This window comes from Hoplias malabaricus, chromosome 2 (genome assembly GCF_029633855.1).
Source record: "Hoplias malabaricus isolate fHopMal1 chromosome 2, fHopMal1.hap1, whole genome shotgun sequence".
Taxonomy (NCBI): Eukaryota; Metazoa; Chordata; class Actinopteri; order Characiformes; family Erythrinidae; genus Hoplias; species Hoplias malabaricus.
The window spans coordinates 54,366,847-54,495,056 of NC_089801.1; the positions used below are offsets into that span (position 1 = coordinate 54,366,847).

At 39.9% G+C, this 128,210-nt stretch overlaps 1 protein-coding gene across 3 annotated transcripts; it reads right to left on the minus strand.

Moving 5' to 3' along the window:
- Nucleotides 1–1,202: 1,202 nt before the first annotated feature.
- On the minus strand, nt 1,203–118,081 carry LOC136686734 (fibroblast growth factor 14-like). 3 transcript variants are annotated; one of them, XM_066660683.1, is made up of 5 exons: nt 117,458–118,081; nt 31,854–31,964; nt 30,247–30,350; nt 7,265–7,463; nt 1,203–5,285 (listed from the first exon to the last, which is right to left on the minus strand). In XM_066660683.1, the coding sequence occupies exons 1-5, from the start codon at nt 117,591–117,593 to the stop codon at nt 5,149–5,151; spliced, it is 687 nt and encodes a 228-aa protein (XP_066516780.1). In that variant the 5' UTR covers nt 117,594–118,081; the 3' UTR covers nt 1,203–5,148. The 3 variants fall into 3 exon arrangements, with proteins under 3 accessions (XP_066516780.1, XP_066516779.1, XP_066516781.1); XM_066660682.1 differs by lacking the exon at nt 117,458–118,081 and adding an exon at nt 60,105–60,319; XM_066660684.1 differs by lacking the exon at nt 31,854–31,964.
- Nucleotides 118,082–128,210: the final 10,129 nt, after the last annotated feature.

A 128,210-nucleotide genomic window follows, 5' to 3' on the forward strand; every position in this document is an offset into this window, starting at 1 on the left:
TACTTATCTTTGCTTTTTCTTTTTTACTAGCATTTCACCCAGTCTTGTATTTTGACCCGGGGTACAATTATATTCGATGGTCCAGCTTTCAAGTGGAGAGATATGACAGGTCCTTCAAACTTGTGGCTTTTTGCCTGTTGATAAAACAATATTTTTTTCAGTAAATGCTTATAGACTCATTAAAATAGGCCTAAAGTTTCAAAAAGTAATCCTTTGTTGCAATACTTTGTAGTATTGCGTTGAGTATATGAGATACACCACCTGCAGTTTTGGGTAACTCTTTGTGTAACAGGGTTCAATTCCTTGCTCGGGTGAGCATGCCAAACCAATGAGAATCTTTGAGCAAGAGTAAGCATCTCTAGATAAGAGTGTTTGCTCAATGCCATAAATGGCAGAAACTTTCAGTATCCTAATTGTATTCTAGCAGTAGAAGGTTTTCACAGGAAAAACCTTTGAGAAATCTTTATTTTTATGAGTGTATCTCAGATGACAAAACATCACATTAATGTTTGTGATTAATATTTTTGGCACCCTTGGTGGTTGTGCATGTGGACAAGCCTTTTCCACCCAGAATGGCAATCCCCTGGTAATGTACATGTTGCTTTGATGTGTGGGGTGAAATTATGAAGGTGGGATAATGGTTCATTTTCCGCATCAGAAGCTTTCAGTGGAACACTTCAAGCGAGAAGAAGGAATGGAGTGCTCCTTACGCCCGAACAAAAGGTACAGCTGAATAAATTCATCCGTCTTTTGTTGGCGTATGATGGCTCATATACGCTGAAGGGCATGGCTTTGCAGTTATTGTGATGACTAATCCCAGAATTCCTTGTGATGAAGATAAAGCACTCTTTCCTTCATGGCATAGATTGATGTAAGTTAGGGGCCATGGCTTGTTGTGCATTTCTGTGGAGAGGTTTGTGTGATTGTCATGTAGTAAATGGAATTCTCTGTCTCTAAAAAAATTCCACAAGAATTACTGGATGTACACTCTGAATTACCAATATAGGAGTGGCACATTGACATCGCTGCCACACAGCTCCAGGGTCTGGGGTTATATCTTCACTCCAGGGCACTGTTTGTGTCCAGTGCTTTCTCTCTGAATCTGGATTGGTTTTCTCCATGTGCTCCGATCAGGCAGACCAACCCAACAAAACTCTTTTTACCATTTACGCATCAGACTCTCAGAGAAAATGTACGCCTTTATATAAATGATTTATTCAATATGTTATCTCTGTGTATACAATGGATTGGACATAAACTGTACAGTGCAGACTCTTTTTGCATATATGTACTGTATGTAAAGTTTAGCGGTACATACCAACAATATACTTTTTTTTTTTAATCACTTGTTTGTATTGATACACATAGCCTACCACATGCAGGTCTCCAATAGCCTTCCCCCTTTATTACCATGCAACAGGTGAAAGGTGTGGATGAAGCAAGAAAAAAAGGACAAACAGAAAAGGGGGAATAACAAACCAAATCATCCTGCCGTTAATTCTCGACACATAGAAAAGACAGGGGCATCAAAAGTCCTCTCTGAGATAAGAATGTTTATGTGAGATGGACGCCACAGCAACAAGGAAACGCACTAATACGAAATGAAAAAGAAAAGGAAATTGCACCTGGGGAGGAACGTTACAGGAGGATATATATATAAACGAAGAACAGATTGTACATTTACATAGCAGTCATTTTACAAAAATAAATCCAGTCCTCTATGGAACCAGTTCACTGGTCAGCAGAGCAGAATATACAGTATGAGGGCCCAGCAGAAAGAAAGTGTGCACGCTTCAGGATGAGCATGACGGCTTTAAAACCAAATAAAAACATAGATAAACAAAAATAAACATGGTAGTTTTAGTAAATGTGAATCATTGAAATGGACACTCTAACCTATCTCGTTAAGGAAAAAAAAAATGTCAGCATAACGTAAAAGCTAACGGATGGATTACTAGTGTTGCTGTTTCTGCAACTTGAACCGAAGTACATTATAAGCCCAAATGTTTGTAGACACCACTTAGTATTATGAAATCATTAATAAATATATGGGGCTGTTTGAAACTGCCACATATTAGCGTAAGGTCTCCAAGCTCAGTGCTGAATGTGCAGTATAGGGGCATTACCCCAAGCCCTGGATTGGGCTGTGAGGAGCTGGACTTTCAGCAGGTGTCCACAAATCTTTAGACATAAGATGTATCATTCCCATAACAACATGACAGCATCCACATATCAGTACAGATAACAACTGGAATGAACGACAGTCAACACCTCAAATCAAGTAGAGCAGTTGCCCAGCATGATGCAATTGGTTTGGACAACAGCATATGGTTAACTATGGTAATACTACAATTGTTTTAAAGTAACAAAACATTTTGGCAGATTATAACATATTATAGGTTAATTATCGATGAAACGATGTGAAGATGCATTATTCATTGAACGATGAATTGCTTTCAAGGTACTCTAAATCTCCATGTCTTATAAACAGCTTTACTTATGCACAGTGATTATTTAAATACCCTCTTATTAGAAGATTATGATGGACATGAAAAAAAAAACAGAAACTCAAACAAACATCAAAAAAGTCAAACATGCTACTTTGCTCCTGAAGGAGACCATTGAGGAAGCACCCTATGCTAAACAGTAACGGATCATCCTCTTATATGTGGACTTAATAATCAACTTATATAGTCTAGGTGGCTTCTCGCCAAACTTGGAAAAACATTGTGTATTCTGACATGCTGCTAAGTCTATTGTAGAAATAAAAGCATCTTAAAAATGAACACAGTTTTTCATAGCGACCTGCGGAGCAAAGTTACGCCTCTTTTTCCAGGCTATCCTCGGGGATCTGGTTTTGTAACTCACTCACACACTAACTCCATCATGTTTAGCAATGTGCTCCACAAGCAGAGGTGGGTAGAATCTTGTTGCAGTCTTGTTTCAGATATTTCAGTACAGTTTTGACTGGTCTGTATTTTCGTGAGTAATATTAAATGGTAATACTTTAAAATATATTACTGAGGAAAACAATCTATTATTACTCAATTGTATTAGAAGGTACATTTCCTTTTAGGTTTCCTTTTCATTACGTTACAGAATCTGTGCTGCTGTGTGACTGGTCACACTGCTAATTTTATAAACATTTTTTAGACCCAGAATAATTCAACAACAGAGGGGTTGTATTTTAAAGTTGTACAAGCTTTAGTTCCTGTGCTGATCGACAGATTCTGGATGTGTTACAAAGTAGTTTATTGAGCTTTTACTCACATTATTTGTATTTTATTTATTATTATTATTTTTTGCTTGGCTAAGAGTCAGAATTTTACCGAAGTAACAGCACTGTTATTTCAATATGGATTTTCGCTACTCTCCCCACCTCTGTCCACAAGGGGCACTATTCGCTGCTTCACCTCAGTGACAACGTGGGTCCTTGTTGTTAGTGCGAAACTGCTACCATTTTATACCAGCTTTCTGCTACAATGTAAAGGCAAAGAGAATAAACACTACCCCAGTCCACCTTTCAAAGCATGGCCATGACCTGTGAGACGGCATCAGTGTACATTCAGCCATCCAAACCAAGGCCTGGCTAAGGACAACTGCGTTTTTGTTTATATACATCCAACATTGGGACAATCGCAGTCAAAGTTCGAGGGCTTCACCTATCAGTTACACTAAGACCTGATTTATCAGAAAGGGCCCAGAATTGGGGACAAAACTTGAGGCCAGTAACTGCAGACTACAGATGCCAAAGTGAGGTACGTGGCGGTATAATCTGAGTCAGGTAAGTGAGCCAAGACTGGCAGATAAAATTGAGGGTGACAGTGATATGTGCGCTGTTTTACGAAGGAACAGCGTCCACCCTAAATGCCTAGCGACAGGCTTATCAATGCCAAGTCTCTCGATGGTCCTTGCGAGGTTTCCTGGACTATGCCATTGTGCAAGACATTCTCAAGTGCAATAAGATTTCCAAAGTAACCAAACAAGTGGTTCTCTATCAACTTTTGCTGATTCCAACCATCACTTCCTCGTTACCAATTTGTAAACACGGATCAGGCATGCCATGTCTCTTGGCGGTCCTTGTGTGGTTTCGACTGAGACCTTGAGTACCTTCATCAACTTCCACTGCCCTTTGTAAGTGTAATGACAGATCAAAAAAGATGAAACTAACCCAACAAGTGGTTCTCTCTTGACTTTTGCTGCTTTGAACATCTTTACTACTTAGTAAACATGGATTATCCATGCCTTGCAAGGTTTCAGGTAAAACTTAGAGCACATTCACTGACTTCCATTGCCATTCTGCAAAGCTTTCTCAAGTGCAATGTGAATCTACCACCACGGACGATTCTCTACTGATTTCTACTGCTTTGAGCCTTTTTTACCTTGTCACCGTTTTGTAAACGCATCCAAAGAATTGGGAATTTACTCACTCGTCTCCAGATTTCTCTTCCCTTAATTTATGCCCTAAGCACCAATCCTAGATAAGCAGGCCAACAGAACACAGAAACGTGATATGAAGGGACACATAAAAGGAAAAGAATTAGGATTGGACAAACTTGAAACGGGGAACAACAATGACATGTTTGATTTGTGTCTGTACAACAATCTATCCAGACAAATGCTGGTGTGCTGTGGGTATTGGGGAAATGAAAAGAAACTGTGACATGAAAAGGTCCAACAGAAGAACTGTGGGTAGCTGTCAGCAGGCAAAAGAAGCTACCAGACGAGGCAGATGAAAATATGTCTTTCTTGCGGAGGATTGTCACAGGAAAGAAAGGGGAAATGAAAGAAAAGGGAGCTTTGAAAAGGCATTCCGTATCGCATAGGGCATTCCAATGACAGAGTTTGTTAGTGCCGAGCGTTCAGCGGTCCCCTCCTCCTCTCCCTCCTCCTCATCCTCCTTTCCCATCTCCTCCACACAGCTGCAGTCCAAAGTCCAAAGGCTACACAACCTTGTCCTCCAGCCACACCTGCCCCTTTAGTTCAATGGTTCCAGTGGCTAAACTCTAGTGGAGGGGAGAGTGGTAGAGAAGTGAGTTTTGTCATTGTTGTCGCTCGTGGATCCAAGCCACGGACAGCAGTTTTAGTTTGGAGAGTTGTGGATGTGGAGACTCCCTTAGGAGGGGAGGGGAGGTGGGGGAAGCAGGGCTATGTCTCCTTGTCAGGCTTGCTGACAGGCTTGCCACCATTCATGACCACCGGCTCTGTGCTTTTGCTGGGAGGGACACCAGCCTTGGGGACAGTTTCGCCCACATCATGCAACGAGGGCTCACGGTACATGGCAACTGTGGAGAGAAGAACAAGCATTTCACTGAGTGAGAATACAGAAAACACACATAAAAGGAAACAAGGCTAAAAAAGTTATTGGAAGAGAAGGCATAGAAGAAGGACTCTTAGGTCCCCAAAGGACCATTCTTGAAAATGAGATAAAGATTTTTCAAAGATTTGAAAAATTTCTGCATGATTAAATTATTGAGAATGTAAACAAAGTCATTTGGAGAGACATTAATCTCTGCAGACCTCTAATTCCACTTCCAATTATGATTCTGCGAGTTTCTTTAGACTGGAAAACACGTTCAAATATGTTGGGCTTTATTTTTATGGAAACAATGTGAGTGCAAATACAAGGCATAAGGTTGTGCAGGCACGTGTGAGCAATTACGAAAGTGGAGTAATTACGAAAAGAGTAGTTAGGCAATATCCAATCAGATTAAACTTTAAAATTCCCTTTAAAAATCAAACTTTAATCTGTGGCAAAGCAGTGACAATATTGTCAGGAACCGCAGCGACGAACAATTTAATCACAGTTACATAAATATTAATTTAATCTCAACAAAGTGAAGAACAATATTATATAACTATCCATCCATCCATCCATTATCTGTAACCGCTTATCCAATTTAGGGTCGCGGGGGGTCCAGAGCCTACCTGGAATCATTGGGCGCAAGGCGGGAATACACCCTGGAGGGGGCGCCAGTCCTTCACAGGTCAACACAGACACACACACATTCACTCACACACTCACACCTACGGACACTTTCGAGTCGCCAATCCACCTGCAATGTGTGTTTTTGGACTGTGGGAGGAAACCGGAGCATTATATAACTATAATATATACAATTATTATTATTGCTGATATTGTTATTATTATTTTTTATATCAATAATCTGTTTAAATAATTTAACACCACAACTGTTATACAGTAAATCATAATAATAAACATCATCATGACTGATGAGAGTTGTATTAATATTTAGAATTATATTAATAATTATTCCTAATCATTAATTGATTTGGCAGTATTTATTAGACACCAACGTTCTGGTTCTTCTTATATAGCAAGAAAATAACTATTTATTTTTATTGGAAAAAAAGAGTGAATATATTTCACTGGTGTTTTTTGTGAAAAACAAGACACATTTATGCATGTGAATAAAATACATTGCTGCACTTTGTTGCATTTGTGATACAGCCTGGTTTGAAAAGAGTCCATTTGGTTTAAACCAAAACTGGTTCAAAATTACTGTTGGACCAAAGGATTTTCAAAGTTAAACCCCATGATGGGCTACAACACTAACCCAACCACCCACTCATAGATTAATTAATTAGATCCTTCAAATGAACAATTAGGGGCGGCACAGTGGTGCAGCAGGTCGTGTCACAGTCACAGAGCTCCAGGGACCTGGAGGTTGTGGGTTCGAGTCCTGCTCTGGGTGACTGTCTGTGAGGAGGTTGGTGTGTTCTCCCTGTGTCTGTGTGGGTTTCCTCCGGGTGCTCCGGCTTCCTCCCACGGTCCAAAAACAAACGTTGGTAGGTGGATTGGCGACTCAAAATTGTCTGTAGGTGTGAGTGAATGTGTGAGTGTTGCCCTGTGAAGGACTGGCACCCCCGCCGGGGTGTATTCCTGCCTTGCGCCCAATGATTCCGAGTAGGCTCTGGATAAAGGTTACAGGCAATGAATGAATAATGTACCTGTGCCCTACAATTAAGTAAAATGCTGTGATAGGTGGATTTATAACTCAAGCGATGCCACAAAATTAGAGCCCTCCTAATTTACATATAGGTGAGAATTATCGAGATGTTTTGAAAAATTATCTGAATAATTCCCCTCCCATTTTTCAAGCATAAACACATCAGGGATTACTTATTACATTTTGTTAATTGCATTACTCTTGATGACTTTAAGTTCTGTTCCACACTAGACTACTAGAGAAGGGCACTTGGAGGATTAAAAAATAAACCAATCCACAACTGTTCACTGTACCTTCTATGGGCTTGGGAAGAAAGTGTGCAGCTGGTTTAGTCTTTTTCACTCTGTTCCCCTTCATGGGCTGGCCCTCTTTGTTGAGACCCAGGAACCAGGCTCGTCCAGACTCCTGCTGTCTGTAGAGCATGGAGGAGTAGATGACGTAGTAGTTCTCAAACACAGATTCTTTGAACTTACATTCCGCTGTGAAAAGCTCCTGCAACAGAAAGGGGAAGATATTCAGAACATGATGTAACTACCATCCATTTGGTTCTAAAGGTCCTGGAACTTCCACCCGACCATGGTCTTATCTGACAAAAGAAGAGCTTAATTTTCACCTGTTTCTCTAAGATTAAAGAATTTGGTTCTATTTATGTGATATAGACCTTTTTGGAAAGCTACCAGGCCTTACATGGTTTTTAAGAAACCCTTATTCATTCATCAATTCATCTTTTCTAACCACGTCATCCTGATCAGGATCATGGTGGATTCCGGGAACTACTGAGGAACACACCTTGGAAAGGTTGCAAGTACGTCACATAACATCACCCATTTACACAGTCACACACACGCTCACATCTGGTGACAATTTCACATATTGTCATGGTTTTGGATTGTGTTTTGGGAAATTGAGGCACCTGAAGGAAATCCAAACAAACACGGGGACTTGAGGCTAAGGTCAAGCCCAGAACCTCAACACCCTTAACCAGTGTGTGAAATAGGGGCCCCTGTGTTCTTCTATATAGGATGAACACTCAAAGTCGACGTTGATGATTTTAATCAAAAAACACTTTATCTTTTCCTCACAATTTGCTAGATTGAGATTTGAGTGCAATTTGCACTCGAAACTGGTCTAATGTGTTAACAAAGCCCTGTTGTCAGTAAAAGTAAAAGACAAAGTGTCTCAGTCTGACATATTAGGCTCGCTCTCTCTCTCTTTCAAGGTACCATGGCTCCATAGGTGGGTAATTTTGACTTATTTTTGCCACGTACAAACAACAGTCATTTCAAAAGTCATGCTTCTGAACGTAAACAAACCAAATATAACAGGATTTCCCCACAATCATAGACTGTTTGAAATGTAAATTAACAATATATATTGCTACTGCTTTCTCTAAGTATAACATAACTAAATAAAGCTCATCATAAATGTATATGCTATTCAAATTTCACCCAAAAACCATGCCACAGGTTCAGCATTGCACATAAGAACCATTGTCTATGGATGTGCCACCCTTCTTTTGGAACTAAAACAGAGCAGAGCGAGAAACATTGTTGCTGTTTTCCCCAGCAGAGCAAACAGGGGCGAGATAAAAGACCAATTTTCTACAGTGCCACCCTCTGACAGACCAGTGCTGCACTGAATAGTTTAGAAAAATAAAACAGAATTCTAAGGACTGGCGCCCCCTCCAGGGTGTATTCCCGCCTTGCGCCCAATGATTCCAGGTAGGCTCTGCACCCACCGTGACCCTCAACTGGATAAGCGCTTACAGATAATGAATGAATAAAAAAAACAGAATTCTCCATTTCAACAGCAATATATATATATATATATATATATATATATATATTCATTGAAATAGAGAATTCTGTTTTATTATATTATTATTATTTTTAATTTTTTCAACCCCCCCCTTCCCAGTCCACCACAGGACTTCACACTTTGCCCTTAACCTTTGTTACACCATTGGCTGCTGCTACCTTTCAATAACTCTGCTCTTTTACGTGGAAGATTTTTCATCCGATCTCCTGGATTAAATGGCATAATATACTGCCTGTAAAAAGAGGAAATAATCACGGCTATCTGCTCTAATCATCTATCTACTGTAATCATCTGATATAACACTGAAATTATAGTAGGTTCTAACAGTTTATTTATTTATTTATTTATCACCTAAAGGTATCAGGACCTGCATTGCCCATGGGATGTTGCCAAGGTAACGCAAGCAAGAGTTCAAAAATGGAAACACGCAATTTAAGGTCTTTGCTTGCACGTATAATTGCACTTCTACGTGATTGGAAAGAAAGCCTTGGCTGGATGTGAAAGGTTTAGACAGCAGGCGTTTTCAAGAGCTTTAAAGAAAACAACCCATATGAAATGCTTCAACACCGACGACGGTGGAAGAGTCCTCGGCTGCAGTAACATGATTTTTGCGGACTGCTGCTTTCAACATGTCTGCCAGCCCTTACTTTCAAGCTTCTAAAAAAAGAGAGACAACAATTGGAAGAAGAAATGAATTATCCATGCAGAGAGAATCCTTTCAGGGAAGTGTACGCAGCAGGGGCTCCCCCTTCCCTCGCCGCTCAGAGGCATTGTGGGTACTCAATCAATGTCTGCCACTGGCCACAGGAGCATCTCATTTCATCCCGACCATACAAATAGGAGAGGAAAATTATTCTTTACTCTTTTGTGAAAGAATGACTAAATCCCTACACAGGACCTGCTCTTTTGCCCTTGAGAAACCTGCTGAGTCATTCCGGTCATGCCTTTCGTTGGGAGATAAAATGCAAAGCTAAAAAATACACTTATGTATGGTTTTCTAAGTGAAAAGGAGTCATCACTACTTTTGATTCCAATGTAATTGCTGAGGACCTAAATATGCATTAAAACAACTTGTTTCTATAAAGGGCTCCACTGACCATACCTACAATTTAGACTGTAGGTCATCGGTTGCTCTGCACACTTTTAACCCTTGCCCACTATGTTCTTCAATGGTCAGGACATCCACAGAACAGGTATGATTTGAATGGTAGATCATTCTCATCACAGCAGTGACAACAATGTGGTGATGATGTGTTGGTGTGTGTTGTGCTGGTACGGGTGGATCAGACACAGCAGTGCTGCACAAGTTTTTAAAGCCCTCAGTATCCGGCAACAAAGAGGTGAAACCAACCATGTCCTGTGGGTAGCACCCTGTGTCCACTTAGAGGACAACAAACACGGATGAAACACAGCTTTGCAACTTTTTTCCATAAGAAATTCAGCAATGAAATTCCGTAGAACAAAAATCAGACAGTGTGTTGCATAGAAATCTAGGGTCACTAGTCCACTGTTCTGAGCACGCCAGCAGCTTCATTGTTTGATCTGCATTTTGTCTGTTTCTCATTCTTTTTAAGCCCCCTTCAGTGAAAACCAAATGTTTATCTTGTTAATGTGTCCATGTGGTGTTATGCATAGACGTATCATGAGTGAAAGCAGTGGACGCTGAGCATTTCTGCTTTGAAACTACAGTCTTCCAAAGAAAGTCACAAAATGGCGACAGCCAGGGTTTCTTATGTCACACATCTAAGGGACTAATCCAAGCTTGTGTTACAAGGCTTTCAAGCTGCAGGAAGTGGAGTATGAGTAAGTAGAGACAGAAGAAGGAATGAGTAATTTTTATGAACAATGACAAGCTTTTAGGGATGTAATCTGTGACCTGATGTGGACCTTCATTCTGTTCCTCAAAGAAACAAAAAAATCAGTTCAGAATAGCATTTCCTTATTTGGGCAAAATGCCCTAAGGGCAAGCCCTCAAAGGTCCATATGAACTGGACAGTCTGTGCCAGTCTGTGTTCATAAAAAGGCAATAAAATATAATGAAGATGAAAAAAAAAAAAAAACCCTTTCACTTGGCAGGGGTATTTATTTTCCTGCGTCACAGCTTGAGCGTTAATTAGCCGAGGCTTTTTCAATTCACATACATCCATAATCAAGAGCAGGCAATCATTCAGACCTCTCTCTGGGGGGCTCCTCTTCTATTGTGTTTGCCGTCATAGCAACTCACAGTTAACCTCCTGGCACTCGCCCAAATGATTCTGACTTCTCGCTCTAATTCAAAACTCAGCTGCATAACATTTCCATATTTCACCCCCCGAGGGCTTTGGTTCGCTGTCGCCGATGGACAGGACCAGGCAAAGACTCAGAAGTTAAGAGACGAAAGCAGTGGGATTAGAAAAAATGGTAACACTCCCTATGAACCCTGTATTCATAATGCTATATAAATATGTATTAGGTATATGGCTTATGATTGATACTTCATAATGCCTGGATTAAAGGCACAGTTCAAGATTGTAATCAAAATGAGAATACTGACTTATTTCTGATACTTCATATTATTGCTTGATGAGAACCATTTTAAAGTAAGGTACTATAACATTTCTCTATAAGATGACACTTCATCATTTCTGTTTTCATAATGTATGATTAGAACGTGTCAGTAAGTACATTGTTAACATTCTAAAACACCTTTTTATGAGCAGTGTTCTTATGTGATTACATATTATAATGCAAGGACTTTATCAAATCATACCATTTTTTTACTAGTTGAAGCATTTTTCATCATTGCACAGTAGTTACAATACAATATGTACTCCACTATTAACCCAATCATGGCAATGGATTTGCAATAACACACACACACACCTGGAGTGGCAGGCAGCCACCTTAGCACCTAGGGATATTTGAGAGTTTATGTGGTTCACTCGAGGGCAGTTCAGCAATGGATGTCGAGGGAGGGGAATGTGCTGTTCTTTCACTCCCCTGACCCAACTTTCCAGAAAATCCAAGCCACATATACAGTATAGAAGCCATAAACGTAAAGCCAATACAGGCATATACATGCCATATAATACCCCATAAATACAAATACATCCTTAAAAATAAAGATGCTACCAAGGGTTCTTTGAGCAATGCCATAGAAAAGAACCATGTTTGTTGAAGATGTGAGTTTGAAGGACCTTGTAAAGGTTTAAAGTATCTTCAGTTGATAAGACATTTTTTCATCAATGTAAATGTTATTAGCAAAAATGGTTCTTTATTGAACCAAAATGGTCCTTCTATGGCATGACTCCAAGAAACCTCTGTAGCACCTTTTATTTTTAATAGTGTATAAAGCATTACGGGTAAAGGAGTCATAGGAAATATTTATACATGTGAGTGTAAGTACCTAAGAGCAGTTATGTCTGTTATTAAAAGGCATTATATTTTATTTTTAAATGCCTTATAACTGTATTATAAACACCTTATGGACCCAGGATTCAAAGGAAGTGTTACTGAGAAAATCACTTTTCTTTCCGTACGACGACTCCCGGGGGACGTGGTTCTCTCTGTGGTGAGTAGGAGTGTGCTAACACTGTACAGAGCTAAGAGTGCTAATAACCCTGGGGAATTGTGGGCAAACTAAACAAATAAAGCCAACTAAAGCAGGTGGGCACAGAGGCCCAGAGCCAATGTGAGTCAGTCCACATCAAACTTTCAAACCTAAAAGGGCATCCTCTGCAGCTTCTCAATTTTTCACAAGGGGAGGCATGTATGTGTTTTTGCGCCCAAAAAAAAGAAATCAGGAGAAGGGCAAGGCTTCAAACGGCTCAGATGCCTCTAACGCGGCTGGTGGAGCACAATACTGTACAGATATTTACTTTTTTCCTTTCCAGTACAGAGCCCAGGCACCTTGGAAACGCTTTAAAGCTAATGGGCTTTCAAAGATGAGGAGGGAGAAAAAAAACATCTCTCTTCACCCGTAGCCATGTAGCTCAGACACATCATTAGAGACTGAAAGAGACTGAAAGCCCTTAACAAAGATCAGAGCTGTGAAACAAGCCGAGGGGAAGCACAATGATGCCATGAGGCTCAGGCTAATTGGCGGACACTTCAGTTCACTGGATCTCCAGTTTCCACCGTTACCAGACCTCCCAGAGATAACACACCTCCCAGCTCTTACCCCCTTCAGCACTGAGGATAAGAGAATTATATCATTCAGAGCATATACTTTATATGGCCATGTATTTCAGACCTCTTCTAATCCAACATTTCTTCTGAAATCAAGGGGATTAACAGGTAGGCTGCTCCTGCCTTTTGCTGCAGTTATAGCCTCTACTCTCCTGCAAAGGATGTGCCCAATCCGTTGAAACATTTCTGTAAGGTTAGATGGCATTCAGCCACTGAAACATAAATGAGGTCAGGTAGTGATGGTGGGTGATTAGTTCTGGATCAGGCTACTTCAACTCATCCCCATCACTTCAGAGAACACAGATAGTCCATAGCTGGAGGGATTTGTACCCCTCTCGCCAAGAACTGGCATTGAACAAGGCAACCCATACTACCCATGTGTGGCAGATCCAGAGCATCCAGTTTCATTGGATACATTTTGATTACTATTTTACAGGCTCTATGTGCACAGCTGAAGAGCTTTACCAACAATGAGTACACCTTAAAGGAAGCATAGAGGACTCTGGAAAACTGCAGTTTTCACAGTGAAACAAACAACCCCCTCCTGTGTGTGTTTTTTTCCAGAAGCTCTGCATCGTTTAAGGTGAAATGGTATATATGAGTAAGAAACCAAAGCTTGTTATCGGTTGAAGTCTATCTTGCCTGTATTCACTGCTTGAATTAACACAGAAATCTGTAACTCGAGCTGTAACTTTCAGTCTGGGTTTACTTTCACACAAAGTTAGCAGTCTCCTGAATTTGGAGTAAGTTCCATCTTAAGTAATGTAACTTGGTGCATCTTTTAAGGTGGAATGGTATATCTGAATAAGAACACGACTGTAGCCTCTTTGTGCTTGAAGTTTTTATTCACTGTGACTCAAACTGCACTTTTGATATGTGTTTACATTTTTTACTGCAGTATGTGGTCTCCTGAATTTGGAGTCTACCTACAGAGCAGCAATAGAACAACATCATCAACCCTTTTCATGTTTTTCCACATTTAGAGGTCTCTGCATCATCCAGATACCTCCCAGAGCCTGCTTCTCCTCTGTTTCAGACCCAGTGTTCAGACCCAGTATTATCTCTTGGTACACAAAATCAGCCCTCTGAGAAAAAAGAAAACAAAGAGTGTAATTGGAATGATAAGGACTTGAGGAACAACATGCTCATTAATTATTTCTATCAGCCAGTCCTAAATGCCAAAGAAACTAAATGAGAATATGCAGGTAACAACGTCTATTAGCTGAAGGCCTTTGAAGACAGTGCCAACTGGACGGGCTGGGACACATGTGGCATCGCATCTGGTTTTGATATCACCTCAGCAGAGGTCAGTTGAAAGTGAACTGGTCTGTGTACAATGCAAGGGACAGCATCTGACTGGAAGTCACTGAGATGTTCATTGCTTCAAAGCCAGAACCTGACATAGGCGAAACTGCTTCTCTTGGTAAGCCAAGACTACGAAATAGAATTCCACAGTTTACCTTGTATTTATTCGCAAGTCACTTTAGCAGGCCCCTGGACAATTGTTCATCCACGTAACAGGGAGTTTGTCCTCCAGCGTTGATGCAGAAACATCTTTTGCTCTTCAGAGAAAGTTTTCTACTAGATTTTGGAACATTTCTATAGTAATGTTAGTAACGTTAGTAAAATCAAATGCTGAGGTGCTGAATGATGCATTGGATCACAAAAGTCACTCTAAAGCTTTCCAAGCTTTTAGGTGGTACTCCAACACTCCAGAAAACACACTTCCACTGCTCCACAGTGCTCCACTGCTTGACATTGGGCATTGTGACCTTACACTTAGTCCCATTTTATTTTTGTCCTTTTCTATGAAGAAAGAACATTCTGTATGTGCCAGACCAGGATCAAGGTGACAACATACATATATTACTTAAGGAGCATTCGCAGGATTTTTATACATTTTGTTTGAATTATACATAAATATCTGGAAACCCAGCATAAAAAACCATCTTTAATTCCCCTGAACCATACCCTAACATTAACCACAACCCTAAACCTAACATTAAACTTAAGAAAAAAGTAACCATACTGACCAAAAGGTTAGAAAAGCAGTGTTGTGTTGAAAACTGTTTACTGCTTCCTTAAATAATATTCTTTTAATTCTTCCTAGTTTTTTCCTAGCTTTTTCTCTTTTAATTGCAATAGGGGGGGGGGGGGGTGTAACCTAATTTTGTTGTATAATGAATATTAATTAATTAATTCATTCATTCATTCAAAAAGGTGCTGTTTTGTGCTAGAATAGACTGTAATTAAGTGTATTTAGAGAAACAACCTGGTCAGGATGAAGTAGCTGCAGAAGTTGAATGAATGAATGAATTAATGCCATCAGACAATACCATTGGCCAAAGCTATCTGAAAGGGTTTTTACAAATCATCTGACTTAAACTGGTAACTCTGTCACAGTGTCTGAATCTGGCCCCTAGAGGACTTTCCAAATGGTGTTTTTTATGGTTCTTTTCTCAGGTGTGTAGTTTTAGAACACAATGAAGGGCCATTTTAAATGAGTCTGAAAAATCTGTCTCATAATGTGATGTTTTTTAAGCTGAGAAAGATTGTTCAGTATTCATTGAAAATTTCTTTTCGGAATCTGAAGTGGTTCTTCTACGACTTGTACCCAGTGTTTTTCTTGTAAAGATTGTTTTGTAAATAAAATATGAAGACTTTTCAGGGGAACCCATCTACGGCATTGTATCCAAGAACCCTCCATTGCACCTTTACTCTTAAGACTGCATGCAGAGCTTTCTGCATGAAGGGCTTTCTTTGCAAGTGCTCTTTTTGGGAAAAAAAAGAGGTCTCAACTTTTAAGCAACGATTAGTTACTTGGAGCAAAACAAGAAACGAGTGGGGATCCACCTGCTGACCTCTGAGGAAACCAAAAAAAGGAGCGGAAATGAAATAAATAAGAGCCTTGACAGAAGTCAAGTCTTCCTTAGGCGGCATTTGGAAGTAATTGCAGCAATTTGTCATTCCCTACAGTGAAGCCAACAAAGCACAACAGGAGACCTGGAGGAAGCAGTGCAGAGCCTTGCCTTGCCTCACCAGGCACCACCAAGAAACAGAAACTGGAGGCTTACGTTGTGCAGGACCACCTCATTAAGCCAAAAGAGCAATCGCCCGTCCACCTGGTGCAATCCATCCAGCTAATCCGGACAGTGAATTAGTAGATCAGTGAGCAGGGACAGCATCTGCCCTACAGACTCAAGATACATTCCTTTTAGTCATATTACCTGGACCCTCAGACCCACCATGTAGTAGCATAGCAGGAAACATCTCTCAAAGAGGTTTTTTTTTGTACACTGGATAGAATTATTATTGAATTGGGAAAGACGCAAACAAGGCATTAAGGACATGGGACCCACACAGCATATTATTCAACACAGTGGTGCAGCAGGTAGTGTCACAGTCACACAGCTCCAGGGACCTCCGGGTCCTACTCCGGGTGACTATCTGTAAGGTGTTTGGTGTGTTCTCCCTGTGTTCATGTGGGTTTTCTCCGGGTGCTCCGGTTTCCTCCCATGGTCGAAAAACACATGTTGGTAGGTGGATTGGCGACTCAAAAGTGTCCATAGGTGAGTGTGTGAGTGGCGCCCCCTGTGAAGGACTGCTGCCCCCTCCAGGGTGTGTTCCTGCCTTCCGTCCAATGATTCCGGGTAGGCTCTGGACCCACCACAACACTAAATTGCGGTTACAGACTATTACAGACTACAGAATGAATATTGTTCAACAAAAAAAATAATTAAATAATTTGAAAATAGCAAGTGTAAAAATGTATTTCATTATGAGTTCCATCAAGAAGAAGAGCTGCAAAGCATGTGCAATCAATTTGTTCTGTTCATGGTATAATATTTTATCAAAACGTACACACGAGTTTCATGACAATTTCAATGTTAACAACTGTAGCGTATTAAGACTTATATATATATATATATATATATATATATATATATATATATTTTTTTTTTTTTAAATAAAATGAGAATTGTTATTTTTAGTACTGTTCAACTGTTACACTAAAATGACAAAAAAGAGGGAGAATGTTTGAATTTTGAATTACAATTATATGTTACACAGTATATGTTGCTTTAGAATTTACTCGCACTACCTAATAAAGTACTTATGTAGGTTATCTGAAGATACTCTATGTTAAGAATTATATTCACATTCAGCAGGTCTAACTCATGAAAAGGAAAATTTCTGGATTAGTCCCTGGATAAATGTTTAAAGACAATGAAAGGATAAATGAATGAATGTATGTTATGACTCATTATGACTCTTAGATATTTTATGATCGTTAAGTAGGCTCCCATCCACTGGTGGCACTGTTTCAGTAAATAAACACTTTGCTTAACTCCTCCAAAAGTTACATAGTGCCGTTTCCACAGTGCTGAGCTTTGCTAGATCAGTGAAGCATTACAATGATTTTGAAGCTGTAATTTTAAGGAAAAAATACCAGTGGTTCCAGAATACCAGTGGTTAATTACAACTGCTTAAATGCATTTATACATGCTTATGGCAGATATGACATGGCTTTATTTAAAATATCTTCATATGAATTCTTTTAGGAATCAATATGAATAGAGGAGTACATTCATAGATGTTTTTCACTGCAGGCAGCTAGGCAGACGCTATAGACGTTTATGATTTGACATGATACTGACATGGCATCAGCTGAAATTTTAATACTCACATTTTGGACAAAATTTCTTACTTCAACTGAAAAAAATATTACAAAATGAAAACATCCTGTTGTCTCCGGTGACAGCTAAATTTTCTCAGAGTGAATGTGATGTGCACGTATTTCTGTGTATATCACACTCCCCTGCAACACCTCCTGCTGAACGTAAACATGAATAAAGTGTGTGGCTTTTGGCAGAGACAGCCCTCCACAGAAGCCTGGCTTTGATCCAGTTTTACCTGCGAGAGAAAGCTCTCCAGTTGTGTTCATTAAGACCCTTCTATGTCTCTGAACGGCCAGAGAAGTGGTGATCTATTTTTAGCCTCTTGAGGTCCACTTGACCTTGTCACTCACCCTGGATAAAAAGCCAGTGCCCTCCCTTCCAGCATGTGGTCACATCAGTGCGGAAGCGTGGGCATGAGGCTAGAACTGAAACAATCAGAAACTGAAATAAAGACCTTCGCCTTCTGCTCCAACTCTTCTCAAAGCTTAATAGAGCTGGGGCAGAAGGCCGTGTTGCTCATGTACCTCTGAGACAAATAGGGGTTATGTAAGGAAGCCTCCACTGTTTTAAGCGAGTTTGCTGTTTGTGAAGAAACCTTAAGCAAATATTACTGTGAAATTTTGGGACACTGTTGGAAACGCTGTGATTAAAAGATCTTCTGAATGGATCTGACCAGAGGCGATTGCTCTAAGACTGCAAGGGAAGCTCAGCTTCCCCTAAAATGTCAAAAAATAAGTGATCAAATATATACTGTTGTGTGTACATGTCACTGAATAAATATGCACTACAACGCGCTCAACTTTTGTTCAGAATCAGCTTCTTATCACTTTCCTCTCAATCATTCCCGCACTTCACAGTGATTTAAACAGTGTGGACGCTGAGCGTCCTCTTAGCGGCATTTTCTTTGTTAAAAAAGACTAGCGACAAATCGAGCTTCTATTTCTGGTGGGTTTTTTTGTAGCTGCTTGTGTTTGGAGACTGGCTTCTATCACACTTTCTGACTTCTATCTCAGTTTCTGTCCAGCGGGTGCTGCTGAGCCCCTCCACCGTCACAAAGCACTCACAGACGGACACACTTCACATGGGCCAAGGCCATTTAAGCAGCCTAGCTCTGCTGGCCATTGAGAGGACACTAGTCAAGTCCCTGGAAAAGACGCCTTGTTGGTACGACAGGGTCACAGATCATTTTCTTTAAATGAACGGAGGGTAGAATTTACGTATAAATAAACCGACACATTTTATGATGTAGGTGGAAATTGAGCTTCCCCTCCTTGAAAGATCAGCATCCGCCACTGGATCTGACGATTGTGAGCCGGTTGGAAAAGTATTTTGAAGTGAACTTGGTGAAGGACACATTGTCCAACAAGTAAAACAGTGGTGTTAAAGTTCAGTTGTGTTCCCTATGGGTACATTAAATTCTCTTCTCCAGAAGGTGAGGAGAATATTTGTAATCTTTCAATATAGAACTGTGTAAAAAATAAGAACATAATGAAAGTTTTGGAGCTAAAACGGGGCGTATGAAATCAACACAATTTTACACATAGACAGTTTTTCTAAAAGTCAGGTGAATTAAATTCAAGGCACCTCATAGCACTAAATAAATGAGTAAGGTTGTAACTCACTCATTCACTGTCTTAAAAATGTATTCAGTCAGTAAGGACGGTGTGAAGTCATGATGCAAGGAGACTGGATACAACTGCGGAAGTTTTTTAATGACCAATGAATACAGAAATAGGAGAAATAAGCCAATGTCTAAAGGAATGTGACACAAGAAAGAGTAAATACAATAACTAATACGAAACACTAGGGCACATGGCGGGAAAATTAAACACAGAACGCATGTAAACCAAGATAGAGGACATTTATGCATTCATTGATTCACTCACATTCACTCATATTTAACAAGAAATGCCATATAATGTTTTGCATTAGTGATAATTTTTTTCTGTATTTGTCTCTGAAGATACTTTATTTAGATGTGAATCACCACATAGAGCTGACTTGTAACTCACTCACATTGTAACCGTTTATCAAGTTCAGGATTGTGGTGGTTCTGAAGCCTACCTCGTACCAAATTCATTCACACACATACAAAGTCATATTTATTCTCTAATAAGAGCGAAATTCATTGCATCAGTTTAATTACACTATGTTCAGTCATTCATATCTGTAATCACCAGGTCCAGAGCGTACCTGGAATTTTTGAATTTCTGGTTCCTTTATTCATTTTACTAAGAATCGTCTCCGATTTTCTCTAAAATCTTCAACTCAGCCTTTTCCCCCATTGTGTCACACGAGTTTGACCCAGTGTGCTAGTTGGCTATGACCTTAATGTGATCTCAATTTGATATTTTTAAAAGGAAACGTGTAAATTACAGGGCTTTTCTGCAAGTGCCTTGCAAATCCTTTGTCATTTTCAGCTCCCAGGCTAGTCCTCTGCTTCCCAAACCCATGCAATATTCACTGCTTCCTCAATACTGACAATAGGAGAGTGTCATTTTTACAACTGAGCAGGTTTGTAATTAACACATAGAGAATCATTTCACACTTCACCATCTGCTGCGTACAAAGCACCACTGAGTGCTGGAGGAAGAGTCTGAACATGGCTCACACAACTGAAAAATCCCCACTGCTCCATATCCATTTGGAGTGTGGAGTCAGTATAACACCACAATGCACACTCCATAGTAACAGATGCAGAAGACAGAAAAAAAACCTGATATGACGGTGTTAATGAGACCTGGCATTAATTAACTCTGAGCCACTTTAAATGGAGAGCAAGCAAATCATCAAATTATCAGCTTACCCAGAAAGTACTGATCCACTAACGAAGACGATGCATCATCTACAATATTATATAAAATTATATTATGAATTCAAATCTTCAAGCTCTACCTGTCAAATAAAACTAAAATAGCAGTTGTTGAATCTACAGAATAATAATAATGTTGCAGTCACACAGCTCCAGGGGCCTGGAGGTTGTGGGTTCGATTCCCGCTCCGGGTGACAGTCTGTGAGGAGTTGGTGTGTTCTCCTCCGTGTGGGTTTCTTCCGGGTGCTCCGGTTTCCTCCCACAGTCCAAAAACACACGTTGCAGGTGGATTGCCGACTCGAAAGTGTCCGTAGGTGTGAATGTGTGTGTGTCTGTGTTGCCCTCCAGGGTGTATTCCCGCCTTGCGCGCAATGATTCCAGGTAGGCTCTGGACCCCCCGCGACCCTAAATTGGATAAGCGGTTACAGATAATGGATGGATGTCATGCCCTTGTCCTGTCTCTGTTTTCCCTGCCATGTGCTCACTTAGCACATGGCCCTTTGTTATTGTCCATGTCTCCGCCCATGTCCAGCCTTTGTTCCTCCTCATCATCAGTGTCCTCATCAGTGTCTGTAATCTGTCCCCCTCGTTATCTGTCTCAGGTGTCTCTTGTCTATGTAACGTATTTAAGTTCCCTTGTCTTGCTTCCTGTTTGTCGGTTATTTGTTTCATTTGCCATGTCATGTTGTTTAGTCCTCTAGTCTGTCTGTCCTGTTTGCTTTAGCTCTCCGTGTTTAGGATTTAGGATTTTTTGCACTTTAATGTGTATGCACTGTTTTATGTTGCACTAGCTTTGTACTAGTTGCACTTTAATGTTGTGTATTGTTTTATGTTCTGTCTTTTGCACTTTAATGTATGTGCACTGTTTTATGTTGCACTAGCTTTGTACTAGCTGCACTTTAATGTTGTGCATTGTTTTATGTTCTATGTCTTTTGCATTTTAATGTGTGTGCATTGTTTTATGTTTGCACTAGCTTTGCACTAGTTGCAATTTAATGTTGTGTATTGTCTTATGTAGCACCTTGGTCCTGGAGGAACGCTATTTTGTTTCACTGTGTACCGTAAACACTGTATACTGCTGAAATGACAAACTTCTTGAACTTGAACTTGATTAATCTGTCTGTCTCTGCTGTTTCTCGTTTCAACTGTCATTGTCGTTTTGCTCCCTTCAGTCTGTCTGTATCTCTAGTTTGTTTGTATTCCTCTTTAGTCTGTTTAGCTCTCTGTCCTGTGTTAGTCTGTTTAGCTCTCTAGTCTCTGTCCCATTAGCCCTGTTTAGCTCGCCGTGTCCAAGTTTAGTCTGCTTAGCTCCCTTTGTCCATGTCTCTGTTAGCTCCCCGTTTGTTGTCTTTCTGTCGAAGTCTCTCTGTTTGGTTATATCTTGTTTAAATAAAAAGTATACTGTGTTTTAGCAAGTGCGTCTGCCTCCGTCAGTCTGCTCTGCAAACCTGACAAAAAAAAATCAGGTTCTAACAAATCACTAAGCATGTCTGTGATTTTCTAACACTATCCAACTTTATAATAACTTTACCAAAAACTAAATTATTGTTGCGGTTCACTGGATTTATGTGCACTTTTAATTGATTTTACAGTTATTGTGTGTTTTCAAGGGCAAGAACATAATCGCCAATTATATACAATTTATTAAATACATACTAATAAGATCGTACATACATAATAATTTAATTATATAGCTGTGTATTAATGCATTTAGATCCAAAACAGTAATAGTATAGCATACTTTTTCTTGCACTGTGTCCTCAGCTGACTCTACTTTCACATTATATGTAAACAGTTATTCCAGGCCATGCTGGCACAGGAACTGACTCTCTCTCCGTAATGAGAAAAAGACTGAGCTGCCCACGGAAAAAAAGAGATCAAAAAAAAAAAAACACCTTCCTGAAAGAGATAGGGACATCACTATCTCTTTAATGTCATTATATCATTTTAATAGAGCACCTAGGGGAGGGGGAGGGAGGGAGGGAGGGGTTGCTGGTTGTCCTTCTGGCCTTCTAGTTGTCCCAAAGGATTTTTAAACAGGTTAGCTGGATATGAATGGACACAGGAGGGTTGGGATTCTGTATTTCTCAGGGTCTGCTAAGGGAGAAATTACTGGGGAGGGATTGCTGGGAATGGTATTTTATATAGAACATCTTTTACGAATGGCTAAAGATTTTATAATGGAAAGCCTGTTGTAAATAGTAATAAAAAAATATATAAAATATATAAGAAGAATAAAGGTTCTATTCAAAAGGGGAACTGCTAAGGGTTTCTGTGGAAGTGTATAATTCTACAAATAACAGTGGAGAATGGAGGAGGTTTTTGGTGGAGTGATGCACATGACTAGTTTATACCTTGCATACCCATCCACCAATTATCATCCCTCACTAAACTCACTGTTTACCCACATTTCTACAGCAACAACAAACAGAAATCACAGTGAAAACAATCTGTTGGTGCAGATGCTGACACGCACTCTCTGTATACAATAAACACAGAACGTTTTTTGTGTGTTTGTTTTTGTGTGTATCACTCTGTATTGCTTGTATTTTAGATAGCGCTGTATGTCATGGAAACATCAATCAGCAGATTTTTCTAAAGTGATTGATATTGACTCATTTTTCTCATCTGTAAATACTTGCATGAACATGGTGTGAGGGGTTAATCCTATATTTCATCCATTCACTTGTTGTGTGTTTTTTAAAAGCTTTGAAAATTGTTCTATATGGCAGAAATTGTGGGTGTACGTTGTGGGGCTGCTACAGAGGGAGAGCTACTGTAAGTGGTGTGGTTGCTGGCGTCGTCTTTATAGAACCATTTATTTTCCTACACTCTTTAAAACAAGAAAAAAATAAATCTAAGCAAGCCTAGTTTTGCTGGACCACCATTCGCCATATAGCCATTGGCGCAGAGGTGTTTCTGGCATTTCAAAAACAGGAAAGCCTCAAATACAAACCCTTGTCATTGGAAGGTCTGGAGAAGCTTTGGTGCTTCATTTCAATGTCTTTATTTGCATGTGAGGGCAGCACACTGGTGCAGCAGGTAGTGTCACAGTCACACAGCTCCAGGAACCTGGAGGTTGTGGGTTCGAGTCCCCCTCCAGGTGACTGTCTGTGAGGAGTTTGGTGTGTTCTCCCTGTGTCTGCCTCTGGGTGTTCTGGTTTCCTCCTATGGTCCAAAAACAGGTGAACTGGCAACTCAAAATTGTGAGTGTGTGTATTGACCCCGCAAACGACTGGCACCCCCTCCAGGGTGTGTTCCTGCCTTGCGCCCAATGATTCCAGGTAGGCTCTGGACCCACCACTGAAGCTCAACACACCCACGGATGAAGCCATGGTTCGCTCTGAAGAACCTACTCTTCATTAGTTCCAGCTGGGAACCAGTTTATGTCGATGGAAACGAAATGGAACCATTCTGGTTCCTCATTGGTTGAAAAGTGCTATGTGAAATATGGCTGAACAAACAACAGATGGTGTAGTAGCACCACCTTATGTTATCTCTGTGAAATATGTCTGAACTAACAGCAGAAGGTGAAAAAACCTTCCTACTCTCACATGCGCATTTCAACATTAGGATACAGTCAATCAGTAAGGGAAGATGCCTATTTTAGTTTCGGCAAAAAGAGGGTTCTTGTTGTGTTTTCATCGCCTTTACTAAAAACCCTTAAAAACCTTATTTTTATGAGTATAGAACCCTAAAAAAAACAAAACCTTGAAAGATTTCATTTCATTCCAGGTTTAACTGTATGTGAACTGGCTCAGGAGAGTTTGGGTTCTAAAGGGCTTTGAATGAAACTCTAGTCCAGCTTGTGGAGGACAAAAGGTGAGCTTTTCCTCCATCTCTCCCCATGACAGAGGGGTGCACTTCTCACCTGCATCAAAGAGGATGGCTCAGCGTGTGTGCGTGAGAAGGAGTTTCCCGTTCAATTATTCAGCAGGAGCTTAACAAGTAACAAGGTCTCGGGAGAAGCCAATAGGCCATGCGCTGGGCTCCGAGCAACCTCTGAGCAACCAGTACTGTACACACTTGGCCAAGAAGGTTCTGTGTACATTGCTCTTAAAATGGTTCTTAAAGGGTTCTTGAGAGAATTCAGTGTTTGGTAAAGAATGCAGAATTTTACATTGGAAGGCATGCATGGTTCTCCTCTACAACTGCTGGCACTACATAAAACCATTTAGGACCATATACAAGATTGTAGCATTATAAACAAATACAAATAATATACAAGTAAATAAGTGTAAATATACAAGTAAATAAAGGACTATTTAATGGAACACTAGGTAAGATTTGGTATTGTTGCTCATGGACTCCCCCTACAGTTTAATAGTGTAAAAGGGAGGTGAAATCCTACAGGCCTCTAAAAGTTACATAGAGCAGTTTCTGCAGTGCTGAGCCCAGAGTAACAACGACAGAGGCTCCATATTCCCTATTGCAGGTCAGTGAAGCTTCATAATAATTTTTAAAGTACAAATACTACCTGATGTTAAGGAATATTCTTCACCGATTCACAATTCATCATTATGTCTCTTCTACTAAACACATTGCCTCCAGCGTCAGAAGCATGAGGGCAAGCTACCACTTCTTTTCAAACTGCTGCTAACACAACGCAATGCCAGAGGAGAATGCAAACTATACAGATCTGTCACATCAGTTGACAGGTACTAACAGTGAGCAGAGAGATGGTGGATAAGGAGGACCATCCTACTACACACATGGAAGGGAGCCATTGTACCCACCCAGAGAGCCAGGCAAACTCTAAGACTCCCATCCTCAGATAACTGAGATATACCTGATGGGAGGGCCAATGCTTAGACCACTGCGTCAACAGGAATTGCCTGAGGAATTTTCTTTTAAACAGGTTCCACTAGTCAAGAACCAATCTTTGGTTCATTCTGAGTGTTCTCAAATCTGACCTGGACCTCTGTATATGGAGATTCTGTGACTTCTAGTAGACACTATTTTAGTGCTATGAAGAGCAATTTATTTATTTATTATTTATATATATATATATTTAAATACCATAAACCACCATTTTGTTAAGCAGTGAATCATTTTATTATTATTATTGTTCTATGTCTGGATTATTATGATTCAACATTTTTCACAAGAATGTTTTTCTATCTGTAAAGAACCCTTTAAAGTTCTTTTTTATAGCACCTAGACAGAGAACAGCAAGCCTCCTGTTTCTCTCAGACCTGAAGGTGGGAGTTTTGGGCCGGTTTGTGCAGGAATGGAGGGCTAAACGTTGTGAACTCTGTGGGGTAAGTGTGTAGTGTCAGAGTCTGTAATAATTGATATTCTCCTCAGGTCCCAGGCACTCATGCCGCCATGAAGCTTCCTCCCGAGACACAACGGGAAGGTTTCGCTGCAAACAGGGGAGAATTTAATGGGATTCCACAGCTTTTCCTTCCTCAGGACTTTCTCTTATCCACTCCCTCTTTTGTTGGCTTTTTTATCAAGAGGAAAATGGAACGCAGCGCAGCACGCTCTTATCCATAGCTCGTGTGCTGAGATAATTCGGCTTGGATTTAATTGGTTCGAAGGAAGGGCATGAAACTCAAACATAATGAGGCCAGTAATTAGGTACACACTGATGCATATCACCCATCTTTAAATGAAACAAATGGGAACAACTGACAGCACCACAAAGAGTGATGTGCGCTCTTTAAATCAAAGGTTCTTAAACACATTCCAAAGTGGATTTATGGTTAAGGTGGAAATTCAGAGCTTTTGGGAGTTATTTGAACTTGAAGAACTAGTCACTGAAGGGTTTAGGAAACCAAAACTGGTTCTCTTAGTACAAAGGGTTCTTTGTAATGAATTCACAATCCGTGCTTTAAGGATTTCTATGTGTGAGTGAGAGGAACCTTTTCATAGCTAAAATAACCTAAAAGTGGTAAATATTCGTCACTGATATCAGCATTATTCCTAGAACATTTAAAGATTTTAAAAAGTCTTTTACACTCAAAGTTCTCATTTACAGAAATAGCTCTTTAGAGAAGATATTTACAGCCATTGTTCCTTCATATAGAGGTATTTTTCTACATTCTGAAAACAGTATTCTATGATATCAAAAAAGATTCTTTGATTTCATCCCCCAACAATTTCTGTAGGTTTACACTACAGTAGTGTGCATTTTTAAATTACAGTATGTTATTGTATTTTGCTGTGACTTCTGGAAGCTCACATCTAATCACCTTATAGCAAGTTCCTGTTGAAAATAATTACCCCTAAACTCCTTCTCAGGGTTTCCCGCTGTGCTTTAAAGTTAGGTCGGCCACCTTGACAACGTCAGTCCATCCCTTCCTCCCACCCCCATTGTAAGCACTCAAGATATCCTTTCAAGTTCCAAAGTACTTTCTGTATTTAATGCGTTAACCCTCAGTTTTCAGTCACAAACACGCGTTTTCAAATATAATCAAGCGTTTAAGGCGAGCTGTATGTCATCTCTGAGTTTCCCCTCCGCTGTGTGTACAATGTTTTGAATAATTGATTTGAATTTGCACTCGATTCGTAAACTGATTCACTCAGTGAGTCGACTCAAACCATCGTGTAAGTTCCTCAAAGCGTCCAAACATCACGCAGAGCACATAACTCACGAAATATCATTGGATTTTTATAAACAATCACTCCTCGGTTAACCACCTTGATTTCACAATATTAACACGTAACATGCAAGATTTTACCAATGAAAATATAATGTAAAATCAAAGTCAGAATGCTTTAGAAATAATAAAAAAGTGAGTAACTTAGCTGCCAGTAAAAATAAATGTCAAATGTTACAATGATATTTAAACAGAAACAATACTATAAGGTGCTTTCCACAATACAAAAATGTAGTTGTGTAAAAATAAAATTGCAACAAAGGGTTTTGAGCAATGCTGTAGAAGAACCACTTTTGGTTCCATAAAGAATCATGTTATTCTAGAAATGTCTGAGTGTGAAGAACCTTTAAAAAGTTTTAAAAACCTTCACTCGTTCTTAAAGCTTTTATTATTATTATTATTATTATTATTATTATTAATTTATTTATTTATTGCCAATTTAAATGTTATTAGCAAAAATGTCTCTAGTGGGAACCAAAATGGTTCTTTTATGGCATCGTTCAAAAAATACTTTTTAGTGTATAATAATAGCATTCATTAAAGAATCAGTGCAGAGGCTCTTTTGAAGATGTATGAAATGTATGAAAATGTGTTTGAGGTTCTTTTGGATTATGCTGGAAGGTTGTATTTTAAAAAAAAACATAGTTTTTTGAAAGGAAAGTATGACTTGTCTTTGTGATGGGTCTTCAAGGGTCTTTAAGGAAACAACAGTGGGTCTTCTATACACTGAAAAGTGTTCTCAATATTAGAACTGTTTTTTTTTCTGCACACTTCAATTGTTCCACAATGTTTTTTTTTAATAATGCCATAATGTAATGCCATAGAAGAACAAACAAAAATCAAAAAAGAATATTACATATTCAAGTTGTTTTATATGTGATGAGAATAGTTATGTTTATGAATAGTTCCCAATAGGGCTGTGCCATTGTATCGTTCACAATAATATCATCATAATTTTTAAAATGACAAATATATATATATATATATATATATATATATATATATATATATATATATATATATATATATATATAATTATATTACTGATATTCAGACCTGTATACGTAATGACGTCATGCAGTTACTCATAATACAGCATACGTTCTTTACAGGATGTCATTTAGCCACAGTGAAGTACAATGGAACGTGGCTCTCAGGTGGAGGAATTTGCTCCAAAAAAGTGGTGATGCCTGTGGAGGTTACAATATATCAGATGTACAATAAATCATGGTATTATGGTAGAAATGAAAGAAGCCTTTAATATTATTAATATATATTAAATATATTTAATTTAATACAATTCCTTTTAATAAAACATAGATTGTGTTGCAATAGTCTCTTTTTGAAATTAATACAAGTATTTTTCTGTGTCATATCGCCAATAAAATTTTTATCACCAAAATACCCTGAAATATTGTGATATTATTGTAGGGCCATATCGCCCACCCCTAGTTCCCAAAAATATACTTGCCGCCAGACTCCCATAGAGGATCTGCACTGGTAGTATTTGAAGTGGGTGAACAAGATTTATCCACAGATGATCAGGAAATCATCCATCCTTCTCTTGTCTATCAATCCATCCATCCATCCATCCAGTGCTATTGTATATGTATATGGTACATCCATCTGCATCCATGAGTCAGTGATCAACCTGTATAGATTAAACACTAATCCTCTTTAAAAGTATCCCTTTAATATGATCTGTGTGTGTGTGTGTGTGTGTGAGTGTGTGTGTACAGTAATCCTTCTACAGCCCAGAAAGTTAATGTAGACTTGTACAAAGATGTAGAAAGAGAGTGATGTCATGTGTAGATGGGACAGAGAGATTGCTTGCAAATGCTCTGATGTGAAAGAGTGGTCAGAGGAGCACCATTCACTTCCATTCCTCTCAGATAAGATCTGCTCAGATGTGTGCAGATGTCTCAATGTGTGTGTGGGGGTGGGTGGTTGCTGATGTGTGTGCGTGCTATCTGTCATGTTTCCTGCAACCGCTGCTCACTGCCATCAGTTTCAGCCCAAAGCGGAGTGTGTAGCTCAGTGAATGTAATAATTATATTGATATTATGATTCCATTACAAAAATAACAAACACATATTTATATACAGTGTAGCTACATGTGCAAAATCTTATTTTGACATTCTATTCATTGCAGTTTACAGTGCTCTGTTTGACATTTTTCTTCAGGTACATAACATACAGTTTGTGAGGATTTGAGGAAACAGCGCCACAAGTGGACTGGAGCTTGCTTCACTGTTGTAGAATAAGGATGAATGATGATTAGTTATAATACAGACATGTATATTTGAGGTGCTTTTGTCATATTTGTAATATCTTTTAGAGATCTTCTTGACAGGAAAGCAATTGTATTTATAGAACTGTGCTGTCAAAGGAATCGCTCAATTACTCAGAGTAGGCTCTGGACTCACATCGACACTGAACTCTTTTCTGTCATGTTCTGTTTTGTTTCACCATTTGAAAACATCAGCTCACCTTCACATAGTCTACACTGATGATGATGATTAGACAAGTAGAAACTGTCCAAAATCAACTGAAATCTCAACAGATACATTTTCCCCAAGTTTTTCTGAAGACATCAAATCAACATTACGTATAGTGTATTTCAAATAATGTTAGCATATATGTTTAATAATTAGTTAATTATATCCATTTATATACTTTTACATGAAATAAGACAGTATGCACTTGTCATTATCTGTTACACAATCTTAGTTAATCTGACAGTTCAGTTTATTCACTCATTCATTCATTGTCTTTAACCGCTTATCCAGTTAAGAGTCTTGATATGAAATGGTATTTAATTTGTAACAGATTAGAACAGCATAGTACAATATAGTTTTCTGTTTAGCATAGTGTAGTGGTAATTACCTCAGAGTATTCTATGCAGAACAGGGTTCAAATACCTGCCTAGGTAAACAACCTATTCTACACCAATAGGGCAAGTTCTTAGGCAGGACTTCTAACACTATATTAAACTGCCTCTGTGACATGTTAAGAATTTTAAGTCGCTCTGGAAAATTACTTACAAATGCCTTTAATATTGATGTAAATACAAGGAGCCATTTCAGAAGTGACCAAGTCTCGCAGGAAAAAAAGGCACATCCCAGAGCTAATCTGAAGCTGAGCGCTGGCCTGAACACAACACAAGCAAAGAGATAAAAGAGTGTGTGACTCACGGATGTGTAGAGATGCCCCTCTCCATTCATGGCAATGTATAACCCCGTCTTCACCGACTGGATGGCGACGACTCGAAGGCCCACTGGGATGAGGTTGAACAATGCTGGAAAATGACAAAAAAAATGAAGCCTTTTACTGCCATTGCCTTTATTTTTCTATGCACCACCATATACATACTATATATGTCAGAAACAATTCCTTACAGTGCACTATCTGCACCCTAGGTCTTACACAGTTTTATCTTCAATTTAGATATGACCAAGCTAGGGGAGGTATTGGTCAGCCACGTGAGTCCTTCCACTGAGGCAAATAAAGCCAGATACGCCAATTGTGAACATTGTCTAACAGACACTGTGCTGAGTGATACAGAATCTTCTAGAACTTTGTATCTCTAATTTCTTCTTCATTTGCATCTTTCTACATTGGTGGTTCTCAAACATTATTAAGTGTACCACTGGTACTCGAAGCATCATGAAGTAAATAAGAACTTGTTTTTAATGACTTAAATTAAATTCTAAAAAAACCCAAAATACAAAATAAAAGTCAGTGTTACGGTGGCCTATTGTGTACATGTGTTGTGTGTATATGTACGTGAATTATTAAAAGTGCTTTGCACACTGCTTTGTACAGAATGGACAGATAGACCTTTAAGTTAAACCTTGTTCCATAGACTTTCATACTTTTTTCCAGGGGTGATATCTAACGCTCTTGTGGCTGTAATTGGGACATGGCTAAACTGCTGTAGACAGTCCGGACCAAAGAGGTATGAAAGTGTGTCCTTCAGGGTCCCTCTGGTTTGAAGGAGTTGAATGAGGACACTTCCGTCAGTAAAACAGCTGTTTTTTCTTTTTTATCTAACCGGACTCTAGAAGTGCAGCTGTGAGATAAAATGGACTGCGGGGACTCCTCCAGAGCAGTCAAGGCTAAGTGAGTATCCACATCCGACACTGAGACTGTCAGGCTTGGTCTGACTTCATATATTTACACCTTCGATTTCACCTCAAAATACAGTGGGATCTAAGTATCTTACACCTCACTATTCCCCAGTCAGCCATAACATTAAAATGACCTCCTGCATTCTACACTGACTATGCAGGTGTATGTTGTAGTTGTACAAATGCAAACTGAATTCCATTTTTGCTCTGCATAATTTGTTTACTCCTTTTCTTCAGTGATCAAGAACCCTACAGGACCCCTACAGAGCAGGTAGGATTTGGGTGGTGGATCATTCTCAGCGCTGCAGTGACACTGACGTGGAGAGTGTGTGTTGTGCTGGTACAAGTGGATCAGTCACAGCAGTGCTATTGGAGTTTGCAAATACTTTAGTGTCACACACATTTTCTAGTGTAAAGCTCTGTGTATACACACACATACACACATTATTGTCTGTACCGAACTGTGACTTTTGTGCACTGTTTCACCCCTAATATATTTACAAATTATTTGGAACTAGACTCAGCCAATCAGATTTGAGAATCTGTTTAACAATATAGAGTACATAGATGAGATGACCTGCTGACCCACATCAAAATGGAGCATGTAGTAATTTGAGACACTGATATTCATTTGAGACACATGGTATTATTCAGAAAAGAACTGGACTCACAGGAATTAGTGCTGTCATCTTTGGTCCCGTCCAAACATCCATCTGGGCTCATCTGCAAGTAGTAACCCTGCCTGCAATATAACCTGGTCACAATGCCCTTGAGCTGGGGATCTGAGAGAGAGTGAGAAACAAAGAGAGAAAGAGAGAGAGATAAATGCGTGTGCCCAAATATCATACAATATCAGTCAGACATGGGAAGATTTAGAGTCGTGTCACAGTGCAGCCTCCTGTTGCCATTCCACTCAAAAGACCATCATATATCACCTACTGCAGTATTTATTATCAATCTATCTAAACTGCACTTCAATAAGTGGGAGGCAATATTGCCCCGAAGGCCTGCAATGTGGTGGTCTTAGGAACAACCTGAGCACTTTGGTATTTCATCTTGTTCGGAGACAACAGGGGCCCTGGGAACATGAAAGTACGGACGAAAAACATGTAGGTCGAGCCAAAGGCTGTGGACAGGGTGATGGCTAAGGTTAAGGTTCCTTTGCTGATCTCTCGCATGTTATAGTTCAGAGCATAATGGCATAAGGAAAAGAGCAAGCTGCTGTCACTATTGATTTATACACTGTATGTGGTCAGCTTCTGTCCTTCTGGCACAGCAAGACAAGAAACATCAACTAAACCAAACGGGGAGAACATTCTAGGTTCTCTCAGCACTTACAGATACTGAGGGGCCATGGTGTGCAAGTGTTGGAAGAATCTAGAACATTCTCTCCCATTCCTTGGAATATGCTTTCCCATTCACAGTGTTCTAGAACATTCTGTCTCATTTATATTTTTATAGAATGTTTAGAAAGTAATGTATAGACAGTTTAGTCCCTTTTACCAAATTCTGTCAATTCTTCTAGAACAGGGGTATTTAATTAAAATTCATTAAGGTCCAGTTACACTGTAAACCCTAATGTTCAAAGTAATTAACATTAAGTTTCACTCAATTATGTTCAACAATTTCTTCTTTTTGAGTTAATTTATGTCCTGTTTTTGGTTTTAAGTAAAAATAGCTGGATGTGAGAGATTTAACTGAACTTAAATGTTATAAGTTTATGCAGCATTACGTCTGAAGTCACAGATATAGAACCAGCCCCGCAATTTTCAGCTGAAAAGGCGGATTGTCTGGGGTTCACTGCTGTTATTGAACGTGGACAGGTTCGTGTGTTTATTTCAGTGGTGGTGCAACAGATCAGACTCCTGGGGTCGTGTGTTCGGGCCTGCATCGGGTCATTCCCCTTGAGGAGTTGGTGTATTCCCCCACAGTGCAAAAACATATGTTGGTAGGTGGACTGGCCATGCAGGAGTGTCCATAAGTGTGAGTGTGTGAGTGCCCTGTGATGGACTGGCACCTTGGTTACAGACAATGTATTAATTTATGGTTAAATTAGTTAATAGTACTTAATGGTATTGAGTACCAGAAATTTATATATTTTTGTTGTATTAAGCATTAATTGATGTTAACACTTAAATGTGTATGTATACTTCTGACATTAATAGTTTGAGTTCTGCTAACTTATTCAGGTTTACAATGTAGTAAAAATTTCTCAAGCCAAGATCCAGAGCATAATGTATAACTTGCATTATGATCAGTGCCATGTCCTGCATACTGAAGTAGCCTTGTAGTTATAGCAATATTTTATGTAGATAACAACTGAATGTAATATCTGATTACACTTTCAATTACTTTATAACATATTTCAACAAGATTTATAAATAATTATAAAAAGCAAGTACTCTAAATTCATTCTTATTTTTCTCATTTCAAGTAAAATGTACAAATAAAAGAATGATGTTGAAAAAAAATGCATATATAAATAACCTGCCTAATGACTTGTAGTTGCAGTTGACTTTACTGCTTTTCCATAACCAGCAATCTGATCTCTGCTCTTTTATAAGTGTGTGTCACTTATTTGAGTCACAGTGCTCATCTTAATGCACAGATCTGATTGACTGTGTAGCCTCACATGTAATATGCAGAAATGCATGTGATTAGTCTGTGAGTTTCCTGGACCGCTAAACCTGAACCGTAATGACTAGAAGAGTCAAGCCACTTAAAACAAACCCTCTGTTCAAAATTTAACAGCTATTAATAGTTTATGAGTTACAGGGCCAAGTCTGGATAGGACAGCGTCTGACCGCAGTCCACCTATTCATATTCTCAAAGGTTCTAACCATTTCAAACCCTTCTAAAATGTTTTGTCTCATTTGCACTCTTCGATAAATGTCTGTCCCATTTATACTATTCTATCTGTGCCATTATTCTTTCCCATTCACACTGTTCTATAACGTTCTGACTCACTCGATTTCTTTTGGAATGTTCATTGCCATATACTCTGATTAAGCATGTTGTCTCATACAATTTTTTATCACACTCACACTCTTCTAGAATGTTCTTTTCCATTCACACTTTTATAGAAATTGACACATTCACACTCTTATAGAATACACAAGAAATATGTGATTACAGGTGAATATAGGTGAGGGAATATATGGGACTGTACTATGCTTATCCATAGGGCATTATCAGAAACTAGCACTACTGCAGTAGTGGTACACCACTATGATAATGCTATGTGTTTGTGGGTAGCATTTGGGCCTATTTTACACTTTTTCTGAGAACCATACATTCCCTCGATAATGGAAAACATTAATGACATTGTGAGAATATTTGGTGGGGTCCACTGATGAAAAAAATTTTCCTCTGTCAGCCATGGGCAATTTATGGACACAGCTGGGTATGCATAGCTAAGCAGCACAGAGCCGTTGTCGATCCACAAGACTCCACAAAAATAGGAACACAAAGGTGTGCAATGTGTGTAAAGGCATTTACTTTTGCAGGCTGGAGGAAGTGTTTGTATGCCATAACCTGAATTCAAACCAGCTCTCTGGAACCAGGCTGCCCTCAGTAAACTCAGATCAATGACTTCAATGTCAATTCAGTAAGAAATATACATTTGTGAAGGTGGACCTTCTTAAGAATTAGGAAATGAAGAGAATGACTTTTCTCCACACATGCCACTTTGGAAGCCACTGGAAGGAAATTAAAATGTAAAAAAAGCTGTCTCTTTCAGTAATAATATCCGGTTGAGGTACAACAAAGAAGCTGGCAATGGTCCACAGCCCCTTTTCATCTGAGAAGCACCTAAAAATGTCAGCTGGCCCCAGCCCCTGTCATTCACAGTGATGCGTGGTGTATCTGATGACTGATGTCTCCGACACCACTCCAGCTTCAGACGGAGCGCTCCGTCCGCTGTCGTGACAACCGCCAGACAGCGAGCGACTTCTGTTTTCCAATTTCCTGGCCCTTTGATCCTAGAGTGTGAGGTGCTCAGAGTGAAGCGGAAGACAGGAGGGGGCAAAAGCTGTTGATGGGTGTTGAAGGGAAAGAAAAAGGGAAGGAAAAGGGCTATAATGCAAATCAAAGCAGGGTCTATGTAACACATTAAAGCAAGAAAAGAAACTATCTGCACCCCATATACATTAGGCGTTTAGGTATGACCAACTAAGGAGGGGTACAAAGACTACCATGAGCTTCATTCATTCATTCATTTTCTGAAACCACTTAATTCTGATCAGGGTGGCTGTGGGAGAAAAACCAAAGCAAATGGAGGAACCCCACACAGATAGGGGGGATACACCAGACTCATCAAACTGTCCAACCCACCTTGAACAAGCAAGGACAGTTTTAATCTCTGACTCACAGATGGTGGTGGCATCACCATAGTTCATAGTCACAGTCTAATGATGATCTTAGAGTGCATTTTAAGACATAGCCCATGTAGTGAATTTAAGCTCATGTTCAGCTGCTCCAGAGTGTCCCTTTAATTTCAAATCCTTTTTTTTGTCCACAGTGACTAAAGTCACCAAAAAAGAGTGTCCCAACGTATTGGACATTGATTATTTTCTGTTTCTCAGTCCCTATAATAACGTTCTATACAGTGGTTTTGTTTAGCCGGAGTAGGAAAGAGTGATTAGGGAATCATTTAGACCACAGGGGCAGTCTTCCCATCTCTTGAAGTAAAGCTACTTAAATGTGCATTAACTGCTCTCCCACTACAAATGGAATCAGCGATTTTCTATAAAGCCCCAAAGATCCACTTCAGAGCAGCAGACATGTCATTATTTTCAAAATTAAAAAGCTGTGCACTGAGCTTAGTCACAAAGAAAGGTAAAGGATTTAGACAAAAATCACTACAGAAATATTAATCTAAATATATGCAAGACAGTACCACTAATTAATGAAAGTGCTACAGAGATCATCATTACTGACCACACATATGAGACAATGTACAGAAGAAACACGGAAGTAATGGCTCTTATGTCCTTTTCTGTATGAGACTTCCTGTTGGCCAGAGTTAAATGCAGTGAGAAAGTATGCCACACAGAGAGAATCACTGAGTCTCAACCATATCCTCAGTTATTATACAGAGGGAGGAATACACAAAAAGTGGCCGGACATAACACACCCGGAGTGTTTTAACTATTTAATGTCGTCTTTTGGAGTGAGCAGGAGACGACTGCCCAGATCCCAGGGTCTCATCAGCCTCTCCACTGATTAACAGAAGTAAAATTAGACATTTAAATTAACAGACACATAATAAATACATATTAAATTAAAACGGGTATATAAACAATATTTATTTATTATGAAAAATTAAAGACAATATGATGGAGATGGAGTTTGTACGAAGAAAATATCTTGTTTGTGCCCATGATTATCCCGTTATTATCCGAAATGCATTTAAATTATTGTTCCTGAAAACCCGTAGACGCGGGCACGCTTTCTAAAACACACCCTTGTATATAAAAAAAATTTGAAATATTAATTCGGGATTTTAATCCGGGATATGTTTTAGACTACCGCTGAGTGTAGTGAAATATAATTCAGCCCGTGGTTTTCCTCAGAGGAGGAGTGAGTAATACACTGACATTGTCGATCTGGCTAGAAATTAAAGAGGACCTCCAGGATAGGAGTTCCAGCCTAAATTTGGGAAGTAACTGCAATTATTTGTGAAAAGTGAAACACAGTGCTGTTTCCACACTGAGTATTAGCAGTTTTAATAACTGGAAATGGCGAACCGGAGGTCTTCCAAAGAACGGGACACAGAAAATATGGTTGGTAATTAATTATAATCATACACAGGATAAGATGTAAATTATCTTATGGCAATCTGTTAGAGCTTCACAGAGAGCCCACCCCACTCTGCAGACACAAAAGTTCTGTTGTCACCCTTTGTTTAAATTCTACACCTACACACTACGATTGCTGTGGCCGTTTATGATCAAATCAGCAACCAGCTACCCTTAACAACTGGGGTTACTCATTGAGCCCAGTCCATGAGTACCCAAAGAGTACCCACTGCATCACTAACTTTTTCACAGGTGTCATCAGGAAGGCATGTCCTCTTGTCAGTGTTTTGCCAAATTAAGCCCAGGACACCTTTGGAAGGCTCAACAGTGGAGTTTAGTGCCCTAGATAAGATATTTTATAGAATGTCATCATTTCTGACCCCTTACATTACACAATTTGTGATCAGAATCATTACTCAACTATGTGCTCTTCAGTAGTACACAGTATGGGTCGGACCCACGCTACACTGAACACCTCATCTGATCACCTCAAGCCATTAGACTCACCCAAACCTTCAAACCTTCAAACCCATATGACCAAACAATCAGACCCTCAACCCAACCAACCCCTCAGACGTCTGGCACACTCAACTTAAGAAGCAATCAGCTAAGAAGCGGCGTTTCTAGGAGCATAAATAAATAATAAGTACAACAGCAACAATAAACAGTGGGCAGATATGGCAGGCAGGCACACAGACAGCAGACGATCTGGACAGACACTAGACAAACTGGACAGAGAGTCTGATGTTAGTTTTACAGAAGGCACCACCCTCCCAGTCAGTAGAACCACATGACAACACTGCATCATATTGCAGAATAACAATAAGCGAGTGTGAGAATACATTTCAAACAGAGGCTCTGAGAAGGGGCTTTTCACAACGTATCACAAACCCACCGGTCACAGCTGACCGAACAGTGGACAAAAATCAATTTCATTCCAATGTTATAGGAAGATTTCCACCATCTTCCCTTCTGCTGTAAGCTGATTTTCTCTCTGGATTACATGGTTGAGGGAATCCCTCTTTTCAAAGGAGGAGTTTCCCTGACTTTGAAACACACATAAAACACACACACACACACACACACACACACACACATACAAACACTCCGAAGCTGGAGATGCGAGTGACCCAGTTTCAGACTGTACAGGAACACTCCCCCCACCCTTCACTGGTGTATAATACAACAACTTCTCCTTCTGCTTCCCTCCTTTTCAGAGCTGCTGTAATGCTGCCACATGCTGAGACCTGCCCTTCCCAGTCCAGCTCCAGATCCAGCACGGAGACACCACATCGATGTCCACCGCATCCTAATGAATGCATTTCTGGACACACATTATTAATATTCTCTACAGTTCACTGAGTGGAACACAGCAATAAAAATGAAGGCGCCAAAAAGGATTCTTCTCTGGAGCAATGCCCAGTGTCATAGTCACATTACCTTCCCCAAAGAACCCTGAAGCAGCTGGTTCTTTAAAAAGCCATCTGGAGCTAGAACCTTTTGAAAATTTCAAGAACCTTCAGAGGCTGCAGTAAAGCCGCCTTTGCTTCCAGAGCCTGGTTTTTGTAATTTGTCATTTGAGTTTCATTCACTTCCTTAAAATAAAGTTCTTATACAAACACTAGTTAATATTTTTTACCTTACATTTACAGTTTCAGGATTATTGTGATGCTTTACTGACCTGTAATAGGTAGAATATAGCTTCTGTCATTGCTATGCTGGGCTCAGCACTATAGAAATGTGTTATGTAACTTCAGGAGGATTGTAGGAAACCACCCACTCTCACCCTCCCGCTTGATTTCAGGACAAGGCTGTAAAAATGAATTACACTGCAACTGTAGGGGGAGCCCAGGAGCAAAAATTAAAACTTATCTAGTGATCCTTTAAAGGAACAACATATTATATTTTTAAAATCATTATTGTAGTGAAAACAAAACACAGCGTCAAAAAAGAAAATTGAGCGAAAGTGGCCAAAAATATGATAAAAGGTGAAGATGAGAGCAGAAAAATAAACAAGAACGAAGGACATCTGAACAAATATGATGAGACAAACCCAGAGCTTCTGCTCCTCGCTCCTCACTCCTGGGCTCTTGTGCTGAACTGAAATGTGGCTCACTCTCATTTAAAGGAACAGATGCCGAAACCGATCATTCTGAAATAGGCTGTTTAGGCACAGGGAAAACAGTGCTGGTTTGCTTTATTCTTGTGGTATTTTGATCAAAGCCTGTCACAGATGTTACATTAAGATCCCAGAGAGCGGTTGACTTGTGGGAAAGGGGGCTCATCGGCCCGCTTTAACTAGATCTTTATGCCATTCCTGGCAATAAAGGACTTGCTATCAAAATAAATACTGACTTCTCTATATATTTCTGAATAATTACTTAATAGTGCCATCATTTGTTTAAATATTGATGTAATAAAATGAACTAAATACTCGCTGTCCAAATAAAAACATGTATCTCAATTTTTGTGGATTTGGTGGACACAATTTTAATGATGAATGAACCAGTAGTAATGCTTCAAAATTTACATTGACAGTAGTCTGGACCCCTAAAAGACAACACCCGGAGGTATGGTTTGGGATTTATGATGAGGTATGATTGGGAGCTGCAGTGACAATGACATGATGGTGTGTTAGTGTGTGTCATGCTGGTAGGAGTGGATCAGACACAGCAATGCTGCTAGAGTTTTTAAATCCCTCAGTCTCCCTGCTGGATTGAGAATTGTCCACCAAAAATAAAACAGCCGACAGCATCCTGTGTTCACTGATGAAACTAGAGTATGATCGACACAAATTGTGTAGCAACAGATGAGATACTGTCTCTGAGGGTGGACCAACAAAGTAGGTGTGTCTAACAGAGTGGACAAAGAGTGGTTGCAGATTTTAAAAATTTCGGCAGCACTGCTGTGTCTGATCCACGTGTTCCAGCACAAGAAGTGCACCTACATGGTCAGTGGGGCTGAAAAAAGGGACAGTGAGTATAAAAACAAGGTCAGTTCAAAGTCATGGCTGCTCGGTGTAGACATCTGCACTTTTAGACTCTTATATTCTTTATAGTCCTATATTAAGTTTGTTCCCATTTTTGTTCTCAAAATTCAGGGGAATCCTGAAACATCCTGATCGGACATTAGCTCTGTTGCTATGGAGAGATTCCTGAACCCTTAATGTAGCCCCGCAACTACTACACCACCCCCCTCCCCCCACCCCAACCCATCTGTTACTATGGATACATTCTTCCCAGGATTTCCCTCATCCAGACCGTTACCAAGGCGACCATATCAGGGATTCCCATTTCCTGTCCTCTATAAAGGAGACTTTTTTTTTCTTCCCTCCTCTTCTACAAAGGGTCCTGTCTGTTTCTATGGAGATGTTTTTTAGTTCTCCAGGGAAATCGCTTTTGTCTCTGCACTTCTTTTCCATCCACCTGAGTTGTGTGTGATTGGCTCTGGCGTTTAGGACAACAGAGAAGCGTTTGGTCCAGAGCGCTGTCTCCGAGCATGTAATGGCTGAAGATGAAGAGCAAACAGCCAGGGACGTGGTGTGAGAATAAAAGGACACTTTGCTTTCTCATCTCGCTGGAAATTATTCAGCGCTGGGCGTGAAATATCTCGTCTCGAGATGCCATGCAGCCAAACCTGAGTAATTGTGGAGTGCATTGGACTGGACTGATAGAAAAACTATGCTTTAGCTGTTTGCAGAAAGGCTGTTAAAGGACCCTTATTACAGAAAACCAGAATGTCCCCTGGTCTATTAATAACAATGTGGTGCGGGATTTAGACACAGTCAAAATTTCAAAACATGGCATTCATGTCCCAGTCCATGTGATCTATATAAAAATATGGCTGCAACAAAAAATATGCCTGTTTTGCAGGGTCAAGCATTCCCACCTATTCATCTTACAGCAGTACAGCTCCACCCACACCCACAGCAAGGTTACCCACTCCACTTACTTTGTAAATAAATAAATAAAATATATATAATATATATATCTCACAAATATATAAAAACCTGCAAACATACACACCTACTTACACACACTCCAACAAACATGCATACATACATTCATACATACAAACCAACACACAACAGGCCACATGATCTAAACAACAATGGAATGGAAATGGAGTCAAGACCAAGTGTGTGTGTGTGTGTGTGTGTGTGTGTGTGTGTGTGCATGGCTGGCAGGAGAAGAAGCATCACCTGGGACCAGCCGGTAACCATAGCAACTGACCACTCCCAGGTGCAACACTTGACAAATTTGGAGCCAGTGCAAAGAAAGGGAACTAAAATAAACAAAAGCACATGGACAAAGGAAGAAATAAGGCAGGGCAGGGGTAGACCATTACAATTATTACTGAGATATATCTGACGCATTATCAGCAGCGCGTTCATCAATATTCCACCGTGTTCGATGTTCATACCGTAACTTTAAATATCGTCTAACTTCTATCGATTCTATAGAATTGGTCATTACATTGCAGTTTAACTTGACATTGGGTTATTATTTAAGATGAAATACAGTTCTGGTTCAGAATGCTGTCTGGCACCTTCCTTTTTAAGGGTGTACTTAATTACCCAAACATATTAATTAAAAAGGCACTTACTTTGATCCTCCTAAAACTACTCTCTCATGTATAAGCCCACTTTTAAATCATTAACTCCTCTGGCTTTTGCCAAAGAGAGAGAGAGAGAGAGCGCTCCAAAATCCAGAGGCCGTCTGCCCTTCAGACGACCGCCAACGCTGCCAGAGGAAATGGCAAGATTTCAAAAACAAGAGCACTGTCAGACAGCATATGCGCAAAATGGCTACGATTTAAACAGAACTCCCGCTGCTCTGTGTGTGTGTGTGTGTGTGTGTGTGTGTGTGTGTGTGTGCATTTGGAGCTTGTGGAGATAAGAGACTGGATTAAAATCCTTGCAGCAGAACAGAGACAGAAAGACAGACAGACATGATATCAGAGATAGACATCACGCAAACATTTGCTGATTGAAGAGGTATGACTTTCAAATTACATATCACATATTTATAACACCTGAGTCATCAATATAACTAATACTGAGCTAATGTTGCTTATAAAAATACATATATATATAAATAAATCACAGAAAACATTTGCAGATTGAAACGACTTTCAAATGCTCTGCAATTTATTCATTTCCACAATTACAATAACTTAAGGGTCTGATTTATAATTGTGTAATTACACAAATAAGAGACGCATGCAACAATAGTGTATCTAATAGTTACTGTTAAAGATGGATTAGAATACGTAGAGATTAGAATAGAAGTCTTATGTAAATACACTTGTATCAACTTTGCTTTTTACTGCATGGTGTAATTACATAAGTGTCCTGATTGTTGCTACATAATTACATGTAATTATACAATTTGAAAATTAAAGATGACACATGTATAAATTGTCCTACTGCAAATGAGCTGTAAGAGTGAATGGATCACCTGTAATTACATGGTTGTTGCATGTTTTGTAAATGTGTGATTACAAACATATTAAGTCACAATATATCACTCACATATTAACATATAAATGCTTTTAAAAGATTTAAAGAAAACAAGTTATATTTAGTCTGGTGAACATGACACATCAAAACATTCCTGAAATGTGTCAGATTTTGCATTTTTAAAAAGAAATCTGAAAAAAAAAACAGTTGTTTTAATATTGCTATTCAAAATATATTTTGAGATTGAGATGAATGAACTACTCAGGACGATTGCTAGTGCTGCATACTCTGGTTTGAGCTGTCCAGTGTTTTTGAGCCACAAACAGTGAAAGCACTGTGACCTCTAACAGACCACAACGTCCTTGAAACACAAAAAAGGAAAGTGCTGCATGAATAGAAAGCTGGAGTTCAATGCCGTTATTAAAATATGAAATTAGCTGTCTGAAGTTGGGCTGATTGTTTGGCAGATTGGATCAAATGGATGTATAAACCATGTGTTCAGTTGTGTTTATAAATTAAATTGCAAATTTAAACAATGCCTTTCATCTTCAAGTGCTTCCATTATGATGTCGTAGTGTCTAGTAATTCAAATTAAATTTTGACAGACAAAACACAAAACAACCCTCACAATTCTCTTGTAAAGCTCTTCAATCTACTTCACACTGGATTTTAAAAAGGTAAACATAAATGTGAAAAATGTGAAACTATGCCTAAACACACATATATTTAGATGAAATGCAGAAAAGCAAAGTAAGAGCTGACAATATGGCAACTTCAAAGTAAAAACTCTAACGCATTGAAATTTTAAAATTTTAGGTTTTCTTTAGTTAAGTACCTTTCCAGAGTCACTAGTGATTCATTCCTAGAAGTGCTAGTGCTGACATCACTGAAATACAACTTCAGTTTGGATTCAGGATAAACTCATTCAACCTTAAAAATTCTCAGTCTGGTAACAGGCTCATTTCATCCTATTCTGTGAAGTGCAGTAAACCGGAGAAAGCGGTAACTTGTCAAATGGTTCAGATTAACAAAGACAGCCTTCATCAAACTTAAATCACAGAGTAAATCAGTCTCTGCCTGCTCCTGTGTTTCAGAGTGAAATGAACCTGGGCACTCTCACCATTTTCACCAGGTTTCACAGTGTTCTGTAGCATCATTATGAATGGACTGAGAGAGAGAGAGAGAGAGAGAGAGAGAGAGAGAGAGAGAGAGAGAGAGAGAGAGAAGGAACTATAAAGGGGATAGAACAACCAAGATGAATAGAGAAGGATAGAAAGAGGAAGAGAGGGAAAGATGATATGAAGGAGAAAGAGAGAGAGAGAGAGGGAGAGAGAGAGAAAGAAAGACAAAAACAAAGAGATGTATTATGGAGAAAGACTGAGATAAAGGTGGGGGAATAGTGAAAAAAATAAATACAGAGAAATTCAGAGATGTATTATATAGATTTTAAGAAAAAAGACAGAAAGAAGGAATAATAGAGAGAGAGAGAGAAAGAGAGAACCGAGACAGTAAGAGAGAGAAAGAGAGAGAGAGAGAGAGAGAGAGAGAGAGAGAGAACTACAAAGAGGAGAGAACAACCAAGATGGATAGAGAAGGAAAAAGACAGAAAGACCAAGAAAGAAAAAGAGAGAGAGAGAGAGAGAGTGAGAGAGATGAAGACGAGAATGATGAGGAGGAACCAAAGTGCCTGGAGTAATCAAAGGCAGCCGTGGTGTAGCTGGCGAAAAACAGAAACGATTCGACGTACAAAGGAGACGTACAGACGTTCACACCTCAGAGCCCTTCCCCTCCCCCCAACATGGAAAAGCCTTCCTCCGACTGCAGCTGACAATGTGGCGCTGATGATATTTAAGGCATTGTTCCTCCCAGGCCTCCGCTCCAACTGCAATCAGCGGCTGATTATGATATCTGAGACTAAAATGAATATTCATTCTGTATGAATATTCAGCGTGGATCCCAACACTGCTCAGTGACATTCTCAGCACCTCCCACTCAGGAAGTGTACATCAAATCACTGCACAGCGGTACATGATACAAACCACATGTCTCTGAAATCAGCTTCTACATATTCTGAAACTAGCCAAGGCTGTGTCGAGCCGTTTGTCATCCCACCCACCCTAGGATGCCAAGAGCAGGGGCAGTTTTAACTTCTGACCATTCATTAACACCAAGCATCTCAAAGTGCTGAAATAAAGCAGACTTTCAGCTACACATCAAGCAAAAGAGACTCTGTTTTTGCATCTCCTTCTCCTCAACTCAACTCTCCTCTTCCCTTTATACCCATTAGCACAACACAGGGTGCATTTACATGCATTCAGTAATCAGATAAATGAACAAAATCAGGTTTTCTGAATAATCAGATTTACACATTTACATGTACTTTGGGAAATCAGACAATGTACTGTAAAACCTGATGGTATTGAGTGATTCTAACTTCAATTTTGGCTAGTACGGACCATGCCACTAAAGGCTGAAATGGGGAGGTGAACTCAGATATGTTTTTGGACAGGAGTTCAAGAAAAATGAGTTGAGATGGGAGCGAGTTTGTCAGAGTTTGAAGGGTACATATAGGGCTAAGGGGAGTTGTTTGGGCGTGGTCCTACTCCCAAAATTAATTAAATATTGAAAAGTTGCACTGAGTTTAACAGTTCAGTTATCTTTAACAATCTCTTCTTTTTGAATTTGTGAACCAGTAAAGGTTTGACTTAGCTGTATATGATTTAACTGAACTGAACGGTTATGAGTTTATGAGGTCTGAAGTCACTGACATAAAACCAGCCAAGATGGCGGATGGTCTGGGGGTTCACTGCTTTTAGTAAATTTCATGTGGACAGGTTCATGTGGTTATTTCAGCGGGAGGGGCAGGGACACAACACCGGGTTGTGGGCTTGGGACCTGCATCAGGGTGTTCTTCCACAGTCCAAAAATGCACATTGAAAGGTGGAGTGTTCATGCAAATAATCGCCGATATGTGTAAGTGTGAGGTGCCCTGTGATGGACTGGTACCCTCTCCAGTGTGTGCTCCTGCACTGGGCACTGGGATTCCAGGTGGGCTCTGGACTGGATAAGTGGTTACGCACAATGAACGAATGAATGAATTTATGGTTAGGTTAGAAGAACTCTTACACAATATCAGCAGGTAGTGTCTCAGTCACACAGCTCCAGGGACCTGGAGGTTGTGGGTTCGATTCCCGCTCTGGGTGACTGTCTGTGAGGAGTTGGTGTTTTCTATCTGTCCATGTGGGTTTTCTCCGGGTGCTCCGGTTTCCTCCCACAGTCCAAAAACACACGCTGGTAGGTGGATTGGCGACTCAAAAGTGCCCGTAGGTGTGAGTGTGTGAGTGAATGTGTGAGTGTGTGTCACCCTGTGAAGGACTGGCGCCCCCTCCAGGGTGTGTTCCTGCCTTGTGCCCAATGATTCCAGGTAGGCTCCAGACCCACTGCGACCCTGAACTGGATAAGCGCTTAGAGACAATGAATGAATTAACTTAAAGTTAATTTTAGTTATTTAATAGTACTTTATAGTAAATGCATATTTTTGCGTTGCATTAAGCAGTAGACACTGAATGTGTATTATTCAGGTTTACAGTGTGGGAAAAACTTGTACATGAGTCCGGCAATAATCTGATTTCTGCTTTGCACCAGCCAGTAATATCCCAGGAAGATGTGACATAAACTTCCTACTGTGGCCTTTTGTAAACATGGACCAAATTTAGCTCTTATTTTCTTATGATATCTAATATTACTCAGTGCTGCTCTTCTCACAGCTTTCACTACACTGCCGCTGAGACAGAGATGAGCTTTTTTTAAACAAGTGTCTGTTCTTGGACATGACAGAGACCCGAGCTGCTGGATGTGTGTTTGGAGTAAGGACTCGTCAAAGCAAGTGGAACTTGAGAGAAGTTCCAGACCTTACTCCGATCTCAGAAATGACAGTTTGCCGTTTACATGAGCACTTGAATGATCAGATAACTGGAGAAATCTGATTAAGAGCAGACTGTTAATTACATGTAAACACACTTATTGCTTCCCATCGAGCTCAAGCCAGAGGTAGGCCCAAGCAAGAGAGTTATCTGGCTGCAGCCCTGCCTCAGTCCAAGCAGCTTGGCACTTGGTCATTACCAAAGCCCCCTCTGTCCGCTCTCTGTGGACGTGGGCCACAAGAATCTAAAAGTTTTATTTGATTATTCTTAACACTGTTCTTCTCCAGGTAATACTATATTATCCATCAGAATTTTATATGTAATGTAGTCCTCAAAACACAAGGGTCAACAGTTCTTCACAGGACAACACACACACACACACATTCACTCACACCTATAGACACGTCTGAGTCACCAAGTCACCTACCAACGTGTGTTTTTGGACTATGGGAGGAAACCAGAGCACCCGGAGGAAACCCTCACAGATACAGGTAGAACTGTCACCTGAAGTGGTGCTCGAACCCACAACCCAGGACACTGGAGCTGTGTGAGAGCGACACTACGTCCTGCGCCACCGTGCTGCCCCTGAATCTAGGAAATTTTGCCCCTGAAATATTTTAGGGCTGATAAAAATAACAGAACCAACAGTGTCAGTTATGTGACGCACTGAATAGCACCCCCTTGTGGAGTAGTTAGCTTTCATGTATGTGAGAGAGTTACAAGCCAGACCCTGTAGAAGCCTGGAATCATGGGGTGAGCATGAACTCCAGCCACCACTTTCAGAAATATTGGGGCAACAGCCCACACTTTACGATTTTGTTTAAGCGGGTCATTAGGAAAAGAAATACTCCCTTGAAACGCTCCAGAGCTGGTCCCCTGACCTATAGGTGCGAACTGGCCGAAAGGCTGCCAATGAAAACCTTGATTAGACTCTGGTGGTGGGACTGTCCCTGTCCGCACTAATCTCCATTCTATGTGAAGCACTAATGAACGGTCAGAACGGAACAGATTTATGTTAGCACACGTTATATTTACTAAATGTTTGGTCTGGAGCATTACCTACCAGATGTTACAAATGATTCATTGAGTGATGCCATAGAAGAGCAACTGCTGGTTCTATAAAGAACAGTCTTTTTTAAGAGTAAGTATCTTTTAAAGGTTTAAGAATCCAAAACTAGACCTTAGGGTTCATTTAAACATATTAACAAATATTGTTCTTTATGGAACTAAAAGTGGTTCTTCTATGGCATCGCTCAAAGAACCTTTCATAGCACCATTATTTTTAAGAGCATACAGTTGCTAGGATGAAATCAAAATTATTTAATAATTTTAAAAGAAATGTCACAGAATTCAGGTCCTGAGTAAACAGGTGAGTCATTCAGAGTAGTTTGGTAAAAAATAGTTCATTGTAGCCTCACCTCTTTACAGTGGTGGTGATAGGAACAAGGGGTCGTCACGTCTTCAACATAGATACAGCTGTTTTATTTACTGTCCAAACCCACCAGTGTCTTGAGTTTTTCATTGGAACCTATTCAGGAGACTTGCTTTCAGTTTCTCAATGGGGTCTGCATGGATATGTCCCCATACGGAAGAATCCAACATACACTCTAATTATTGAAGGTTCCTTGGGTTGTCTCAGTAACAGAACCTTTAAAAAAAGACCTCTAGGAACTCTCTTCTTTAAAGAGAGTGTGAAATTAAAGAAATTAAAATTTCTTGCACACCTTGCACACTTCTTAAAAGAATTCTTTGTAGTAAGTACCCTAAAACATTAGTGTAGTTTGACTCTTCTTAATGAACTCTGGTGTCATTTTTATCAACTTAAGTCTTTTAATTAATTTGTTTTAATACAGCAATCTAAGGAGGTGTGTCTTGGCAAAGTACAGCCACCTCAATAAGGGGTTTTGTTGTTGTTTATGGTTGTACATGTACTTTGTGTGTAGACATGTTTGTGTGATTGTTTTCTGTACAAAGACACTGAGATTTAACATGTTGTTAATGTCACACGTTGTCTGTCTATCCTTTCTATCATTGTCTTGTGCTTTGTCCTGTTCTTTTCCCACCATGTGCTCTGTGTTTGTTTATGGGATCTCATGTGATCTCTAGCCACTCCTCCTCCTGTGACACGTGACTGAGGCTCACAGGTGTCTCTCCTGACCTCTTGACACTGCCCCTCCTTTGTGTCACATAACACAGGATCACAGGTGTCTCTCGTTTCCCTGTATGTATATAAGCCTTGGTCTTTTCCATGTTGGTCATTTTATATGTGTATCTTAGACTTGATCTGTTCCTTATTTAATCTCTGCTTTAGTCCTGTGTTAGTTCATCTTTAGCCCATCTCCATTTTTGTGAACTTTTTTAAATTTACTACATTATTTAAACTGATGAAAGAACAAATAAAAATGCTTCAAAATTACTTTAAATAAAATCTTTTTACATTGAATTCTATTAAAAACGAATAAGTGTTTTTGTTGTTGTTGTTGTTGTTTTTCTTCTTTTTTTAGACAGCAACAATATTTTCATTGTCGATCAGAGAAGCTGATCCAAAATTTTCTTCAGTTAAGAGTGACAAACTTTTAAAAATGTAATATGTGCTATATGAGGTGTGCTATAATGGGTAATACATGTTTATGTGTGGATTTTTAACACATCACAGAGAGCTGGGGAGCAGCTGGACAGCTGTGTGTTTTGATAGTTTTAGCAGCGGGCGGTCAGACAGTGGTGAGGTGTGATGACTGAGAACGGGGAGAGGTCACTCTGACCCTGTGGGCGAGAGTGAGAGAGAGGCTTAATGTCACTGTCCCAGAAGCTGTGTGTGGACACCACAGCTTCTTACCCTCTCCACCAGAGCAGGGTGATCGAATTCTCCCTCTGTAAAGTAGAAAGCTTCATAAAGATAAAGGAAGGAGGAACAATTTTGGTACAGAAGCTTTACATGGTTTCATTCTTCTATAGTATCACTCAAAAAACAAACAAACATAATATTTAAGAACATCAAATGTATTTTTTATACATATGTTAATGTCATATATATATATATAATTTTTTCATTTGACTCTTTCTGAAATAATTTACTTTAGAAATATCCTATTAAATAGTAATAATGTATTTTATGTATTTCATTTGAAATATCATAAAGCTACACTCAAAAATAAAGGTTCTTTGAATGATATCATAGCAGAACTATGTCTGATTCCATAAAGAACCACGTTGGTTTAAGTGTGAATGTGAAAGGATATTTTAAAGGTTTAAAAATTCATCACTCAATCTTAAGGATCCCATTTAGACATATTAGCAAAAATGATTCTTTGATGGCATTGCTTAAAGGACCCTTTGTAGCCCCTTGTTTTCTAAGATGTACGTCATGTGAACCGATGCAGAAAAATTTAATCAAAATTCTTTTTCATTCATTATCTGTATCTGCTTATCCAGTTGAGGGTCACGGTGGGTCCGGAGCCTACCTGGAATCACTGGGTGCAAGGCGGGAACACACTCTGGAGAGGGCACACACACACATTCACACCTATAGACACTTTTGAGTCACCAATTCAGCTCCCAACATGTGTTTTTGGACCGGTGGAGGAAACCGGAGCACCCGGAGGAAACCCACGTGGACACAGGGAGAACACACCAAACTCCTCACAGGAGCAGGTCTCGAACCCCCAACCTCCAGGTCCCTGGAGCTGGAACTACCTGCTGCACCACCGTGCCACCCTTGTTTGAATATATCTTGATATATTTAATTTAAAAATCACTATTATAATTATTGCAAACAATGAAAGAGTTTTGTTTTGAAATGCTGTTTTCCCATTTGTAACAATTAAGGAAACAGGGAATAACACACATTTTAATTTGATTAACAAAGGTGATGTTGATTATAATAAAGCACTGATTCAGCATCTCATGTAGTAAGTCCTTTCTCCAGTGTGATATCATGAAAAAAAGTCATAGATGCAAAGCACTGAAAAGCACCTCTATGTGGTGAAGCTACTAAATGTGAGTGAATGAGTGAGCCATAAGCCAGTTCCTTGAGAAAGAAAAAAGCCTAAAAGTTGTCCATGTTGTTTGTTAGTACAGAGCCCTTTTAGTCACAAATATATTAGATATTATTTTACTATTATTTTATTGAAAACAGGTTAAACATCTTGTGACTGTCCCTAAACATACTTAAACTGTGTATTTGTCACCTGAAGCCAGTTGCCACTCTGTTGGCATTGGCATTTTTATGTGACATCTACAGGAAGACTGAGTGATAAAGCTGAGGTCTAGATTAGCCTGATACATCATTTATATTCATATGACACCCAGAAGCTCTGCAGTTACACAACCTGTTCACAGATCATTACAAACATCCTGCTCAGCCTGAGAGTGACGTCCCCGTCGCTAAGGACGACCAGTTCACTGATTTCACTGAGTCACCAGTGATAAGGGCTGATCCAAGGCCAGACTTAAATGAACTAACAATGACCTGGCTTCAGAGGATGGTTAATGGAGTTACCAAAACTCTATCCAAAGAAAGTGATTTTCCTTTCCCACCATCATTTGAACTCATCAGGTGCTCTTTACACTGTGTGAAAATTTCACAACAGATCGGCCAATAGAAATGTTGCAAAAATGGCATTACCACTTGGAGACACTGCAATTGTTCTGAGAGTGATATATGACAAGAATACATTAGAGAGATCAACATTATTTACAACTTCCACCTCAATTAAACCATCATGGAATCATCTTCAGGAGGATTTTCTAAATTACTTAGCCTGGAAAATGGACACAGAAGAATATAAAAAATACATACTGAAATGAAAGATATAGGATGCTTAATACACAATATTTAACGCAAAATATTTTAAGCCAACAGTGCCTTAATAGAACGTATCAACATTCATTCATTCATTATCTGTAACCGCTTATTCATTTCAGGGTCACGGCGTATCAACAGATAAAACGATAAATATCATAAAAACTAAAGATAATGAAAGAAGATTCAAGATGTAAAACTTTCCACTTGCTATACCAGCGCTTATATACTCCATTCAAAATTCAGATTGCTAAGTTCAGAGTATTTTTTCCTAAGGAGTTCAGATATATGACAATCCACTTTTATAACAAAAGGAAACGTCTCTGCAGAAGACTTGGAAAAGCAACAGATTCTTAATTTTTTCACTCATTCATTACCTGTGACCACTTATCCTGTTCAGGGTTGCGGTGGGTCCGGAGCCTACCCGGAATCACTGGGCTCAAGTCGGGAACACACACTAGAGGGGGCGCCAGTCCTTCACAGGGCAACACACACACTCACCTACTGACACTTTTGAGTCACCAGTCCACCCACCAACGTGTTTTTGGACTGTGGGAGGAAACCGGAGCACTGGGAGGAAACCGGAGCACTGGGAGGAAACCCACGCGGACACAGGGAGAACACACCACACTCCTCACAGACAATCACCCGCAGTGGGACTCGAACCCACAACCTCTAGATTCTAAAACTGCAAATTCACATTCAATATAATACAATATTAACAGAGAAAATGAGACCCACAATTGATCAAATGTCAATGTAGTTCTACAATTACAGACTACAGTCCTTCTCTCTAGTCCTTTCATTTGGCTTTTCAATAGTCAAGACCCCTACAGGACCACCACAGAGCAGGTGTGATTTGAGATGTGGTGGATTATTCCCAGCACTGCAATGACACTGATATGGTGGTGTGTTAGTGTGTGTTGCTGTAATATGACTGGATCAGACACAGCAGCACTGCTAGATTCTTTTAAACCCTTTAGTATCACTGTTCAACCGAGAATAGTCCACCAACCAAAAATATCCAGCTGAAGGACTAGAGGACGACCAGCACAAACTGTACAGCGACAGATGAGCTCTGACTTTACATCTACAAAATGGTGAGAAACAGTTGGACTACAGGCCGTAACTCTAGAATTACAAAGTCTTCCTGTGAGGAAATTGGAGCTGATAAACTGGACAATGAGTGTAGATACAGGGTTCCTGATCATTCAGTGAAGTGGAGTTAATACTGAAACACTGGAATTATATTTTTTTGCTGACACTTCTGTATCATTTCATGTTAAAATATTGATATTCTATTTTTTTATACCTATTTCTTAAAATAAAAGTCTAACAGTCTATATAAGCCTATAAGCAAGTAATGGTACTTTTGCACAGTATTCTGCTTGTGTTTTATAACTTCAGCAAGGGCTTTTGGAATGTCTTTGCTGTTTACATTAAACACACAGCATATGACAAGTTACTATGAAAAATGAATGGTGCTTTAAGACAACAACAAATATATAATTCATTAAGACCATTGTTACATCTACTGTCTTCTACTGTAGTCAGCCACTGCTGACATATATAAACAACATATATAAACAATGGTCAAATTAATAGACCTAATTAAAATATTTTTCATTATAAATATGGGCCTGTGCGGGTCGTGATCTTTAATGCTAGACAGAGATCCTCATTAGCCCCATATATGTCTAACTTTGTGGGTATTTAATCGTCCATAGCAATAGCAGTGATAACCACCACATCAGTTCAACAGCAGGGGGTGATTGTAGGAGATATTTCTTCATGAATCAAGCTATTAATCACTCTCTCTTATGTCTGGCACCGACGCAGCATTCAGCCTCGCCGTGTGAATAATTCATACAGACCTGGAAGGACAGGTATCAGACAGAGCTCAGGCAGCAAGGACACATTGCGATATTTATGGGTAGCAGGCAAGCACGGGTGATTAAAGACTAGTCCACATTACAACGTCAGGGGAAACACTACTAGAAAAGGTGGTATCTGACACTACATTGAGTGGAAATCAAGAATTCGATGTAGATGCATATGGCTAAGTTTGAGCACACTAAATAAGGGAGTACGTCTTCTACTGCAACGACTCTAAAGTTCCATGTACTGAGCTAAACAGAAAAGAAAAGCCATCGTAAAATATAAACATGCTATAACTTTTGCACAGGCCATATTTTATTTTCTTACTTTTTTTTTCCCTCAGGAAATCAACAAAATCATTCACACAATTTGACCAGGCTTGCAGTGGCTCTGTTAAAATGATGTGATTTGTGCTGTGAAAATCCTTCTCTTATTTCTGCTTTGGTTCTGTCTTTAAAGGGTCAGGAACATTACAGTGATGTACAGTTATAATCACAGACTGAAATTACAGTGAAAATACACAAGGTTAGAGCTGAAAATAAACTCACTGCTCTGGGTTTGAGGTAATAACGTCAATATGACAGAATGTATTATGGGTGCAATATTATTGAATATATATTAATAAGGAACATCAAGAAAATAGATATTTTGGATAAATGCGTTACCAAATTATTACTAAATTATCACCTGCTTATTAAAAAGTTAAAGTGCTACCCATGTTTACATCCAGGACCTGCAGGTATCCCAACTATAATAGCAGTAAATCTGTGTTTACATTTTTAGCAGGTCTTTAATTAATCTGTTCATACATTTTTACACAGAATGTTTGTTATTTCATGGGAAAGTTTAATATTGTGTTCAGACTAACCCTGTCCTGTGGAGGCTGTTCTTTAATCGGAAGGCACAAAGAATCTCATTAAAGTAATATAAGCATTCATTCTGTGACTTAAACCCAGCTACATAATCAACAATCATTTTTATCTCAAGAATCTCACGAAATATCAGCCAGATTGGTGTCAAATTTGGTAGACAGTGCCACTATGGAGATGCGAGGACATGACCAAAAGCACAATGTACTTGAACATGTTTAACCATATAAAATATCCATGTTATATTTTACCCCTTGCTAGGCTGATTTTTAGCAAGAGGAAAGAGGGAAAACAGAATGAAAACATTGAAGCTCTTTCAATAGAGGGGTGTGTCTGAGAGACAGTGATGTGTGAGGGAGAAAGATGGCGAGCAGAAATCAATATTCGTAGCAGTTGTTTGTCTGTGGATGTATGTGTGTGTGTGTGTCTGAGCGATGCTGAGGTGTCTCCATGTGTATAACTGCCATCTTGCTGTGGACAGGTTGTCATGGCTGCAATTAAATTGGCCTGATAAATCTCAAGTGAGGAGAAAATGAATGACTTCCTGTGAAGCCTCCCTCACACACACACGTGCATGTATTTATACAATGTCAGGATGTGCGGTCAGATATGTATTGTTAGAATCCAACTGTCACTTACTTAAAAAGCCATTAAGTACATGTTATTGACTTCTTTCCTTTTCAGAATATATTTCTGCATCATTAAGGGAAAAGCCAATGGAAGTCTAATAAATGAACCAAGACTTCCCCTAATTTCATCCATCCATCCATCATCCAGTTATGAGCAGTTATTAAGATGACATCCCTAACAACCATGAAAGACAGGGTAGACCATCAAAAGCACTCATCTTTGAGAGAAATTCAAGCTCCATTCCTGTTTTAGATATGAAACAAACAATAAAAAAAAAACATTCCAGCACGATGGGTCTGAAAGGATGCAGAACCCCAAATAATCAGTTACTGGGAAAAGGAAATCGAATGCAAGTATTATTAATGCAGCGCAGAACACAGACCTCATCATCACCAAATGTGTTTGAGGGAGAAAAAAGGAGGCCAAGTTCTAAGCCTGAACTCTGGTACAAACACAGATATCGAGAACACGTTTCTCAAACAGAGCAGAAGCTGTAATAAAGACTAAAAGCAGAGACACTAAATATTAATGAGCTGAGGGGTCTGTAATATTTGTTTAAATGCTTATTCTGACCTGTTTAATGCATAACATGCACTCTTTTGTACTCTGTTTTGATTGGAATCTAAATAAATGTAAGTGTGATGTATGATTATCGCACATTACAGTACAAATATGTGATAACGATTTGTTTTATGTTCCCTAATTATTATATGAATGTACCTAATTATGTAAACAATTACATACAATCAAAAATGTCCCTTTAACTTATACTCCATAGTTCAACAAAGAAATGTTTTCAACTAAACATAAAACATCCTTCTGGGGTTTTCTTTTCAGTTTTTCTGAAAAGTTTGAGTCATGGAAGTGTACAAAAACAAAGCCGTATGCATGTTGCCTGTTTAGGAATCCAGGAATCCATCACCCTTCTAACAGTTCTCAAAACTCAGTCGACCGAGAGTGTCAGCCCTCTCGTCGTCAGGAACTGAGCAGCTAAATAAGCCATAACTCTCTTTATTACCACACATTATCCCTTTTATACACGGTCTCAGGCCATTAGCTTGCTCTGTGTTTTTCTAGTGAAACGAGAATAGCCTTTAAAAGCGCCGCTGTAGACAAAAGGGCTTTTGTATACGGCCACTTGAACAAAATGGCCGTCACCTGTTATAGTGTGACTGCCTGTCTCTGTCATTACTTCTCCCCCCCAAGCTTCACACATAGATACACACACACACACACACACACACAAACACCCATGCCATGTCTGTTATTCACAGTGTGATATTCCACCCTGACACGCCCAAACACACACCTTCCTCTATATAGGCAGGAAAACCCCAAACCACCCACAAAGTGCCAAAACATCCATCTGCTGTGGATTTATAATCTGCTATGTTCTGGTAGATGGACTCTAGGACCCAGCTAAAGACAATACACAATACATCAACACAAGTCCTGCTGAAAGGAAGTGAAATGAATGACACTAATTGTGTTGCTTTCTGATGGTGCGATGGTGTTGATGATATTCACACGGAAGCAGTGTCCACTTTTCAACGGACTTCATCGGAAAATTAAACTTGCCCCTTTTGAGAGGTAAATGTACCTGTACAGTGGTGTTTTCAGTTTAAAAAGATAATTCAGCAACAAAATAGAAGCTCAGCGTATAACCAGACAGAAGAAATCAACACAGTGTACAAATGCCCTGGCCCACCCTCGACACTAAGGTGGTACCCTTACACCACTGGAATGGTCCAATTTAATGTAATCTCCTTTGTTTTACTGAATTTGTTGAATACATTCATTGATCACAATTTTCTATTTTAAAATGTTAGTCTTTGTTAAAAGACATGCCCTTTTCTGCTGAGAAAGTGAAGATACACAGGTGGATTTTAAGATCATTCCTGAATATCTGAGGTGCATTTACACTGTTTGCCCATGATTTTCATGTAATTATTCATTCATTCTTGCATTCATTTGTTCATTATCTGTAACCACTTATCCAGTTCAGGGTTGCGGTGGGTCCAGTGCCTACCCGGTATCACGGGGCGCAAAACAGGAGCACACATTCATGTAGAACCAAATCAACACATATTAATAAATTCACCCTGTGTGGCATTATATCTTATGTACATTTTAAAAAACAATAAAGTCGACTACACCCAACTGAAACAATTATATATGGCGAGATGTATTATTAAATGTACACATTTTCAGATGTGATTATATCTACGTTTGAGAATCAATAATGAACACAATATCATGGCAAAGCTACATTTCCCATAGTCCTTATTTAAAGTGTAAAGATTCAGGGGGTGGAGGTGTTCTGCTCAAATCTTAACAAGGGGACACAGTGTATTTGATGTGAAGCACTGAATAGCACCCTACTGTGGAGCAGTTGCACATGAGTGATTATATATGAGTGACTGAGTGAGTGACTGAGTGTGTGGGTGCTTCCTATCTAAAATAAAAACAAAAATCTCAACAACAAAATACACTATAAAGGTTTTAGATGCAAATCAGTGAGTGAGTGAGGGAGTGACTGAGTGAGTGGGTGTGTTCCAAGCCAGTTCCTTGGGAGGCTCCACATCTAAAAACACTGAATAAATAAATAAAAGATGTAACGGCCACTGCTCTCCACTAGAAGCGCCACTGAACACAATGACTCATGACAACACTCTCAGACTGACCCTTTAATTCAGCAACAAGCTCAGGTTCCTTTTGAAATCCACCCTAAACTGCCATATTTACAGAATGTGCTACTGTGAAGACTACAACCATTAGCTCCACAGGCAGACATTAAAAAAAATCTGTGGGCAAGATTTAACATGGTGTTATTGAAACTTGAAATCCTGCTCTGTATATAATGCTAGTGCAGTTAGTTCTAGTTGTTAAACTGAATCTTTGGTGAAATGAGAAATATCACACAGCTTACATTAACATAGCTATAGTTTTGCGGTAACACAGTGAAATCACAGGCTTCGGTAAGTAAAAGGACTATAATATATATTTCAGTGGTGTGGATCCAGTATTTACATTTCAGTCAAGGGAATTTAGTTTCCCAAACTAATCATTATTCCATACAGTAAAAAAACAACAACAAAAAGCTTGATTTTTTGCTTTATTTATGTCATAATTATTTATTCATTCATTCATTCATTATCTGTAACCACTTATCCAGTTCGTAGTGTCATTATTATTATTATTATTATTATATATTTTTTTTAATGGAAAAGGTTAAAGGTGCAATCACTCATTTTCTCCAGTGCCTTTTCTTCACATTAGGAAAGAAGCATGGAACTGACTCTTGGTTCCCTGGATGTATTAGATTCTGTAGAGCACCCGATTTAAAGCTGCCCACATGTGGGGAACCCAATCTATGGAGCATACACTGGTTTAATCAAGAACTATAAAACCATTTCAGTATTGATCCTATGTAAGTTGCAAAATTAATACATAAATGAAGTAATAACAATCATTATTATAATTATCATAATGATTTACTCTATGTACATTTTATATATAATATTTATTTTCATGATATTTCATTTTTACTTGGATAACTGATCCAGCTAGGTTTAATCTTTGGGTTTTTTAAATGTAAACATGACTATTATATTCACATAAAATGTCTCATATTTGCCTCTATTCTATAAATATATATGATTTTGTTTTGTACACAATTAAATTTCAAACAACAACAAAAAAATAAACACCACAGAAAAGCCATGCCTTTCATTTTTCATTTCTAATGTGGTGATATTGCACAAAGTGTAGCAACAGCATTCCTCTAATGACTGATCACTTATCGGTCTCAGAAAAGACAACAGAAAAACACAAAGGCCTGTCAGCCCGAGGACAGTGACACGGTCATCAGGTAACAACGTCGTGTTCCCAGTTGCAAAATCACAGACGCGTCCGACGTAATCAAACCCATCCAAATACAGCACCTCTTTCACAGAAACTGTCGCTGTGTTGGTACATTTCATTACATTGTGGTTCAGTATCTTTAAGGGAGCTTGTTTTAACTGTGGATTCTGAAACGGCACTGATGTCCTGGTCCCTGTTTCACCTGCAGGCTTTTCATTTCCATTTCTATTTAAACCGGTTCTGTGCTGAAAAGGTTCAAATGCTCACCTCTCCTTGTGGAAAAGAGAATGTTCTGTACTTTAACGGAACAACTGGATTTTGAGCGCGATTCTGTACCTGTCTGTGCCGTCGGTGAACAGCTGTGTACCTTTTTTTTTTCTGACAGTGTATGTTACAGTTATGTTCCTTAACTTGCTTCCTAAATGTGACTGGCTCAGTGTTAGTTATTAATGACCAGGCTCACACCTAAAATGTGTAATACACACGTTTGAAAACTTGCAACGGCACATTGGTGTCACTTTTGTGTGTGTGTGTGTGTGTGTGTGTGTGTGTGTGTGTGTGTGTGTGTGTGAGTGTACGTGCTACTAAACTGTGAAGTGCACAGGCTGTTACTAAACCCAGCCCTGTGTGTTAGGGTTCGGTTTTAAGCTCTGGCTTAAGGTTTGGGTGATGCCTTGTGTTGAGGTGAGGGTCAGGATTAAGTGTATGGGTGAGTGTGAGTTAGGGGTTGGTTCAGGACACACAACTGGACTTTAAGGCCACTCTTGTACCTCTGAAGGTACATTTACACTGTTTCTATCTTTGGCAAAGACATCTGATTAATAAAGCACTTTCATGTTTTTAATTTCAGCTGAAATAAGTAATACATACACCATATAACAAAAGTTTCACAAATCTACACCACAGACAAAGAAATGTGTGAAAACTCATGTGAGCTACTTTACACTTTAAATAAAGCGAATCATAAAAGCAGTTTAAAATCCAATTAGCACAAATGAACTAAAGAGAGTCCGAATATAAGTAAAGATAACAACCACAACGAGTGTTATAAGTTACATACATTGTTTAAACCTAGCTTTATGTTTTAGTTGATTGTTTCTTACTAAAGCTGGATTTGGGTTTGGGTTTTTGATGGTTTGATGACGTCACATGTGGGTGTGGTCTGCACCTGGGGACACGTAGGGCCCTGATGACCATAGCATTAGCTCTTAGTGGTTTTCTATGAGACCAATGTAATCAGTGATTGAGAGTGGTGCCCTTACTCTTTAAGCAACTCTCTCTTTCACACACACACACACACTGGATAATAGATTGTAGACTGTTGATTGTATTTAGTGAAGATGCTGATATTACAATAATATCCCAATTAAAAAATAAAACAATAAATAAAGAGAGAGAGAGAGAGAGAGAGAGAGAGAGAGAGAGAGAGAGAAAGGCCTGGTTGGTCTGTGTCAGCTCAGGTCTGAAGGTGTCTGGTTAAGTGTGGTATTCCCTCCCGCCACGTTTCATTAATTAATGAGTTAATTAATGACCAGCTTTAATCTGGAATTGAGGGAGAGGAAGGAAAGGGCTACGTGTGGCGCGTGTAGCAATACCCTAACAATACTGAAGTATTCACACCGCACGGCTCATCCTCATCATCATCACCCCCCGCACCTCCCACCCAACCCCCGAGTGACCGGCGGCTGAAGCCCGCACCTTGCCTCCGGAGCCTCCTCTTCTTCAGGCCAAAGATCCGCACTTTGGAGAAGATGTCGACGAGGTTCCCGTTGCACAGCCCCTTGTTCTTGTTGGGGCTTTTCCGACGCCGGTGGGTGGTGGGGCGGTGGAGGTGCTGCTCTCGCGCTTGTCTCTTCTGGCGGATCAAACCGCTGGCAATCGCGGCGGCCATCGCTCAACAACCGCCGACAAACGGAGCACGCCGCTGACCACACGCGCTTCTTCTGTCGGGCTCTGCCTGCTGTCGCGGGGCTTAGTGGCTTTAGCGGGTTTAGTGGGTTTGGCGAATTCGGAGCCCACCTCTAGTGCCCCATTCATCACCAAACGAGCTCGAGCTGTCCGGCGACAAAGTCCCAAGTGGATTCAGACGGACCCTGGTTCTGATTCCTGCAAACAGCCAAAGCCTTGACCACCACGCTGACTAACTGACCGCGCTCACTTCCAGACGACGTCTACTTCTGATGACAATTCATCAGCAAACACACACTTCCCGCGTGGGGAAAGTCCGAATCCAGTGATTCATGGTGTCAACCAAGGCGCTGACCACGCTCACCTCCAGACGACGTCGATCCTTTTGCTCGGTTATTTATTTATTATTATTATATATATATTTTAAATTCTCTCTGTACTCTGCACGCGCGGACAAAGTCCGAATGAATTGAGTCCCAGCAAGACACCAAAAACACGAACGCGTAAACACACGGCGCTGACCACTCTCACCTCCGGAGTGCCCCGACCCGCGCACTCTTCACTAGAGCCAGCACAGAGCGGACAGAGTCCGAGCGGCGCGTGCGGACCGTAGCGCTGCTTCGGCTGGAGCTCTGCGCCGCGTGCACCGCCTCCAAGCGGCGCTCAGTGGCCTCGAGCGCGGGGCGAAGGCTCGCTGGCTCCCGGGACTCCGCGGCTCCTCACGCGAGCGCTGAAGCTGCCTCCTCATCGTCCACGGTCAGCTCCCGGACCAGTGACATTTGGGTTTAACCGCTTCCTGACCGCAGTGACCGCAGCATCCTCGCGCCACACATCTGCCTTTCAACTCGCGCTGGAGGAAACGGGCATTTCCTTCTCTCTCTCTCTCTCTCTCTCTCACTCTCTTACTGCCCCCACCCACTCGCGGGAGAAAGAAGCGGGAGAGTGGAGCTCAGGCGTCCCACACACACACGCGCGCACACGCACACGCACACGCACACACACACACACGGAGCGACGAAGAGTATTTATTTATTTCCCACGTTGTTCGCTCCGCTCACGCGGGTGTGGCACCGTGGAGATGGAGCGCGTGCCACCGACACTTCGTGTAAACGGTGATATTCATTCATTCATTCATTCATTCATTCATTCATGGCTGGAATGTTCGGGCACTCACCCTGTCACTCGGGCACACAGTAAACCTGCCCTCACTTTCACTACCGCGTCCTTAAGGTCCAGCTGTGCACCTTAAAGATCCTCCCGCCACATGCTCCAGATGTTCTCAAACCTCACCTTCACAAATAAAGCCCACCCCTTAAACTACACCTGTTCTCAAACCACAGCAACCGTAAGCTGAGGACCACCGCCTTGGCCATTAAGAGTTGGACCTGAGGCTTTAGGATTGGCTCAGGGCCCGTCATTAGCAGCAGCATTACATCCCATTAGAAACAGGTCAGTCCTAGGTTAATGTTAAACCATTAGGGTGCTCCACAGCCGCTGAAAGATCAGAGCTGGGCCACCATCAGGGACCAGTGAATATGTTTAATTGCTAGACCTGCCACAATAACTATGTACTGTAAAAAATATCTGTGAATTTTACAGTGAAAAACTGTAAAACCATGACAGTAAATCACTGTAACCTCAATAAAGGTTTCTGTAACAGTGAAATACCGTAAATACTTATATCAGCCAAAATACAAATTTTTACATCTCTTTACTATAAAAAATACATTATTTCACTATTAAACGCACAAGCTACTATGGGTGGTACAAGTGTCCAAGTAATGGGAGGAGCTGAGACTCATCAGGGAGCTCCCAGCATGCCTTGCTTCTCCATATTTTCTGTGAGTTTCTTTGTTTTTTTCTGTCTTTGAGACTTTTTGATTTTGGGTTGCATTGGGGGGATTGTTTTGTGTGTTTGTGTTTCTGTGCATGTTATGACCAGATGTGCATTGGTCAGGAAAGTTCACCATCAGTCTGTGTTCTGAGTGATAGAGCTGGCACCCAGATACCACATTTCTTTAGTCCTTTCAGCAAAATCTCCTTTTAAGGCATGAATATAGATTGCGGTCTGGCTATATCTCGGTCTCCATTCTCTCATTTGTCACACACACACACAATTTACATATTAATTTTATTGCAAAACAATGTTTCTTTGTTATTTTTTTTTATTTTTATGTAAATAATATGGGTATTTTAGAGTTTAAATCTGACTGAAAAATGTGACTGTATATTTTACAGTGAAATTCTGGCCTTAAATTTTATGGATTTTTTTACAGTGAGTAATCAACTGATGGTACAACATAAGGACATTTCCTCAGTGATGTTCTGCTGACCTCAGTTACACCGTGTGTTTACTGGCATTTATAGGGCAATAAATCAATAACCAAAATTGTTTGTATGTGTCAGGCCTATTAAAATTTCCTATGAATTATTTTATTTTTATTTTATTTATTTATTTATTTATTTATTTTTGTTGAGTGGTGTCTTCTGAATATACCACAGGGATAGTGATTTTTTTTCTGAGAATATATGGAAGGAAACAACTGGACAAAACACATTGTGTCACAGCAGGTCATTCCCCTTGACGTCACTGCTGTGGTTTTCAGTATCTCAATATAAGTGTACTAGATTCCACTGCAATTCTATATACAGCAGCAGTCGAAAGTTTGGACACACCCACTCAGGGAGGGTTTCCTTTGTTTTGGGCCATTTCCCACATATTGTGGATGTACAGAACAAGCCAAAAGTTTGGACATCTTCTCATTCAGTGTATTTTTCTTTGTTTTTTTTAAATTATTTTCTGCATTGGAAATGAATATGGAAAACTATGAAGGAACATATATGGAATTTTGTAGTAAACAAAAAAGTGTTAAACCAGAATAGGTTTTATAATTTAGATTCTTCAAAGTAGCCACAGTTTGCTTTGGTGACAGCTTTGCGCACTCTCTGCGTTGTCTCAGTCAGCTTCATGAGGTCGTCACCTGGAACGGTTTTCAGTGAACAGCTGTGGCCTCATTGAGAGTTCATTTGTAGAACCACTCGCCATCTTAATGTGTCTGAGAACATAACTTGGGTTGTGCAGAAGTAGGGGCTGGTACACAGTTATATACAGTGACTAGTCCTATTCCACCAATGATTAATGAAAAGATATGTCCAAACATTTGACTGGTACTGTATATTTTAATGCTACTGACCTACTCCATTGAGTCCTGTTAAAACATCTGCTTCTGAATAGGTGTAAATACTAACTGGATAATGTAGGGTAAGACCCCCAAGCAAATTTACATCATAACCCGATGAACCTAAATGTTTCTGCACACTACCTTTTAAAATGTTTAGATAGAGAGAGAGGGAGGGGCTCGGGTGTGTGTGTGTGTGCCAAGGTAATACATGGCTGTAACTAACTTTGCCTCAGGTGACTCTGTGGGATTTTCCGTTTACGCTCCAAAAACCTTCCGTCCTGGAACCCGCAGAGAATTAAAGGCTCCTTTGGCTCCGCAGCCGTGGTTGCGTCTTGTCTCTTAGGAACAAATAAAAAGGGAAATGGAAAGCACGATGTGCAGAGGGTAAAAATAAAGGTCCAGTAGTATCAACAAACTAAAGGAAAAACCCCCCACTCAGTTCTTCAACAGGTCTCAGACCGAGAGGACCACTGGAGAAACTTGGGGGCTGTCTTTGGTCCTGAAATAAGAGAAATACCTGCCCTAGACCTTCTACTCTAGACCTGCAAAGAAGGCCTCCAAGGCTTATAGGGTTCATATTAATGTTAGAATTAGTAAAGAGGCTTCAGATTATGTGGAAGCTTTTTACACTTCAAATACACAATTGTTGGGAACTGTCCTTGGTCCTGAATGTGTTCTTCTACAATAAACAGCTGATCAGCCTTCACAATACTCAACGGGATGCCAACTGCTGGTGAAGCACAGTGGAAAACACTCTCCCTGGGCAAGACTTCAAACTCTTTATTTGTCTACCTCTGCAACATAAAACAAACGAGAGCATCTAAAACATAGAATAAGTGTGAATATAACATAAAATGTAAGTATACACACATCCTGTGATGGGCTGGCACACACCCAGTGACTTGGGACAGGCTCTGGACTCATCATGACCCTGAAAAGGATGAAGTGGTCACAGAAGATGAATGAGTGAATCCATGTAAACATTCACAGACTTCTCTGAATGTCAGATTAGGGCAGAAAGGCAAGGTAAGGAAGCAAGCCACACACATCAGCACCATGGACAGCTACACGAACCCCTATATCCCCGATTGCACGATTCAAGTCGAATATTTCATGACAAAACACAACAGCAGATGCAAAAGACTCATTACCTAGAGTTAAGAGCATGGGAGACCACCCATTCTTGTCCTTTTCCAGTCTGCAGAACCCTCAGTGACTCCCCCTGTGGGGCATAAATGGTACTGTGTTGTTGTAAAAAAAAATAATAATAATTAGGTATAATGTGTAGACTGATCACCCATAACATTAAAACCACCTCGTTGTTTCTGTACTCATTGTTCATTTTATCAGCTCCACTGACCATACAGGAGCAGTTCGTAGTTCTACAATTACACACTGTAGTCCACTTGTTCCTCTGCATGCACTACTAGCCCCCACAGAACCATAACAGCTCTGCAGTGACACTGAAGTGGTGGTGGTGTGTTAGTGTGTGTTGTGCTGATACCAGTGGATCAGAAACAGCAGTGCTGCTGGATTTTTTTTAAAGCCCTCAATGTCAATGCTGGACTGAGAATAGTCCACCAACCAAAACATCCACAAGGTGGACCAATGAGGTAGGAGTGTCTAACAGAGTGGACATTGAGTGGACACTCCAGCAGCACTGTTGTGTCTGATCCACTCATACCAGCAGAACACACACTAACACACCATCACCACGTCAGCGTCACTGCAGCACTGAGTAATACCTGCTCTGTGGTGGTCCAGTGTGGGCCCTGATCATTGAAGGACAGGGTGAAAAGGGGCCTCACATAGTCTGTAATTGCAAATTGTAAGTGCTCTTGTATGGTTAGTGATGCTGATAAAATGGGAAATAAATGTAGAACCAAGGAGGTGGTTTTAGTGGAGAATTGGAAAATGAAGAAGAAAAAAAAGATTAAAACGCACGAGAGCCATCTACTGTCTGGGCCGGCAATGGAAACATGTTTACAACAAACAGCAGCTCCCCTCTGGAACTGCGTCATCAGACACTAACCATTACACTGCTGTCTGCATAGGATCCACACACACACTATCCACCAGCGTGTGTGTGTGTTTGTCCATGTACTTGTCTCCTAAATAGACATTTTAAAGCCATGGGGACTGATGTCCTGATTGGCCAATTTAACTTGTTTAATTTATTAATAAAATAATTTTCAGTTGATTCTGGTTAATGAGTTTAGTGATGATGTGTATATGAGCATAAGAGAGAGATAGGGGGGGGGAGAGCTGTGCAAAAAAAAAAAGAAAGAAAGAAAGAAAGAAAGAAAGAAAGGAAGAAATGCAAGAGAACGGTAAAACAGAAAAGAAAGAATGGGTGAATGAGAGAGTGAGGGAGAGGGAAAGGGAGAGCGAGAGAGGGAGGGGGAGAGAGAGGGGGTGGGAGAGGCAGAGAGAAAGAGACAGAAAGAGGGGGGAGAGAGAAAAGAGAAGGAGAGAGAGAGAGAGAGAGCGAGCAAGATGGGTGTGAGAGGGGTGGAGGGGGACTGAGGGGGAGGGGAGGGAGGGAGGTGGAGAGAGAGAGAGAGAGAGGAGGAGGGGCTGGATGTGTATTATTTACATTCACATTTAAGATGCATGATGCACATTCCTCTCTGAATATGGACCCAAGTCACTTTTGACAGCCTCTGGATGAACACTGGAGAACCCAGGGCCTTAAGGACAGCGCGGTCACGTGGACAGCAACAAGAGCCCAAAACTGTTCCTTAACGTCATCAGTCCCCAGGCTGTGAGACACTCTCCACAGACCCGGGTTTCCACTGAAGAGCAAGCCCTGGCGCTTTGAAGCGTTAGTGACTGAGCCGAGGAGAAGACTTAAAGTGGAACTCCAGGCAATTCCAAAATTCCCATCATAATTCCACCTTTGAGAAAGACACAAAGTCCTCCAGAAAGTTTCCACACGAGCAGGTTCACAGTGGAAAACATCCACCATAGGAATTCCCTTTTAATGGAGGTGAAGGTAACCGGACGTCATGGCGTCCACTCAGCCATGTCCTGCAAACCTAACAATGACATTCTGTTGCTCTATAACATTCTGCAATCTGTCAACACACCAAACTCCATACAAACAGTGAATCAAAATGAGGATCGAACCTATGACCGCGAGGCCCTGCAGCTGTGTGGCCGGGACACTATGGGTAAATCCCATTTCTTAATTTTACCACTGCCCCTTGTTTTTAAGTGTTATTTTGCCCTTTGGAACTGAGATACACAGCCCTTCAGAGCCTGATATGTCATCAGAACTTAAAAAAGAGAACATTAATGTATTTAAACTTAATGCATTCAAAACGTGATCTAAAGCTGAATTCTGTGAATTTTTTTTTATTTATTATTCAAAATTCCCAGTTCCACCTTAAATTTTGCAGTAGCCGCAGGTGCTAGAATGTAATTGCTTCCCTCTTTAAGGAGGAACAGGGACAATAGCATACTGTTATGGATGTGTCACGTTTGTGATGAAGGAAACTAACAAAATTGGTGGCTCTATTTGGTCTCTTGCGCCTCCATCACAATTCACAACCCTTTGTTTGAAGTGTGACCCTGAAAAATATCAGTTTCAAGGGGTATATAGCCCTCCACCTCGACACTACCCCTCTTTCCCAACAAGAATTAAGACACCCTGCTACCGGAGGGGTAGTGCTAAGGGGTGAAACTGCACCAGCGTACCCTCTGCCCACAACAACAATCTAAATACCGTTCTAAAACAATCACTCTAGACGTCTGGTTACTATCACTAACACTCTGACTGATTCTGACTCTGGACATTTCTCCACATTTCATACGAAAATATTCTGGATTTCCTTAGAAAGGACATTTTTAATGTTTGGTGGAACTCCACTTTCACACCTGCTCTGCAGCATATGACAAACTATGAAGTGACCTGTCAATGAATCATCGTTGTGTTATGTGACGAGTGACTGGAGCCCGACAGCTTATACACACTCAGCACTAACCCGAGTGGCCCACCTTTCCTCATCTCGGATCTTAACCGGATGGTTATCCAGATGTTGTAATTCTGAACATCCACCAGAGGGAAACATGGAGCTCAAAATGCTCTGCTTTCTGCCTCAACGGCCTGTAAACACTGGCCTGGGCACATGGAACAGAACTGAGATTTTATAATGGGGTATAGAACATGAATATGAAACCTTACAGGGCGTCCTATATCAGGTGTGAAAATGGCAGGGTGTATATAACACGAGCTGGAGTTATATATGTTTAAAGCAGGTTTCCACAGAGAGAAATAAATAATAAATGACAGACAAGTGATCCAAAGAGAAAAAAACAAGAATAAATAATAAATTAAAAAAGGATAAAGGATATATAACAATAATGACAGTGATATAATTATAAATATAAGTAAGACATTTTAATAAGATCATTCCATCAGTATTGGAACATATTTCATAGTTATGCTTTATTTGTTGTTGTTTTTAATGAAATCCGGTGTGCTGTTGGTGCATTTAAATCAGTCAGGCACCACACTGCTGTGAGGAACTGACTGTGTGCAGCCACAAAAGGTCAGCTGATTAGTTTTGGATTATTAATGCCATACCAGCACATCCCAGAGAGACTCCATCTGTCCCCAACACAGCTTCACTGCTCAACATCGCAATGTTGATGAGGATTTATACCCTTCTGGCCAGCACTTGGCCTTAAGTAGCATGACCTTAGGCTCATGTTCAGCAACTCCAGATTTGCCCCATGCTCCTTGGTAATTACAGAAAAAAAACATTCTACATTAATAAAGTATTTATGAATTAATTCACCTGAGCTACACTTAGGAAATGTGTTTTAAAGCTAGAGTTCATAGCAAAAATACAAAAATGCAGTTGCATACAAACCTGGTCATTGTAAATGTTTTGTGTTTTTTCAACAGGACACTCGAATATAATCGTACCATGTACACGCATTGAAAATGAGTTTCGTTTATGAGCAATAACTCATATTAGATCAGTCTGGATTACAGTATTTTTAACCTGTTTATATACTAGGGTCAGCGTGCCATATAAAGACATTTGAGATCTCCTTGCAGTACGGCTGGACTTCTCATTAGTGATTGGTGGAATAGGGCTAGTCACTGTATAGAACGGTGTACCAGCCCCTACCTCTGCACAACCCAAGTTATGTTCTCAGACACATTAAGAAGGCGACTGGTTCTACAAATGAACTCTTAATGAGGCCACAGCTGTTCACTGAAAACCGTTCCAAGTGACGACCTCATGAAGCTGACTGAGAGAACGTAGAGAGTGTGCAAAGCTGTCACCAAAGCAAACGGTGGCTACTTTGAAGAGTCTAAAGTATAAAACCTATTCTGGTTTGTTTAACACTTTTTTGTTTACTACATAATTTCATATGTGTTCCTTCATAGTTTTCCATATTCATTTCCAATGCAGAAAATAATAAAAAACAAAGAAAAATACACTGAATGAGAAGATGTCGAAATTTTGACTGGTACTGGACATCCACAATATGTGGGAAATGGCCTAAAACAAAGGAAACCCTCCCAAACTTTTGACTGGTGCTGTATATCGCAATGTAAACTGTTTCAATAACAATATTTTCAATGCTTCAAGACACATTATACACATTATACACACACATGTATAAGTGCTTGCAACTGATTACTGTTACTATTAAATAAGTAATGTTTAATTCCTTATTAATGCTTAACTAACTGTTAAACTAAAAAGTGACCCAAACTCCTTATTTATTCCCTTAATAACAAAAGCAATGTCTAAAACCATCTGGCCCATGGTGTGTAAGAGGGTCCACTGCACTGAATCAGGAACTCAGCAGATTACTACGCAGTGTGTGGATATGAGGTGTATAAGCACATATACAGTAAACATTAACCAAGCAGCGGCTCAGCGAGGAAAAAAGAACACTGCAGCTTGTCCACAGTGTGGAGCTGTGGTACACAGTGTTAAACTGTCACTGTGGGTGGAGGGACACAACCACAACGGATCTGTCACAACACACACATAATAATGCCATCTCATCACTTTCAGAGCTGTAAACATACAATATCTTGACAAAGTTTGGTGCAAATCCAAAGAGGACCCTTCCTTTAATAAAGGCTGTGTCATAAAATACTAATTAATTCATTAAAATACATATTAATTTCTAAGGACACATTTCTGAGCAGATTACATGCATAATGAAAAAAAATGTGAAACATAGACTTTTGAAGACGTGTTATTTATATATATATAGTTGAAGAAGTCTCAACATTGTGGGTCTGAAAGGACGTGTATCTGTCCTGGAGGTGTAGTGTAGTACTTACTGAGAAAAGGAAATAGACCATCGTGAAGAGTAGGCTGATAAATGTCCCTGCATATCTCTTTAAAACAACATTAGGTAGAATTTTCATCTTAAAATTACAGCTTCAAAATCATTGCAGTGCTTCTTTGACCTGTAATAGGGAAAACAGAGCCTCTATCTTTGCTACTCTGGTCTCAGCACTGCAGAAACGGCACTATGTAACTTTTGGAGGAGGGTAGGAAACTACCATGCTCCCGCCTTTATTTCAGAGCAGCGCTGTAAAAGCAACTTACACTCTGCAAGATCAAAGGGAGCCCGTAAGCAAAAATACCATATCTTACTTAGTGTTCCTTTAAACACATGACAGCAGGTCTCCTGAAAAGTGTGAGGGCTGGGATTAAACCTAGTGTTCCTTTAAAGCAAAGAATAGACACACTCTATGTGGAACATTTTTATATTATAGTTTGCCTGTGGAATGTTCTGTTCTGTGTTCTCTCTTAATGCTGAGAAAGGGATAACTTTCTTAATGGGCATTTGGACTGAAAAGGAATATCGATAAATAAATAATACAATACATATTCTAATTATAATAAACCATATCACAATATGTGTATCTTAGGATACTGGGGAAAGTGTCAAATGGCCAGTCAATGCAAGACAGTGGAAAGTATGTTTTCCATTGACTTACACTGAATGGGAAGGAGGTTGTAGGCCTCTTCTGTAGAGTTACGTACATGTTTTTGTAGTTGGACTTGAGGCTGAGAGGAGTTCTAGAGAAGCCACAGTATAAACACAATTGAATACAGTCAGACTGCTGAGCCACTGTATCATGGTGGCGAATAACTAATTAGGTCGCGCAGTGGGAGAGGGTGGAGGATGGAGGATGCAGAGAGAGAGAGAGAGAGAGAAAGAGAGAGAGATGGAAGAGAGGTAGAGAGAGAATAGAAACATACAAAGAGACGTAAAAAATTATTGAAGACAGAAAGCAAAAGAGGGACAGGGAATGAGAGAGAGAGAGAGAGAGAGAGAGAGAGAGAGAGAGAGAGAGAGAAGAGAGAGAGAGAGAGAGAGAGAGAGAGAGAGAGAGAGAGAGAGAGAGACGTAAAAAAGATTGAAAATAGAAAGTAAAAGAGGGACGGGACAGGGAATGGGAGAGAGAGAGAGAGAGAGAGAGAGAGAGAGAGAGAGAGAGAGAGAGAGAGAGAGAGAGAGATGGAAGACAGGCAGAGAGAGAAGAGAAACATACAGAGAGACAAAAAAGATTGAAGATTGAAAGCAAAAGAGGGACAGGGAATGAGAGAGAGACAGAGAGAGAGAGAGAGAGAGAGAGAGAGAGAGAGAGATGGAAGACAGGCAGAGAGAGAAGAGAAACATACAGAGAGACAAAAAAGATTGAAGATTGAAAGCAAAAGAGGGACAGGGAATGAGAGAGAGAGAGAGAGAGAGAGAGAGAGAAGGAAAAAACCGAGGGGTGGAAGGTATAAAAAATGACAAAGGTTTTTGGGTTCAGTCTTACTGCAGAGAGGGTGAGGAGAGCCCCCTACAGCAGACGAGTGGTACCACAGTGCAACAGCAGAGTCCAGTGACAACGGCTTTCATCACACACCAAAACACTGAAGAAAACAGTTCCCTACACCAGCCACAATATAAAATGACCAGTGCAGCTTTGGTGACCTCATCTATCCAAGAAAACACGCATATTCTTTCAGTAAGACTACAACCCCAGCCATCTGCACCGCCATGATGAATGGACCAATGGAGAGGTCCATACAGAGATCCCTCCATCTTGTATGAAGTTACCATGTGATTATTCTGCCTCAGAACAATCAGCCTTCATCCACATAGAAATGGAGAGGCCAATATATATATATATATATATATATATATATATATATATATATATATATATATATATATATAGCACAGCCAAAGTTGCTGGGACTTCCTTTAGCACTGTGCTATGGAGTTTTACGTGTCTCCAGCTGACACTTGGCACTTGGGCACCATGACTTTATTCTCATGTGCATCTGCTCCAGAGCATCACATCTCATCTTGTGCTTTTCTATCTAGATTATGGAAACAAACAATAAAATGCCTGTGTCCACAATGGCTGCACGTTAAAATAGCTGATTTCACTAGCTACAAGGGGTGTTTACAATGATTGACATTATTTGGTGGGCAGTGTCCTATGACCACTGGTCTAGAGGTCTTGAGAAAGACCTCAGCTACTGAGCTACTCTCTCTGACTTTGCATCTACAAGGTGGGCCAACAGGTCGGGGTGTCTCACGTAGTGGACAGGGAATGGACAGTGTTTCAAAACTCCAACAGCACTGCTGTGACTGGTCCCACACTAACATACTACCACCACCATCATGTCAGTGTCACTGGAGTGTCTAACGACCAAATTAAATAATACCTGCTCTGTGGTGGTCCTGATCAATGAAGAACATGGGGAAAGGGGACTAAGAAAGTATGAAGAGCAACAGATGGGCTACATTTTGTATCTGAATAAGTACAAGGTGTAGTAAGGTGGCTTTTTAATTTATTTATAATGAATTTCTAATTGATGGCCACTTTTTTGGAACATTAAAGTTAATACAAATCTACATATTATTATGATTATTATTATTATTAATAGTATTAAAACAGTAATAAAACAGGTTCTATATCTCCTGCTGTCCCGTCTTTCCAATCCTCTGTTTCCCCTGTTCTGCTCATGTGTGGGCGATGGGGATCACCACCCAATCACGGGGAAGGAGGGGCCAGCCGCCCCCTCAGAGCAGCGTGCTGATTTGCTGAGTCATCCTCTCTGCTCTCCTGGCCACTCCTTCTCCCAGTAATTGACAGACAGAGAGGAGAGTCCCTCTGCAGTGGTAATCCCCCCCAACCCCTCACTCCAAAACCTGTTGCTAAGCAACACAGCTTGAGAGGAGCTCCCAAGTCTCAGAGAAGGGGAAGTTTGGCGAGGCGAACACCTGCAGGATGAGGACTGACGTAGGAGCCATGGACTGAATGGAGGATGAACACATCACTGGAGAGAGAGAGAGAGACCACTGCATCTGCATCTGTCTTATACACTCTCGAACACTATGTACATCACTGAGGCTACACTACATGGCCATAGGTTTGAGCACCTGTTCAATTCCAAAACAGTTTATCAGAAATGAAAGGTGTTAAGAGGTGGTTTGACCCTCTGTTGCTGCAGTGACAGCTTCTTCTTTTCGTGGGAAGGATTTGCAGTAGATGGTAGACCATTTCTGTGAGGACCGGCTTGCAATACATTACATAAACCTTAGTGAGGTCAGGTGCTGATGTCGAACGATTCGTTCTGAATCACACAAGCAGCTCCAGCACATTCCAAAGGTACTGGATTCTGCTGTTATTCCAGAGAACAGTTCCAGAGTGCACCCACTGTGCACACACATCTAATCTCCATGGGTAAACCTGAAATGGAATGAAGCAGCTGCACATGAGCTTAAAGCCAGCATTCCCAATGCCAAGAGTTGGCTCAAGTGGTAGACAAGACCCAAGCACTGGGCTGTGGAACAGTGGAGTTGTTGAATGTTAGAATACAATCAAATATTCACAGTTCCAGCATGTGTTATAATGTGTTTAAAGTAGAGCAGAAGCTTTTCCAGATGATGACACGTCACTTTGTAAACTGCAGGTGGAGGGCAGGAAGAGATTTTATACACAAAGACCTCTAAGAGACGCTCTAGTAAAGCCTGGTTTATGTCATACCCTATAATGTATACCAGAACTCGTGGTTCATGAGGGAGAATATTCAGCAATTTAAGGTGGAAATGAAAAGCTAACTTGATTGTGCAGTCTATGAGTAGCGAGTGTGTTTTGCTCCATTGTCGCAGTGTATGTCCACCGGTGACGGACTTAAAACGTTATGTTAAAGGCAATGTAACACTTGTGTATGGAAACGCTGTTCACTCTTTTGTTTATGTTCAGAAGCTCAGCTTCTTTTAAGGTGGAATTGTAAGTTTTGCACATGGCTGAAGTTTAACTTGTCTGTAAGTTTTAATTCATTCTCTGAATCCCCACAGACTCATTTGTAACTCAAGTTGTAACAGGAGTAGAGCAATACCCTTATCTTGGTTCATACGTTTCTACGTCTGCTCGTTGTCTGAAAACCTCCAAAGGCCCATTTTCTGCCGTGAGCAGAGAGAAATTTTTTTAAAAATCATTCTTAAAAACATAAATATTATTCCCAACATAAGTCATCACATGTTTGTTCATCTTACGATATTTCTCTTGTAATAATATCTAAATTAGCACAATACAGGCTTCTCGCTTCCTGCCCTCCATCTATAGAACTATATATACACACACAGAGAGAGAGAGAGAGAGAGAGAGAGAGAGAGTCAGGGATCAGCCACACTGTGTCACTGTACTGCAGAGAAGCATCAGCAGCCACAATGTGATCAGCTCTGCATTCATAAACAATGAGGCCTGTCTGTCTCTCTCTCTCTCTCTCTGCAGCTCTGTTCACAGGGGGAATGATGAGCTGCTGCTAGCAAAGTGAGGATGGATAAAAATATTGCCTTCATAAAGCGCATGGCTCAACAGCGCCATATTTTTTGGAGCACACGAGAAACTAATGATCTGTGTGTCCATGCTTATAGCCAAATGAGCTATATTTCATCCAGGAGCATCTCACCTGCCACTTCCCTCAGCTCTAATGTAGATATATGGAGGATATTATAAAACAGGTGTAGCTCAATATACCTACACATACCATACAAATACAGCATTCCTACAGCAGGTTGTCTAATACAGAGGGAGCGTTATAAAGGGCAGACGAGATGTGTAACTTAAAGGGATTCAGCCATGTGGAAAAGTCAGAGACCACGTGTTCAAAAGAAGAAATGAAGGGAACATATATGATAAAATCTGAAAAGAAAACACAGAGGAAACAGAACTCTGAACAACTACATAAGATAGTTGTAGTCCATAGTACATAGAGTTTAATTACTGTAGAACAGCCATAGATTTCATTTGAATTTGAAGGAACAGATGGAACAGTATATACATTACGTTATAATGGACATATTTGTAACTTATAGAGTATCTTGATTAATATACAACACACAGTACCAAGGTCAAATGTGTAGTCAGCATGTAATATACAGCATACACTTATCAGCCACAGCTTTAAAATGACTTTCACCCTGTTCGTCAATGTTAAGGACAGATCAGATTTTTTTTTTCAGTGACCCTGACATGGTTGTGCTATGTTAGTGTGGGCTGTGCTGGTACATGTGGATCAGAAACAGCAGTGCTGCTGGAGGTCTTACACATTTCAGTGCCACTGCTAGCCAAAGGTGCACTTACGTATTGACATTAGACAATGAAGGTCATTTGAATATAAGGGCCTATTGATATATTGTATACTGTATATTATATATTAAGAAAACTATTATTTTAAGAGGTAAAGGGGGCCCAAACAATGTATGTAGAGCAACAAATGAACTACAGTCTGTGACTGTATACCTACAAAGTGCTCCTGTATGGACAGAAGCGCTAATAAAAATGGACAATGAGTGTAGACAAAGGGAGTTTTTCCATTTGTTTTGCTTCATTATATGTCAAGTATGCATCCAAATGTTTGCTAACAGTTTCTTCTGCAAGATCTGAAGTTTAGTTTGCATAAAGCATATAAAGTGTAGTTCTAGCACTACAGTTGTTTCATACCTGCAGAGCTGGCCCATTAGTGAGTAAACCATTGTGGGGAGGGGGAGGTGGGGTGTTGTGGTCCTGTCCTCTGGCGCTATGGTCAAATGAAAAAGATTGATGCTCTTTTTTGCTTCTCATGATGGAAGACACCAAGGGCCTCTGGCGGATGAAGATGATGCCGTGGCCAAGACAACACAGATTTGTCATCTATCAGATGAGTCGTCGCTAATTCAGCAAGGCTGGAGCTTGAGAGTGTGCTCCCGATAAAGACTGAGCAGTTTCAATCTCACCACACTCAGCATAATCTTCAGGGTTTAGGGAATGTTGCATTTCAACACGTGTATGTAGTAAATACAGTATATAAGAGTAAATTCAGCTACTGTACTGCTCATTTACTTAACATTGGATTTAGTCCAGTGTATTCAATATCAGACACACAAGCAGATCTAGCGCTTGCATAAAATCATGCCTTGCTTAGGCCCATGCTTGGCATTATGACTTTAGACCAGGGGCATCATTAGGCACATGTGCTGGATTGATGAGCAGAATGAGCCAGTAGGACATGACTGAAGTGCCCTTGAGCAAGGCACAAAACCCCTAAATGCTCACAGGGCGCCGTCGTTGGGCTGCCCACTGTGTATGTGTGCTTACTGCCGCCTAGTGTTCACTAATATTTGTGTAAGTGTGTGTTTCACTGCACGGATTCGGTTAAATGCGGAGAACTAATTCCTCTGTGGGCAGCATGGTGGTGCAGCAGGTAGTGTTGCAGTCACATGGCTCCAGGGACCTGGAGGTTGTGGGTTTGAGTACCGCTCTGGGTGACTGTCTGTGAGGAGTTGGTGTGTTCTCCCTGTGTCCACGTGGGTTTCCTCCGGGTGTTCCGGTTTCCTCCCACAGTCCAAAAACACACGTTGGTAGGTGGACTCAAAAGTGTCCGTAGGTGTGAGTGAATGTGTGAGTGTGTGTTGCCCTGTGAAGGACTGGCACACCCTCCAGGTTGTAATCCCACCTTGCACCCAATGATTCCAGGTAGGCTCTGGACCCACCGCGACCCTGAACTGGATAAGCACTTACAGATAATGAAAGAATAATTCCTCTATGTGCTAGCGCAGTGGCCAATAATGTGATTCTAATTGTAAGAATTACAGAACACGCTGCACACATTCACAACCAGCACCACATTTCCCACAATGTTTGTTTGTTTGCACAGAGTAAAGACATTCACAAATCTTTAAAATTAAGTTGCCATGCAACAGACAAGGTACTAATAGCTCACAATGGTAAATTTTGGTATAGGAATACACGTACTTATATACACTTACAACAGTTTAACCACTGAAAATAATTAAGAGCATGTAACCTCACCCAACTTCTCATCAGCCATGTTCTTTTAAATTGCTGTCGTCTATAAATCTTTTAATTTTAAACAATGTCTTATTAAATTACAGCATCTAATTACACAAATAATGTGTATGTCAAAGGAAACATGAAAGAAGTTTTGGCAAAAGGTTCCAAACTGAGTAGAGGTATACAGTTTCTGTTATTTATTTATTTGTTAAAGAAGGTTCACATAAAGGAAATAATTCATTGTCTGTAACCGTTTATCCAGTTCAGGGTCATGGTGTGTCCGGAGCCTACCCGGAATCACAGGGAACACACGCTAGAGAGGGCGCCAGTCTTTCACAGGGCGAGACACTCTCACGAACACTTTTGAGTAGCCAATCCACCTGCCAATGTTTGCTTTTTCAGACCATGGGAGGAAACAGGAGCGCCCGTAGGAAATCTGTGCGGACACTGGGAGAACACACCAATACTGCACCCATATTAGTGTTAAATCACTTAAACATTTAGTGTTAAACTGGCTTTTTACTAGATGCAGAGGACAGCCCCTATGACTGATTGGCAAGACGGGTCCAGCTGGGCCTCTGCCCCTCTAAACTCTGTGTGTGCCTCCAGTACAAAAAGTAGTCAACAAGAAACACTGCTGCTTTAGGCTCATACCCAGCTGCTCCAGTCTGTCCCATTCTATTGGTCAGTGCTATGTGTGTGCAATATCAGCAATGAGTGAACCCTACAGCAGTGGAAATCTACAAACATTTGGACATTGATGTACTTTCTGATACTGAATGAAATATTGTAGTCTATAAAAATGAAAAGTTAGTCTGCTATTATTTATTAATATCAACTAAACATATTTGTGTCCATTTTTGGTTCAACCATCTGACCACCTCCATCTCACCTGGCCTTAAGACATATTGCATCGTCCTCCAGGGAGGACATACAGAAGCTCCAGTTCTCCAGCAGGTCCCTTTAGTTTATGAGTTCTTCTACTTAGATCTCCACTATAACACAATGGGGACAACAAGTTGACACAATCTCCTCTCCCCAACCGTCATATGTAAATACAGCACTATTGTAGCTACTGTAAGCCATTCATCATCTATCTCCATCCTCTACGTATAGCATATGCCCAGAGTATCGTGGGAGAAGTGGGTGAAAGTATCGTTTTGTCATAAATCAGAGGAGACACATTGAGGGCTTAAACTATGGCTTCTTCATTTTCACTTGTGGCCGCGATCTGCTACATGGACACCTTCCTGTTCGCTAATTTAACCACAGCGCAAGGTGGAGCAGCTCAGTTTTGGAGAGCACTTGTTTCGAGAGATGCGCTGGACCTACTTTACAACAGAAAGTGAACTCAAAAGCCTAGCAGCACAGATACAGATCAGATGAATGGAGAAATCAGATGTTAGCTCAAATGTGATTGCTTGCTAACAGATGCTAATACAACGCTGGTTGGAATAGAAAAATTGACATTAAAATAGAAAAGCAGTTATATATACACCTGATGACCTCTGTGAGCAATGCAGGGGCTGATCAGATCATAAACGATCACAGCACCACGATTGGAAGCCTGTGCTAGCATTTCTCCTGTGGTGTTGCTATCAGTGTGTGAAGAGTGGGAGGAGAGGGTTGCATTGACAATCCAAAACAATGGGTAGCACTTTGAACACATTTTATAAGTGGTCAGAAACTAAATAACTCATGAAAGAATAAAGTTACGTTAAAACTAAGCACACAGTTGTTTTTCTTGTGAAATTCCCAATTAGTTTGATGTGTCACATGACCCTCTTCCCATTGAAAAAACAAAAGTTGGATCCAAAATGGCAGACTTCAAAATGGCCACCATGGTCACCACCCATCTTGAAAAGTTTCCCCCCTCCTACATACTAATATGCCACAAACAGGAAGTTAATATCACCAATCATTCCCATTTTATTAAGGTGTATCCATATAAATTGCCCACCCTGTACAGTGTAAAGCTTGAAATGAAACAAGGTTGGTATTTAGCTTTAAATATTGCTGTTTAACTTGGAAAAGAAGATATTTAAGGGAAACAGCTTCTGCTTCACTAACATACTATTGTAAATGCTGTAAGGGCACTAGCAGAAATTAGTATTTTATTTGAGAGTTATTTGTTCTTAGATGTCAAACACCTCATGAACAAGGCTTAGAACTCAGTCACTCATTCACAGAAAGATCAGTGTGAGAATTTAGGAGATATGGATTCTACAGCCACAGTGTTGTAAATTATTAATACATTTACACATAAACAGCAGTGACTCTGATTCTCAAAGCTTTAGGTATTTCTCCCAGGATGCATGTCCAAACAAGTTTGAGCTCTCACTTCTTTTTGCCTTTGAGAAGAATCCTTGAATAAATAATGAGGCCTGGTCTAAAATTAACCATCACAGAAACCTTGAGACAGCCACAAATGTGGACAATAATGAAAGACCCATTCCAATCCACAGTCCCTAAAACAAACAGCAATAAAAGAATAGTTTAGAAAAAAGGTTCCCAGAGTCGGGGGGACTCCTGTAGTGGGGGACACAGCAAGGCAAATTATTTTTTTTATTTCTTAAATTTTTTTCCAGTAAGAAGTTACAATTTTGCATGAATTGTTTATTTTTTTTTTAAATTCCAGTAGATTTTGGAAGCAAAATATGTGTAAAATATTCTCAGCTACTGGTGGCACAGCTGAAAAGGTTTGGGGAACCACTGCTCTTTCGGGGGCACTGTTAATTAAGTCAATATTTTGGTGACAAAGTTTTGATATTATTAACCCCTTTGCTCAGATACAGTTTTTGTCACATTTTAGAGAGGTTTGTATTACTCCATTTTAACACAAGCTATATTAAGTTCAACAAATAGTAAAATGATCATTCAAGGCTTAAACTGATGTAGACACCTGGGCCAAACTATTAATTCACATTCAGGCTTTTGTTTCTATTATTAACTTTCCAATTGAGAACCTTAATAGCAAAAAAAAAAGCCCAAAAAACAAAGAGACTATTATTTTAGGAGTAAACAATATATTATTGAGTACTGGGTAAAACAGACTAGAATTTTTTTTTTTTCTGATTTATTGTAGCCTTGTAATATTAAGCAGATCCAGTCAAGTATTATGTAGATATACAGCATTTTCTGAAAGTAGGCAATATGTGCCAAAAAGTTCAAAATATTCTGTCACAAACCACATGTTTTATTTAGTCTTTCTGTGGTAAAACAAGTAAATTTAAGTTTATTCGAAAAAACGTTTGGCCTGGGTGACGCTCCATAGCGATCGCACCTTTTTCCACCAACCGATTCCAGACCGTGAGTGATCTCAGCGCATTGCCACTCTTTGACTCCGTTTGAGCTGCTATTGGTTTACAGAGGTGTCAATCACCCGCCCTCTCAGAGCTATGAGCGAATCCCTGTGGAGAACGGCGCCCCGCTGTGCGCTCCTTCACACGAGTTATTGGACACAGTCCACAGCCACTCGTTGGTCCACCGTTACTGAGTCTAAGAAGGAACGCCCTCAACTTTCGATTCACAAAGACCTTACGTACAAACATCCCATTGCCTGGCGTTATGAACTCCAGAACAGATTACGCAGGAAATAAAGGGATGTTTACTGTGGCGTGGTGTGCAAGGGATTACGGAGCATCACCGATGTTTCAGGAGCCTTTCACCCGTGCGGCTCCCCTCTCAATTTTTAAAGACAGAATATGAAGCATTGTTACATGTTTGTTATTGTTTAAAAGTCCCAGTTTAAAATGGTGTACTGCTCCAGGTGTAAACAATGCGTACGGAACAGGCTGCTGCGTTTTATTCTTTTTCTGGAGAACGATTGAGTGTAGAGGGCTGAAAAGTCGGTGTGGGGGTAGTTGGAAGACTGACAACAAGAGAGCGTGTCTGCACGCTCAGGGGTTCATTTTCAGTAAAAGCTGCAATATTGTGATGAAATGCAAAATAAAATAAATAAACAATAAAAAAATAATGAAATGCATGAAACAAAGAAAAGCGCAGCATGCTTCTTGTCTTAAAACTCAGGATGTGGTTTATTTATACGTTCTTACAAACACCAGGCCTATTGTTATTATTAGTTATACTCAGACTTTTTCTGAAAATAGTGGCCTATTGTTAAAAATTGCCAATTTGATTTGATAGTTGGACCAACAAAATTGCAGTCTCCTATTATTATGACTTAACTGATTAAGCATTAAATTTATTCTCAAAATACTGGCATTCTGTGTGCATCCCCACATTGCAGACTCTGTACGACACTGCTTTTTCTCCTGTGCACTTTTTTATCAAAATAATTCAAATCAGGTTACATAACACTGCAGAAAATACTGAAAATAAAACAGTTTATGTTTTAAAAGATATTTCTGTTTCAACTTAAAGAACAGCTTCACTGCTTTTCACAGCACCTGCATAATTCTGTGGTTGAGATGGAAACAAATCATTTTCATGATGTAAGTTTTAAGTAACTAGATCACTATGAGATCTTTAGAACTCAGCTTTGAATTGTTCTGATGCTGTCCTTTTCTCCAGAACTGCAGTAGGAAATGTTCATCTTATCTGTTAAATGATGCAGAAATTTCAGTTGAAAGAAACTGTCAGTAGTTCTACAGGTGGGGGAATTGGGCTTCAGTAATTTGCTTTTCTCTCCCAGGCTGATAAGCTACAGCTGAGAAAACAATGTGGAAAACTTACTGTTTAATATCCAAGAGCGCTAGTCATTCAGTAACAAGGATTAAGGATTCCAGAATCATGGAGCTTCAGGATGGAGACTAACTACATCTTTATTTCAATAATCAAACCATAATTCCAAAATCACAGCCAACTACCAACTACTGTCTGCTGCATTATCCACCATAGACTAGTTCATCTTCACACAGGTCAGCAAAGTTATGGTGTCTTAATGATACCCCTGTGACTTAATTCGGTAAAAATACCACAAGGATCAAACACCACAGACCCCTTCTCACCATTTCTAAACAAAAACCCACTCCAAATTATTGCACATGTACTGAAGAGAGATCCATAGTGTAAGGCACATAGAAGAGTAAAATCTGTTACAGCAGCAAACCAGTAGAAAACTGTTTGAGAGAGATGAGTGTGTACTCAGCGTATTAACTTTATAACTCCACATGACTTACCTCACACTGCTACAAGACTTGCTTTATTAATATTCATGACCCTGGTTTTAATTGGGGTATGAGACCCCTTGGAAGTGACGTCAGAAACAGAGAACACTGAGCATTTAACCCTTCATTTCCACAGGGTTAAATCATGCTTACAGATAATGACATATTTACATATGAAGATAAAGAGCCCTGAGTTTAAGTGTCCCTCTTTACACTTTGTCCCAATTTACCAGAGTATGTGCTAAACAACAAGCCATATTAGTCTAATTAATACCTCATTATTAAACATAGGGTTCAACGGGTTAAGATAAAATATGCTTTCTTTCTATTTACAGGAGCAGAGGCCTATGTCTTTGATGCTTTTATGGTGTGTACTGCACCGCTGGAGATCAGAGGCAGAGAAGGAGAGGGAGAGAGAAATAGAGTGTGCACGAGAGGGAGAGAGAGAGAGAGAGAAAAGCAAACAAGAGAAAGTAAAATGAAATAAAATTGAGGGAGAGGGGGAAAGCAGAGAGAGAGAATTTGAGGGAAAGAAAGAAATTGAGGAGACAGAAAAACAAACAGAAAAATAAGATACAGTGAAATTGAGCAAACATGAGAGAGAGAGAGAGAGAGAGAGTGCACACCTGTGAATAATTCAGATGTAAAGTGATGAAATATGGAGAAGGGCCTGGGGAGGCCTACAGAAAACACCACTAACGTGTCTGATGTTCTTGGTGGTCTGGACAATACAGAGTGCCTCAGTGGGTCATGACCATATGTGTCATGCCACCAGAACTCAATCTCAACCAATATGAAAGACCTGGGAATCTGCCCCAATCCGAACGTGTCACGCAGAGATTATGCAAACTGTCTGAAGATGAATTCCACTGATCTTCAATATTTTGTCATGATTCTGTCACTGAGATGTAAAAATTCACGCTGCTTTACTCTCTATTGCTACATTCTACAGAGCCATATCAGCTCAGATTTCTTCACAGGGGCAGTGATAGGAAACAGGGACCTCTCAGCAGTGAAAAAACTGCCATTTTATTTATACCATTTTTTTTCAGGAGGGTACTATGTCCAAACATTAAAGTGACCTCCTTATTTCTGCACTGGCTGTCCATTTTATCAGCTCCACTAACCATAAAGCTGCATGTTATAGTTCTACAATTACAGGCTTTTGTCCATCGGTTGCTCTGCACTCTGTTTGCCCCATTTCAACTATGTGTTTCAATGTTCAGGACCACCACAGGGCAGGCATGATTTGGGTGGTGGAACATTCTCAGCGGTACAGCAACACTACTGTGGCTGTGCACTTGGCACAGTGTCAACATGCACGTACCATGACTCCCCTATCAGCAGATTTAGCAAAAAAAAAAAAAAAAACGCAGAGTGGTCACTAGCATGTCTGCAGAAAGAGGCTACAAACTTGTAAAATAGTGTTCATTTAGAGTTAAAGTAACTTAAAAAAAATTATTCAGCATTAAACAGCATGTATTTTGTAGTGAAATATATGGAATGGAGACATGATGTTGCTTTTCAATTAGTGCTGTTATGATTCTAAAATTATGACTTTTGATATGATACCTGCCTAAATATCTATCGCAAAAACCTAAAACATCAGGAAAAGTACTTTCTCTACCAGCTGAGTGTGGTGGTCAAAATTGCTGGTGTTTGCTTGTTAAGTGTGACGCCACAGGTGACGTTACACCATTTCTGGGTCCAATCATGCCTTCGGCCCTGTCATACATTTATAAGACGTGTTTACTGTTTGAATAAAACTGAATGCCTCAATCAATCATGTGATCTCAGTTCAGGAGTTCAGAATAAACTCAACATAAAAGTAAGTAAACGTGTCTTTGGCAGCACGTTTTGCACACTTGCAGCTCATTCTGATCTGTGTGAGCTGCCGTGCGGACCGACTGTGCTGCTCCATCTCTGGAGCAGAAGAGCCGCATGAAGGGAGCTGTGTCTCCTGGAGCTCCATCTCGAGGAGCAGAGAAGCTGTGAAGAGAGAGCCGTCTCTCCTGCTCATGGTCAGTCCCGGTGTTCTAACGAGTTGGGCTACCGGCGATTCTCTTCTATAAAAAGTAGTTATAGAGGAAGTGCTATTCGGGTTTTTTGTTTTTTAATTAACTCCCTAGAAGGTCTGAAACGTAAGCTGTAAAATCATTAAAGGAGGGAGAGAAGGCAAAGTGGATTAGCAATGAGAGAGGCTCTCTTCTCACTGTTACAGGTGAATGGAGCATAACAATAATTCTGAAGCTATCATTATAAAGTAAAAATTGTACCTAGCGTTCCTTTAAATTCAATTGTAAACAATTCTAGGTATACATTTTGCAGTCACTTGTGGGGTACTGCTTTAAAAAGAGTGCTGAAAGGAGCAATCTGTAGTATAGTTATTGTATTCAATCAAAAAATGACCAGGGTGTGTCTTCAGAGATTAAGGAAACATTTTAAACTGAAGCTCTGGCTTCATTGACAGTAATACTGCAGCCAGTATGTTATTCTTTAAGGAGGTCGGTTCCAGAGCAGATCTCTGTTGGTGTTTAGGCCTGTGATCCCACCCCCTGTCTAATCACAGTATTTTTCCATAGTCTGGGTTGCCAAGTATGACATACAACAGCAGATAAAAACACTATGCACAATAGAGAGTATGTGGGAAGAGATAATATTATACTACCAAGCCTAAAAATCCTCTGCAATGTTCTAAAAATCTCCATGACCAGAGAGGAAATGTTGGCGATGTATTATAAAGTTGGAGACATCTTAGAACCCAGCAAGACTACATGACAGATCCAGAGTTGGCTAATTTTCTCCTGTACGGTGAAGCAAATAAAACTATAAAAGAACATACCCAAAGCACAGAAAGTGTCAAAGTAAAACAAACATGTATGCATGAATTAAATGAATAACCTTGTAGTTTCTGTGTTTTAAATGAAGAAATTGAGGAATGGTGACATGACTGAAAGTCAAAGGTTTGTGTGTTTTAAACAAAGAAAATGAGGATTAACAGACATTTACCTGCTTTTATACAATTCAGATATTGTTTCCTTATCACTTGCTACTTCTCTGCTCTGTTTGCATACTGGAAGCCATTCTAATGTGTTTACAAAGCCTAGTGTCTGTTAGTGAATAAAGACAAAAACAAACTGTAGTGTTCCAATATGCTAGGCTCTCTCTTTCCCTCTGCTCATGGCAGAGGTATCTGGAGTTTTTAGATGCTGGAGAGAACTCAATGTTGAAAAGCACAAACCGAGATGAAGGTATTGCTGTATTCCTGCTCCATAGGTGGGTAATAATGATTTATGTTTATTGTTTCGGATTGCTTAACTTAAATAACAAAAAGTGAATAAAAACTTACAGAGAAGTTAAACATCAACCATGTACAAACAGTCATTAGTTTCCCTCAAACATATCATTCAATGCAGAGCTTCTGAATGTAAACAAACCAGAGATAACTGTGTTTCCCCACAATCATAGATTCCCTTTAAGGTAATCTAAAGGGTTGAATATAAAAAATGTGAGAACTACTCTAAATGAAGAGTAAGGAGAATAATAAAATTGTGACTGGGTCAACTCTCTACAGTGGGTTTGAATCTGTATTGCAGTTCCAAGTTTAAACCTTGCTATTAGTGTTACACGTTGCTCCTTTAAAAACAGTAGCAGTTCAAGTTTAAAAGTCCAAAGGTTTAACAACACCTTTTAATTAGTTATTTTTCTGCTTTAAAATGCAAGCAAAGACATGTAATTGTGCACAATATTCATTTAATCATAGAAAGTCAGGAAGGCCACAGAGGCTAATGCTAGGCAAAGCTAGATAGTCTTATAGCACTGGATTGTGAAGCAGTGGAACTGCATTCTCTAGTGTGAAGAGGCAATTCAGCAACATTGGGATGACCTGGAGTGCTGTTTGTGATCCTGAACTAATCATTCAGCATCAGTACCTGACCTTACTAATGTTCTGGTGGCTGAATCCAGTCTTCACCAGTTTATCAAGTGGCACATTGCACACTAATGGAATAATTCTGAGCAAGGTTAACATCTATTTCAAGACATAGTTGTGCACATGAATAATAGATGTACAAGACTCAGTATAAACATTCATAGGAGATCATCTATCATCATAAAAGATCTTGAATACTTCTACTGACATGCACTATTTGTTGCATATCAACACCCCACATAAGCGTGCATAATTGACCCATGTCCCGTCCAATAAGCATCCATCTGTCTGCCTGATTTTGGTGCCACGTTACATAAGAAGCCAGCTCCAGATCTTTCCTCAGCTCTGAACGAAGAGAGAGAGAGAGAGAGAGAGAGAGAGAGAGAGAGAGAGTGAGGGTGTGGAATAAAGGGGTGGGGGTATTAGCCCATTGCAAATTTAACAGGATTGAGAGCACACATGGAGGAGAGAAAAATATCACAGCTTCCTCAGCAGACAGAGTGTTCTGAGGTTTGCTTCTGTTTCGTATGTCTGTTTTCAGCGCTCACTCGCTACTGTACAACATCAGTTGAAGCAGACCACTCATGGGATACAGGCAGAGAACGGGCTGCCATATTTACCCTGCGTTGTGCATACAAAAACAAGCTGAGAGTCTGAAATGCTGCAGTCCTAGAGTATGTGCAGCTATGTATTTTACTGTTGTGTAAGTGGGGTGGGAAACATGAAAAACATATAAAATGAGCATCCTAGGTTTAATATGTTACATTCTAACTCTGCCTACATACAGAATTCATGGCACATGTATAAGCCTTGAATAATATATGAGTAAATCTTTCTAAGAATACCATGTCAATACAAAACAGTTCCAGGTCCATATAAAGTTTATTTAGATTTATATAGCTTACTTGGGCTCCCGAGTGGTAAAACTCTCGATGTATCTCCCTCTCTCCCCTTTGATCATGGTGATGTTTGTCAATGCAGATGTCTGGTAGGTAACGTTTCAACATTGGCAGTCAGTGTTCTCAGTGTTGCTGCACAGAGCTTGATGTATAATAGAGTTATAATATCACGTGTCTTGAAAATATATGGCTATAGTCATCCAGACAAGTATTCCCAAAGTATTTAAGTCCATGAACCTTAAAGAAATCCTAGTACAGGTCAGAAAAGCATCACAATGGTTATGAATCAGCAGTGATTTTAAGGTTAAATATACTACATAATGTTGCTTTAATACACAGACATGATCCACATATCACAAACAATCTGCAGGATCCCTTCTATCTTTGATTAACTGATCTCCAAACGTCACCAAAATCACACTATTATCATTACACAGATTTATATGCCAGCAAATGGTTAAATTACAGATATAAATATTATATATATATATATATATATATATATAATGAATGAGCTGCGAGACTGTAACACTACCTGCTGCACGCTGCCCTAAAACAGAATATTGTATGTCCTTATTTTTCACAAAACAATAGCAAAAAAAAGGTCCCCATAACTTTGGCTTTAACATACTTTTTTTAAGTTTGTCATTTAAAATAAAATGTTTATTGAACATTAGACAAAAATGTTTTCTTTAAAACTTTTATTAGGACTTTTGAGTAAAATTAGCCAAAGTTGTGGGAAGCAGGCCGACTAGCTGGGATAGTACTCACTATGCTAAATGAGTTTGGTGTGGCATGAGATACAAAAGGGCACCGAGCTGATTAAACGGATGGGATAAGAAGGTCAAAAAAAATCTGAAAATACTCAAAGCAGTGTAAAACACATGAATGAAATAGCAGTTATACTGACAATTCATAGTCTGGACAGATGAGTTATGCTATAGTAAACTGTATTGTAAACATGGCTGCTCCAGTGCAGTAACCCACTCTATGGAGCATAAAAAGGTTAATTCAAGGACTGCAAAATAATTTGATTATTCATGTTATGTAAGTTGCTATTTGTTAAGAAAATCTCATTCTATTTACTTTGATGATTATAAACAACAGAAATTAAAAAAGGAACATACCACTTTCTTTCTTTGAGTCAGAACTTCAGCGTCTCTGAGAGCACCACAAAAGAGTATGTACACACATAAAAGCTAAATCTAGCATTGTCTGAAAGAAAGTGGTGGGGAGGTGAGGGGGGAGACCAAATAAAGCAAAACAGGATGCCATGGCACAGTGGTTGGTGGATAAATATTTTAGCAGTTCATTTCTCAGTGTCACGAGAAGCTACCTGAATAGCTAATATGTGGAGCCAAAGGGGATCTATACAAACACATGGCTAAGAATTTTGTTAGCTTCAGACATTGCAGGAAATTGTTCTTTCCCATGCAAAGTAAAATAATCAGCACTTTGAAAAAGAACAAAATCAAGATTAGCTACAAACCTCAGACAAATCTGATTAACTAATGCATGGAGCTATGGGGTGTCATCATACACGTGGCTATAGAATTTCATGGTAGAACTCAAGGTTTGAAGCTAATCTTGAGTATGTCCTTTCCAAGCAGAGACAAATTTTCAGCGGTTTGCTCAGATTATCTCCAAATTTGTCACCCACACTCTTGGGAGAACAAAGGCCCCACTTTAACCATGGCATGAGTGTGAAGAAGGAAAACCTCTCTCAGGGGAAAGTCAACTTGAATCTACATTTTAGCTATCTATAGCAATATACAAAAGCTAAACAACATACAAGTAATCAGTGGATTCAACTATGTTTAAGTGGACCAGTTGTGGACACTCACCTGTCTACACACGCTTGTATAACAAAAGAAAAATTCATGTAATGAAATGGGCTGTTCTAGGGCAGTTAAACATGACTTCAAAACACTCAATGCCAAGCATCATCCAGATTTACAGATCCCCAACACTGGGCTGTGGAGAATTGTATCATTTGGGTTTAACCAATCATTCAATACCAGTATCTGACCTCACTTATACCATCAAATACTCACAACAGTGTGTCAGAATATAGTGTAAAACCTTCCAAGAAGAGCAAAAGCCATTGGAAATACTAATTGATATTCCCTTATTTCAGAAGAAATGTTGAAAGCCAAGGAGTCCACATTCTTTTGGATGTAATTTTTTAGGGTATGTGTTTGGACAGTGATCAACTTCTTTTCTCAGCTATAACAGTTACATAAAGTAGGGGGAAAATGTTAATGAATTCTGCTGCACAGTGCAGGTGATGATACTATTTTGAATGATAATAATAATCCTGTTTCATTGATGGAAAAGCCATAGTGTCAAGTGCTGCTATTTTAGCAGAGGAGGACTGGGTTCAGCAGCTGGTTTTGCTCAGCACGCGTTCTCTGTAATAGAGAAAATAAAGGGTGGATCCCTTAAAAATTGCACCACACATGGTCTATATTTAGCTATTTCTGCGTTTACAGTAATCAGAAATCAGAATCACTTTTGAATTGTTGGAGCAAATCTCAAAAATGGTCAAAAAATACTTACAATCTTTCAATATAAATTAATGCACAAAATCTTAAGATTACTACTTTGTTTTACAGGATAGCACAGCTTCCTGGAGTCTTAAATGTTTGTGACAGGCTTTGTTTTAAAATACCACAGGGATCAAATAACGCAATTCTTCTGTCTAAACAGCTCTGTTCAGAACGATCGGTTTCAGCACCTGTTCCTTTAAATGAAAATGAGCTACAAATCAAACAAAGAAGTGAGGCACACAGAAACTCTTGTTTTCACTCTTATTTCTTCACTCATTTTAGCTTTTTTCTTTCATTTATCAGCTTTCAAACCTGACTCTGCACTCTCACATATATGCAGGTCCAGCACAGTGACTCGAGTATATGACAAAAAATATCAGCACTTGATGTGGGATATGGAGCAAAATCAGTATTGCTCATATTGTCTGACAAGCACAGCCCACAAAAATCAGACTAGGCTATTCTGTTTCACAGTTTATGGGTTGGTGTGCACACCAAATACTACACCCATATGCACAAGTCAACATTTTTACAAAAAATGTAAACATAAATGATGATACAAAACAAGAACAGCAAAAACTAATATGCCGTCTGCCATAACACCATCAGTGGCAAGTCATTTGTATCACAAGTATCACTGACATTTCAGTAATGGGGAGACCAGTTCATATGAATCCTATATTCCAAAACTGTTTAGCTTTCTCTCTGGTTTCTCTCATGGCTCAGTCATTTCCTAGAAACTGTTTAAACTGTGGAGAGACCTCAGAATGTTGCACCCGCTCCGGGTGACTGTCTGTGAGGAGTTTGGTGTGTTCTCTGTGTCCGTGTGGGTTTCTTCCCACAGTCAAAAAACACACGTTGGTAGGTGGATTGGTGACTCAAAAGTGTCCATAGGTGTGAGTGTGTGTGTGTCGCCCTGTGAAGGACTGGCGCCCCCTCCAGAGTGTGTTCCTGCCTTGCACCCAATGATTCCGGGTAGGCTGCGGACCAACCGTGACCCTGAACTGGATTAGTGGTTACAGACAATGAATGAATGAATGAATTAACTGCATGTAAAGTAATAAAAAGTAAATGCAGACCAAAAGTGATACAAAACTGAACAGCTCAAATTACAAATGAGTTTCTATGGTAATTCAAACAGTAACAACAGTAGGATACTTACTCAAACAACCTTTCCACCTTAAATGATGTGGCGCTTCAAATGACGTGGGGAGTTTGTTATGTTGTGAGAACAGTAGTTCTCCAAAATCATCTGCATTCCTTTTAAAATACAATCCTGATGATGCTAAGATATAAAATTAAACAAATTACTATTTTCGGGTCCCAAAAATCATAAGCCTTTCTTTGAAGGAACCTGAAATGACCTCTTTCACACAACAAAATGCAATAAAAGATATTAGTAAACACAATATGTAATCGGGTCTTGCTAAAACTAATGCACACTGGAAGAACAGTGTAAACTCTTGGCCCTATTTGAAATCAACAGTTCACCATTAACGCACTTCATAAATATCCCCCTCCCAACACCACACTCATTCTCCAGAGGCTTCATCATTCAACCCCATCACATAGCTATATATAAATCACAGTGGCTGCTGGAGGTTTCTACTGCCGACACTGTCCACTGCACCTCTATCCCTCATCCGTCCACCCTACACCAAACGGATGGGAACCCATCAATAGCTCTACATTGTTCATTAATCTCCCAAAGCTTCATGATGTGCACAGTCATTCATACAAGGTTTCTTATACAATAAATGGTGTAGAAAGGGAGTCAAGAGTTGAACACTGACGTTCAGACACTACAAGAGTGACGAGAGAGAGAGAGTGAGTGAGACTCCCAGACGGCTGGGTTTTTAATTAGGCTAGAAAAGGCCAGTCTAGAGCTTCCATCATTACCTTGAGCTCACAGGGGGTTGTAAATTTGAGTCCCTACAGATGCACAGTTGGATAGAGGGTGCAGAAGAATGAGGTAAGCGAAGTGGTAGAGTGAGAATCTAGACATGAGGTAAGTCTGACTTCATAAAGTGGAAGTCTCTCGAGATGCCTAATTCACAAAGAGAAACAGCTGTGATGCTTGCCTGTGTGAACTCCATTAAAAAGCACATCTGCAGATGACTGAACCCTTACAAGTCTCACTTATCGCACTTATTCAGATAACACTGACTGCATGATAACACTTCACTGGAGGTGATTACTCACTAGACTACACAATACCTGCATAATCAATTTTTTGCCATAAACCTAAACATAAACACCTATATGACACTTTCCTGAGTTAAAAATAACTAAGAAGCTTTTATAACCTTGTTTGTTATTGTTCATAATGCTACATGACAACTAAAATAGCCATTAATATTTTTCTGTAGTGGCCCATCTAGCTGTCATTTCATCACCTGCTGATAATGTGCAGTGATTCTCTATGTAAGGAATATGGGTAAGCCATGCCAACAATGCATGAATTATTATATTACTTGTGTCAAATTATTATTGTGAACAACATGAACCCATAAATAGGAATATAATTAACACATCGATTGCTCTCACACATAGTTCACATCACATAGTAGCACACAGAAAAGTTCTGATTTATTGCACTCTGCTCAGCATGAATATATATGCACCGTGACTCCTCTATCAGCATATTTAAACCAAAAAAAAAAAATATCTCAGTGGATGAAGGGACCCGGAAGAGGCTACAATCTATAAAGACTTGTTCCAGTTAGTGCTGTTTATGGTTGGTTTATGTTCATTTAAACCTATGAACAACGCTCTATATATTTTAATACATATTTGTCTCATAGCACAGTAAACAATGTGGAATGTTTCTGGCAGAACTGCAATAAAACTTAATATGAGGATGAAGATGTTATAATTTTGAATTATATCTATATAATATATATAATATGTAATATGAATTTGAAATGTTCAATTAAAAAATCTAACTTCACCAAATGTCTGCATATTGCTTCTAGTCACATTGAAAAGTGTCAGGATAATTTTGGATAATTATGTCATTATCAAGCTTTTTGGTGGCAAAGCATTTGGTTAAACGTTAAACGTGAACGAGTGAGGTACAAAACCTTTCAAAGTGTTGATTCACATCTATAAACAAATTCTACCTCATCATGCAATGTAAAAATTGGCTGACCTCACAAGACTAGGTCACCACACACACCAGTGCAAAGCGTTTACAAAAGTGTGATTAATCCAGAAGCCCACCTCTCAGGCTGAACCTGTAGTTCCACTGCTTCAACCTGACTAGCCATGAGTAATCAAATCATTTTCTTGTTCTCTCTCTCTCTCTCTCTCTCTCTCTCTCTCTCTCTCTCTCTCTCTCTCTCTCACCTCGTCACTAATACAGTTCTCTCTGGCTCTGTGCCAGAGATGCAGGCTGACTGTCAATGCTTATTCTATTATGGCTCTGCTGAGGCAGGATGCTGGCCGGCCTGTGGCCAACAGACATTGATCTGCACATCTGAACACCATCCAGATCTCAGCCCACTCACTCCAACATCCAACATCCAACATCACACACACACACACACACAAACACTTTGAAGGCCTGTATGTGTGTGTGTGTAATTTCCAGGGAAAAAAGAATGAAATCATCCATACATTCATTTAATAGACTCAATTAATAGGTTACAATTCAAACCAGTAAACATATATACTCCTATGTGTTGGCGTACAGTTTTTCTTGCATTTTTTTTTCATTCATCAGCAATAGACACAACCTCAGGGAGGACACCTAGAGGTCCTTGGGACATGGCAACAGGTATTTGGCTCCCAAATGCTCAGTGGATGACTGTCGCATAAGATCAAGTTTTACTGAGCACTTAGTTTTGGGGCCAGGGGAGGCAGCCCTTGGGAAGGATGCGGTTTGCTGTCAAAGTGAAAAGAGATACTCTTGAATGGATGGATTTATGGACAGATAGATGGATAAACTTTGGTAAGTGTCAGGGGAAACTGGGACCCCAAGATGTACATGTTCTCTATCCAGAATGTGTTCCTGGCTTGTGCCCAATAATCTTTACCCTCTGTCACCCTGATCACAATAAATTGGTTACTAAAGTTCAATGAATAAATGAACTTTGTCCAAACATTCAGATGTATGTTGTAGATATGAAGCTGTTACCGGTTTCACAGTAAACCATGCTAAAATTCCTGACGGTTAGTGTTATCGTTTCCATGTATATTACAACATTTTGAAAAAAGTCACACACGTTAAGCTTTTACCAAAGTTAGAGACAGTGTCCCAGTGTCCAAAATGCCATGCTGCACATAATGCGGAACCTTTTTTGTGTCAGGGGACATATGTTGTAGTGAGCGAGCCACAGTGTAGAGCCCAATCTGACCTTCCTGTCCTGATTTCACTTCCCAAGGACCCTTGAAAACAAATCAAGATGGGATAACACGGGAGCTCCTGAAGAATGAAAAGTAAGCTGAATCTCTTGTAAATACATGAATGAATCTGAAAATGTGCTGGAATAATTATTTTGTTTTTTTGTTTCATTTTTAACGACAAACAAAATCATCTTATGCAAAAAAAAACAAAAAAACAGTCTAGCAATTCCACCTTAAATGGTCCTATAATTACATCCTATAAACATAGTTTTCAGCCTTAAAGTAACACTACGTAGTATTTCTATCTTAAATTTACAGCTTGTAAATGATTGTAATGTTCCACAGAGCTGTAATAGGGAGAACAGAGCCGGGCCCTCTGCTAGTTTAGTGCACTAAGCAACTTCTAAATCATGGCATGGAGGACTCTTGCGAGAAATGGTTATCGCTTAATGGCACATAGCTCACAGGTGGATGGTTGACTAGCTACAAGAAAAATGTAGTTCAGTATTCCTGGTACGGACATTATAAGGCAGAGAGAGCGAGGAGAGAGAGAGAGAGAGAGAGAGAGAGAGAGACAGACAGAGAGAGAGACAGACAGAGAGAGAGAGAGAGTAAGTACAAGTACACAAGCCGTACACAGTAGACTGAGCTGAAACCAACATGACACAAGTTGGAGCAGTATGTATTTGTTAAGTTACTGAGAAGTGAGCCAGGGTTTGCAGCTGCTAATTTTAGCCAGATTAGCTCAGGTTTTAGCATTGAACATCGATTCTGATAAGTGCTTTACTGTTGGTTGCTGTGGTTATAACGACAGTGTGTGCAAGTCATGTTTAAGTGAGCGAGTACTGTAAACAGGCATTACACTCAGCAGTAGATAGGGGGTGCTCAGGAGACAAAGAAGTCAATTATTACATCCTTTCATCCATTATCTGTAACCCTTATCCAGTTCAGGGTCACGGTGGGTCCAGAGCCTACCTGGAATCATTGGACGCAAGGCAGGAACACACCTGGGAGGGAGCACCAGTCCTTCACAGAGCAACATTTTACAAATTTAGAAAATTTTAGAAATTGCATGCTTCAATTTTGTCTATGCAGCAATATTTCCACAAAAACAGCAAAACTAAGATATATAAATATATAATTACTTGTTAAACAAAATCTAATACAAATGAGTACTGTCTTAATCTATTACATAAGGCAAGAAAAAACAAGACTACAGGGTTTATTGTTCATTTAGGTCTATTTTTGTTTAAACTTGTATATTTTATTTGTGTTCAGTATAAAACCTGCTGAATTGAGTTCAGTTTGTGTCAATACTTTTTGAACTATTCAGCACATTTTAAAAATACCACAATAATGCTAATGGTCACTACAATTGCGATATTAAATTCTCATGAATTTCCAGGTCTAGTGTGATGACAAGTACTCATAAAAATAGTCATGTTTGGTGCACAGCTGGGACACAGCATGTGGCAAAGGAGAGAAATAATCGTTACAACCAGAGCTTCTCTGCCTTGTCCATTGAGCTTTAAAGCAAAGAATTCAAGGGCCTATTACCGTCACTATAATTTGTCAGTGGAGCAGGTATAGTTCATCTCCGAATAGCTGTGGCTACCTGAGGGATGTGCGCTCTATTTTCAGCATCACTGACCTTCACTTGTGTGTGCTGAATGTCCTGAAGACATGTTACACTAACTGTAAATAGCAGAGGAGCCTCCCGGTTGGCTCTGCATTACTCCACCTTCTGTTGTGTCCAGCTTTCAGAGTGCGCTCTTGACATACTTTGTCATGAATCACCTTACGTTGATTTGGAAGAAGAACAGACTTAGTGTAATTTAACATTTGGATTTTCTAAACTCTGATTGGCTGAGACATGTTTATGTCCTTTGTAAAATAGCTCAGTCTCAGGGGGCTCCCAGGTGGTGCAACTGCTTAAGTGCTGAGCCTAATTTAGTTCCCAAGGGACCTCTCAGACATCCATGCCTGGCGGTTCATAAGACTGATACTGGCCCTTTCACTCTCTCCACGACCACTCAGCACAAAGCTAGCCAGTGAGAGTCTGTCAGTGAACATAAGAGGATTGGCAGTTAATGTTCTCCTCCAAGCATGTTGAGCTGTATGGTGACTATGTTTTAAAAAATAAATAAATAAATAAATAAATACCAATAGCTTTGTCTCACTTTGTCTTAAGAGCTAGGAAATGTTGCATGTTTCTGACACATTTCGATTTTCCAGTTGGTTGCATTGTTATTAGCACTGACCCCTGCACAAAATCTTAGCTGTAAAGGTCTTTGTTTATTTGTAATGGCTAGAATAATAAAACATTTTGTAACGTGTGTAACTTGTTATGTTACTTAATGCAAGTTATCCTCAGGTTGAAGCGGTTACAGGTGATCAAGGAATGAACGAATGAATGTAATTTATTACAGTGGAAGGATGAACAAAAATTTAAATGCGTCACAAGCAAGAGAAGATGCCAATTTTCTCCTAGTTAGAGCTTTAGTTACATTCTGTAAGACAAAGGCCCATCTAGCACATATACATGGCCAAGCGGCTGTAATGTGCAGAATGTGGCCACTGGCATTGATGCCCCTGAAAAATACATAATATAGAAGAATGGCAGAAAATGTTGCGCCACTCTATGTTTATACAATATTCATACAGAAATCTGATATATTTTCAATACACTGATTTTTAATTACGTGACTCTGTGAATTAAGTGAATTTCCCTTCTATCCAGATTTGAATTTGTTATATAAGGACATAAATGGGAATGTATCTCAAATTATATTAAATTGGCCATTTTGAAATAATGAACACATTTTATGTTATATTCCATATATCAACAAATACAAACATAGATATGTAACACCTATATTCAACAGTATATGACAGAACTGGTTTAATGGGTTCTTTTTAAATGACTAAAATGTCAGTATTTGACTGAATGTCGCTGTCCAATGTATCTGCCCAATGTAACATGTATCTACATTTTTGTGGATTTTTACTTTTACTACATCATTTGAACACAGCACCTGTCTTTCACATTGTGTGAAAATTTCATGATAAATGGAACAAGAGAAATTTGCCAAAATTGCATATAAACATATCTTTTTTACATTGAAGTCCATTGAAAGTTAAGAAGGTTATTCCCTTTTTCTGTAAGTTTGCTCATTTGGGAGATACAAGTTTTTAATTAGACAGCGACGATATATGTAGGGCCTTTGCAATATATACATGTATATATTTTGAAATATATGCCCAGTCCTTTACTACCATAATACCATCCATCCATCCATCCATTATCTGTAACCGCTTATCCAATTTAGGGTCGCGGGGGGTCCAGAGCCTACCTGGAATCATCCGGCGCAAGGCGGGAATACACCCTGGAGGGGACACCAGTCCTTCACAGGGCAACACAGACTGGAAATACAGCCTGGAAATAAGCTAAAGAAAAGATGCTCTCTGTTTTTGCTGATGTTCTGAGGCCCTCTGTGATGTGATCTCTTCATAGGAGACGCTTGACCTAGCCCAGGGAGCTCTCCAGTGTGTGTACCTCAGCTGGGGAAAGAGATCGTTGTGATTTCACCTCATTTTACCTCTTGAATAACCTTCCGCATATTTCAGAGCCAAGGATAAATAAGTAAACAGTCCAAATTCACAAAAAGCTGTTATCAGGCTCATGTACTTAATTCTTCAAATCTGACTGGATGAAATGGTCAAATCCCTGTTTTGTTCTGACACAAGGTTGTCAATCGTCACCCTCCAACAAATGGCAATGAGAACTAAAAGGTTGCCATCCTCAAAATCCAATACAATCCAATGCAATCAGATATTCCAACTGATTATGCAGATGGAAAAAATGGCACTGAGTAAGGTTGAGCACTGGGTACAGTCAAGTCTCCAGGAAAAAGCTTATGCAGGGATTACGCCTAATGCTAAACGGACAGGATACCGAGGGCCTGATCGAGCAAACCAGGTGGTGTTAGAGGATTATGGGACAACAAATCAACACATAAACATGCACACATACACACAAATTCACTGGCTGATCCACAACACTGCCACACTTCACAACTACACATCCTCTAGAGACGCACGCACAATAAAAACTCAGCACTTCACCATTAACCTTAATACACACTAATTCAAAAAGCCACCTTCAAATCCCATCAAACTGGATTACACATGTGCGCTTTTGAGAGGATCTTTGAGAAGATCTACCATAAAAATCACTTTTGTGTTCACAGACTGTATCATCTGAACAATGGTATTAGAGAGACATCACTGAGTCACATTATTGTGTAAATCTAAGAACCCAAGTCATCTTTCATTTATATTCAAATGACAAAATATATTTATTTTCAGATTTATTTGTCTTTCTGCTTTAGTTTCACACTGAATAAAGGTCCAGTGTTTGTACACAGCCCTGGCTTGGTAGATGGGAAACGAACTGGCTCAAGTGTTCTCTCTTAATGCTAACTGCACAAAAGCAAATGCAGATTGAATGTGCTACAAAACTTAAAGTTTCAAACGAGTTTCTGTGGTAATTCAAACAGTGAATAAAATGTGCAGACAAATTAAACTTCAACCATGAACAAGCTACAGTCGGCTTTTTATTCAAACATACCGTTTCACCTTAAACACATGGGAGGAGCTTGTTTTGCTGTGAGAACAGTAGTTCATCTATCATTTATCTTGTCTTTAAAGGTGAAAAGAAAAAAACATGCTTGAGAATGTACCTCCGTTAAGGAGATCATTGAGACCTGTCATTGTGGGGTATTTCTATTTTGACATTTTTTCAGAACATTCCTTTTGGTCATGACAGGTTTTGGTCAGTTTTACATATCAGAGTTAAAATATCTAGCCGCTGTTTACAATGTCAAAATGTCATCATAAATTTACATACTTCAGAAATTTAGAAGGTCGTAACCCAGTTATACCTTTTGGTTGATTCTTCCCAAGATATTTTCACAAGTTCTCAGCCAGGTGATCTGCTGGGATTCTGTCATCTGTGACATTTTGACACAACACCACCCCCACAAAAACACACACAATAATAATAATATTCATCCTTATTATATATATATTGACAATGAATGTAGAAACTTGAAGCTTATTTGGATTTTTGGCTGATCAGTGTGTGTATATACACACATAAATAAATCAGCTGCTGCTCATGGAATTTCGGGTACAATAAAGGTAACGAGACATTATGTTCTGATACCTGCAGTTCACATCAAAAGCCAACATGCCCAAAATCCACTGTGGAAGAGAAAAGGAGCTGAATGAGATGAGACTGTCAGGGAGTTGAGAGCACTTTGTTCCAAAAAAAGGGTTCTGAGTGCCAGGGTGAAGTCATTACATCAGTTTCCTTATCTCCTCACAGCTGGAAAAAGCCATGAATTCAGAAAATCAGACAGACTGAGGTTCAGTTCTTATCCTTGTTCATTAGTCTCTTGTCTGAGCCGTTTGGCTAATAATTCTATGTATCAGACAAAAATCTTGTATTCACAAGATGACTTAACTAACCTAGCTAACAATTATGTCTTTAAGATGTCTCTAAAACGTTCTGACATATAAAAAAAAATCTATCACTTTTTCAGTGCCTGTCCACATTAATTTGGAAATCTATAGCCTACCAACCCTTAAACATAAAGCATCTCAGCATTTTGTTTTTGTGATCTTACAAGGGATAAAACAAGTTGTTCTCATTTTGTACTAAAAGATAAGCGAAGACAAGGTTTAACAGAGCAAAACAAGCAGCTAGTACCATCAAATAATTGTACTAATAAAATAGAGAGCAAAGAAGAATAAAGAAGAGGGAGAACAAAGCAAAGAATGTCTAAAAACCAGAGCTTCTGCTCTGTGCTCCTCACTTTTGGGCTCTCACGCTTAACTGAGCTGTGGCTCATTTTCATTTATAGGATCAAGCGCAGAAACTGGCTTCTGAACAATGCTGTTTAGACAGGGAGAAAGCTACTATTTTGATTGATCCTTGTGGTATTTTGACCAAAGCCTGTCACAGAGTTTTCATTGTTAACTTGTGGAAAAGGTGTGGAATATCTCCCCTTTACGGTTATTTTATAGGGTCCCAGAAACTGGACAAGGGGCGTGTTTTCTTATAATGTCATCTGATCATCATCACTGAATGTCCACTGAATGTCATTTCTTCAAATGTCGTCCCCTTAATGTCTTGCACATATCATTACGAAGCACATCAACATAAGGTTGGCAGGTATTAAAGAGATATCACTTGTTAGCTGGGAGGAATATAAAAAAAAAGAAAAAAAAAACAGCTTTGACTTTTCAGCTTCTAGTTTTTCAGGACATTAACTGAGCCACTTTTGAAAGCAGAATCGTCTGCCATTCCTCTGTTTTGAGGTCATCTGCTGCACTTTGTTCTGTTTTGCACTTCAAAATGCAGCATATATTTTCAACAGGAGTCATAGCACCCATACAATCCCATAAGCAAACCTTACAAATTGATTACACTTATAATGTGCAGAAAGTGGCTTGCCCTCAGCATGATGAGGCGTTGATGCCCCAGAAAATGATGTCATCTAGAAGGCAGCATATGTTGCTCCAAAATGTAAATATACTGTAGGTTTCTGTGCTATGATGCCTTCACAGATGGAGCACTAATATACCTCCATGACATAACATACAATTTGCCTGACTTTACATTAGTAACACTCTCCTAGTCCCTTTTTGGTTTTGAGAACACAATGTCTATTGTTTTTAATTTAAAAAATGTGAAGGAGTTAGACATATTGGCATTTCCTATTTACAAAAGGGGCCTTAGACTAACAAGTCTGAGAATGGCTGGCCTAAAGACATTAATATCTCATTAGGAAGCACATAATGGAAGGTTTTAGTCCCAGAACTGTACGTCCTAGCCAAGAATTATTAAATAAACTTTGTTTTTAAGCATTCATGGTGAATTTGAACTGTTACATAAATATGAGATATTTTCAGACAGTTTCTGCCGTTACATATGTACAGCTGTAGAATTCTGCAACACTTTTGTTGCCCCTGCTTTGTGAAGACACACACACACACACACATACATACACACACACTTCGAACAGGGCACTGCAGACAAGGAGGCTTGAGTCTGACACCCAGCTTATCACTGAGGAGACATGAGATCATACTGCTGCCATATGTAAGGTATGAGAGAGAGAGAGAGAGAGAGAGAGAGAGAGAGAGAGAGAGAGAATTTCAGATTGGGTCAGGTTCTTGTATGATATAACCAGGTGTGGATCATCCTTTATTCTGTTGTTTTTAGATTCTATGGCTCTTGAATCTACAGCTTTCAGACTAAAGGTGTAAAGATGTTTTTTTTCTACAAGCCAGTTTCAAAAATGCTCTAACAAATAAAAACAATTGTACTTTTACAAATTTACAAATTACAGTTGTTGGATATGATTTTGGAATATTTACTGTATATTTGAGCATTGTTAAAAGCATTGTTTATTAGAAAATAAAACCCATTCTTTTCAGAGACAAAGGCATAAAACTATCAGTCATTTGTTCCCATGAATTTCATCCATCCAACTTAACTCATATTAATATTCACACACTGTCAGGAAACAAAGGTACAGTACAGGTACATTATTGTCACTAAAGGTACAGAGAGTGTAAATGTACTTTTAAAGGTAAACATTGGTTTTAAAGTCCAGTTGTGTTCCTTAAAGGTACAATACATTCTCTTCTCCAGAAGGACAGGTGATTAGTTGTATGCTTTCATTATAGATCTGTGTAAAATAAAATAACATAATAAATGTTCTGGAGATTAAATTGGGCTTATGAAATCAAAACAAATTTAAAATCTATGATTATAATCAAACATGGAACAACTGTTCCCTAATTAAAGGCACTGAATATTTCCCCTTTGAGGATACCACCACAGTGACAGTGTTTCACTTAAGTTCACATAAAAATAATTGGCCATAATTTGGCTAAATTATTTTAAAATTCAAGCATTACTTTTGTTGGATCACCCCTTAAAATTTTGTTAATATTATTTATGGCTGAATATTATTTCGGCTGAAGACCATGATAGGTCAGGATGATTAGAAGACATGTACAATTAACTTTCACTGTAGTCAGTGGTGAAATAGTGCAGTCCTTCTATGCCATTGTCAGTTCTCGCACCTAATGGTTAAGACACATCATCTAAGCATAAAAAACACTGTTCCCCTACCTGGATCCTCCTTCCCAAGAGCTTTGCGGATCCCTTTCTCAGCTATTGTAACTATTCTGTCAATGTCCATAACAGACTTTTTTCTTTGTGCATACAACAATGAATTTACTTTGCCTTCCACACTCTAATTCAGCCCCCACCCTCTTGCTTCCTATCAAGACTATAAATACACTGTTCTCTCACACCTAATGGTATGAAAAACTGCACCGTAAATGTGAACTGCAATGTAAAAATATGAATTAGAAAATAAAATGCAGAAACATGTCCAGTGCATTTTCTGTTTCTCTACTGTATTCCTTTCAGTAAATTTACAGTTCTTATGTTACATTACATTTACACATAGCTACTAACTGGAGTACCATACCATCTACCTAGCAACAACCTAGGATCTACTTGGATTACCACAGGAACCACCCAGCAACAACCTTGGAACCAACTGGAATATCATAGCAACCACCTTGCTACACCCTTGAATCCACTTGAAGTACCATAGCAATCACATGCCATACAACAGTAACCAACCAGCAATATCCTTAGAACACCACCAGGAATACCACAGCAACCACCCAGCAACAACCTTGGAACCTTGGTAATACTATAGCAACAACTGAGCAACAACCTTGGAACAATCTGAAATATCATAGCAACCACCATGCAACAACCTTGGAACAACCTGGATTACCATAGCAACCACCCTGCAACAGCCATGGAACAACCAGGAATAACATAGCAACCACCCTGCAACAATATTGAAACCATCTGGAATATCTAACATCCAATATTGATACCACAGAAACCATATAACCATATTATATATTAAGAGCCTAAAACGCTCAAAACCTAACCATGGTGATATCAAAGCTATGGTCTCTTGTTCAAGAGCCAAGCAATCCTGAAATAACAAATGTAAAAGCTTTTATCAAGTCACACAATACAAAAAAATAATTTAAGTGGGATATATACTGGCATGTGGGCTTTTGTTTTGATGGATGTAAAAAGCACAACAGTCCATAAGCTAGTCCTTCTCAATGAGATAATGCATTCCTAGAGATAAATCCACAAGCCGGGGTGACTCATATTCATACAGTAAATGACTGAAACAAACAAGAGGGTTTAGCTGCATTTCACATGCGTTCGTATCCAAGATACATGAGAGAGAGGTCCAAATTTGAATAAATGACTGCTATTTTGTAGGAAACAGGAGATGAATGGAAAGCAAAATAAAATTATGCCAGTTTCAATAGTGCAGGAGAGTCACACTGGAGATAAACATGATTTAAAATGTTGTGAAAATGGTACTCTGAACAACCATGCAAGAGCAGGTCCCCGAGGTTTGGGACCATACTTCCACTGTGAGGATAATCTGAATACTGTGGATATGAAAGCATGTGACGCTATCAGGAATTAGTTACTGTGAAAAGAAAATGTCTGCCAGATGTCTCCCAGCTGTCAAGACGCTGAGAAAAGGAAATAGACAAAAAAGAAGAAAACCCGAAATATACCCTACTCAAATGAGTCAAAGTAGATTTAAGTTTATCCTTAAAATGGCCTCAGATGTGTAGAAATTTTCAGATGTGAGTTACTCATGTTCTGGTTCATTCAGATGTCTGTTTAATCAGCAGTTGTGGCTGTGCTTTAACTCCAAACACCTTGTCCTCCCTCATCTTAGAGGCCTTTCACTCATGGCCCTGAGAGGCTCTTTGAAGACCTCAGTCACTGATACTAAAGTGGAGAGATCTAAACTGAGAACTTTCACCACTCACTGAGGCAAATTCGGTGTCTGAAAAGCATCCAGATCTGTGTTGAAGTCCATATGGAATAGATGAAGTTCGGCTGTAGTCCTTGCCTCATTAGGACGAAAGCAATCTCCATAGAAAAGCACTGATCAACATATGGAATGCTGTGGATGAACCACACATGTGCCTAAGATGTGGACTAAAGGTCTTGAGGCAGTGCACAATCAAACTCCATACAGAAAAGTCCCCAAAAAAGTAGAAGCTGCTGCTAAAAGAAAGGGGGGCAAAGGTGCTCCATCACTTCTGAGAAAGCAGTTTCACTTTCTTGGATTCTTCCTCCATTATAGTTATATGTGGCAGTAATTTAAGAATGAAAGATGCACCCCCATTTTATTAGAAGGAAATATATGCTTCATACATCAAAGCAAGCTAGCAGAATTTCAAGTAACCCGCTCAGAGACTGGGCTTTTCCAAAGGGAGGCAAAAGCTTGCAATTAGTGCAGTCAGAAATATAGGCCACGCGGCAAACTGTTGTGTTGTTATCATCACAGGAGGAGGGAGTGCTTTCTGTTGCAGTGAAAAAGACCTGATCATGTGCTGGCTGCAGATTATTTGGGAAGAGAGAAGAGAAGAGGGGGTGGCATTCTGAGTCCAACCGCAAACAGGGACGAGGAGGAGGGAGACTGGGGTGGAGGGGAACCAGGAAAGACTAGCGCTTTTTGTGATTTAGGAAGAGGGCCATATTTTGGGGTGAAGCAATACTAATGATGTTGTTTCCTTAAAGCCTTGATCTGGACATATTTCAGCAAATCCAGGATTTGGGCTCTGAGGGCTTTGGCGCTGCAAGCCAAGATAACCATTAGCACAAACAAAGCATATTAAACAAACTTAGGGTCAATATGGCAATGCAAAATGTTGGCCAGAGGCGTATTAGTACCTTCAGAAATGGGATGTGAAGCAGCAGAACTGTGTTCTCTGTAGTCCTGGAACACTGTTAATAGGAGAAATGTTTAATGAGCCCATTGTCTACAACTTTTGGCCATGTAGCGTTTACAAAGGGGAATCTATGGCCACATAAATGCCAGAGATGTTCACAAGTCATTTTTGGCAAGTCTGAGTAAAGTCTCAAGTCACTCATTATGAGTCCATGTTGACTCTCCAGTCTCTTATGGTTGAAAAGCATTAATGCCATCTGTTCCGGCCCACGTCACTGCATTGCTATTTCTTATGATATTAATTCATGTACAGTACTGTCATTTTTACCATACACTAGTATCAAAACTGATTAGCTGTATGATCACATGTAAAAGTATATTACAGTGCAATGTGTAGAAACCCACAAAATACAACTTTAAACTTGTCTTTTGCAATATGCAATATATTCTTACAGATAATGAATGAATGAATTACAGTTTCAAAATCATTGTGATGCCTCACTGACCGGTAGTAGTGAGAGTATCGAGTGGAGCCTCAGTACTCTGGGCTCAGCACTACAGAAACTATATCTAGGTAAGTCCCACACTCCCCGATAACAGGGATTTGAGTACAGTGCGGTAAAAATGAATTACATTAGGGGGAGCCCCAAGAGCAAAAAAGCCCAAATCTTACATAGCACTTTTAACACTTGAAGGAGAAAACCAATCACCTGATGGTTGAAGGAGAAAATCTGCACTTTTTCACCTTTAATATACAAGGAAATACAAATGCTTGTGCAAGTGTTAATTTAACACTAAAAGTCTTGACTTAACACTGGCATATTTACTGTAATGCTTGAAACACTTGTTTGTATTGTAAGGATGCTAGTTTGCTATTGCAACAGCTAGCTTTAGCAATAGAGAGTGTTTAAGTTTTAAAGGAGTGTAACCTGAAACTCACTAAAACTTCAAGTAGAAAGCTGTCCAATTTCACTTCAGAACTACTGACTAGTTAGATTACTTGCTAATGAAAAATATATGATAGCCAGTTGTTTAAAGCCAAGCTAAAATCAAAATGGAGCAGTTTTTCAGTAGATCATGTCCTACGCCATTGAAGACAATTAATTTATCAATCAGTTAATCATTTAACATACAAAATGTGTGCTTCTTTGTTTGCTCATCAACGTGTTTTTCCATACTGTAGATTGCCTTGTGGCATGAGATTTCCTGGAAAGCAGCCTGCAGTATTTGAGAAACTTAGAGTATCCAATAATATCATTTTCAACACCTGCTTCTCACCATTCAATCAAATAGCAATGGATAAAATGTCCCATCCATACATCCACCCAGTCCTATTTCACTTAGAAATGTGCCACGTAAAGGAAGTGCCTTCTGATTTCCATTGCATGGCAACTTTAACGTAACGATTAACACATTCTTTTAAACACCATATTTACTATTTGTGTTTCTTTCTGTACTTCAGACTAAAGGTTTTTGTACAGTAAAAGGCTAATTAATTGAAGCTGTGTTGATCCTTATGTTGCTGTGAGCTGCAAAAGACCTTTCTACAGTAAAGCCTTAGTGTAAAAATTTTGCAGGACTTAAAAGACTAGTACCACCAAAAAAGTAGCGAACAATATTTTAAATGATTCAAATATTATTCATTCATTCATTCATTCATTATCTGTAACCGCTTATCCAATTCAGGGTCGCGGTGGGTCCAGAGCCTACCTGGAATCATTGAGCGCGAGGCGGGAATACACCCTGGAGGGGGCGCCAGTCCTTCTCAGGGCAACGATTCAAATATTAGTAATTATTAAAGATTTTCAGTGCAACTTACATTAGTGGAAGACGTTTTGTAGTTCTGGAATGAATGGAAGAAGTCAATTTTAAAATAGGTTTAGTAAAGAATCGCCAATATATCCACACCACCAGGTGTCAGTATAATGGCTGCTTAAAAAAAAAAGTTAATGGCAAAAGCAACTAATAAAAGATGTACCTAAACATATCAATGTGTTGTATAGTAGAATATGGCTTCCAGCAAGTTGTGTCAGTTGTAAACAAAAGCACGTTTTCAAAATGGTGACATTAAACAAGAGGTGGATGGGAGAAAGGGTCTCTTAAATGTGTTTGACCTTTGCGGCTGTCTCATTCGTGCAAGATCTGACATAATCCAGAACACATCCTTTTCTAGTAATGAAGGCTGATTAAGAGACATGCTGAGGTACATAAAACACTTATAACACTAACTTCAAAAACCATATGTTGTTTTGATAAAAGCATAAAAGCCCTAGCAATGACTTTCACACACTGCAGAAATAAATATATTATATATAATACGTATATGTCCTGAATATTGATCTGATTTGTGTAGTGCTTACAGTACAGTGTCAATGAATTTTGATGATTTCTGTCAAACATAATTTTGTGTGTAATTCAAACACCATATTTATGTAATGAAATTTCCAGTACAGCTGATAATTACAGGGAACATCTACAATTGGGGGAACTGCAGTTCTCTCTGGTTTCTTTATGTTCAGATGTTTTGTGTCTTTTTTAATGTGAAACAGTATGTTTGAGGGTAAAAAAACACTGACTGTTGTTTCCATGTGGCTGAAGTTATTGTCTTTATCACGTATTTTCCTTTGACTTTCCACTCTCTTTGACTTGTATGTCCTTAGAAAAATCTCAAGCAATTTAAGATGCATATGTGAAACAATTTTGTAAGTCGGTTTTACCGTATGTGCTTAGTTACTTTTGTGCTAACAGGGATCATAATGTCATCATAATGGCACCTTTGAAAACATTTTTTAAGACAGCTTTCTTAAGAGTCAAAGCTGAGTTAAAGTGGGAGTAGGCGGTGGATAACTTGTGTAATTTTCTTTTAAACGTTTTCCACAGAATAAATTTGTACTTTCTGGCAGTTTTGACAGGAAATTTCAAAAGCTTAATTGAGTTGCTTATGATCTGTCCTCATGGAAAAGCCACTAATATATGTTCTCTCAGCTTCAGGTGCTATGTCACACACATGAGGTGCGGCAGGCTTTTACAGCCAGCTCTACTGTGAAGCTGAACATAGTAGGGTGATCTCAATGCATTAGCAAAAGAGAGCAAAGGGTAATTGTTACAGTCTTTGTTCCCAGCCATTTCAAGTGGGCTCTACATTAAACCATGTGTAATACTCTCCCAGCTATTATATACAAGTGATTCAAACTAGTCTTTATCCTTTAGAAAGCAGAGTTGCTGCCAGAGCTAACAACAGCAAGGTGTAATTTGATATGAATTATTTCACACCCACAGTTCACTGAAACAAATTCAGTGGAAAGTACAGATTCAAAACACTGTTTTGTAGGTAGAAAAGGAGATATTTTAATGGTTTTATATAGATAGATTTATAGATAAAGGGAAATACCTTCTTAAGGTTCAAGTTCTAAACCATTTAAAACATCAAACTATGTTCATGAATGCTTTGCTCAATGTAAATGTCTAGTGTTTTAAATAATTACATTTCTGCCCATTTGTTGACATTAAACATACTGAAAATTTTTATTCCTGACACAAACCTGCTGGCATAAAAAGGTAACCAGTTGTAAATCTAATATTTTTATATATTTAGTTAATTAATAGCCATGCACTGAGATGGGAAGTGTGGGCCAACTACTACACTATTTTTCATGCTCATATCTGCCAATGCCAATACATAAACATTTATCAATTAATGACACTGAAACTAAACCAACCCATAAAGCTACAAATGCAGTAAAATGAATAAAAGGCAGACAAATTTTAACAGTAGCCCAATGTGGATAAACTATTTGTAGCTAAAGTAGCTAAGACCTCCCCAGTGGCACCATGCAATCAACTGTGAGTGTGAAGACTAGCAAATGCTCCCTCTGAGACATGTGATACCAGCCAAATGCACAGCAGGCTAGCAACATGCTGAGTGATGAGGCAGAGGGTAAAGCATCCAGCCTAACCAAACAGAGTGACATCAGTGGTGCTGAGATAGTCAGTTGGATGGCTGTGGCAGCACTGAGTATCAAATTTTGCCCATTACCCCACTGTCAAGCAAATCTGCCAATACTAATATGGCTATTGTATCACAGTGATTTCTTATTGATCATCGTAAGCATTAATTATAACAATAATTCTTGACTTCCTAGGGTTGAACCAAAAGCCATACTAAGCACTTTACCAAATAATTAGCAAGTTTCTATACCAGTAGCTTATTTCAAACTAATCTCAGTTTAAGCCATTTTCATATTTTAATACGGTCAGCCCTGATTACCTCTTCTTGTTTACAGAGTTTACACGTCTCATTTATTAATAATAAAATGAAAATAACATTAATTCATTCATTGTCTGTAACCGCTTATCCAGGTGGGTCCAGAATCTTCCTGAAATCACTGGCCACGCTTTGGAGGGGGTGCCAGTCTTTGCAGGCTGACACACACTCACAGAGTCACTCGCACAATCACATTTTGAGTAGCCAATCCACAGACCAATGTGAATACTGACCATAGCACCCAGAGGAAACCAGTGGCGGATGCTGGTCGTTCAAGGAGGGGAAGCTCAATTTCGGCCTACATCATAAAATGTGTCGGTTTATTTATACATAAATTCTACCCTCTGTTCCTTTTCAAGAAAATGATCTGTGACCCTGTCGTACCAACAAGGCGTCTTTTCCAGGGACTTGACTAGTGTCCTCTCAATGGCCAGCAGAGCTAGGCTGCTTTTAAACGGCCTTGGCCCATGTGAAGTGTGTCCGTCTGTGAGTGCTTTGTGACGGTGGAGGGGCTCAGCAGCACCCACTGGTCAGACACTGAGATACAAGTCAGAAAGAGTAATAGAAGTCAGTCTCCAAACACAAGCAGCTAAAAAAACCACCAGAAATAGAAGCTCAATTTGTCGCTAGTCATTTTTAACAAAGAAAATGCCACTAAGAGGTTTAAGAAAGTCTCCGGTTCAACTCAGAACAGAATGAAAATGTAACGCTCGCACGGATCTTTACACCAAAGGATCGCTGATTCGCTCATTTCGCTGTCAATCAACAAGGGATTCAGCCTCAGACAGATCATCCAATCATCATGCAGAAGCTGAGCGTCTGGGCCAGCCAAGGCCAGCCCACTGCCCCATAGACCCCCAGAGATGCTGAGCGTCCGACGGGCGGGACAAGGCCCAGCATTTATCCAATGACTCGTCTCGTTTCGCTGCACTTTGCTGCATCGCTATTGAACTCTGTGGACGCTCAGCGTCCTCACTGTTTAAATCACTGTGAAACTGCAGGAATGATTGAGAGGTAAACCGCGTCTTTAGTGATAAGAAGTTGATTCTGAACAAAAGTTGAGCGCGTTGTAGTGCACATTTATTCAATGACATGTACACACAACAGTATATATTTGATCACTTATTTTTTGACATTTTAGGGGAAACTGAGCTTCCCTTGCAGTCTTAGAGCAATCGCCTCTGGAGGAAACCCATTCAGATATGGGGAGAACACACCAAACTAGTAAATAATATACAACTCTAAACCAGAAAGCCATGAAAACTGTGATGATACAGGTTGTGTAGCTCAGGGTCCGATCCTCAAATTAGGTCACTGTGACGAGTTTGGCGTGTTCTCTCTGTGACTGCATGGGTTGCCTCCAGTTGTTCTGGTTTTCTTCCACAATTCAAAAACAAATGTTGGTAGGGGGATTGACTGTGTAAATTTTTCCACAGATGTGAGTGTGTGAATGACTAAGTGAGAGTGTGATGCCCTGTGATAGCCCTGCCCAGGGTGTGTTCTTGTCTTGCAGTGGTTCCAGGGAGGCACAGGACCCCCAGTGACCCAAATCAGGGTGGAAGAGTTACAAAAGATTACTAAATGGACCAATGAGTGTATTATTTATATCAATGTTAGTATGGAGTGTTAAAGCTCCATACTCAGTGGATCACTCCCACTGAGAAGCAAAGGGAAACAAACAACCTATCAATGCCCTTGATTTCAGAAAGGAGGGATGCTGAATGAGCATTTGCCCACAGAACTCACACGGTAGCGTAGCCATATACACTTTTTGGACAGAGAGGATATGGTGAAAGAGAAAATCATACTTGCATGTGCAATGGAGAGATGCGCTTGTTTAGTTTTGTGTATGAGCTTATTTGCTAACAAGAGGAGTGTGGCACTTGATGTGTGAAATGTTCTCAGGGAGTGAGTTCTTTAAAGATAAGTGCATTGATACGCTGCCACCAGTCCTTATGAGTATGAATCACTTAGTCAGCAAGATCTTTCGCTCCCCTCTCGTCCACCTCCCTTCCTTATTTCCCACCATATCATCTTGTGTAACAGTGCCAAGACCTCTTGGGAAGGACAAAACAGAGCCTCGTTTACAAGTGAACAAGTGAAAGGAGGCCTAGTTTTCATCCAGTGGCCGAAATAATCAGAACACTGCAGTAGATTGTTTGGAGAAGTAGTCCACTATAAATGGTTCTGGGCTTAGATGTCGAGTTCTTAGAAAAAAACTTTAATGAGCCTATAACATCTGCATTCCGCAAACTTTGAATATGGTTCTTGAAACAAGCACATTTCCTTTAGTACAAGTCTTTAAAGAACCTTCCAACCCTTAAAAAAAAAAAAGTTTTTCTGTGGCATCAAGAACCGCTTTTCCACTTGAATAGTGCTGGTACAGATGCAAAAGCAGTTCAGCAAAACTGATGCCAATCTGGCCCTATAATCTTACTAGTCTTGAACCAATGAAAAGGTGGGGCCCTGGCATTAACATATAATTTGTTTACTTGCTGTTACTTACTTTAAACTTAAAATACAATAACCACAGCAAACAACAGCACTCAGGTCATCAGTGGTCAGCAGAAGGTAGAAATGTTTTACTTGTAATATGGTCCTCACAAGAATTTTACTTTATCATCTCCCAAATGTCATGGTAACTTCTCATATGTCTCATCTGTGATAAACTGTGAGAATTTGGTTTTGCCATCAACACTTTGCCTTGCGCTTTGTTATGTAAGTCTTGGATGCAGCTGCTCGGCCAGGGAAACCCATTTCATAAAGCTCTCTCCGCACTGTCCTTGAGCTAATCTAAAGGATGCATGAAGTTCGGAGGTCTATTGTGATTGACTCTGCAGAATGTTGGCAACCTCTGCGCACTATGCGCCTCATGAGCCGCTGACCCCGCTCTGTAATTTTATGTGGCCTACCACATTGTGGCTAAGTTGCTGTTGTTCCCAATAGCTTCCAATTTGTTACTATATCACTGACAGTGAACTGTGGAATATTTAGTAACGATGAGATTTCACATCAAGGTGGCATTCCATCACAGAACCATGCTGAAATTCACTGAGCTCCAGAGAGTGACCCATTCTATCATAGATGTTTGTAGAAGCAGTCTGTATGCCTAGGTGCTAGGTTTTAAACACCTGTGGCCATGGAAATAATTGGAACAATTGAATTCAATTATTTGGATGGATGAGTGAATATTTATGGCAATATAGTGTATGTTAGCTTTGGTCTCACTGAACCAGAGCTTGTTAGCTGTTCTCACTGAACCACAGCTATGAATGTTAGCTATGGGATCACCCAAAAAGAGCTATGAATACTGACTATGATATCACTATGATATCAAAAGAGTAATGAATGTTAGCTATTGTCTCACTGAACCAAATCTATCAATGTTATCTATGGCATCACTACACCAGAGCCATGAATGTTATGTTATATGAATCAGTGTTAAGAATATTAACTATGAATATTAACTATGGAATCACTAAATACCAGAGGAATTAATTGTAGCTATGGTCTCACTGAACCAAAGCTATGAATGTTAGCTATGGAATCACTAAAACACAGCAATGAATCTTAGCTATGGTCAACCAGAGCTATGAATGTTAGCTATGATAATCACTGAACCAGAGCTATGAGTTAGCTATGATAATCACTGCATGTTGTTGATTTATTATTTCCTACCTATTAGTATATACTTAAACCAGTGCTTGGAGCTTGAGGTACATCTGTAGCACAATGAGTTTAGAGGTGCTTTCCCAGACTAAGCCTAATCTTATACTATATCCTCTTTTGATGGAAAATCAGAATCAAATGCGGTGTAGTCTTGGGCTAGTCTTAGCCCCTGTCAGGGTAATCACTTCTGAATGTGTTTGTGTCACCCTGACTGGCGCCCCCTCCAGGGTATTTTCCCGCCTTGCAACCAGTGATTCCATGTAGGCTCCAAACCCACTGTGACCCTGAACTGTATAAGTGGTTTCAGACAGATGACTGAATGAAATAATTAGCCTACAAAGCAGCCCAGTGTACACTGTTAAACAAGTTCAAATTCATTACACATGCTTTTCCTGCTAATTATAAAGTACAAAATAACATTTCTTGTCACCCTCTGGTCCTCTTACAGCATCATTTAATGTATTCAACAAATATTACCTAGTTTTTAATACAAGTCCTGACTCCATTGATTTGTACTTTGCTGTGCTAACATACCTGATTGAGGAACTAATTAGCAAACTCTTTGTGAGTTGAACTGGCCTTGTTAGAGTGAACACCTGCTTGCCTATTGTGCATGGCAACCTAGGCTCATCTGCAGCTGCTCTAGAATATTCCATTCTATTTCATATTGCTTGTGGTGCAGTGGGTGCATATTAGAGTAGCAGGAGTCACTCATTACAAGAGATATCTTTAAATCTTTGGATATATTGTGTATTTGAATAATATATACACATATAAAAGTAGTACCACAGCATCTGAAATATCAGCGTGCATTGTGCAACAATGCGGACATATCTTTCTTTTTTTCCAGGTCATTATCATTTGGTTTTATTGGGCCTACATGCTAATTTAAGCCCTTCCTGACTTTAACGCTGTAGCGCTGCCCTCTGCAGCTCTCAGTTTGACCTCAGACTGATTACAGCTGGTGTGGCGTCAAGGCAGCCTGGATCTGACACCAGTCAATAAACCATTCAGCACCCATCACTACTACCCCTCCCAACATCATCCACAAACTGTGTCCACTCAAACTAGAATGATATCACTGCAACAGTGAGTGCATTCTAAAACACTTTACCGTGCTAAGATCACCCTAGCTGGCACTGGACATCAAACATATTTGAATTAAACAGGCTGTGCCTTTTTTTTTTAGTTATTGTGCCATTAAGACTATATATATGGCTGGACTATAATGTGCCTCATGCAAGGGTACAAACTGTAACACTCCTTGTCAGTTCAATATGAACTGTTGAGGATAAATGACTGTAGGCTGTGCAGATGTAAGTATGTAGGTGGGTATCCATAATATTATAAAAAACAATGGGCTGTTTTTCCCCAATTTGTTTCCATCAACTGACCATTTAGGGTTGTCTCAGACAGAACAATATGTTTTTGAAACCTTCGCATTGATAACAACAACTTCAATAACAAATTAAAATAAAATATTGGCCCTTTTGAGACCATGAGCAAAGCTTAATTGAATTATACAATACATGCTATGTATTGTCATATGTTCAACTGTTGTTACCACTCTATTTTAATTAAAGCAAGCCAACTCTCAAAATTTACAAAATGAATATTATGTGTTAACACTGTGTGTTAAATTATTGATCCACATTTACAGGATGTTCATTATAAGAAATCTGTTCACAATTCAACTATTTTGATGTGATTAAATTCATGACATTGTTACTTACATGTATGTTATCATCAATTTTAATCAAGGATCATCTGCCCAACAATGCTTAAATTTCCATCTGATGGCAAAAGTAATAAAGGAGAAAAAAGCCAAGCTCTCCACTGGGATTCTCATATTACTACAACAGAAGCAGCTTGAATGCTGCGGCCTCATAGACCATCACATTTTATTATGGAAGCCTAAAGAGCTTTGAAAACGAAAGTAGTGGATGTGTTAATATCGATTGTCTTCATCAATACATAAACATCAGTTTAAGTAGCTTAAACAAAGGTAGGCCATGTTTCAAAGCCCGCAAGTTGTCTGGCATCAGGTTCCAGGCATATTTTAAGATCTCTGTATGGAAAACAGCTATTTCATCTAATACTATTTAAACAGAGACCTGCAAGAACATCCTCAATGTAAATGATAATGTACAGTAAAAAAGGATGAAAAACAACACAGAATCATAGTAGTACCGCCATATTATCATTAAGGTCATAATGTGAAGCAAACGCTACTATTGACCTATACTGCCTATTATCCACGGTGGAAGGCTTTTCTTGACCTTATACAGTTTGGCTTTTGCTGACATAAAGCCTAAAGATGTTAATATTGAATTCAAATACATCTTAATTTAAATTATAAGCCATTGACAAATGGGTATCATTGCTAGTTGTTGTATGCATACTGTCTAGGGATTTAGATGCCCCTCATCTATCACAGCCATTGATTTATGACAACACAAAGGAAGTGTTACCTCCTTATAACACAACCAGACAGTAGAACAAAAAGTGGACTGGAATGTTCTTTTTACCAAATTGACTTTTTTCACATCTAAGGCAAAACAACTACAGGCAGACATATTTCTCACAATAGGCACATATGATAGTGACAAACAAAAGCAATGCTCACAAATCATCAATAATTATCCGAAACATATGTTTGATACTACAATACAAACACACAAATCTCAAAAAAATTACAAGCTGGGCATACAAAGATATACTCTAGGTAAATATACATGTGAGCACACACAATCTGCCCAGTAGGTTTGTTAGGACACAGTTCACAGAACAAAATTTTTGCCTTGCCTTCAAGCTGTTCTAAAATGCCAATGAGAACACAAAATGTACATCCTTCCATGGCTGTGAGTGTGTTAAAGTGATAAACTGAAAATTAAACAGCAGTTGCTGACATTGTAAACATGCTACATCATGTTGTACAATGATACTGTAGTTCCCAGATTGAGCCTGATTGAGATTTTGTATAGGTTTCTTCTCTTGATAAATCTATTGGAGACAATCTATTTGGAATGCTACAGCTGCATCCACACTGTAAACGAGATGCCTAAATTGTCTAAGTAAACTGATTTAATTCAAGTCTGCGATTTCTGTTTTCATGATGACTCTTCAGCACACTAAACTAATACCATTTACAGAGGATGGTAGTAATCTTCAGCTTGGTACTGTAGTGAGAAATCAAACAAAAAAACTGCTGAAATTGAGATGCTAAACAAAAATAACACTGGATTTTAATTTATATGTTAGAATGGCTCTGTAAACTGATCAAAATACTGCAACAAAAACTGCACCAGAGGCCCCACAAACTCAAGGGTCCTCACACAAGGCCTCTTTATTGACACTGGAGTATTAGTGACACTTGAGTATCTGTTGTCCTAAAGAACATAAAAAAAAACACATGAAATGTTGCTTGTGCCCGTCTCTGTCTTTCACCACAGCCCTATGGACTTGAGGAAGTGGACGCGCTTGCTGCAGTATAATTCATAACAAAGGGGTGAAACCTTTTTTTTTTTTTTTTTTGGAGGGGGGTGAACAGGTAGCTCATAAACTATAACTGTAGCCTCTTTCCTCTTTTCCTGTTAGTTATAAACCATCATGGGGCATCTTTGTCATCTGTTTAAGACTTTAGAATACTACACAAAGCGGAGAAAGCCATCAATCTGACTGTTTTTCTCGCGTCAATTTGTGTTGCTGTTGATCTACTACACTGCAGTACAGCGTCGGAGTACGGAAGCCGAGAGGCCGCCTCTAATAACTTCAACACTGTCTGAATGAACGGGGAGGCATATTATTAGACGTTTGCTCCTTTTTTCTCTTTATCCTTCTCTCTACTTTCTCTCTCTTTTGGAAATTGTGTCTTTGTTTATTCGTGGGATTCTATTAGCCGTCCCACCAGTCTAGAGGCCAACCAACTCTTTGAAACGCTGAGCTTACACTGACAGACAACAACACAAACTGGAGGCTGAAAGCCTTGGTTAAATTGTGGCATAAATAAAACATTAGCCTACTTTAGATTCAGTTCTTTCTGAAAACAGCAGCTAAACAAGTCGCTCTTTGGATCTGCGTGGGCTGGATGTGTAAAGGCGAAATATCGGCGTATTTTGCATATTTATGTACATTTATTTCCCTGCAGATGACTGTTGGAAGATCATTCAAAGCCCGCAACAGTACAGACACTAGCTTTTCGTAGCTGTCACTGAGAAAAGTGGGGCTCTGGATTAACTTCACGCTCCACGTTGAACGAGACACGTTCCGTCAGCGCAGTCCCTCTCGGCCGAAGTCGACAGAGGAGCGTGTTTCATTCACGTGGAACCATTTGAAACAAGTCCGTATACAGCAGCACTATCCTCCAGTGCTGAAGAAGGATTTGCGCTTTGCGCTCCATGATGCCCACCCTGCGCCTGCCCACCACACAATACGACAACCTCTGTATATATTTATTTTCTTACTTATGTGGGTAGTATAGGTGATGTAGTAGGTAAGTGTGTGCTTTTAGCCCCTCGCCCTCATGACACGCGCCAGAATGAAGCAGCAAAGTGTTGCAGAAGTCCCACTGCAGTAACTCTCCCATCTCCCCCCCACTGAAAACACTGGAATAGCCCACAACTGTCTACACAGCAAAGGCCTGTCAAGAAAGAGCCGCAGTCTCAGCCCGGGTCACATTGCTGTGAAAGTTGTACGCGCTACACGACGAAAACCGGGCCTCTCTCTCTCTCTCTCTCTCTCTCTCTCTCTCTCTCTCTCTCTCAGAGTGAGAGCGTTTCGTGCTGCACCTAGGCTCCGTAATAACTTACTCACCCCCACCAGCACCACTTACCACCATCACCCATTAGTAGCACACATCAGACCACAACACTTGCTGCACACAATTCCAATTAACTGCATTACATTCAACAGCACACTGACTTGTACTCCGGTGTCTGTGCAGGAGATGAATGGGTTGCCTTACCACTCGGGTTCTTGTTTTTCTTAAGACTCTTGCCACAAAGACACTGCAGCATATGCGATCCTTTGCTGACAATGTTCCACAGAAACCACATCGATCTGGGCGAGGAGCGACCCAGCAGCCTAGAATAGAGCCTCATAGAGAAGAGCACCTCGCGGTTGCATAACAGCCCAGCTCTCCTGCTTCTCCTCCCTCTCCTCCTCTTTCTCCCGCTTCTACAACTCCTTTTTCTCCTTCTTCCCCTTCTCTTCTTTCAACTTCTCTTTCGCTTCTTCTTCCACTCCGCTCTCCTTCCTCTCTTTCACCCCCTTTTCCTTCTCCCTCTTCTTCTCCTCCTCCTCCTCTCACTCTCGGTCTCCCGTCGCTCCGTTACACTGCTCGGTTACAAAGCAGTGGCGGTGGGCTCAGTGGAAGCGGCGCCGGCGGCGGAGGTGCGAGGCGGACGGTTGGAGCGCGAGGGACCGCGGCATAGCAGAGGGGGCTCGCGCCCCTCCGCTCGCTCCGCGCTTTAAGGGCCGCGCGACGAGGGCGAGCAGCGCGAGCGCGAGCACGAGCACGAACACGCATCCCGCGCTGCTGCTGCTGCTGCTGCTGCGGCGGCGGCGGCGGTGACCCCAACTCAACACATCACCGAGTGCGCGCGCGTCACGTTACGTCTTAGCCCCCCTCGTCTTTTTTTTTTTTTTTCAAATATATCCCCACCTTTCTCTCTCTCTCTCTCTCTCTCTCTCTCTCTCTCTCTACCTACCTATCACCCACTCAGTCATTCAGGTACTGTATTCCATCTCTCTCTCTCTCTCTCTCTCTCTATCTCTCTCTCTCTCTTTTCTCTCTCTCTCTCTCTCTCAGATTTGCTGTTTTACTCCTCCTCCTTCTACCTTCTACACCTCATCACAAACAGAATCCTCACTTTGGATGAGCTACAGTTGGAAGAAACACCAGTATTTCTGAAATGACCTCTGCAGATTTGAATGGATGTCTGCAGTAGTGAATGAACATCCTGAATGTTGAATGAACAGCTCCAGTGTTGGATGAACATCAATAGGCCTCGTGTGTTGGGACATAACGCTCCATGCGGTACTTTGCAAATATGTCCCTACGTTGTCAAAATGTGCACTTCATATTGCTCCATGGATTTTCAGTTTAGACACAGCACAGAGTTTAAAATATATATATACATGCATTTAAAAAACATGGGTTAACTGAGACAGCTAACAACCGTATACAAGCGGATACATCATCATCATTATCAGTTTCATGGTTGTGGTATTGATATATCGCCATGCACCAAATCTGTCCCCATCCGATAAATACTTACCGTCTTCATCACTGAGGGATCGATCTACTGATGAACTCAAACACCTTTTTGTTCAGATGTGAATGCAAGATCAGAACCACCATCGGCTGGCTGCCAAACATTTGTCACACAAGCGTTATCCACTGGTTATTCAGGAACGGAGAAGCAACAATACACACGTGGGTCCAAACTTTAAACTGTACGTGATTCTTATTAGATACCATTTTAATTTCTCAGTTTTGGTCCAACTTAAGTCCCAAGAATAACTTAGTAACAAGGGTAATGTTCTGTGTTTGGCAAAATGCCAAATGTGAAAACATGTTTCATGCAACATTTCATGTGATGCTGCCTAATAAAGGACACAGTGCCTTTCCTAAGAGTCTGTCAATGTAGACCATTGGTTTAACTCATATCGCTTTATTTAGAGTCACCACAGAACATCCACGGTGGCCCAACAGGTAGTGTCACTGTCACGTAGCTCCAGGGATATGGGGTTGTGGGTTTGAGCCCTGCTTTGGGTGACTGTGAGAAGTTTGGTGTGTTCTCTGTGTCTGCATGGGTTTCCTCCAGGTGCTCTCTTCGTTGAAAGGTTGGACTTTAAAAGTCCAAAAAGTGCCTTTATCTTGTCCTGGGGGCTATTTATATATATATATATATATTTTTTTTTTTTTTTTTGACCCCAGAAAAGCGGTGTCTTGAACCCTGCCCTGTGTGTCATTCAGATAAGTAACAGCATGCACAGATCAGATTGTCTGAGTAGCGTCACATGGTCACATGAATGCATTGGTCTGTGAGTCTCCTGGACTGCTAAACCTGTACCGTAATGGCTAGAAAAGCTGCACCAATTAAGAAAAACACTCAGTTCAAAATTAAATGATTCTCAGTCATAGGTCCAGGCCCAGACAGGACAGCATCTGGGTATGGACCCGGTCCCTGATCCACCTTTTATTGACCCCTGCCTTAGAGGCAACCAAATATTCTGTATGACACATTTTTCGTCCTGTGTAGATGTCCTTACCCTTATATTGTATCTCTGAAGAGTCTATTACCTCAGTGCAGTATCAGACAAGTGGAATAAAACAAGTTGGGAGGTCTGCAGACCGACAAACACTTTAAACTTGAGTGGCATGTTGGTCATTTGTTCAGAACCTGAAGTAATGATCAAGAAGAGAAGCCAGAGGTGCAAAACCACACTCTGGGTACAGAAATACCGTCAGTCTACCAAGAGCCCCAGATATATGGATCTTGGAAGCAGCTAACTTCAAAAATAGTGAACCTATAATCTGACCTCCCAGAAACCACTAGCAAACAGAGCACATCGGTACTAGAGTTAGCAACTGTAAATGCCTTATTGGCTGAGCTTGCAACCTTGCAAGAAAAGTGCACTGACCTCAGATTTGGGAGTTGTCCATAGAATACTAACTAGTAGCATTTGTGAAACTGTTAAATAATAATTGCCATGTTTTAAGGCAACATAGACCATTCTGGAGAACTACTGTTCTCACAGGAATACAAACTCCCCCTCCAATTTGTGTTCATTCAGGACCATCTTTTAAGGTTTGATGGTATGTTTGAGTAAGAAACTAACTGTAGCTTGTTCATGGTTGAAGCTGAACATGTTTGTAAGTTTATATTCACTGTCTGAATTTCCAGAGGAACTTTGGCATTTTCAGTATGTATTTATTATCATGGAGTCCATTTCTTCTCAAGTAAAGTAACTGTAACAGCAAAAATAAGTAAGGGTTACCCACCTACGTAGCAGGAATAGAGCAACATCCTCATCTCTTTTCAGTGATCAGAGGTCTCTCCACCATCCACATGCCTCCAGATGCAAAAGCCATTTCAGACCAAGATATTTAATTTGTTTCCCATTTACAGAGTGGTTGTCCAGAGTTCTATAAAAACACCAGAGCTTTGTTCTGTGAGCAAACAGACTGAAGAGCTCACAAATGGTAAGGAAAAATTCTAGGAATTAAAAAAAATATATATAAAAATTATATTAAGTTAAAATTGTGACCACCTTTAAGAAACCTTTAGGAGATTTAGATCCCGGAAGAAACCCACACAGACACATGGAAAACACACCAAACGTCTCACAGTCAGTCACCTGGAGCAGGGCATGAACCCACAATCCCAGCACCACTGATACCACTGATAAACAAATGATTCCAGTTGGAAGCTATTAATATTAGTTTCAATGTTTTTTTTATAAAAGTCATTTGAATATTAAAATAGGACAGTCTGGGGGAGAAAAATAACTTGTAGATTATAGCCACTGTGGTTGGAAAAGAGCAGTAGGTTACTAAGAGTGGGCAGAACTAAATTAGAGTGTTGACCAAACATCTAGTGTTGAATTAACACTGAGGGGACATCTATAGTATTGAATGAACAGGACCGAATGAGCAGCCAGATTGCTGAATGAACACATAGAGGGATGTGTAGCGTGCACAGTGCTGAATCGGTTTCTGTATAGATTTGTACGAGTTAATCTAACTTGGCTGATTTGTGGTTTGCAGATTTTTATTTATTTTTTTGTTTATAGATTGCTCTCTGCAGAAATGCTCCTCTGAGAGTACAAGCCCCACTCCACTGACTCATGGGAGTGATTTGGATCCCATGACATCAGCGACAATTTGACCATTTGCTGGAGAACTGCAGAGTGTAATAGCCTTGCCCTTTCTCCAACGGCTACCACCGCTGGCTGGACAAAGAGCCTGACCCTAAGCTTCAGTGGGTGGTGCAGCAACATGGCAGTGCTTCTATCCTGCCCCTCCACAGGGGTGCCTGGAGAAACTGACCATCTTTCCCTCAACAACAACAAAGAAAAAAACATACTATGGACCACCACAAGATCATAAACAAAAGCATTAGTCAGGAACTAATGTAAAATACTTCATTCTTATCACAAACACAACTCTAGAGAACCCAAAATTATTCATTAATTTATTAAAATGATCTTGCTCCATCACTCCTGAGAATGTAGTTCTGGCAGATTTTACACCTCTCATGATGTCATGTGCAGTTGCTTCCGAGCAATACATTCGTGGACATTTTTATAGACATTATTTTATACACAGAAATGTGATGTCACTTAGCCTCTGTACTGTACATCCATACCACATTGTTAAACTATTAATTATTTAAACTGACCTATTACATATATATTCTGGGAAAAAAAATAAGATTAAAGGCCCTTATCTGGGAAGACCACATTTCTCTGAAATAATAGTTTGACACACTATATGAAGTATAAATACTGTTAGTACTGCCTCCTCTATTGCCCTACCTGTGTCATTCCCTAACCCTGAGAGTGCTCTGTTGCGGTTGCCGATTGTTTAGATGTGCTCCTTGCTCTCCACTCTGTGTATTTGTCTCCCTGCATCTTTTTATCCTGACTTTTGATTGGCTGCGTCATGGTGAATTTGTGAGTACCTGTGTATTTTGTTATCAATTCTTATGGCACTTTTCCACAGTAGAGTTTCTACACTACACTACTGGACTCTACTCTGCATTTTTCTGGCTAATTTGGTCCTGGTACTTGGAACAGGGTATTTTTTAGTACCTACTAGCTTGTGGTTCCAAGCAAGTTGATTAGGGACTAAAACATGTAAAGCATGTAAAAAACATGTACACCTTGCAGAACGTAGCTTGGCCAGAGAGAGTCTAACCATTCGTAAATTCGTTTTATCAGATTCATTACGGCTGCTTGTAACATTATTACATTTTGAAGAGGTTTAAACAGCCCTTGGTTTGGTGGCTGAAGAAAGAATTCAGTGAGATCTTGACAGTGCAGAAAGAATGAGAAAACTACACCAATCTATCTGAACTGATGCATGGCTAAGCTGCAAGATCCAGAACAAGGGTGTGGTGCAATACCCATTAAACACAGGACGGGGGCAAAGGGTCCCCCTGGTGTCATGGACCTTGGCAGTGAAAACTGGCACTTGGCATGTAATGTAACTGAAAAGGAAGGAGCTGGAGCTGGTGGAGGAGCTTGAAAAATACCAGCTAGATATAGTTGGTCTCACCCTGTTGCCACAGCGACTCTGAAATGGATCCTGGGGTAAAAAATACACCTTTTTGATGCCTTTTTGCTCCCAATTTTTAAAGCAGCGCTATTTAAGGTGAAAATGAATATTTGAAAGATAGGGTGGCACCGTGGCACAGCAGGTAATGTTGCAGTCTCACAGCTCCAGAGGCCTGGAGGTTGTGGGTTCGTTTCCCGCTCCGGCTGACTGTCTGTGTTCTCCCCATGTCTGTGTGGGTTTCCTCCCACAGTCCAAAAACACACATGGGTAGGTGGATTGGCGACTCAAAAGTGTCCGTAGGTGTGAGTGTGTGTGTCTATGTTGCCCTGTGAAGGACTGGCGCTCCCTCCAGGGTGTATTCCCGCCTTGCGCCCGATGATTCCAGGTAGGCTCTGGACCCACCGCGACCCTGAATTGGATAAGCGGTTACAGATAATGAATGAATGAAAGGAGACAGCTTCCTTTCAAATGTTTTGTTCCACCTTAAACAGTGCTGCTGTAACATATGTGTGCCTGGAGGTGCCAGAATGTAACTATTGCAATGTTTAAGGTGGAAGGGTAAAGTAGAGAAAAAACCTGAGCCTCGTTATTAAACTCTTTGGTTCCATGTTGTAAGATAAAGTGCGCCGAGCGTGCTGTAGGCCCCGCCCTGGCGGGATGATTGACAGGTGGGCAATTACATTAAAATTTCAAACATGCATTTATGAGTCGAACGTTTGAATTTAAACTTTTCAAGGACTTTTCAGGATTATATATATATTACACTGTCATTTTCTCATACTGAGGAGATTATTCCCAGTAAACAAGGAACGTCCTTGGACGTTCAAAATTGGTCTAAAAGTAGTCTGTCTGTCAAGGACATATTTTAAACGTCAGTGGACGTCCAAAATCCACCTTAATAAGTTAGTTAAGTGGTGACCAATCGATAACGTCAGTGGACGTCCAAAATGCGTTTTATACAAGTAATTTATTTCGGGACCAATTAATAACGTCAATGGACGTCGAAAAATACGTCTAATAGACGTCTTTTCAATGTCTATGTTTGGACGTCTTTTCAACTTTCATTTTCAACCTTAAGAGAACGTTGATTAGACGGCAGTCATTGCGTTATTTCCACGTAGAATCAACGGCTTAATGTTTACTGGGTTAGATTAACTTAATTAGAAAAAAAACACAGCTTTAGGTTACCAGGATCTTTAAGCAAACAGGTAATGTCCCTCAGTGACATACACGCCTGATAAAGTCATAAGGAACTACAGTGTATTCGGATAAATCTTGTTTTACTTGTAGAAGCCAGCAAATGCAGTCCGTCACCTGTTTTGTAGGAAAAGTCTGTTTAGTAGTGCCCCCTCTGGTGGTTGTCTAGGCGTGTAATCCACAGAGATGGACAGTCTTTAGTTAGGCACTAAACTACTATTTTCAAATAGAAATACTATTATTCCAGTGAAACACATTAGTGAGTAAAGTCAAACACTTTTTTTTAACTCAGCTTTAGTCACATATCTTTAGTAATGAATGATCACATTAAATACGTCACTCGAACAAAGACAAGGAAAGAAGCCAAAGGAAAATAATTTTAATAACAACCATGAATTAACAACCATGCAAGGCCTGGTAGATGACCACAACTGACCCATCCTATAAACAGTATTTAAGTTTACATTGTTGAGAGACTTGAGCCTGTGAGCATAAAAGAATGTGTAGCAGTCAAGAAGCCTTTACTGGGGAAAAAAAATAAAATAAAAAAAGAACATTTGCATCAGAATAATGAACTGGGTTAATGGGTTGCGATGTGGATAAAGTTTGTCCATTTTATCAGCTCTACTCGCCACATAGATCACTTTGTAGTTCTACAATTAGAGATTTTAGCCCATCTGTTGCTCTGCATACTTTGTTAGACCCATTTCATCCTGCTCACCAATGGTCAGGAACCCCACAGGACCAACATATAGCACCCAAATCGTACCTGAATAATCAGGTGTGGTAGTCCGGTAGAGGCCCTGACCACTGAAGAATAGAGAGAATAGGGGCAAACAAAGTGTGCAGAGCAACAGATGGACTGTAGAACTGCAAGTGCATATCATTACTGTCCAATTAAAAACATGTTTCTCCATTTATGTCGATTTTTTGATTACTACCTCATTTGAACACAGCAGCTGTCCTCCACATTGTGTGAAAAAGTCATGATGAATGGACCAACAAAATATATATATTGACTTACATTGAAGGTTAAGGTTTTTTCAGTCTCCTGTAAAGTTACTATTTTGGGAGATACATGTTTTTCAATTGGACAGTGAAAATATATATGGTCAGTGGAGCTGAGAGAATGAAAAATAAATGTGAAATTTTAGTGGTTTTTTTTCTCCTTCACAGGGCAACACACACACACACACATTCACTCATGACTACAGACACTTTTGAGTCGCCAATCCACCTACCAACGTGTGTTTTTGGAACGTGAGAGGAAACCGGAGCACCCGGAGGAAACCCACACAGACACTGGGAGAAGACAACAGACACAGACAGTCACCCAGAGCAGGACTGGAACCCACAACCTGGCGCCTGGACAAAACCACTGCATCATTTAAGGTGACACAAAACTGCAAGCTGGAGAATCAACAGCTATAATTGCTCTTGTTCATTCTTTCTTCTTTTTTTCCACCTTAAAGACTGCAGCCGTAACAGAATCAGACTAATACTGACTTGGATGCTGGAGGGCTGATCATAAAGTTAATTATGTTATTTGAATATATATAGTGTGTTGATACCTCATTATTTTCTGTATATGGCTGGTTGTTTATCCTTAAGCCAAAAGAGTAGGGAGAGTACTAGTGGAGTGTCAGGTGCAGGTTCAGATTGTTTAATGTGGAACCGACTACATTTGGGAGACCGCTAACTTCATGAAAGCAAAGTAACTTGAGTTACAAATGAGATTCAAATAGTGAATAAAAACGTACAGATAGGTTAAACTTCAATCACGTACAAGCAACAGTAGTTTTTCACCTCAAACATTCCTTTCCACATTAAAAGTCACAGAGCTTCTGAATGTAAACAAACCACAGGGAACTGCAGTCTTTTGGGTTTTCACTGGCTGTAAGCCGTAATCATCAACATTAAAAGAAATAAACACTTGAAATAGATCGCTCTGTTTGTAATGCATTTACATAATACACGACTTTCATGTTTTTAATTGAATTAAGGAAATAAATTACCTTTTGATAAATTATAATTTATTGAGGTCCACCTGAGCCTTCAGTCTGCATTTGAAATGAGAGGGTCTGCTGTCTGGAAGCACAAAGGGCTCAGGGAGATAGACACATGACCATTGCTATAAGGTAGGGAGGGGCTGGTCAATTCTTGGCTTTGCTGGCAAGCAAGCATAAAAGATTTAAATCTGATGTGGGACACTGCAGGAAGCGCAACAACAGAGGGACATTAGTGAACTTTGGACGATTCAAGAGAAGACAATAGTAAAGTCTTGAAATGACAAGGGACTGGACAAGCACCTAAGTTTCTGTGTTTTATGTGTTTGGGCATTTGAATTGCACAGTGTGTACATTTTACACATAATAAGGTCCCTGACACACAAACATAGGGCCCAAAATTGTCATTTTGAATGATGCCATAAAAGAAACACATAGGTTCCCTATAGACTCTTGTATTTTTTTTAATTAGTTAATATAATTTCTATTCATTTTCTATGACATCTGTGGTCCATTTATGTAGAAGTGTGCTAAATCCTAATGTTTGCAGGCTGCAGAACACAAATGGATGTCACCCATGGCAACCACAGTCAGAAACTGGCCACATATGGTCATGAGTTCACTTCCCATATTTTACAGGTGTCATCCATCAGCACACAATCCACGCCGCAAAGATCTCATTACCTTCTCCCTTGTGTTCTCCTCTGCAATTTACTTACAATGGCAGTCTGACACCGTTATTACCCTTCTGTGGAAAGAACACAATGGCCAAACCTGGAGAAGGCTGGGAAGCATCAAATTATAGTGAGTTATAGATACAGATGAGTGAATTATAATTACAGTGCATTACATCCAGCCTATTTTTAGATAGTATATATATAGCGCAAGACCTTTCTTAGGGAGTAACACTTTCAAGAAAACTGTTGAGCAATCATTGCAAATGGCATACTATATATATGTCTAAAAGTTTCTAAACACCAGGTCTTCCAACAGGTTTTCTGAAAGTATTGGTATAAATAGGTAGTTTGTAGCCCATTGGTGGAGTAACAGCTTCTACTCCTCTGCGTAGGCTTTATTTAAAAGATGTTGGAAGGATTAGTGAGGTCAGTAACTGATGTCTGGTTATTATGTTTAGATCCACAATGAAGGAACACACCCTAGAAAGGGCCACCAGTCAGAACACACCAAGCTCCTCATAGACAGTCCCCCAACCTCAATCCACTCCGCCTGTCCACCTCTCTTCTGTATGTGCGCTCATGCGGAGGGGTCACCATACTGAGAGCTGTCCCAAACTGATGAGTGCGGAGGGGAGTGGGGTCTAAAACCCTTTAACAGCGCGGGAGTACCACGCTCAGCAACCACACTACACGGAAGTGCAGCTCAGAAAGCAGAACTGAGGAAACAACTCACAAATATAGGTTCTGAAAACATTTTAAGTAATATATTATATTTGGTCATTATAATAAGATGTTAAGGCAAATTCTAGGCACAGTCATCTTCAGTGTCGTTAAACACAGTACATTGTATGTACTCATTTTGCTGTGATACATTCTGCCGCTGTTATTCTTGTTAGGAAGTGATGGAATGATGATGCAGTGCGATAAATTAATCTGGCAAGAAAAGCATCTCTGTGTAGCCATGGCAACAGCTTCTGTGTTCCACCTGAAAGTAAAGTGCACTTCCAAAAATTCCAAAAAGATGTGTGTGTGTGGGGGGGGGGGGTGGCTTTTCTCCGTCGCTGCCTGGAGGCTTGGCCTGCTGACTAGGGGGCCCGTCTTCTGGATTGTGAACAAGGAAATTTGCTGTCGTCGCTGGTGGTTTGTCTGTTGCTGGTGATGACTGGGGCTGGCTGATGTGTGGCAGTTTGCTGGCACCGGCGCTGGACCCGCTGGACGGGAAGCGCGTCCTTGTGCCGCTGCTCGGCAGTAGGAATTTTGCCTGACGTTGCCCTGGTTACTGTTGGTGACGGCTGGGGTGAACGCGTCCTCATGCCGCACTGACTGTTCATTCTTCTGCTGTGTCGATGCAGTGGCTCATTGCAAGCTGCTGGCCACTGAAAACTACAATGACTGCTAGCTCTGGGACCAGGTTTAACCCTCTGGCCCTGTACTGTTCATTTATTATTATTATTATTATTATTATTATTATTAATTAAGACTATGTTTGGCGCAGCAGGTAGTGTCGCAGTAACACAGCTCCGGGGACCTGGAGGTTGTGTGTTTGAGTCC

Excerpts from the sequence above, each read along its gene's own strand:
- LOC136686734 (XM_066660682.1), bottom strand. The coding sequence starts at position 60,297 with ATGGCCGCCGCGATTGCCAGCGGTTTGATCCGCCAGAAGAGACAAGCG. Across the intron at positions 31,965-60,104 it reads GAGGAGGCTCCGGAGGCAAG|ATCCCCAGCTCAAGGGCATT; the intron begins GTGCGGGCTTCA and ends ACTCTCTCTCAG. Across the intron at positions 5,286-7,264 it reads TCTTCCCAAGCCCATAGAAG|TTGCCATGTACCGTGAGCCC; the intron begins GTACAGTGAACA and ends TTCTCTCCACAG.